This window comes from Gorilla gorilla, chromosome 21 (genome assembly GCF_029281585.2).
Source record: "Gorilla gorilla gorilla isolate KB3781 chromosome 21, NHGRI_mGorGor1-v2.1_pri, whole genome shotgun sequence".
Classification (NCBI taxonomy): Eukaryota; Metazoa; Chordata; class Mammalia; order Primates; family Hominidae; genus Gorilla; species Gorilla gorilla.
Window position 1 is genome coordinate 78,670,593 of NC_073245.2, and position 144,179 is coordinate 78,814,771.

The following is a 144,179-nucleotide window of genomic DNA, read 5'->3' on the forward strand; positions in this document are numbered from 1 at the left end:
CCTTCTTAATACAGATGGCGGTGTAGATATTTATATGTTCATACAGATGGCGGTGCAGATATTCCCATGTTCATACAGATGGCGGTGTAGATATTTCCATGTTTATAGATATAGCGGTGTAGTTATTTTCATGTGTAAAGAGATAGCTGTGTAGATATTTCCATGTATATGCAGATAGCTTTGTAGATATTTCCATTTTCATGCAGATAGCGGTGTAGATATTTACATGTTCAAACAGATACCGGTGTAGATTTTTCCATGTTCATTCAGATAGCTTTGTAGATATTTCCATGTTCATCCAGATAGCGGTGTAGATATTTCCATGTTTATTCAGATAGCGGTGTAGATATCTCCATCTTAATACAGATGGCGGTGTAGATATTTATATGTTCATACAGATGGCGGTGCAGATATTTCCATGTTCATACAGATGGCGGTGTAGATATTTCCATGTTCATACAGATAGCGGTGTAGTTATTTCCATGTGTAAAGAGATAGCTGTGTAGATATTTCCATGTATATGCTGATAGCTGTGTAGATATTTCCATTTTCATGCAGATAGCGGTGTATATATTTCCATCTTCAAACAGATAGCGGTGTAGATATTTCCATGTTCATACAGATAGCGGTGTAGATATTTCCATGTTTATACAGATAGCGGTGAAGGTGTATGCATGTTTACACAGATAGCAGTGTGGATATTTCCATGTTCATCCAGAGGGCTGTGTAGATATATCCATGTTCATACAGATAGCGGTGTAGATATTTCCTTGTTCATACTGATAGCGGTGTAGATATTTCCATGTTCATACAGATCGCGGTGTAGATATTACCATGTTCATACAGATAGCGGTGTAGATATTTCCATGTTCATACAGATAGCGGTGCTGATATTTCCATGTTTGTACTGGTAGCGGTGTAGATATTTCCATGTTTATACAGATATTGGTGTAGATATTTCCATGTTTATACAGATAGCGGTGTAGATATTTCCATGTTTATACAGATAGCGGTGTAGATATCTCCATCTTAATACAGATGGCGGTGTAGATATTTATATGTTCATACAGATGGCGGTGCAGATATTTCCATGTTCATACAGATGGCGGTGTGGATATTTCCATGTTCATACAGATAGCGGTGTAGTTATTTCCATGTGTAAAGGGATAGCTGTGTAGATATTTCCATGTATATGCAGATAGCAGTGTAGATATTTCCATTTTCATGCAGATAGCGGTGTAGATATTTCTATGTTCAAACAGATAGCGGTGTAGGTATTTCCATGTTCATACAGATAGCGGTGTAGATATTTCCATGTTCATACAGATAGCGGTGTAGATATTTCCATGTTTATACAGATTGCGGTGAAGATGTATCAATGTTTACACAGATTGCGGTGTAGATATTTCCATGTTCATCCAGATGGCTGTGTAGATATATCCATGTTCAAACAGATAGCGGTGTAGATATTTCCATGTTCATACAGATAGCGGTGTAGCTATTTCCATGTTCATACAGATAGCGGTGTAGATATTTCCATGTTTATACTGATAGCGGTGAAGATGTATGCATGTTTACACAGATAGCGGTGTAGATATTTCCATGTTCATACAGATAGTGGTGTAGATATTTCCATGTTCATCCAGATGGCTGTGTAGATATATCCATGTTCATACAGATAGTGGTGTAGATATTTGCATGTTCATACAGATAGTGGTGTAGATATTTGCATGTTCATACAGATAGCGGTGTAGCTATTTCCATGTTCATACAGATAGAGGTGCTGATATTTCCATGTTTATACAGGTAGCGGTGTAGATGTTTGCATGTTCATACAGATAGTGGTGTAGATATTTCCATGTTTATATAGATAGCGGTGAAGATGTATGCATGTTTACACAGATATCGGTGCAGATATTTCCATTTTCATCCAGATGGCTGTGTAGAAATATCCATGTTCATACAGATAGCGGTGTAGATATTTCCATGTTCATACAGATAGCGGTATAGATAATTCCATGTTCATACAGATAGCGGTGCTGATATTTCCATGCTTATACAGGTAGCGGTGTAGATATTTCCATGTTTATACAGATAGCGGTGTATACATTTCCATGTTCATACAGATAGCGGTGTAGATATTTCCATGTTTATGCAGATAGCGGTGTAGATATCTCCATCTTAATACAGATGGCGGTGCAGATATTTATATGTTCATACAGATGGCTGTGCAGATATTTCCATGTTCATACAGATGGCGGTGTGGATATTTCCATGTTCATACAGATAGCGGTGTAGTTATTTCCATGCGTAAAGTGATAGCTGTGTAGATATTTCCATGTATATGCAGGTGGCAGTGTAGATATTTCCATTTTCAAGCAGATGGCGGTGTAGATATTTCCATGTTCAAACAGATAGTGGTGCAGATATTTCCATGTTCATACAGATAGCGGTGTAGATATTTCCATGTTCATACAGATAGCGGTGTAGATATTTCCATGTTTATACAGATAGCGGTGAAGATCTATGCATGTTTACACAGATAGCGGTGTAGATATTTCCATGTTCATCCAGATGGCTGTGTAGATATATCCATGTTCATACAGATAGCGGTGTAGATATTTCCATGTTCATACAGATAGCGGTGTAGATATTTCCATGTTCATACAGATAGCGGTGTAGATATTTCCATGTTCATCCAGATGGCTGTGAAGATATATCCATGTTCATACAGATAGCGGTGTAGATATTTGCATGTTCATACAGATAGTGGTGTAGCTATTTCCATGTTCATACAGATAACGGTGTAGCTATTTCCATGTTCATACAGATAGCAGTGTAGATATTTCCATGTTGATACAGATAGCGGTGTAGATACTTCCATGTTCATACAGATAGCGGTGCTGATATTTCCATGTTTATACAGGCAGCGGTGTAGATATTTCCATGTTTATACAGATAGCGGTTTAGATATTTCCTTCTTAATACAGATGGCGGTGTAGATATTTATATGTTCATACAGATGGCGGTGCAGATATTTCCATGTTCATACAGATGGCGGTGTAGATATTTCCATGTTTATAGATATAGCGGTGTAGTTATTTCCATGTGTAAAGAGATAGCTGTGTAGATATTTCCATGTATATGCAGATAGCTTTGTACATATCTCCATTTTCATGTAGATAGCGGTGTAGATATTTACATGTTCAAACATAGCGGTGTAGATATTTCCATGTTCATTCAGATAGCTTTGTAGATATTTCCATGTTCATACAGATAGCGGTGTAGATATTTCCATGTTCATACAGATAGCGGTGTAGATATTTCCATGTTCATACAGATAGCGGTGCTGATATTTCCATGTTTATACAGGTAGCGGTGTGGATATTTCCATGTTCATGTAGATAGCGGTGTAGATATTTCCATGTTCATACAGATTGCGGTGTAGATATTTCCATGTTGATACAGATAGCGGTGCTGATATTTCGCTGTTTATACAGGTAGCGGTGTAGATATTTCCATGTTTATACAGATAGAGGTGTAGATATTTCCATGTTTATACAGATAGCGGTGTAGATATTTCCATGTTCATACAGATAGCGGTGTAGATATTTCCATGTTCATACAGATAGCGGTGCTGATATTTCCATGTTTATACAGGCAGCGGTGCAGATATTTCCATGTTTATACAGATAGCGGTGTAGATATTTCCATGTTCATACAGATAGCGGTGTAGATATCTCCATCTTAATACAGATGGCGGTGTAGATATTTATATGTTCATACAGATGGCGGTGCAGATATTTCCATGTTCATTCAGATGGCCGTGTTGATATTTCCATGTTCATACAGATAGCGGTGTAGTTATTTCCATGTGTAAAGAGATAGCTGTGTAGATATTTCCATGTATATGCAGATAGCTGTGTAGATATTTCCATTTACATGCAGATAGCGGTGTAGATATTTCCATGTTCAAACAGATAGCGGTGTAGGTATTTCCATCTTCATACAGATAGCGGTGTAGATACTTCCATGTTCATACAGATAGCGGTTTAGATATTTCCATGTTTTTACAGATAGCGGTGAAGATGTATGCATGTTTACACACATAGCGGTGTAGATATTTCCATGTTCATCCAGATGGCTGTGTAGATATATCCATGTTCAAACAGATAGCGGTGTAGATATTTCCATGTTCATACAGATAGCGGTGTAGATATTTCCATGTTCATCCAGATGGCTGTGTAGATATATCCATGTTAATACAGATAGCGGTGTAGATACTTCCATGTTCATACAGATAGTGGTGTAGCTATTTCCATGTTGATACAGATAACGGTGTAGCTATTTCCATGTTCATACAGATAGCGGTGTAGATATTTCCATGTTCATACAGATAGCGGTGTAGCTATTTCCATGTTCATACAGATAACGGTGTAGCTATTTCCATGTTCATACAGACAGCAGTGTAGATATTTCCATGTTCATACAGATAGCGGTGTAGATATTTCCATTCTCTTACAGAGAGCGGTGCTGATATATCCATGTTTATACAGGCAGCGGTGTAGATATTTCCATGTTTAAACAGCGGTTTAGATATTTCTTCTTAATACAGATGGCGGTGTAGATATTTATATGTTCATACAGATGGCGGTGCAGATATTCCCATGTTCATACAGATGGCGGTGTAGATATTTCCATGTTTATAGATATAGCGGTGTAGTTATTTTCATGTGTAAAGAGATAGCTGTGTAGATATTTCCATGTATATGCAGATAGCTTTGTAGATATTTCGATTTTCATGCAGATAGCGGTGTAGATATTTACATGTTCAAACAGATATCGGTGTAGATTTTTCCATGTTCATTCAGATAGCTTTGTAGATATTTCCATGTTCATCCAAATAGCGGTGTAGATATTTCCATGTTTATTCAGATAGCGGTGTAGATATCTCCATCTTAATACAGATGGCGGTGTAGATATTTATATGTTCATACAGATGGCGGTGCAGATATTTCCATGTTCATAGAGATGGCGGTGTGGATATTTCCATGTTCATACAGATAGCGGTGCAGTTATTTCCATGTGTAAAGAGATAGCTGTGTAGATATTTCCATGTATATGCAGATAGCAGTGTAGATATTTCCATTTTCATGCAGATAGCGGTGTAGATATTTCCATGTTCAAACAGATAGCGGTGTAGATATTTCCATGTTCATACAGATAGCGGTGTAGATATTTCCATGTTCATACAGATAGCGGTGTAGATATTTCCATGTTTATACAGATAGCGGTGAAGATCTATGCATGTTTACACAGATAGCGGTGTAGATATTTCCATGTTCATCCAGATGGCTGTGTAGATATATCCATGTTCATACAGATAGCGGTGTAGATATTTCCATGTTCATACAGATAGCGGTGTAGCTATTTCCATGTTCATACAGATAGCGGTGTAGATATTTCCATGTTTATACTGATAGCGGTGAATATGTATGCATGTTTACACAGATAGCGGTGTAGATATTTCCATGTTCATACAGATAATGGTGTAGATATTTCCATGTTCATCCAGATGGCTGTGTAGATATATCCATGTTCATACAGATAGTGGTGTAGATATTTCCATGTTCATACAGATAGCGGTGCTGATATATCCATGTTTATACAGGCAGCGGTGTAGCTATTTCTATGTTCCTACAGATAGCGGTGTAGATATTTCCATGTTCAAACAGATAGCGGTGCTGATATTTCCATGTTTATACAGGCAGCGGTGTAGATATTTCCATGTTTATACAGATAGCGGTTTAGATATTTCCTTCTTAATACAGATGGCGGTGTAGATATTTATATGTTCATACAGATGGCGGTGTTATTTCCATGTTTATACAGATAGCAGTGTAGATATCTCCATCTTAATACAGATAGCGGTGTAGATATTTATATGTTCATACAGATGGCGGTGCAGATATTTCCATGTTCATACAGATGGCAGTGTAGATATTTCCATGTTCATACAGATAGTGGTGTAGTTATTTCCATGTGTAAAGAGTTAGCTGTGTAGATATTTAAATGTATATGCAGATAGCAGTGTAGATATTTCCATTTTCTTGCAGATAGCGGTGTAGATATTTCCATGTTCAAACAGATAGCGGTGTAGATATTTCCATGTTCATACAGATAGCGGTGTAGATATTTCCATGTTCATACAGATAGCGGTGTAGATATTTCCATGTTTATACAGATAGCGGTGAAGATGTATGCATGTTTACACAGATAGCGGTGTAGATATTTCCATGTTCATCCAGATGGCTGTGTAGATATATCCATGTTCATTCAGATAGCGGTGTAGATATTTCCATGTTCATACTGATAGCGGTGTAGCTATTTCCAATTTCATGCAGGCAGCGGTGTAGATATTTCCATGTTTATACAGATAGCGGTTTAGATATTTCCTTCTTAGTACAGATGGCGGTGTAGATATTTATATGTTCAGACAGATGGCGGTGTAGATATTACCATGTTTATACAGATAGCAGTGTAGATATCTCCATCTTAATACAGATGGCGGTGTAGATATTTATATGTTCATACAGATGGCGGTGCAGATATTTCCATGTTCATACAGATGGCGGTGTAGATATTTCCATGTTCATACACATAGTGGTGTAGTTATTTCCATGTGTAAAGAGACAGCTGTGTAGATATTTAAATGTATATGCAGATAGCAGTGTAGATATTTCCATTTTCATGCAGATAGCAGTGTAGATATTTCCATGTCCAAACAGATAGCGGTGTAGGTATTTCCATGTTCATACAGATAGCGGTGTGGATATTTCCATGTTCATACCGATAGCGGTGCAGATATTTCCATGTTTATACAGATAGTGGTGAAGATGTATGCTTTTTTACACAGATAGAGGTGTAGATATTTCCATGTTCATCCAGATGGCTGTGTAGATATATCCATGTTCATACAGATAGCGGTGTTGATATTTCCATGTTAATACAGATAGCGGTGTAGATATTTCCATGTTCATCCAGATGGCTGTGTAGATATATCCAAGTTCATACAGATAGCGGTGTAGATGTTTCCATGTTCATACAGATAGCGGTGTAGCTATTTCCATATTCATACAGATAACGGTGTAGCTATTTCCATGTTCATACAGATAGCAGTGTAGATATTTCCATGTTCATACAGATAGCGGTGTAGATATTTCCATGTTCATACAGATAGCGGTGCTGATATTTCCATGTTTACACAGGCAGCGGTGTAGATATTTCCATGTTTATACAGATAGCGGTTTATATATTTCCTTCTTAATATAGATGGCGGTGTAGATATTTATATGTTCATACAGATGGCTGTGCAGATATTTCCATGTTCATACAGATGGTGGTGTAGATATTTCCATGTTTATAGATATAGCGGTGTAGTTATTTCCATGTGTAAAGAGATATCTGTCTAGATATTTCCATGTATATGCAGATAGCTGTGTAGATATTTCCATTTACATGCAGATAGCGGTGTAGATATTTCCATGTTCAAACAGATAGCGGTGTAGGTATTTCCATCTTCATACAGATAGCGGTGTAGATATTTCCATGTTCATACAGATAGCGGTTTAGATATTTCCATGTTTTTACTGATAGCGGTGAAGATGTATGCATGTTAACACAGATAGCGGTGTAGATATTTCCATGTTCATCCAGATGGCTGTGTAGATATATCCATGTTCACACAGATAGCGGTGTAGATATTTCCATGTTCATACAGATAGCAGTGTAGATATTTCCATGTTCATCCAGATGGCTGTGTAGATATATCCATGTTAATACAGATAGCGGTGTAGATACTTCCATGTTCATACAGATAGTGGTGTAGCTATTTCCATGTTGATACAGATAACGGTGTAGCTATTTCCATGTTCATACAGATAGCGGTGTAGATATTTCCATGTTCATACAGATAGCGGTGTAGCTATTTCCATGTTCATACAGATAACGGTGTAGCTATTTCCATGTTCATACAGACAGCAGTGTAGATATTTCCATGTTCATACAGATAGCGGTGTAGATATTTCCATTCTCTTACAGAGAGCGGTGCTGATATATCCATGTTTATACAGGCAGCGGTGTAGATATTTCCATGTTTAAACAGCGGTTTAGATATTTCCTTCTTAATACAGATGGCGGTGTAGATATTTATATGTTCATACAGATGGCGGTGCAGATATTCCCATGTTCATACAGATGGCGGTGTAGATATTTCCATGTTTATAGATATAGCGGTGTAGTTATTTTCATGTGTAAAGAGATAGCTGTGTAGATATTTCCATGTATATGCAGATAGCTTTGTAGATATTTCCATTTTCATGCAGATAGCGGTGTAGATATTTACATGTTCAAACAGATACCGGTGTAGATTTTTCCATGTTCATTCAGATAGCTTTGTAGATATTTCCATGTTCATCCAGATAGCGGTGTAGATATTTCCATGTTTATTCAGATAGCGGTGTAGATATCTCCATCTTAATACAGATGGCGGTGTAGATATTTATATGTTCATACAGATGGCGGTGCAGATATTTCCATGTTCATACAGATGGCGGTGTAGATATTTCCATGTTCATACAGATAGCGGTGTAGTTATTTCCATGTGTAAAGAGATAGCTGTGTAGATATTTCCATGTATATGCTGATAGCTGTGTAGATATTTCCATTTTCATGCAGATAGCGGTGTATATATTTCCATCTTCAAACAGATAGCGGTGTAGATATTTCCATGTTCATACAGATAGCGGTGTAGATATTTCCATGTTTATACAGATAGCGGTGAAGGTGTATGCATGTTTACACAGATAGCAGTGTGGATATTTCCATGTTCATCCAGAGGGCTGTGTAGATATATCCATGTTCATACAGATAGCGGTGTAGATATTTCCTTGTTCATACTGATAGCGGTGTAGATATTTCCATGTTCATACAGATAGCGGTGTAGATATTACCATGTTCATACAGATAGCGGTGTAGATATTTCCATGTTCATACAGATAGCGGTGCTGATATTTCCATGTTTGTACTGGTAGCGGTGTAGATATTTCCATGTTTATACAGATATTGGTGTAGATATTACCATGTTTATACAGATAGCGGTGTAGATATTTCCATGTTTATACAGATAGCGGTGTAGATATCTCCATCTTAATACAGATGGCGGTGTAGATATTTATATGTTCATACAGATGGCGGTGCAGATATTTCCATGTTCATAGAGATGGCGGTGTGGATATTTCCATGTTCATACAGATAGCGGTGTAGTTATTTCCATGTGTAAAGAGATAGCTGTGTAGATATTTCCATGTATATGCAGATAGCAGTGTAGATATTTCCATTTTCATGCAGATAGCGGTGTAGATATTTCCATGTTCAAACAGATAGCTGTGTAGATATTTCCATGTTCATACAGATAGCGGTGTAGATATTTCCATGTTCATACAGATAGCGGTGTAGATATTTCCATGTTTATACAGATAGCGGTGAAGATGTATGCATGTTTACACAGATAGCGGTGTAGATATTTCCATGTTCATCCAGATGGCTGTGTAGATATATCCATGTTCATACAGATAGCGGTGCAGATATTTCCATGTTCATACAGATAGCGGTGTAGCTATTTCCATGTTCATACAGATAGCGGTGTAGATATTTCCATGTTTATACTGATAGCGGTGAATATGTATGCATGTTTACGCAGATAGCGGTGTAGATATTTCCATGTTCATACAGATAATGGTGTAGATATTTCCATGTTCATCCAGATGGCTGTGTAGATATATCCATGTTCATACAGATAGTGGTGTAGATATTTCCATGTTCATACAGATAGCGGTGCTGATATATCCATGTTTATACAGGCAGCGGTGTAGCTATTTCTATGTTCCTACAGATAGCGGTGTAGATATTTCCATGTTCAAACAGATAGCGGTGCTGATATTTCCATGTTTATACAGGCAGCGGTGTAGATATTTCCATGTTTATACAGATAGCGGTTTAGATATTTCCTTCTTAATACAGATGGCGGTGTAGATATTTATATGTTCATACAGATGGCGGTGTTGATATTTCCATGTTTATACAGATAGCAGTGTAGATATCTCCATCTTAATACAGATAGCGGTGTAGATATTTATATGTTCATGCAGATGGCGGTGCAGATATTTCCATGTTCATACAGATGGCAGTGTAGATATTTCCATGTTCATACAGATAGTGGTGTAGTTATTTCCATGTGTAAAGAGATAGCTGTGTAGATATTTAAATGTATATGCAGATAGCAGTGTAGATATTTCCATTTTCATGCAGATAGCGGTGTAGATATTTCCATGTTCAAACAGATAGCGGTGTAGATATTTCCATGTTCATACAGATAGCGGTGTAGATATTTCCATGTTTATACAGATAGCGGTGAAGATATATGCATGTTTACACAGATAGCGGTGTAGATATTTCCATGTTCATCCAGATGGCTGTGTAGATATATCCATGTTCATTCAGATAGCGGTGTAGATATTTCCATGTTCATACTGATAGCGGTGTAGCTATTTCCATTTTCATGCAGGCAGCGGTGTAGACATTTCCATGTTTATACAGATAGCGGTTTAGATATTTCCTTCTTAGTACAGATGGCGGTGTAGATATTTATATGTTCAGACAGGTGGCGGTGTAGATATTACCATGTTTATACAGATAGCAGTGTAGATATCTCCATCTTAATACAGATGGCGGTGTAGATATTTATATGTTCATACAGATGGCGGTGCAGATATTTCCATGTTCATGCAGATGGCGGTGTAGATATTTCCATGTTCATACACATAGTGGTGTAGTTATTTCCATGTGTAAAGAGACAGCTGTGTAGATATTTAAATGTATATGCAGATAGCAGTGTAGATATTTCCATTTTCATGCAGATAGCAGTGTAGATATTTCCATGTCCAAACAGATAGCGGTGTAGGTATTTCCATGTTCATACAGATAGCGGTGTGGATATTTCCATGTTCATACCGATAGCGGTGCAGATATTTCCATGTTTATACAGATAGTGGTGAAGATGTATGCTTTTTTACACAGATAGAGGTGTAGATATTTCCATGTTCATCCAGATGGCTGTGTAGATATATCCATGTTCATACAGATAGCGGTGTTGATATTTCCATGTTAATACAGATAGCGGTGTAGATATTTCCATGTTCATCCAGATGGCTGTGTAGATATATCCAAGTTCATACAGATAGCGGTGTAGATGTTTCCATGCTCATACAGATAGCGGTGTAGCTATTTCCATATTCATACAGATAACGGTGTAGCTATTTCCATGTTCATACAGATAGCAGTGTAGATATTTCCATGTTCATACAGATAGCGGTGTAGATATTTCCATGTTCATACAGATAGCGGTGCTGATATTTCCATGTTTACACAGGCAGCGGTGTAGATATTTCCATGTTTATACAGATATCGGTTTATATATTTCCTTCTTAATATAGATGGCGGTGTAGATATTTATATGTTCATACAGATGGCTGTGCAGATATTTCCATGTTCATACAGATGGTGGTGTAGATATTTCCATGTTTATACAGATAGCGGTGAAGATCTATGCATGTTTACACAGATAGCGGTGTAGATATTTCCATGTTCATCCAGATGGCTGTGTAGATATATCCATGTTCATACAGATAGCGGTGTAGATATTTCCATGTTCATACAGATAGCGGTGTAGCTATTTCCATGTTCATACAGATAGCGGTGTAGATATTTCCATGTTTATACTGATAGCGGTGAATATGTATGCATGTTTACACAGATAGCGGTGTAGATATTTCCATGTTCATACAGATAATGGTGTAGATATTTCCATGTTCATCCAGATGGCTGTGTAGATATATCCATGTTCATACAGATAGTGGTGTAGATATTTCCATGTTCATACAGATAGCGGTGCTGATATATCCATGTTTATACAGGCAGCGGTGTAGCTATTTCTATGTTCCTACAGATAGCGGTGTAGATATTTCCATGTTCAAACAGATAGCGGTGCTGATATTTCCATGTTTATACAGGCAGCGGTGTAGATATTTCCATGTTTATACAGATAGCGGTTTAGATATTTCCTTCTTAATACAGATGGCGGTGTAGATATTTATATGTTCATACAGATGGCGGTGTTATTTCCATGTTTATACAGATAGCAGTGTAGATATCTCCATCTTAATACAGATAGCGGTGTAGATATTTATATGTTCATACAGATGGCGGTGCAGATATTTCCATGTTCATACAGATGGCAGTGTAGATATTTCCATGTTCATACAGATAGTGGTGTAGTTATTTCCATGTGTAAAGAGTTAGCTGTGTAGATATTTAAATGTATATGCAGATAGCAGTGTAGATATTTCCATTTTCATGCAGATAGCGGTGTAGATATTTCCATGTTCAAACAGATAGCGGTGTAGATATTTCCATGTTCATACAGATAGCGGTGTAGATATTTCCATGTTCATACAGATAGCGGTGTAGATATTTCCATGTTTATACAGATAGCGGTGAAGATGTATGCATGTTTACACAGATAGCGGTGTAGATATTTCCATGTTCATCCAGATGGCTGTGTAGATATATCCATGTTCATTCAGATAGCGGTGTAGATATTTCCATGTTCATACTGATAGCGGTGTAGCTATTTCCAATTTCATGCAGGCAGCGGTGTAGATATTTCCATGTTTATACAGATAGCGGTTTAGATATTTCCTTCTTAGTACAGATGGCGGTGTAGATATTTATATGTTCAGACAGATGGCGGTGTAGATATTACCATGTTTATACAGATAGCAGTGTAGATATCTCCATCTTAATACAGATGGCGGTGTAGATATTTATATGTTCATACAGATGGCGGTGCAGATATTTCCATGTTCATACAGATGGCGGTGTAGATATTTCCATGTTCATACACATAGTGGTGTAGTTATTTCCATGTGTAAAGAGACAGCTGTGTAGATATTTAAATGTATATGCAGATAGCAGTGTAGATATTTCCATTTTCATGCAGATAGCAGTGTAGATATTTCCATGTCCAAACAGATAGCGGTGTAGGTATTTCCATGTTCATACAGATAGCGGTGTGGATATTTCCATGTTCATACCGATAGCGGTGCAGATATTTCCATGTTTATACAGATAGTGGTGAAGATGTATGCTTTTTTACACAGATAGAGGTGTAGATATTTCCATGTTCATCCAGATGGCTGTGTAGATATATCCATGTTCATACAGATAGCGGTGTTGATATTTCCATGTTAATACAGATAGCGGTGTAGATATTTCCATGTTCATCCAGATGGCTGTGTAGATATATCCAAGTTCATACAGATAGCGGTGTAGATGTTTCCATGTTCATACAGATAGCGGTGTAGCTATTTCCATATTCATACAGATAACGGTGTAGCTATTTCCATGTTCATACAGATAGCAGTGTAGATATTTCCATGTTCATACAGATAGCGGTGTAGATATTTCCATGTTCATACAGATAGCGGTGCTGATATTTCCATGTTTACACAGGCAGCGGTGTAGATATTTCCATGTTTATACAGATAGCGGTTTATATATTTCCTTCTTAATATAGATGGCGGTGTAGATATTTATATGTTCATACAGATGGCTGTGCAGATATTTCCATGTTCATACAGATGGTGGTGTAGATATTTCCATGTTTATAGATATAGCGGTGTAGTTATTTCCATGTGTAAAGAGATATCTGTCTAGATATTTCCATGTATATGCAGATAGCTGTGTAGATATTTCCATTTACATGCAGATAGCGGTGTAGATATTTCCATGTTCAAACAGATAGCGGTGTAGGTATTTCCATCTTCATACAGATAGCGGTGTAGATATTTCCATGTTCATACAGATAGCGGTTTAGATATTTCCATGTTTTTACAGATAGCGGTGAAGATGTATGCATGTTAACACAGATAGGGGTGTAGATATTTCCATGTTCATCCAGATGGCTGTGTAGATATATCCATGTTCACACAGATAGCGGTGTAGATATTTCCATGTTCATACAGATAGCAGTGTAGATATTTCCATGTTCATCCAGATGGCTGTGTAGATATATCCATGTTAATACAGATAGCGGTGTAGATACTTCCATGTTCATACAGATAGTGGTGTAGCTATTTCCATGTTGATACAGATAACGGTGTAGCTATTTCCATGTTCATACAGATAGCGGTGTAGATATTTCCATGTTCATACAGATAGCGGTGTAGCTATTTCCATGTTCATACAGATAACGGTGTAGCTATTTCCATGTTCATACAGACAGCAGTGTAGATATTTCCATGTTCATACAGATAGCGGTGTAGATATTTCCATTCTCTTACAGAGAGCGGTGCTGATATATCCATGTTTATACAGGCAGCGGTGTAGATATTTCCATGTTTAAACAGCGGTTTAGATATTTCCTTCTTAATACAGATGGCGGTGTAGATATTTATATGTTCATACAGATGGCGGTGCAGATATTCCCATGTTCATACAGATGGCGGTGTAGATATTTCCATGTTTATAGATATAGCGGTGTAGTTATTTTCATGTGTAAAGAGATAGCTGTGTAGATATTTCCATGTATATGCAGATAGCTTTGTAGATATTTCCATTTTCATGCAGATAGCGGTGTAGATATTTACATGTTCAAACAGATACCGGTGTAGATTTTTCCATGTTCATTCAGATAGCTTTGTAGATATTTCCATGTTCATCCAGATAGCGGTGTAGATATTTCCATGTTTATTCAGATAGCGGTGTAGATATCTCCATCTTAATACAGATGGCGGTGTAGATATTTATATGTTCATACAGATGGCGGTGCAGATATTTCCATGTTCATACAGATGGCGGTGTAGATATTTCCATGTTCATACAGATAGCGGTGTAGTTATTTCCATGTGTAAAGAGATAGCTGTGTAGATATTTCCATGTATATGCTGATAGCTGTGTAGATATTTCCATTTTCATGCAGATAGCGGTGTATATATTTCCATCTTCAAACAGATAGCGGTGTAGATATTTCCATGTTCATACAGATAGCGGTGTAGATATTTCCATGTTTATACAGATAGCGGTGAAGGTGTATGCATGTTTACACAGATAGCAGTGTGGATATTTCCATGTTCATCCAGAGGGCTGTGTAGATATATCCATGTTCATACAGATAGCGGTGTAGATATTTCCTTGTTCATACTGATAGCGGTGTAGATATTTCCATGTTCATACAGATAGCGGTGTAGATATTACCATGTTCATACAGATAGCGGTGTAGATATTTCCATGTTCATACAGATAGCGGTGCTGATATTTCCATGTTTGTACTGGTAGCGGTGTAGATATTTCCATGTTATACAGATATTGGTGTAGATATTACCATGTTTATACAGATAGCGGTGTAGATATTTCCATGTTTATACAGATAGCGGTGTAGATATCTCCATCTTAATACAGATGGCGGTGTAGATATTTATATGTTCATACAGATGGCGGTGCAGATATTTCCATGTTCATAGAGATGGCGGTGTGGATATTTCCATGTTCATACAGATAGCGGTGTAGTTATTTCCATGTGTAAAGAGATAGCTGTGTAGATATTTCCATGTATATGCAGATAGCAGTGTAGATATTTCCATTTTCATGCAGATAGCGGTGTAGATATTTCCATGTTCAAACAGATAGCTGTGTAGATATTTCCATGTTCATACAGATAGCGGTGTAGATATTTCCATGTTCATACAGATAGCGGTGTAGATATTTCCATGTTTATACAGATAGCGGTGAAGATGTATGCATGTTTACACAGATAGCGGTGTAGATATTTCCATGTTCATCCAGATGGCTGTGTAGATATATCCATGTTCATACAGATAGCGGTGCAGATATTTCCATGTTCATACAGATAGCGGTGTAGCTATTTCCATGTTCATACAGATAGCGGTGTAGATATTTCCATGTTTATACTGATAGCGGTGAATATGTATGCATGTTTACGCAGATAGCGGTGTAGATATTTCCATGTTCATACAGATAATGGTGTAGATATTTCCATGTTCATCCAGATGGCTGTGTAGATATATCCATGTTCATACAGATAGTGGTGTAGATATTTCCATGTTCATACAGATAGCGGTGCTGATATATCCATGTTTATACAGGCAGCGGTGTAGCTATTTCTATGTTCCTACAGATAGCGGTGTAGATATTTCCATGTTCAAACAGATAGCGGTGCTGATATTTCCATGTTTATACAGGCAGCGGTGTAGATATTTCCATGTTTATACAGATAGCGGTTTAGATATTTCCTTCTTAATACAGATGGCGGTGTAGATATTTATATGTTCATACAGATGGCGGTGTTGATATTTCCATGTTTATACAGATAGCAGTGTAGATATCTCCATCTTAATACAGATAGCGGTGTAGATATTTATATGTTCATGCAGATGGCGGTGCAGATATTTCCATGTTCATACAGATGGCAGTGTAGATATTTCCATGTTCATACAGATAGTGGTGTAGTTATTTCCATGTGTAAAGAGATAGCTGTGTAGATATTTAAATGTATATGCAGATAGCAGTGTAGATATTTCCATTTTCATGCAGATAGCGGTGTAGATATTTCCATGTTCAAACAGATAGCGGTGTAGATATTTCCATGTTCATACAGATAGCGGTGTAGATATTTCCATGTTCATACAGATAGCGGTGTAGATATTTCCATGTTTATACAGATAGCGGTGAAGGTATATGCATGTTTACACAGATAGCGGTGTAGATATTTCCATGTTCATCCAGATGGCTGTGTAGATATATCCATGTTCATTCAGATAGCGGTGTAGATATTTCCATGTTCATACTGATAGCGGTGTAGCTATTTCCATTTTCATGCAGGCAGCGGTGTAGAAATTTCCATGTTTATACAGATAGCGGTTTAGATATTTCCTTCTTAGTACAGATGGCGGTGTAGATATTTATATGTTCAGACAGGTGGCGGTGTAGATATTACCATGTTTATACAGATAGCAGTGTAGATATCTCCATCTTAATACAGATGGCGGTGTAGATATTTATATGTTCATACAGATGGCGGTGCAGATATTTCCATGTTCATGCAGATGGCGGTGTAGATATTTCCATGTTCATACACATAGTGGTGTAGTTATTTCCATGTGTAAAGAGACAGCTGTGTAGATATTTAAATGTATATGCAGATAGCAGTGTAGATATTTCCATTTTCATGCAGATAGCAGTGTAGATATTTCCATGTCCAAACAGATAGCGGTGTAGGTATTTCCATGTTCATACAGATAGCGGTGTGGATATTTCCATGTTCATACCGATAGCGGTGCAGATATTTCCATGTTTATACAGATAGTGGTGAAGATGTATGCTTTTTTACACAGATAGAGGTGTAGATATTTCCATGTTCATCCAGATGGCTGTGTAGATATATCCATGTTCATACAGATAGCGGTGTTGATATTTCCATGTTAATACAGATAGCGGTGTAGATATTTCCATGTTCATCCAGATGGCTGTGTAGATATATCCAAGTTCATACAGATAGCGGTGTAGATGTTTCCATGCTCATACAGATAGCGGTGTAGCTATTTCCATATTCATACAGATAACGGTGTAGCTATTTCCATGTTCATACAGATAGCAGTGTAGATATTTCCATGTTCATACAGATAGCGGTGTAGATATTTCCATGTTCATACAGATAGCGGTGCTGATATTTCCATGTTTACACAGGCAGCGGTGTAGATATTTCCATGTTTATACAGATATCGGTTTATATATTTCCTTCTTAATATAGATGGCGGTGTAGATATTTATATGTTCATACAGATGGCTGTGCAGATATTTCCATGTTCATACAGATGGTGGTGTAGATATTTCCATGTTTATAGATATAGCGGTGTAGTTATTTCCATGTGTAAAGAGATAGCTGTGTAGATATTTCCATGTATATGCAGATAGCTGTGTAGATATTTCCATTTACATGCAGATAGCGGTGTAGATATTTCCATGTTCAAACAGATAGCGGTGTAGGTATTTCCATCTTCATACAGATAGCGGTGTAGATATTTCCATGTTCATACAGATAGCGGTTTAGATATTTCCATGTTTTTACAGATAGCGGTGAAGATGTATGCATGTTTACACAGATAGCGGTGTAGATATTTCCATGTTCATCCAGATGGCTGTGTAGATATATCCATGTTCACACAGATAGCGGTGTAGATATTTCCATGTTCATACAGATAGCGGTGTAGATATTTCCATGTTCATCCAGATGGCTGTGTAGATATATCCATGTTAATACAGATAGCGGTGTAGATACTTCCATGTTCATACAGATAGTGGTGTAGCTATTTCCATGTTGATACAGATAACGGTGTAGCTATTTCCATGTTCATACAGATAGCGGTGTATATATTTCCATGTTCATACAGATAGCGGTGTAGCTATTTCCATGTTCATACAGATAACGGTGTAGCTATTTCCATGTTCATACAGACAGCAGTGTAGATATTTCCATGTTCATACAGATAGCGGTGTAGATATTTCCATTCTCTTACAGAGAGCGGTGCTGATATATCCATGTTTATACAGGCAGCGGTGTAGATATTTCCATGTTTAAACAGCGGTTTAGATATTTCCTTCTTAATACAGATGGCGGTGTAGATATTTATATGTTCATACAGATGGCGGTGCAGATATTTCCATGTTCATACAGATGGCGGTGTAGATATTTCCATGTTTATAGATATAGCGGTGTAGTTATTTCCATGTGTAAAGAGATAGCTGTGTAGATATTTCCATGAATATGCAGATAGCTTTGTAGATATTTCCATTTTCATGCAGATAGCGGTGTAGATATTTACATGTTCAAACAGATAGTGGTGTAGATATTTCCATGTTCATTCAGATAGCTTTGTAGATATTTCCATGTTCATACAGATAGCGGTGTAGATATTTACATGTTCAAACAGATAGTGGTGTAGATATTTCCATGTTCATTCAGATAGCTTTGTAGATATTTCCATGTTCATACAGATAGTGGTGTAGATATTTCCATGTTCATACGGAGAACGGTGTAGATATTTCCATGTTCATACAGATAGCAGTGTAGATATTTCCATGTTAATACAGATAGCGGTGTAGATATTTCCATGTTCATACAGATAGCGGTGCTGATATTTCCATGGTTATACAGGCAGCGGTGTAGATATTTCCATGATTATACAGATAGCGGTTTAGATATTTCCTTCTTAATACAGATGGCGGTGTAGATATTTATATGTTCATACAGATGGCGGTGCAGATATTCCCAAGTTCATACAGATGGCGGTGTAGATATTTCCATGTTTATAGATATAGCGGTGTAGTTATTTCCATGTGTAAAGAGATAGCTGTGTAGATATTTCCATGTATATGCAGATAGCTTTGTAGATATTTCCATTTTCATGCAGATAGCGGTGTAGATATTTACATGTTCAAACAGATATCGGTGTAGATTTTTCCATGTTCATTCAGATAGCTTTGTAGATATTTCCATGTTCATCCAGATAGCGGTGTAGATATTTCCATGTTTATTCAGATAGCGGTGTAGATATCTCCATCTTAATACAGATGGCGGTGTAGATATTTATATGTTCATACAGATGGCGGTGCAGATATTTCCATGTACATACAGATGGCGGTGTAGATATTTCCATGTTCATACAGATAGCGGTGTAGTTATTTCCATGTGTAAAGAGATAGCTGTGTAGATATTTCCATGTATATGCTGATAGCTGTGTAGATATTTCCATTTTCATGCAGATAGCGGTGTATATATTTCCATCTTCAAACAGATAGCGGTGTAGATATTTCCATGTTCATACAGATAGCGGTGTAGATATTTCCATGTTTATACAGATAGCGGTGAAGATGTATGCATGTTTACACAGATAGCGGTGTGGATATTTCCATGTTCATCCAGAGGGCTGTGTAGATATATCCATGTTCATACAGATAGCGGTGTAGATATATCCATGTTCATACAGATAGCGGTGTAGATATTTCCATGTTCATACAGATTGCGGTGTAGCTATTTCCATGTTCATACAGACAGCATTGTAGATATTTCCATGTTCATAGAGATAGCGGTGTAGATATTTCCATGTTCAAACAGAAAGCGGTGTAGATATTTCCATGTTCATACAGATAGCGGTGTAGATATTTCCATGTTCATACAGATAGCGGTGCAGATATTTCCATGTTCAAACAGATAGCGGTGTAGATATTTCCAAGTTTATACAGATAGCGGTGTAGATATCTCCATCTAAATACAGATGGCGGTGTAGATACCTATATGTTTATAAAGATGGCGGTGCAGATATTTCCATCTTCATAGAGATGGCGGTGTAGATATTTCCATGTTTATAGAGATAGCGGTGTACTTATTTCCATGTGTTAAGAGATAGCTGTGTAGATATTTCCATGTGTATGCAGATAGCTGTGTAGATATTTCCATTTTCATGCAGACAGCGTTGTAGATATTTCCATGTTCAAACAGATAGCGGTGTAGATATTTCCATGTTCATACAGATAGCGGTGTAGATATTTCCATGTTCATACAGATAGCGGTGTAGATATTTCCATGTTCATACAGATAGCGGTGTAGATAATTCCATGTTCATACATATAGCGGTGCTGATATTTCCATGTTTATACAGGTAGTGGTGTAGATATTTCCATGTTTATACAGATAGCGGTGTAGATATTTCCATGTTTATACAGATAGCGGTGTAGATATTTCCATGTTTATAGATATAGCGGTGTAGTTATTTCCATGTGTAAAGAGATAGCTGTGTAGATATTTCCATGTGTATGCAGATAGCTTTGTAGATATTTCCATTTTCATGCAGATAGCGGTGTAGATATTTACATGTTCAAACAGATAGCGGTGTAGATATTTCCATGTTCATTCAGATAGCTTTGTAGATATTTCCATGTTCATACAGATAGCGGTGTAGATATTTCCATGTTCATAAAGATAACGGTGTAGCTATTTCCATGTTCATACAGATAGCAGTGTAGATATTTCCATGTTCATACAGATAGCGGTGTAGATATTTCCATTCTCTTACAGAGAGCGGTGCTGATATTTCCATGTTTATACAGGCAGCGGTGTAGATATTTCCATGATTATACAGATAGCGGTTTAGATATTTCCTTCTTAATACAGATGGCGGTGTAGATATTTATATGTTCATACAGATGGCAGTGCAGATATTTCCATGTTCATACAGATGGCGGTGTAGATATTTCCATGTTTATAGATATAGCGGTGTAGTTATTTCCATGTGTAAAGAGATAGCTGTGTAGATATTTCCATGTATATGCAGATAGCTTTGTAGATATTTCCATTTTCATGCAGATAGCGGTGTAGATATTTCCATGTTCAAACAGATAGCGGTGCTGATATTTCAATGTTTATACAGGTAGCAGTGTAGATATTTCCATGTTCATATAGATAGCGGTGTAGATATTTCCATGTTCATACAGATAGCGGTGTAGATATTTCCATGTTCATACAGATAGCGGGGCTGATATTTCAATGTTTATACAGGTAGTGGTGTAGATATTTCCATGTTTATACAGATAGCGCTGTAGATATTTCCATGTTTATACAGATAGCGGTGTAGATATTTCCATGTTCATACAGATAGCGGTGTAGATATTTCCATGTTCATACAGACAGCGGTGCTGATATTTCAATGTTTATACAGGTAGCGGTGTAGATATTTCCATGTTTATACAGATAGCGGTGTAGATATTTCCATGTTTATACAGATAGCGGTGTAGCTATTTCCATGTTCATACAGATGGCGGTGTAGATATTTCCATGTTCATCCAGATGGCTGTGTAGATATATCCATGTTCATACTGATAGCGGTGAAGATATTTCCATGTTCATACAGATAGCGGTGTAGATATTTCCATGTTCATTAAGATAGTGTTGTAGATATTTCCATGTTCATACAGATAGCGGTGTAGATATTTCCATGTTCATACAGATAGCAGTGTAGATATTTCCATGTTCATCCAGATGGCTGTGTAGATATATCCATGTTCATACAGATGGCGGTGAAGGTATTTCCACGTTCATACAGGTAGCGGTGTAGATATTTCCATGTTCATACTGATAGCCGTGTAGATACTTCCATGTTCTTACAGATAGAGGGGCTGATATTCCCATGTTCATAAAGATAGCGGTGCTGATATTTCCATGTTTATACAGATAGTGTTGTAGATATTTCCCTGTTTATACAGATAGCGGTGTAGATATTTCCATGTTTATACAGATAGCGGTGTAGATATCTCCATCTTAATACAGATGGCGGTGTAGATATTTATATGTTCATACAGAAGGCGGTGCAGATATTTCCATGTTCATTCAGATGGCCGTGTAGATATTTCCATGTTCATACCGATAGCGGTGTAGTTATTTCCATGTGTAAAGAGATAGCTGTGTAGATATTTCCATGTATATGCAGATAGCTGTGTAGATATTTCCATTTACATGCAGATAGCGGTGTAGATATTTCCATGTTCAAACAGATAGCGGTGTAGGTATTTCCATCTTCATACAGATAGCGGTGTAGATACTTCCATGTTCATACAGATAGCGGTTTAGATATTTCCATGTTTTTACAGATAGCGGTGAAGATGTATGCATGTTTACACAGATAGCGGTGTAGATATTTCCATGTTCATCCAGATGGCTGTGTAGATATATCCATGTTCAAACAGATAGCGGTGTAGATATTTCCATGTTCATACAGATAGCGGTGTAGATATTTCCATGTTCATCCAGATGGCTGTGTAGATATATCCATGTTAATACAGATAGCGGTGTAGATACTTCCATGTTCATACAGATAGTGGTGTAGCTATTTCCATGTTGATACAGATAACGGTGTAGGTATTTCCATGTTCATACAGATAGCGGTGTAGATATTTCCATGTTCATACAGATAGCGGTGTAGCTATTTCCATGTTCATACAGATAACGGTGTAGCTATTTCCATGTTCATACAGACAGCAGTGTAGATATTTCCATGTTCATACAGATAGCGGTGTAGATATTTCCATTCTCTTACAGAGAGCGGTGCTGATATATCCATGTTTATACAGGCAGCGGTGTAGAGATTTCCATGTTTAAACAGCGGTTTAGATATTTCCTTCTTAATACAGATGGCGGTGTAGATATTTATATGTTCATACAGATGGCGGTGCAGATATTCCCATGTTCATACAGATGGCGGTGTAGATATTTCCATGTTTATAGATATAGCGGTGTAGTTATTTCCATGTGTAAAGAGATAGCTGTGTAGATATTTCCATGTATATGCAGATAGCTTTGTAGATATTTCCATTTTCATGCAGATAGCGGTGTAGATATTTCCATGTTCAAACAGATATCGGTGTAGATTTTTCCATGTTCATTCAGATAGCTTTGTAGATATTTCCATGTTCATCCAGATAGCGGTGTAGATATTTCCATGTTTATTCAGATAGCGGTGTAGATATCTCCATCTTAATACAGATGGCGGTGTAGATATTTATATGTTCATACAGATGGCGGTGCAGATATTTCCATGTTCATACAGATGGCGGTGTAGATATTTCCATGTTCATACAGATAGCGGTGTAGTTATTTCCATGTGTAAAGAGATAGCTGTGTAGATATTTCCATGTATATGCTGATAGCTGTGTAGATATTTCCATTTTCATGCAGATAGCGGTGTATATATTTCCATCTTCAAACAGATAGCGGTGTAGATATTTCCATGTTCATACAGATAGCGGTGTAGATATTTCCATGTTTATACAGATAGCGGTGAAGATGTATGCATGTTTACACATATAGCGGTGTGGATATTTCCATGTTCATCCAGAGGGCTGTGTAGATATATCCATGTTCATACAGATAGCGGTGTAGATATTTCCTTGTTCATACTGATAGCGGTGTAGATATTTCCATGTTCATACAGATAGCGGTGTAGATATTACCATGTTCATACAGATAGCGGTGTAGATATTTCCATGTTCATACAGATAGCGGTGCTGATATTTCCATGTTTGTACTGGTAGCGGTGTAGATATTTCCATGTTTATACAGATATTGGTGTAGATATTTCCATGTTTATACAGATAGCGGTGTAGATATTTCCATGTTTATACAGATAGCGGTGTAGATATCTCCATCTTAATACAGATGGCGGTGTAGATATTTATATGTTCATACAGATGGCGGTGCAGATATTTCCATGTTCATAGAGATGGCGGTGTGGATATTTCCATGTTCGTACAGATAGCTGTGTAGTTATTTCCATGTGTAAAGAGATAGCTGTGTAGATATTTCCATGTATATGCAGATAGCAGTGTAGATATTTCCATTTTCATGCAGATAGCGGTGTAGATATTTCCATGTTCATACAGATAGCGGTGTAGATATTTCCATGTTCATACAGATAGCGGTGTAGATATTTCCATGTTTATACAGATAGCGGTGAAGATGTATGCATGTTTACACAGATAGCGGTGTAGATATTTCCATGTTCATCCAGATGGCTGTGTAGATATATCCATGTTCATACAGATAGCGGTGTAGATATTTCCATGTTCATACAGATAGCGGTGTAGCTATTTCCATGTTCATACAGATAGCGGTGTAGATATTTCCATGTTTATACTGATAGCGGTGAATATGTATGCATGTTTACACAGATAGCGGTGTAGATATTTCCATGTTCATAAAGATAATGGTGTAGATATTTCCATGTTCATCCAGATGGCTGTGTAGATATATCCATGTTCATACAGATAGTGGTGTAGATATTTCCATGTTCATACAGATAGCGGTGCTGATATATCCATGTTTATACAGGCAGAGGTGTAGCTATTTCTATGTTCCTACAGATAGCGGTGTAGATATTTCCATGTTAAAACAGATAGCGGTGCTGATATTTCCATGTTTATACAGGCAGCGGTGTAGATATTTCCATGTTTATACAGATAGCGGTTTAGATATTTCCTTCTTAATACAGATGGCGGTGTAGATATTTATATGTTCATACAGATGGCGGTGTTGATATTTCCTTGTTTATACAGATAGCAGTGTAGATATCTCCATCTTAATACAGATAGTGGTGTAGATATTTATATGTTCATACAGATGGCGGTGCAGATATTTCCATGTTCATACAGATGGCAGTGTAGATATTTCCATGTTCATACAGATAGTGGTGTAGTTATTTCCATGTGTAAAGAGATAGCTGTGTAGATATTTAAATGTATATGCAGATAGCAGTGTAGATATTTCCATTTTCATGCAGATAGCGGTGTAGATATTTCCATGTTCAAACAGATAGCGGTGTAGATATTTCCATGTTCATACAGATAGCGGTGTAGATATTTCCATGTTCATACAGATAGCGGTGTAGATATTTCCATGTTTATACAGATAGAGGTGAAGATGTATGCATGTTTACACAGATAGCGGTGTAGATATTTCCATGTTCATCCAGATGGCTGTGTAGATATATCCATGTTCATTCAGATAGCGGTGTAGATATTTCCATGTTCATACTGATAGCGGTGTAGCTATTTCCATTTTCATGCAGGCAGCGGTGTAGATATTTCCATGTTTATACAGATAGCGGTTTAGATATTTCCTTCTTAGTACAGATGGCGGTGTAGATATTTCTATGTTCAGACAGATGGCGGTGTAGATATTACCATGTTTATACAGATAGCAGTGTAGATATCTCCATCTTAATACAGATGGCGGTGTAGATATTTATATGTTCATACAGATGGCGGTGCAGATATTTCCATGTTCATACAGATGGCGGTGTAGATATTTCCATGTTCATACACATAGTGGTGTAGTTATTTCCATGTGTAAAGAGACAGCTGTGTAGATATTTAAATGTATATGCAGATAGCAGTGTAGATATTTCCATTTTCATGCAGATAGCAGTGTAGATATTTCCATGTCCAAACAGATAGCGGTGTAGGTATTTCCATGTTCATACAGATAGCGGTGTGGATATTTCCATGTTCATACCGATAGCGGTGCAGATATTTCCATGTTTATACAGATAGTGGTGAAGATGTATGCTTTTTTACACAGATAGAGGTGTAGATATTTCCATGTTCATCCAGATGGCTGTGTAGATATATCCATGTTCATACAGATAGCGGTGTTGATATTTCCATGTTAATACAGATAGCGGTGTAGATATTTCCATGTTCATCCAGATGGCTGTGTAGATATATCCAAGTTCATACAGATAGCGGTGTAGATGTTTCCATGTTCATACAGATAGCGGTGTAGCTATTTCCATATTCATACAGATAACGGTGTAGCTATTTCCATGTTCATACAGATAGCAGTGTAGATATTTCCATGTTCATACAGATAGCGGTGTAGATATTTCCATGTTCATACAGATAGCGGTGCTGATATTTCCATGTTTACACAGGCAGCGGTTTAGATATTTCCATGTTTATACAGATAGCGGTTTATATATTTCCTTCTTAATATAGATGGCGGTGTAGATATTTATATGTTCATACAGATGGCTGTGCAGATATTTCCATGTTCATACAGATGGTGGTGTAGATATTTCCATGTTTATAGATATAGCGGTGTAGTTATTTCCATGTGTAAAGAGATAGCTGTGTAGATATTTCCATGTATATGTAGATAGCTGTGTAGATATTTCCATTTACATGCAGATAGTGGTGTAGATATTTCCATGTTCAAACAGATAGCGGTGTAGGTATTTCCATCTTCATACAGATAGTGGTGTAGATATTTCCATGTTCATACAGATAGCGGTTTAGATATTTCCATGTTTTTACAGATAGCGGTGAAGATGTATGCATGGTTACACAGATAGCGGTGTAGATATTTCCATGTTCATCCAGATGGCTGTGTAGATATATCCATGTTCACACAGATAGCGGTGTAGATATTTCCATGTTCATACAGATAGCGGTGTAGATATTTCCATGTTCATCCAGATGGCTGTGTAGATATATCCATGTTAATACAGATAGCGGTGTAGATACTTCCATGTTCATACAGATAGTGGTGTAGCTATTTCCATGTTGATACAGATAACGGTGTAGCTATTTCCATGTTCATACAGATAGCAGTGTAGATATTTCCATGTTCATACAGATAGCGGTGTAGCTATTTCCATGTTCATACAGATAACGTTGTAGCTATTTCCATGTTCATACAGACAGCAGTGTAGATATTTCCATGTTCATACAGATAGCGGTGTAGATATTTCCATTCTCTTACAGAGAGCGGTGCTGATATATCCATGTTTATACAGGCAGCTGTGTAGATATTTCCATGTTTAAACAGCGGTTTAGATATTTCTTTCTTAATACAGATGGCGGTGTAGATATTTATATGTTCATACAGATGGCGGTGCAGATATTTCCATGTTCATACAGATGGCGGTGTAGATATTTCCATGTTTATAGATATAGCGGTGTAGTTATTTCCATGTGTAAAGAGATAGCTGTGTAGATATTTCCATGAATATGCAGATAGCTTTGTAGATATTTCCATTTTCATGCAGATAGCGGTGTAGATATTTACATGTTCAAACAGATAGTGGTGTAGATATTTCCATGTTCATTCAGATAGCTTTGTAGATATTTCCATGTTCATACAGATAGCGGTGTAGATATTTCCATGTTCATACGGAGAACGGTGTCGACATTTCCATGTTCATACAGATAGCGGTGTAGATAGTTCCAGGTTCATTCAGATAGCGGTGCTGATATTTCCATGTTTATACTGATAGCGGTGAAGATGTATGCATGTTTACACAGATAGCGGTGTAGATATTTCCATGTTCATACAGATAGTGGTGTAGATATTTCCATGTTCATCCAGATGGCTGTGTAGATATATCCATGTTCATACAGATAGTGGTGTAGATATTTCCATGTTCATACAGATAGTGGTGTAGATATTTGCATGTTCATACAGATAGCGGTGTAGCTATTTCCATGTTCATACAGATAGAGGTGCTGATATTTCCATGTTTATACAGGTAGCGGTGTAGATATTTGCATGTTCATACAGATAGTGGTGTAGATGTTTCCATGTTTATATAGATAGCGGTGAAGATGTATGCAGGTTTACACAGATAGTGGTGCAGATATTTCCATGTTCATCCAGATGGCTGTGTAGATATATCCATGTTCATACAGATAGCGGTGTAGATATTTCCATGTTCATACAGATAGCGGTGTAGCTATTTCCATGTTCATACAGATAGCAGTGTAGATATTTCCATGTTCATAGAGATAGCGGTGTAGATATTTCCATGTTCAAACAGATAGCGGTGTAGATATTTCCATGTTCATACGGATAGCGGTGTAGATATTTCCATGTTCATACAGATAGCGGTGTAGATATTTCCATGTTTATACAGATAGCGGTTTTGATATTTCGATGTTTATACAGATAGCAGTGTAGATATCTCCATCTTAATACAGATGGCGGTGTAGATATTTATATGTTCATACAGATGGCGGTGCAGACATTTCCATGTTCCTACAGATAGCGGTGTAGTTATTTCCATGTGTAAAGAGATTGATGTGTAGATATTTCCATGTATATGCAGATAGCTGTGTAGATATTCACATTTTCATGCTGATAGTGGTTTAGATATTTTCATGTTCAAACAGATAGCGGTGTAGATATTTCCAAGTTCATACAGATAGCGGTGTTGATATTTCCATACTTATACAGATTGCGGTGAAGATGTATGCATGTTTACACTAATAGCGGTGTAGATATTTTCATGTTCATGCAGATAGCGGTGTAGATATTTCCATGTTCATCCAGATGGCAGTGTAGATATATCCATGTTCATACAGATAGCGGTGTAGATATTTCCATGTTCCTACAGATAGCGGTGTAGGTATTTCCATGTTTATAGAGATAGCGGTGTAGATATCTCCATCTTAATACAGAAGGCGGTGTAGATATTTATATGTTTATACAGATGGTGGTGCAGATATTTCCATGTTCATACAGATGGCGGTGTAGATATTTCCGTGCTTATAGAGATAGCGATGTAGTTATTTCCATGTGTAAAGAGATAGCTTTGTAGATATTTCCAAGTATATGCAGATAGCAGTGTAGATATTTCAATTTTCATGCTGATAGCGGTTTAGATATTTCCATGTTCGTGCAGATAGCGGTGAAGATATTTCCATGTTCATAGAGATAGCGTTGTAGATATTTCCATGTTTATACAGATAGCGGTGAAGATGTATGCATGTTAACACAGATAGCGGTGTAGATATTTCCATGTTCATAAAGATAGCGGTGTAGATATTTCCATGTTCATCCAGATGAATGTGTAGATATATCCATGTTCATACAGATGGCGGTGAAGATATTTCCATGTTCATACAGAGAGCGGTGTAGTTATTTCCATGTGTAAAGAGATAGCTGTGTAGATATTTCCATGTATATGCATATAGCTGTGTATATATTTCCATTTTCATGCAGATAGCGGTTTAGATATTTCCATGTTCAAACAGATAGCGGTGTAGATATTTCCATGTTCATAGAGATAGCGGTGTAGATACTTCCATGTTCATACAGATGGCGGTGCTGATATTTCCATGTTTATACAGATAGCGGTGTAGATATTTCCATGTTTATTCAGATAGCGGTGTAGATATCTCCATCTTAATACAGATGGCGGTGTAGATATTTATATGTTCATTCAGATGGCGGTGTAGATATTTCCATGTTCATTCAGATGGCGGTGTAGATATTTCCATGTTCAAACAGATAGCGGTGTAGATATTTCCATGTTCATACAGATAGCGGTGCTGATATTTCCATGTTTATACAGGTAGCGGTGTAGATATTTCGATGTTTATACAGATAGCGGTGTAGATATTTCCGTGTTTATACAGATAGCGGTGTAGATATTTCCATGTTTATACAGATAGCGGTGTAGATATCTCCATCTTAATACAGATAGTGGTGTAGATATTTACATGTTCATACAGATGGCAGTGCAGATATTTCCATGTTCATACAGATGGCGGTGTAGATATTTCCATGTTCATACAGATAGCGGTGTAGTTATTTCCATGTGTAAAGAGATAGCTGTGTAGATATTTCCATGTATATGCAGATAGCAGTGTAGATATTTCCATTTTCATGCAGATAGCGGTGTAGATATTTCCATGTTCAAACAGATAGCGGTGTAGATATTTCCATGTTCATACAGATAGCGGTGCAGATATTTCAATGTTCATACAGATAGCGGTGTAGATATTTCCATGTTTATACAGATAGCGGTGAAGATGTATGCATGTTTACACAGATAGTGGTGTAGATATTTCCATGTTCATCCAGATGGCTGTGTAGATATATCCATGTTCATTCAGATAGCGGTGTAGATATTTCCATGTTCATACAGATAGAGGTGTAGCTATTTCCATGTTCATACAGATAGCGGTGTAGGTATTTCCATGTTCGTACAGATAGCGGTGTAGATATTTCCATGTTCCTACAGATAGCGGTGCTGATATTTCCATGTTTATACAGGTAGCGGTGTAGAAATTTCCATGTTAGTCCAGATAGCGGTGTAGATATTTCCATGTTTAAACAGATAGCGGTGTAGATATTTCCAGGTTTATACAGATAGCGGTGTAGATATCTCCATCTTAAAACAGATGGCGGTGTAGATATTTATATGTTCATACAGATGGCGGTGTAGATATTTCCATGTTCATCCAGATGGCTCTGTAGATATATCCATGTTCATACAGATAGCGGTGAAGATATTTCCTTGTTCATACAGATAGCGGTGTAGGTATTTCCATGTTCATACAGATAGCGGTGTAGATATTCAAATGTTCATACAGATAGCGGTGTAGATATTTCCATGTTCCTCCAGATGGCTGTGTAGATATATCTATGTTCATACAGATAGCGTTGTAGATATTTCCATGTTCATACAGATAGTGGGGCTGATATTTCCATGTTTATATAGGTAGCAGTGTAGATATTTCCATGTTTATACAGATAGCGGTGTAGATATTTCCATGTTCATACAGATAGCAATGTAGATATTTCCATGTTTATAAAGATAGCGGTGAAAATGTATGCATGTTTAAACAGATAGCGGTGTGGATATTTCCATGTTCATCCAGAGGGCTGTGTAGATATATCCATGTTCAAACAGATAGCGGTGTATATATTTCCATGTTCATACAGATAGCGGTGTAGATATTTCCATGTTCATACAGATAGTGGTGTAGATATTTCCTTGTTCATACAGATCGCGGTGCTGATATTTCCATGCTTATACAGGTAGCGGTGTAGATATATCCATGTTTATACAGATAGCGGTGTATACAATTCCATGTTTACACAGATAGCGGTGTAGATATTTCCATGTTTATGAAGATAGCGGTGTAGATGTCTCCATCTTAATACAGATGGCGGTGCAGATATATATATGTTTGTACAGATGGCGGTGCAGATATTTCCATGTTCATACAGATGGCGGTGTGGATATTTCCATGTTCATACAGATAGCGGTGTAGTTATTTCCATGTGTAAAGAGATAGCTGTGTAGATATTTCCATGTATATGCAGATAGCAGTGTAGATATTTCCATTTTCATGCAGATAGCGGTGTAGATATTTCCATGTTCAAACAGATAGTGGTGTAGATATTTCCATGTTCATACAGATAGCGGTGTAGATATTTCCATGTTCCTACAGATAGCGGTGTAGATATTTCCATTTTTATACAGATAGCGGTGAAGATCTATGCATGTTTACACAGATAGCGGTGTAGATATTTCCATGTTCATCCAGATGGCTGTGTAGATATATCCATGTTCATATAGATAGCGGTGTAGATATTTCCATGTTCATACAGATAGTGGTGTAGCTATTTCCATGTTCATACAGATAACGGTGTTTCTATTTCCATGTTCATACAGATAGCAGTGTAGATATTTCCATGTTGATACAGATAGCGGTGTAGATACTTCCATGTTCATACAGATAGCGGTGCTGATATTTCCATGTTTATACAGGCAGCGGTGTAGATATTTCCATGTTTATACAGATAGCGGTTTAGATATTTCCTTCTTAATACAGATGGCGGTGTAGATATTTATATGTTCAAACAGATGGCGGTGCAGATATTTCCATGTTCATACAGATAGCGGTGTAGATATTTCCATGTTGATCCAGATGGCTGTGTAGATATATCCATGTTCATACAAAAGGCAGTGAACATATTTCCATGTTCATACAGATAGCGGTGTAGATATTTCCATGTTCATACAGATAGCGGTGTAGATATTTCCATGTTTATACAGATAGCGGTGTAGATATTTCCATGTTTATAGATATAGCAGTGTAGTTATTTCCATGTGTAAAGAGATAGCTGTGTAGATAATTCCATGTATATGCAGATAGCTTTGTAGATATTTCCATTTTCATGCAGATAGCGGTGTAGATATTTCCATGTTCAAACAGATAGCGGTGTAGATATTTCCATCTTCATAGAGATAGCGGTGTAGATACTTCCATGTTCATACAGATAGAGGGGCTGATATTTCCATGTTCATACAGAGAGCGGTGCTGATATTTCCATGTTTATACAGATAGCGGTGTAGATATTTCCATGTTTATTCAGATAGCGGTGTAGATATCTCCATCTTAATACAGATGGCGGTGTAGATATTTATATGTTCATTCAGATGGCGGTGCAGATATTTCCATGTTCATACAGATGGCGGTGTAGATATTTCCATGTTCAGGTAGCGGTGTATATATTTCCATCTTCAAACAGATAGCGGTGTAGATATTTCCATGTTCCTACAGATATCGGTGCAGATATTTCCATGTTTATACAGATAGCGGTGAAGATGTATGCATGTTTACACAGATAGCGGTGTGGATATTTCCATGTTCATCCACAGGGCTGTGTCGATATATCCATGTTCATCCAGATGGCTGTGTAGATATATCCATGTTCATACAGATGGCGGTGAAGGTATTTCCATGTTCATACAGATAGCGGTGTAGATATCTCCATGTTCATACAGATAGCGGTGTAGATATTTCCATGTTCATACAGATAGCGGTTTCGATATTTCCATGTTCAAACAGATAGCGGTGTAGATATTTCCAAGTTCATACAGATAGCGGTGTTGATATTTCCATGCTTATACAGATTGCGGTGAAGATGTATGCATGTTTACACAGATAGCGGTGTAGATATTTCCATGTTCATGCAGATGGCTGTGTAGATATATCCATGTTCATAGAGATAGCGGTGTAGATATTTCCATGTTCCTACAGATACTGGTGTAGATATTTCCATGTTCATACAGATAGCAGTGTAGCTATTTCCCTGTTCATACAGATAGCATTGTAGATATTTCCATGTTCATAGAGATAGCGGTGTAGATATTTCCATTTTCATACAGATAGCGGTGCTGCTATTTCCATGTTTATACAGGTAGCGGTGTAGGTATTTCCATGTTTATACAGATAGCGGTGTAGGTATTTCCATGTTTATACAGATAGCGGTGTAGATATTTCCAAGTTTATACAGATAGCGGTGTAGATATCTCCATCTTAATACAGATGGCGGTGTAGATATTTATATGTTTATACAGGCGGCGGTGCAGATATTTCCATGTTCATACAGATGGCGGTGTAGATATTTCCGTGTTTATAGAGATAGCGGTGTAGTTATTTCCATGTGTAAGGAGAAAGCTTTGTAGATATTTCCATGTATATGCAGATAGCTGTGTAGATATTTCTATTTTCTTGCAGATAGCGGTTTAGATATTTCCATGTTCATACAGATAGCGGTGTAGATATTTCCATGTTCCTACAGATAGCGGTGTAGATATTTCCATGTTTATACAGATAGCTGTGAAGATCTATGCATGTTTACACAGATAGCGGTGTAGATATTTCCATGTTCATCCAGATGGCTGTGTAGATATATCCATGTTCATATAGATAGCGGTGTAGATATTTCCATGTTCATACAGATAGTGGTGTAGCTATTTCCATGTTCATACAGATAACGGTGTTTCTATTTCCATGTTCATACAGATAGCAGTGTAGATATTTCCATGTTGATACAGATAGCGGTGTAGATACTTCCATGTTCATACAGATAGCGGTGCTGATATTTCCATGTTTATACAGGCAGCGGTGTAGATATTTCCATGTTTATACAGATAGCGGTTTAGATATTTCCTTCTTAATACAGATGGCGGTGTAGATATTTATATGTTCAAACAGATGGCGGTGCAGATATTTCCATGTTCATACAGATGGCGGTGTAGATATTTCCATGTTTATAGATATAGCGGTGTAGTTATTTCCATGTGTAAAGAGATAGCTGTGTAGATATTTCCATGTATATGCAGATAGCTTTGTAGATATTTCCATTTTCATGCAGATAGCGGTGCAGATATTTACATGTTCAAACAGATAGCGGTGTAGATATTTCCATGTTCATTCAGATAGCTTTGTAGATATTTCCATGTTCATACAGATAGCGGTGTTGATATTTCCATGTTCATACAGATAGCGGTGTAGATATTTCCATCTTCATACAGATAGCGGTGCTGATATTTCCATGTTTATACAGGTAGTGGTGTAGATATTTCCATGTTTATACAGATAGCGGTGTAGATATTTCCATGTTTATACAGATAGCGGTGTAGATATTTCCATGTTTATAGATATAGCAGTGTAGTTATTTCCATGTGTAAAGAGATAGCTGTGTAGATAATTCCATGTATATGCAGATAGCTTTGTAGATATTTCCATTTTCATGCAGATAGCAGTGTAGGTATTTACATGTTCAAACAGATAGCGGTGTAGATATTTCCATGTTCATTCAGATAGCTTTGTAGATATTTCCATGTTCATACAGATAGCGGTGTAGATATTTCCATGTTCATACAGATAGCGGTGTAGATATTTACATGTTCAAACAGATAGTGGTGTAGATATTTCCATGTTCATTCAGATAGCTTTGTAGATATTTCCATGTTCATACAGATAGTGGTGTAGATATTTCCATGTTCATACGGAGAACGGTGTAGATATTTCCATGTTCATACAGATAGCAGTGTAGATATTTCCATGTTAATACAGATAGCGGTGTAGATATTTCCATGTTCATACAGATAGCGGTGCTGATATTTCCATGGTTATACAGGCAGCGGTGTAGATATTTCCATGATTATACAGATAGCGGTTTAGATATTTCCTTCTTAATACAGATGGCGGTGTAGATATTTATATGTTCATACAGATTGCGGTGCAGATATTCCCAAGTTCATACAGATGGCGGTGTAGATATTTCCATGTTTATAGATATAGCGGTGTAGTTATTTCCATGTGTAAAGAGATAGCTGTGTAGATATTTCCATGTATATGCAGATAGCTTTGTAGATATTTCCATTTTCATGCAGATAGCGGTGTAGATATTTACATGTTCAAACAGATATCGGTGTAGATTTTTCCATGTTCATTCAGATAGCTTTGTAGATATTTCCATGTTCATCCAGATAGCGGTGTAGATATTTCCATGTTTATTCAGATAGCGGTGTAGATATCTCCATCTTAATACAGATGGCGGTGTAGATATTTATATGTTCATACAGATGGCGGTGCAGATATTTCCATGTACATACAGATGGCGGTGTAGATATTTCCATGTTCATACAGATAGCGGTGTAGTTATTTCCATGTGTAAAGAGATAGCTGTGTAGATATTTCCATGTATATGCTGATAGCTGTGTAGATATTTCCATTTTCATGCAGATAGCGGTGTATATATTTCCATCTTCAAACAGATAGCGGTGTAGATATTTCCATGTTCATACAGATAGCGGTGTAGATATTTCCATGTTTATACAGATAGCGGTGAAGATGTATGCATGTTTACACAGATAGCGGTGTGGATATTTCCATGTTCATCCAGAGGGCTGTGTAGATATATCCATGTTCATACAGATAGCGGTGTAGATATATCCATGTTCATACAGATAGCGGTGTAGATATTTCCATGTTCATACAGATTGCGGTGTAGCTATTTCCATGTTCATACAGATAGCATTGTAGATATTTCCATGTTCATAGAGATAGCGGTGTAGATATTTCCATGTTCAAACAGAAAGCGGTGTAGATATTTCCATGTTCATACAGATAGCGGTGTAGATATTTCCATGTTCATACAGATAGCGGTGCAGATATTTCCATGTTCAAACAGATAGCGGTGTAGATATTTCCAAGTTTATACAGATAGCGGTGTAGATATCTCCATCTAAATACAGATGGCGGTGTAGATACCTATATGTTTATAAAGATGGCGGTGCAGATATTTCCATCTTCATAGAGATGGCGGTGTAGATATTTCCATGTTTATAGAGATAGCGGTGTACTTATTTCCATGTGTTAAGAGATAGCTGTGTAGATATTTCCATGTGTATGCAGATAGCTGTGTAGATATTTCCATTTTCATGCAGACAGCGTTGTAGATATTTCCATGTTCAAACAGATAGCGGTGTAGATATTTCCATGTTCATACAGATAGCGGTGTAGATATTTCCATGTTCATACAGATAGCGGTGTAGATATTTCCATGTTCATACAGATAGCGGTGTAGATAATTCCATGTTCATACATATAGCGGTGCTGATATTTCCATGTTTATACAGGTAGTGGTGTAGATATTTCCATGTTTATACAGATAGCGGTGTAGATATTTCCATGTTTATACAGATAGCGGTGTAGATATTTCCATGTTTATAGATATAGCGGTGTAGTTATTTCCATGTGTAAAGAGATAGCTGTGTAGATATTTCCATGTGTATGCAGATAGCTTTGTAGATATTTCCATTTTCATGCAGATAGCGGTGTAGATATTTACATGTTCAAACAGATAGCGGTGTAGATATTTCCATGTTCATTCAGATAGCTTTGTAGATATTTCCATGTTCATACAGATAGCGGTGTAGATATTTCCATGTTCATAAAGATAACGGTGTAGCTATTTCCATGTTCATACAGATAGCAGTGTAGATATTTCCATGTTCATACAGATAGCGGTGTAGATATTTCCATTCTCTTACAGAGAGCGGTGCTGATATTTCCATGTTTATACAGGCAGCGGTGTAGATATTTCCATGTTTAAACAGCGGTTTAGATATTTCCTTCTTAATACAGATGGCGGTGTAGATATTTATATGTTCATACAGATGGCAGTGCAGATATTTCCATGTTCATACAGATGGCGGTGTAGATATTTCCATGTTTATAGATATAGCGGTGTAGTTATTTCCATGTGTAAAGAGATAGCTGTGTAGATATTTCCATGTATATGCAGATAGCTTTGTAGATATTTCCATTTTCATGCAGATAGCGGTGTAGATATTTCCATGTTCAAACAGATAGCGGTGCTGATATTTCAATGTTTATACAGGTAGCAGTGTAGATATTTCCATGTTCATATAGATAGCGGTGTAGATATTTCCATGTTCATACAGATAGCGGTGTAGATATTTCCATGTTCATACAGATAGCGGGGCTGATATTTCAATGTTTATACAGGTAGCGGTGTAGATATTTCCATGTTTATACAGATAGCGCTGTAGATATTTCCATGTTTATACAGATAGCGGTGTAGATATTTCCATGTTCATACAGATAGCGGTGTAGATATTTCCATGTTCATACAGACAGCGGTGCTGATATTTCAATGTTTATACAGGTAGTGGTGTAGATATTTCCATGTTTATACAGATAGCGGTGTAGATATTTCCATGTTTATACAGATAGCGGTGTAGCTATTTCCATGTTCATACAGATGGCGGTGTAGATATTTCCATGTTCATCCAGATGGCTGTGTAGATATATCCATGTTCATACTGATAGCGGTGAAGATATTTCCATGTTCATACAGATAGCGGTGTAGATATTTCCATGTTCATTAAGATAGTGTTGTAGATATTTCCATGTTCATACAGATAGCGGTGTAGATATTTCCATGTTCATACAGATAGCAGTGTAGATATTTCCATGTTCATCCAGATGGCTGTGTAGATATATCCATGTTCATACAGATGGCGGTGAAGGTATTTCCACGTTCATACAGGTAGCGGTGTAGATATTTCCATGTTCATACTGATAGCCGTGTAGATACTTCCATGTTCTTACAGATAGAAGGGCTGATATTCCCATGTTCATAAAGATAGCGGTGCTGATATTTCCATGTTTATACAGATAGTGTTGTAGATATTTCCCTGTTTATACAGATAGCGGTGTAGATATTTCCATGTTTATACAGATAGCGGTGTAGATATCTCCATCTTAATACAGATGGCGGTGTAGATATTTATATGTTCATACAGAAGGCGGTGCAGATATTTCCATGTTCATTCAGATGGCCGTGTAGATATTTCCATGTTCATACAGATAGCTGTGTAGTTATTTCCATGTGTAAAGAGATAGCTGTGTAGATATTTCCATGTATATGCAGATAGCTGTGTAGATATTTCCATTTACATGCAGATAGCGGTGTAGATATTTCCATGTTCAAACAGATAGCGGTGTAGGTATTTCCATCTTCATACAGATAGCGGTGTAGATACTTCCATGTTCATACAGATAGCGGTTTAGATATTTCCATGTTTTTACAGATAGCGGTGAAGATGTATGCATGTTTACACAGATAGCGGTGTAGATATTTCCATGTTCATCCAGATGGCTGTGTAGATATATCCATGTTCAAACAGATAGCGGTGTAGATATTTCCATGTTCATACAGATAGCGGTGTAGATATTTCCATGTTCATCCAGATGGCTGTGTAGATATATCCATGTTAATACAGATAGCGGTGTAGATACTTCCATGTTCATACAGATAGTGGTGTAGCTATTTCCATGTTGATACAGATAACGGTGTAGGTATTTCCATGTTCATACAGATAGCGGTGTAGATATTTCCATGTTCATACAGATAGCGGTGTAGCTATTTCCATGTTCATACAGATAACGGTGTAGCTATTTCCATGTTCATACAGACAGCAGTGTAGATATTTCCATGTTCATACAGATAGCGGTGTAGATATTTCCATTCTCTTACAGAGAGCGGTGCTGATATATCCATGTTTATACAGGCAGCGGTGTAGAGATTTCCATGTTTAAACAGCGGTTTAGATATTTCCTTCTTAATACAGATGGCGGTGTAGATATTTATATGTTCATACAGATGGCGGTGCAGATATTCCCATGTTCATACAGATGGCGGTGTAGATATTTCCATGTTTATAGATATAGCGGTGTAGTTATTTCCATGTGTAAAGAGATAGCTGTGTAGATATTTCCATGTATATGCAGATAGCTTTGTAGATATTTCCATTTTCATGCAGATAGCGGTGTAGATATTTCCATGTTCAAACAGATATCGGTGTAGATTTTTCCATGTTCATTCAGATAGCTTTGTAGATATTTCCATGTTCATCCAGATAGCGGTGTAGATATTTCCATGTTTATTCAGATAGCGGTGTAGATATCTCCATCTTAATACAGATGGCGGTGTAGATATTTATATGTTCATACAGATGGCGGTGCAGATATTTCCATGTTCATACAGATGGCGGTGTAGATATTTCCATGTTCATACAGATAGCGGTGTAGTTATTTCCATGTGTAAAGATATAGCTGTGTAGATATTTCCATGTATATGCTGATAGCTGTGTAGATATTTCCATTTTCATGCAGATAGCGGTGTATATAATTCCATCTTCAAACAGATAGCGGTGTAGATATTTCCATGTTCATACAGATAGCGGTGTAGATATTTCCATGTTTATACAGATAGCGGTGAAGATGTATGCATGTTTACACATATAGCGGTGTGGATATTTCCATGTTCATCCAGAGGGCTGTGTAGATATATCCATGTTCATACAGATAGCGGTGTAGATATTTCCTTGTTCATACTGATAGCGGTGTAGATATTTCCATGTTCATACAGATAGCGGTGTAGATATTACCATGTTCATACAGATAGCGGTGTAGATATTTCCATGTTCATACAGATAGCGGTGCTGATATTTCCATGTTTGTACTGGTAGCGGTGTAGATATTTCCATGTTTATACAGATATTGGTGTAGATATTTCCATGTTTATACAGATAGCGGTGTAGATATTTCCATGTTTATACAGATAGCGGTGTAGATATCTCCATCTTAATACAGATGGCGGTGTAGATATTTATATGTTCATACAGATGGCGGTGCAGATATTTCCATGTTCATAGAGATGGCGGTGTGGATATTTCCATGTTCGTACAGATAGCTGTGTAGTTATTTCCATGTGTAAAGAGATAGCTGTGTAGATATTTCCATGTATATGCAGATAGCAGTGTAGATATTTCCATTTTCATGCAGATAGCGGTGTAGATATTTCCATGTTCATACAGATAGCGGTGTAGATATTTCCATGTTCATACAAATAGCGGTGTAGATATTTCCATGTTTATACAGATAGCGGTGAAGATGTATGCATGTTTACACAGATAGCAGTGTAGATATTTCCATGTTCATCCAGATGGCTGTGTAGATATATCCATGTTCATACAGATAGCGGTGTAGATATTTCCATGTTCATACAGATAGCGGTGTAGCTATTTCCATGTTCATACAGATAGCGGTGTAGATATTTCCATGTTTATACTGATAGCGGTGAATATGTATGCATGTTTACACAGATAGCGGTGTAGATATTTCCATGTTCATAAAGATAATGGTGTAGATATTTCCATGTTCATCCAGATGGCTGTGTAGATATATCCATGTTCATACAGATAGTGGTGTAGATATTTCCATGTTCATACAGATAGCGGTGCTGATATATCCATGTTTATACAGGCAGCGGTGTAGCTATTTCTATGTTCCTACAGATAGCGGTGTAGATATTTCCATGTTCAAACAGATAGCGGTGCTGATATTTCCATGTTTATACAGGCAGCGGTGTAGATATTTCCATGTTTATACAGATAGCGGTTTAGATATTTCCTTCTTAATACAGATGGCGGTGTAGATATTTATATGTTCATACAGATGGCGGTGTTGATATTTCCTTGTTTATACAGATAGCAGTGTAGATATCTCCATCTTAATACAGATAGTGGTGTAGATATTTATATGTTCATACAGATGGCGGTGCAGATATTTCCATGTTCATACAGATGGCAGTGTAGATATTTCCTTGTTCATACAGATAGTGGTGTAGTTATTTCCATGTGTAAAGAGATAGCTGTGTAGATATTTAAATGTATATGCAGATAGCAGTGTAGATATTTCCATTTTCATGCAGATAGCGGTGTAGATATTTCCATGTTCAAACAGATAGCGGTGTAGATATTTCCATGTTCATACAGATAGCTGTGTAGATATTTCCATGTTCATACAGATAGCGGTGTAGATATTTCCATGTTTATACAGATAGAGGTGAAGATGTATGCATGTTTACACAGATAGCGGTGTAGATATTTCCATGTTCATCCAGATGGCTGTGTAGATATATCCATGTTCATTCAGATAGCGGTGTAGATATTTCCATGTTCATACTGATAGCGGTGTAGCTATTTCCATTTTCATGCAGGCAGCGGTGTAGATATTTCCATGTTTATACAGATAGCGGTTTAGATATTTCCTTCTTAGTACAGATGGCGGTGTAGATATTTCTATGTTCAGACAGATGGCGGTGTAGATATTACCATGTTTATACAGATAGCAGTGTAGATATCTCCATCTTAATACAGATGGCGGTGTAGATATTTATATGTTCATACAGATGGCGGTGCAGATATTTCCATGTTCATACAGATGGCGGTGTAGATATTTCCATGTTCATACACATAGTGGTGTAGTTATTTCCATGTGTAAAGAGACAGCTGTGTAGATATTTAAATGTATATGCAGATAGCAGTGTAGATATTTCCATTTTCATGCAGATAGCAGTGTAGATATTTCCATGTCCAAACAGATAGCGGTGTAGGTATTTCCATGTTCATACAGATAGCGGTGTGGATATTTCCATGTTCATACCGATAGCGGTGCAGATATTTCCATGTTTATACAGATAGTGGTGAAGATGTATGCTTTTTTACACAGATAGAGGTGTAGATATTTCCATGTTCATCCAGATGGCTGTGTAGATATATCCATGTTCATACAGATAGCGGTGTTGATATTTCCATGTTAATACAGATAGCGGTGTAGATATTTCCATGTTCATCCAGATGGCTGTGTAGATATATCCAAGTTCATACAGATAGCGGTGTAGATGTTTCCATGTTCATACAGATAGCGGTGTAGCTATTTCCATATTCATACAGATAACGGTGTAGCTATTTCCATGTTCATACAGATAGCAGTGTAGATATTTCCATGTTCATACAGATAGCGGTGTAGATATTTCCATGTTCATACAGATAGCGGTGCTGATATTTCCATGTTTACACAGGCAGCGGTGTAGATATTTCCATGTTTATACAGATAGCGGTTTATATATTTCCTTCTTAATATAGATGGCGGTGTAGATATTTATATGTTCATACAGATGGCTGTGCAGATATTTCCATGTTCATACAGATGGTGGTGTAGATATTTCCATGTTTATAGATATAGCGGTGTAGTTATTTCCATGTGTAAAGAGATAGCTGTGTAGATATTTCCATGTATATGCAGATAGCTGTGTAGATATTTCCATTTACATGCAGATAGTGGTGTAGATATTTCCATGTTCAAACAGATAGCGGTGTAGGTATTTCCATCTTCATACAGATAGTGGTGTAGATATTTCCATGTTCATACAGATAGCGGTTTAGATATTTCCATGTTTTTACAGATAGCGGTGAAGATGTATGCATGGTTACACAGGTAGCGGTGTAGATATTTCCATGTTCATCCAGATGGCTGTGTAGATATATCCATGTTCACACAGATAGCGGTGTAGATATTTCCATGTTCATACAGATAGCGGTGTAGATATTTCCATGTTCATCCAGATGGCTGTGTAGATATATCCATGTTAATACAGATAGCGGTGTAGATACTTCCATGTTCATACAGATAGTGGTGTAGCTATTTCCATGTTGATACAGATAACGGTGTAGCTATTTCCATGTTCATACAGATAGCAGTGTAGATATTTCCATGTTCATACAGATAGCGGTGTAGCTATTTCCATGTTCATACAGATAACGTTGTAGCTATTTCCATGTTCATACAGACAGCAGTGTAGATATTTCCATGTTCATACAGATAGCGGTGTAGATATTTCCATTCTCTTACAGAGAGCGGTGCTGATATATCCATGTTTATACAGGCAGCTGTGTAGATATTTCCATGTTTAAACAGCGGTTTAGATATTTCCTTCTTAATACAGATGGCGGTGTAGATATTTATATGTTCATACAGATGGCGGTGCAGATATTTCCATGTTCATACAGATGGCGGTGTAGATATTTCCATGTTTATAGATATAGCGGTGTAGTTATTTCCATGTGTAAAGAGATAGCTGTGTAGATATTTCCATGAATATGCAGATAGCTTTGTAGATATTTCCATTTTCATGCAGATAGCGGTGTAGATATTTACATGTTCAAACAGATAGTGGTGTAGATATTTCCATGTTCATTCAGATAGCTTTGTAGATATTTCCATGTTCATACAGATAGCGGTGTAGATATTTCCATGTTCATACGGAGAACGGTGTCGATATTTCCATGTTCATACAGATAGCGGTGTAGATAGTTCCAGGTTCATTCAGATAGCGGTGCTGATATTTCCATGTTTATACTGATAGCGGTGAAGATGTATGCATGTTTACACAGATAGCGGTGTAGATATTTCCATGTTCATACAGATAGTGGTGTAGATATTTCCATGTTCATCCAGATGGCTGTGTAGATATATCCATGTTCATACAGATAGTGGTGTAGATATTTCCATGTTCATACAGATAGTGGTGTAGATATTTGCATGTTCATACAGATAGCGGTGTAGCTATTTCCATGTTCATACAGATAGAGGTGCTGATATTTCCATGTTTATACAGGTAGCGGTGTAGATATTTGCATGTTCATACAGATAGTGGTGTAGATGTTTCCATGTTTATATAGATAGCGGTGAAGATGTATGCAGGTTTACACAGATAGTGGTGCAGATATTTCCATGTTCATCCAGATGGCTGTGTAGATATATCCATGTTCATACAGATAGCGGTGTAGATATTTCCATGTTCATACAGATAGCGGTGTAGCTATTTCCATGTTCATACAGATAGCAGTGTAGATATTTCCATGTTCATAGAGATAGCGGTGTAGATATTTCCATGTTCAAACAGATAGCGGTGTAGATATTTCCATGTTCATACGGATAGCGGTGTAGATATTTCCATGTTCATACAGATAGCGGTGTAGATATTTCCATGTTTATACAGATAGCGGTTTTGATATTTCGATGTTTATACAGATAGCAGTGTAGATATCTCCATCTTAATACAGATGGCGGTGTAGATATTTATATGTTCATACAGATGGCGGTGCAGACATTTCCATGTTCCTACAGATAGCGGTGTAGTTATTTCCATGTGTAAAGAGATTGATGTGTAGATATTTCCATGTATATGCAGATAGCTGTGTAGATATTCACATTTTCATGCTGATAGTGGTTTAGATATTTTCATGTTCAAACAGATAGCGGTGTAGATATTTCCAAGTTCATACAGATAGCGGTGTTGATATTTCCATACTTATACAGATTGCGGTGAAGATGTATGCATGTTTACACTAATAGCGGTGTAGATATTTTCATGTTCATGCAGATAGCGGTGTAGATATTTCCATGTTCATCCAGATGGCAGTGTAGATATATCCATGTTCATACAGATAGCGGTGTAGATATTTCCATGTTCCTACAGATAGCGGTGTAGGTATTTCCATGTTTATACAGATAGCGGTGTAGATATCTCCATCTTAATACAGAAGGCGGTGTAGATATTTATATGTTTATACAGATGGTGGTGCAGATATTTCCATGTTCATACAGATGGCGGTGTAGATATTTCCGTGCTTATAGAGATAGCGATGTAGTTATTTCCATGTGTAAAGAGATAGCTTTGTAGATATTTCCAAGTATATGCAGATAGCAGTGTAGATATTTCAATTTTCATGCTGATAGCGGTTTAGATATTTCCATGTTCGTGCAGATAGCGGTGAAGATATTTCCATGTTCATAGAGATAGCGTTGTAGATATTTCCATGTTTATACAGATAGCGGTGAAGATGTATGCATGTTAACACAGATAGCGGTGTAGATATTTCCATGTTCATAAAGATAGCGGTGTAGATATTTCCATGTTCATCCAGATGAATGTGTAGATATATCCATGTTCATACAGATGGCGGTGAAGATATTTCCATGTTCATACAGAGAGCGGTGTAGTTATTTCCATGTGTAAAGAGATAGCTGTGTAGATATTTCCATGTATATGCATATAGCTGTGTATATATTTCCATTTTCATGCAGATAGCGGTTTAGATATTTCCATGTTCAAACAGATAGCGGTGTAGATATTTCCATGTTCATAGAGATAGCGGTGTAGATACTTCCATGTTCATACAGATGGCGGTGCTGATATTTCCATGTTTATACAGATAGCGGTGTAGATATTTCCATGTTTATTCAGATAGCGGTGTAGATATCTCCATCTTAATACAGATGGCGGTGTAGATATTTATATGTTCATTCAGATGGCGGTGTAGATATTTCCATGTTCATTCAGATGGCGGTGTAGATATTTCCATGTTCAAACAGATAGCGGTGTAGATATTTCCATGTTCATACAGATAGCGGTGCTGATATTTCCATGTTTATACAGGTAGCGGTGTAGATATTTCGATGTTTATACAGATAGCGGTGTAGATATTTCCGTGTTTATACAGATAGCGGTGTAGATATTTCCATGTTTATACAGATAGCGGTGTAGATATCTCCATCTTAATACAGATAGTGGTGTAGATATTTACATGTTCATACAGATGGCAGTGCAGATATTTCCATGTTCATACAGATGGCGGTGTAGATATTTCCATGTTCATACAGATAGCGGTGTAGTTATTTCCATGTGTAAAGAGATAGCTGTGTAGATATTTCCATGTATATGCAGATAGCAGTGTAGATATTTCCATTTTCATGCAGATAGCGGTGTAGATATTTCCATGTTCAAACAGATAGCGGTGTAGATATTTCCATGTTCATACAGATAGCGGTGCAGATATTTCCATGTTCATACAGATAGCGGTGTAGATATTTCCATGTTTATACAGATAGCGGTGAAGATGTATGCATGTTTACACAGATAGCGGTGTAGATATTTCCATGTTCATCCAGATGGCTGTGTAGATATATCCATGTTCATTCAGATAGCGGTGTAGATATTTCCATGTTCATACAGATAGAGGTGTAGCTATTTCCATGTTCATACAGATAGCGGTGTAGGTATTTCCATGTTCGTACAGATAGCGGTGTAGATATTTCCATGTTCCTACAGATAGCGGTGCTGATATTTCCATGTTTATACAGGTAGCGGTGTAGAAATTTCCATGTTAGTCCAGATAGCGGTGTAGATATTTCCATGTTTAAACAGATAGCGGTGTAGATATTTCCAGGTTTATACAGATAGCGGTGTAGATATCTCCATCTTAAAACAGATGGCGGTGTAGATATTTATATGTTCAAACAGATGGCGGTGTAGATATTTCCATGTTCATCCAGATGGCTCTGTAGATATATCCATGTTCATACAGATAGCGGTGAAGATATTTCCTTGTTCATACAGATAGCGGTGTAGGTATTTCCATGTTCATACAGATAGCGGTGTAGATATTCAAATGTTCATACAGATAGCGGTGTAGATATTTCCATGTTCCTCCAGATGGCTGTGTAGATATATCCATGTTCATACAGATAGCGTTGTAGATATTTCCATGTTCATACAGATAGTGGGGCTGATATTTCCATGTTTATATAGGTAGCAGTGTAGATATTTCCATGTTTATACAGATAGCGGTGTAGATATTTCCATGTTCATACAGATAGCAATGTAGATATTTCCATGTTTATAAAGATAGCGGTGAAAATGTATGCATGTTTACACAGATAGCGGTGTGGATATTTCCATGTTCATCCAGAGGGCTGTGTAGATATATCCATGTTCAAACAGATAGCGGTGTATATATTTCCATGTTCATACTGATAGCGGTGTAGACATTTCCATGTTCATACAGATAGCGGTGTAGATATTTCCATGTTCATACAGATAGTGGTGTAGATATTTCCTTGTTCATACAGATAGCGGTGCTGATATTTCCATGCTTATACAGGTAGCGGTGTAGATATATCCATGTTTATACAGATAGCGGTGTATACAATTCCATGTTTACACAGATAGCGGTGTAGATATTTCCATGTTTATGAAGATAGCGGTGTAGATGTCTCCATCTTAATACAGATGGCGGTGCAGATATATATATGTTTGTACAGATGGCGGTGCAGATATTTCCATGTTCATACAGATGGCGGTGTGGATATTTCCATGTTCATACAGATAGCGGTGTAGTTATTTCCATGTGTAAAGAGATAGCTGTGTAGATATTTCCATGTATATGCAGATAGCAGTGTAGATATTTCCATTTTCATGCAGATAGCGGTGTAGATATTTCCATGTTCAAACAGATAGTGGTGTAGATATTTCCATGTTCATACAGATAGCGGTGTAGATATTTCCATGTTCCTACAGATAGCGGTGTAGATATTTCCATTTTTATACAGATAGCGGTGAAGATCTATGCATGTTTACACAGATAGCGGTGTAGATATTTCCATGTTCATCCAGATGGCTGTGTAGATATATCCATGTTCATATAGATAGCGGTGTAGATATTTCCATGTTCATACAGATAGTGGTGTAGCTATTTCCATGTTCATACAGATAACGGTGTTTCTATTTCCATGTTCATACAGATAGCAGTGTAGATATTTCCATGTTGATACAGATAGCGGTGTAGATACTTCCATGTTCATACAGATAGCGGTGCTGATATTTCCATGTTTATACAGGCAGCGGTGTAGATATTTCCATGTTTATACAGATAGCGGTTTAGATATTTCCTTCTTAATACAGATGGCGGTGTAGATATTTATATGTTCAAACAGATGGCGGTGCAGATATTTCCATGTTCATACAGATAGCGGTGTAGATATTTCCATGTTGATCCAGATGGCTGTGTAGATATATCCATGTTCATACAAAAGGCAGTGAACATATTTCCATGTTCATACAGATAGCGGTGTAGATATTTCCATGTTCATACAGATAGCGGTGTAGATATTTCCATGTTTATACAGATAGCGGTGTAGATATTTCCATGTTTATAGATATAGCAGTGTAGTTATTTCCATGTGTAAAGAGATAGCTGTGTAGATAATTCCATGTATATGCAGATAGCTTTGTAGATATTTCCATTTTCATGCAGATAGCGGTGTAGATATTTCCATGTTCAAACAGATAGCGGTGTAGATATTTCCATCTTCATAGAGATAGCGGTGTAGATACTTCCATGTTCATACAGATAGAGGGGCTGATATTTCCATGTTCATACAGAGAGCGGTGCTGATATTTCCATGTTTATACAGATAGCGGTGTAGATATTTCCATGTTTATTCAGATAGCGGTGTAGATATCTCCATCTTAATACAGATGGCGGTGTAGATATTTATATGTTCATTCAGATGGCGGTGCAGATATTTCCATGTTCATACAGATGGCGGTGTAGATATTTCCATGTTCAGATAGCGGTGTATATATTTCCATCTTCAAACAGATAGCGGTGTAGATATTTCCATGTTCCTACAGATATCGGTGCAGATATTTCCATGTTTATACAGATAGCGGTGAAGATGTATGCATGTTTACACAGATAGCGGTGTGGATATTTCCATGTTCATCCACAGGGCTGTGTCGATATATCCATGTTCATCCAGATGGCTGTGTAGATATATCCATGTTCATACAGATGGCGGTGAAGGTATTTCCATGTTCATACAGATAGCGGTGTAGATATCTCCATGTTCATACAGATAGCGGTGTAGATATTTCCATGTTCATACAGATAGCGGTTTAGATATTTCCATGTTCAAACAGATAGCGGTGTAGATATTTCCAAGTTCATACATATTGCGGTGTTGATATTTCCATGCTTATACAGATTGCGGTGAAGATGTATGCATGTTTACACAGATAGCGGTGTAGATATTTCCATGTTCATGCAGATGGCTGTGTAGATATATCCATGTTCATAGAGATAGCGGTGTAGATATTTCCATGTTCCTACAGATACTGGTGTAGATATTTCCATGTTCATACAGATAGCAGTGTAGCTATTTCCCTGTTCATACAGATAGCATTGTAGATAATTCCATGTTCATAGAGATAGCGGTGTAGATATTTCCATTTTCATACAGATAGCGGTGCTGCTATTTCCATGTTTATACAGGTAGCGGTGTAGGTATTTCCATGTTTATACAGATAGCGGTGTAGGTATTTCCATGTTTATACAGATAGCGGTGTAGATATTTCCAAGTTTATACAGATAGCGGTGTAGATATCTCCATCTTAATACAGATGGCGGTGTAGATATTTATATGTTTATACAGGCGGCGGTGCAGATATTTCCATGTTCATACAGATGGCGGTGTAGATATTTCCGTGTTTATAGAGATAGCGGTGTAGTTATTTCCATGTGTAAGGAGAAAGCTTTGTAGATATTTCCATGTATATGCAGATAGCTGTGTAGATATTTCTATTTTCTTGCAGATAGCGGTTTAGATATTTCCATGTTCATACAGATAGCGGTGTAGATATTTCCATGTTCCTACAGATAGCGGTGTAGATATTTCCATGTTTATACAGATAGCTGTGAAGATGTATGCATGTTTACACAGATAGCGGTGTAGATATTTCCATGTTCATCCAGATGGCTGTGTAGATATATCCATGTTCATAGAGATAGCGGTGTAGATATTTCCATGTTCATACAGATAGTGGTGTAGCTATTTCCATGTTCATACAGATAACGGTGTTTCTATTTCCATGTTCATACAGATAGCAGTGTAGATATTTCCATGTTGATACAGATAGCGGTGTAGATACTTCCATGTTCATACAGATAGCGGTGCTGATATTTCCATGTTTATACAGGCAGCGGTGTAGATATTTCCATGTTTATACAGATAGCGGTTTAGATATTTCCTTCTTAATACAGATGGCGGTGTAGATATTTATATGTTCAAACAGATGGCGGTGCAGATATTTCCATGTTCATACAGATGGCGGTGTAGATATTTCCATGTTTATAGATATAGCGGTGTAGTTATTTCCATGTGTAAAGAGATAGCTGTGTAGATATTTCCATGTATATGCAGATAGCTTTGTAGATATTTCCATTTTCATGCAGATAGCGGTGCAGATATTTACATGTTCAAACAGATAGCGGTGTAGATATTTCCATGTTCATTCAGATAGCTTTGTAGATATTTCCATGTTCATACAGATAGCGGTGTTGATATTTCCATGTTCATACAGATAGCGGTGTAGATATTTCCATCTTCATACAGATAGCGGTGCTGATATTTCCATGTTTATACAGGTAGTGGTGTAGATATTTCCATGTTTATACAGATAGCGGTGTAGATATTTCCATGTTTATACAGATAGCGGTGTAGATATTTCCATGTTTATAGATATAGCAGTGTAGTTATTTCCATGTGTAAAGAGATAGCTGTGTAGATAATTCCATGTATATGCAGATAGCTTTGTAGATATTTCCATTTTCATGCAGATAGCAGTGTAGGTATTTACATGTTCAAACAGATAGCGGTGTAGATATTTCCATGTTCATTCAGATAGCTTTGTAGATATTTCCATGTTCATACAGATAGCGGTGTAGATATTTCCATGTTCATACAGATAGCGGTGTAGATATTTCCATGTTCATACAGATAGCGGTGCTGATATTTCCATGTTTATACAGGTAGCAGTGTAGATATTTCCATGTTTATACAGATAGCGGTGTAGATATTTCCATGTTTATACAGATAGCGGTGTAGATATTTCCATGTTTATTCAGATAGCGGTGTAGATATCTCCATCTTAATACAGATGGCGGTGTAGATATTTATATGTTCATACAGATGGCGGTGCAGATATTTCCATGTTCATACAGATGGCGGTGTAGATATTTCCATGTTCATACAGATAGCGGTGTAGTTATTTCCATGTGTAAAGAGATAGCTGTGTAGATATTTCCTTGTATATGCAGATAGCTGTGTAGATATTTCCATTTTCATGCAGATAGCGGTGTATATATTTCCATCTTCAAACAGATAGCGGTGTAGATATCTCCATGTTCATACAGATAGCAATGCAGATATTTCCAAGTTTATACAGATAGCGGTGAAGATGTATGCATGTTTACACAGATAGCGGTGTGGATATTTCCATGTTCATCCAGAGGGCTGTGTAGATATATCCATGTTCATACAGATAGCGGTGTAGATATTTCCATGTTCATACTGATAGCGGTGTAGACATTTCCATGTTCATACAGATAGCGGTGTAGATATTTCCATGTTCATACAGATAGCGGTATAGATAATTCCATGTTCATACAGATAGCGGTGCTGATATTTCCATGATTATACAGGTAGCGGTGTAGATATTTCCATGTTTATACAGATAGCGGTGTATACATTTCCATGTTCATACAGATAGCGGTGTAGATATTTCCATGTTTATGCAGATAGCGGTGTAGATATCTCCATCTTAATACAGATGGCGGTGCAGATATTTATATGTTCATACAGATGGCGGTGCAGATATTTCCATGTTCATACAGATGGCGGTGTGGATATTTCCATGTTCATACAGATAGCGGTGTAGTTATTTCCATGTGTAAAGTGATAGCTGTGTAGATATTTCCATGTATATGCAGATGGCAGTGTAGATATTTCCATTTTCAAGCAGATGGCGGTGTAGATATTTCCATGTTCAAACAGATAGTGGTGCTGATATTTCCATGTTTATACAGGTAGCGGTGTAGATATTTCCATGTTCATGTAGATAGCGGTGTAGATATTTCCATGTTCATACAGATAGAGGTGTAGATATTTCCATGTTTATACAGATAGCGGTGTAGATATTTCCATGTTCATACAGATAGCGGTGTAGATATTTCCATGTTCATACAGATAGCGGTGCTGATATTTCCATGTTTATACAGGTAGTGGTGTAGATATTTCCATGTTTATACAGATAGCGGTGTAGATATTTCCATGTTTATACAGATAGCGGTGTAGATATTTCCATGTTTATACAGATAGCGGTGTAGATATCTCCATCTTAATACAGATGGCGGTGTAGATATTTATATGTTCATACAGATGGCGGTGCAGATATTTCCATGTTCATACAGATGGCGGTGTGGATATTTCCATGTTCATACAGATAGCGGTGTAGTTATTTCCATGTGTAAAGGGATAGCTGTGTAGATATTTCCATGTATATGCAGATAGCAGTTTAGATATTTCCATTTTCATGCAGATAGCGGTGTAGATATTTCTATGTTCAAACAGATAGCGGTGTAGGTATTTCCATGTTCATACAGATAGCGGTGTAGATATTTCAATGTTCATACAGATAGCGGTGTAGATATTTCCATGTTTATAAAGATAGCGGTGAAGATGTATCAATGTTTACACAGATAGCGGTGTAGATATTTCCATGTTCATCCAGATGGCTGTGTAGATATATCCATGTTCAAACAGATAGCGGTGTAGATATTTCCATGTTCATACAGATAGCGGTGTAGCTATTTCCATGTTCATACAGATAGCGGTGTAGATATTTCCATGTTTATACTGATAGCGGTGAAGATGTATGCATGTTTACACAGATAGCAGTGTAGATATTTCCATGTTCATACAGATAGGGGTGTAGATATTTCCATGTTCATCCAGATGGCTGTGTAGATATATCCATGTTCATACAGATAGTGGTGTAGATATTTGCATGTTCATACAGATAGTTGTGTAGATATTTGCATGTTCATACAGATAGCGGTGTAGCTATTTCCATGTTCATACAGATAGAGGTGCTGATATTTCCATGTTTATACAGGTAGCAGTGTAGATGTTTGCATGTTCATACAGATAGTGGTGTAGATATTTCCATGTTTATATAGATAGCGGTGAAGATGTATGCATGTTTACACAGATAGCGGTGCAGATATTTCCATGTTCATCCAGATGGCTGTGTAGATATATCCATGTTCATACAGATAGCGGTGTAGATATTTCCATGTTCATACAGATAGCGGTATAGATAATTCCATGTTCATACAGATAGCGGTGCTGATATTTCCATGCTTATACAGGTAGCGGTGTAGATATTTCCATGTTTATACATATAGCGGTGTATACATTTCCTTGTTCATACAGATAGCGGTGTAGATATTTCCATGTTTATGCAGATAGCGGTGTAGATATCTCCATCTTAATACAGATGGCGGTGCAGATATTTATATGTTCATACAGATGGCGGTGTGGATATTTCCATGTTCATACAGATAGCGGTGTAGTTATTTCCATGTGTAAAGTGATAGCTGTGTAGATATTTCCATGTATATGCAGATGGCAGTGTAGATATTTCCATTTTCAAGCAGATGGCTGTGTAGATATTTCCATGTTCAAACAGATAGTGGTGCAGATATTTCCATGTTCATACAGATAGCGGTGTAGATATTTCCATGTTCATACAGATAGCGGTGTAGATATTTCCATGTTTATACAGATAGCGGTGAAGATCTATGCATGTTTACACAGATAGCGGTGTAGATATTTCCATGTTCATCCAGATGGCTGTGTAGATATATCCATGTTCATACAGATAGCGGTGTAGATATTTCCATGTTCATACAGATAGCAGTGTAGATATTTCCATGTTGATACAGATAGCGGTGTAGATACTTCCATGTTCATACAGATAGCCGTGCTGATATTTCCCTGTTTATACAGGTAGCGGTGTAGATATTTCCATGTTTATACAGATAGTGGTGTAGCTATTTCCATGTTGATACAGATAACGGTGTAGCTATTTCCATGTTCATACAGATAGCGGTGTAGATATTTCCATGTTCATACAGATAGCGGTGTAGCTATTTCCATGTTCATACAGATAACGGTGTAGCTATTTCCATGTTCATACAGACAGCAGTGTAGATATTTCCATGTTCATACAGATAGCGGTGTAGATATTTCCATTCTCTTACAGAGAGCGGTGCTGATATATCCATGTTTATACAGGCAGTGGTGTAGATACTTCCATGTTTAAACAGCGGTTTAGATATTTCCTTCTTAATACAGATGGCGGTGTAGATATTTATATGTTCATACAGATGGCGGTGCAGATATTCCCATGTTCATACAGATGGCGGTGTAGATATTTCCATGTTTATAGATATAGCGGTGTAGTTATTTCCATGTGTAAAGAGATAGCTGTGTAGATATTTCCATGTATATGCAGATAGCTTTGTAGATATTTCCATTTTCATGCAGATAGCGGTGTAGATATTTACATGTTCAAACAGATATCGCTGTAGATTTTTCCATGTTCATTCAGATAGCTTTGTAGATATTTCCATGTTAATCCAGATAGCGGTGTAGATATTTCCATGTTTATTCAGATAGCGGTGTAGATATCTCCATCTTAATACAGATGGCGGTGTAGATATTTATATGTTCATACAGATGGCGGTGCAGATATTTCCATGTTCATACAGATGGCGGTGTAGATATTTCCATGTTCATACAGATAGCGGTGTAGTTATTTCCATGTGTAAAGAGATAGCTGTGTAGATATTTCCATGTATATGCTGATAGCTGAGTAGATATTTCCATTTTCATGCAGATAGCGGTGTATATATTTCCATCTTCAAACAGATAGCGGTGTAGATATTTCCATGTTCATACAGATAGCGGTGTAGATATTTCAATGTTTATACAGATAGCGGTGAAGATGTATGCATGTTTACACAGATAGCGGTGTGGATATTTCCATGTTCATCCAGAGGGCTGTGAAGATATATCCATGTTCATACAGATAGCGGTGTAGATATTTCCTTGTTCATACTGATAGCGGTATAGATATTTCCATGTTCATACAGATAGCGGTGTAGATATTACCATGTTCATACAGATAGCGGTGTAGATATTTCCATGTTCAAACAGATAGCGGTGCTGATATTTCCATGTTTGTACTGGTAGCGGTGTAGATATTTCCATGTTTATACAGATATTGGTGTAGATATTTCCATGTTTATACAGATAGCGGTGTAGATATTTCCATGTTTATACAGATAGCGGTGTAGATATCTCCATCTTAATACAGATGGCGGTGTAGATATTTATATGTTCATACAGATGGCGGTGCAGATATTTCCATGTTCATAGAGATGGCGGTGTGGATATTTCCATGTTCATACAGATAGCGGTGTAGTTATTTCCATGTGTAAAGAGATAGCTGTGTAGATATTTCCATGTATATGCAGATAGCAGTGTAGATATTTCCATTTTCATGCAGATAGCGGTGTAGATATTTCCATGTTCAAACAGATAGCGGTGTAGATATTTCCATGTTCATACAGATAGCGGTGTAGATATTTCCATGTTCATACAGATAGCGGTGTAGATATTTCCATGTTTATACAGATAGCGGTGAAGATGTATGCATGTTTACACAGATAGCGGTGTAGATATTTCCATGTTCATACAGATAGCGGTGTAGATATTTCCATGTTTATACAGATAGCGGTGAAGATGTATGCATGTTTACACAGATAGCGGTGTAGATATTTCCATGTTCATCCAGATGGCTGTGTAGATATATCCATGTTCATACAGATAGCGGTGTAGCTATTTCCATGTTCATACAGATAGCGGTGTAGATATTTCCATGTTTATACAGGCAGCGGTGTAGATATTTCCATGTTTATACAGATAGCGGATTAGATATTTCCTTCTTAATACAGATGGCGGTGTAGATATTTATATGTTCATAGAGATGGCGGTGTTGATATTTCCATGTTTATACAGATAGCAGTGTAGATATCTCCATCTTAATACAGATAGCGGTGTAGATATTTATATGTTCATACAGATGGCGGTGCAGATATTTCCATGTTCATACAGATGGCGGCGTAGATATTTCCATGTTCATACAGATAGTGGTGTAGTTATTTCCATGTGTAAAGAGATAGCTGTGTAGATATTTAAATGTATATGCAGATAGCAGTGTAGATATTTCCATTTTCATGCAGATAGCGGTGTAGATATTTCGATGTTCAAACAGATAGCGGTGTAGATATTTCCATGTTCATACAGATAGCGGTGTAGATATTTTCATGTTCATACAGATAGCGGTGTAGATATTTCCATGTTTATACAGATAGCGGTGAAGATGTATGCATGTTTACACAGATATCGGTGTAGATATTTCCAGGTTCATCCAGATGGCTGTGTAGATATATCCATGTTCATTCAGATAGCGGTGTAGATATTTCCATGTTCATACTGATAGCGGTGTAGCTATTTCCATTTTTATGCAGGCAGCGGTGTAGATATTTCCATGTTTATACAGATAGCGGTTTAGATATTTCCTTCTTAGTACAGATGGCGGTGTAGATATTTATATGTTCAGACAGTTGGCGGTGTAGATATTACCATGTTTATACAGATAGCAGTGTAGATATCTCCATCTTAATACAGATGGCGGTGTAGATATTTATATGTTCATACAGATGGCGGTGCAGATATTTCCATGTTCATACAGATGGCGGTGTAGATATTTCCATGTTCATACACATAGTGGTGTAGTTATTTCCATGTGTAAAGAGACAGCTGTGTAGATATTTAAATGTATATGCAGATAGCAGTGTAGATATTTCCATTTTCATGCAGATAGCAGTGTAGATATTTCCATGTCCAAACAGATAGCAGTGTAGGTATTTCCATGTTCATACAGATAGCAGTGTGGATATTTCCATGTTCATACCGATAGCGGTGCAGATATTTCCATGTTTATGCAGATAGTGGTGAAGATGTATGCTTTTTTACACAGAAAGAGGTGTAGATATTTCCATGTTCATCCAGATGGCTGTGTAGATATATCCATGTTCATACATAGAGCGGTGTTGATGTTTCCATGTTCATACAGATAGCGGTGTAGATATTTCCATGTTCATCCAGATGGCTGTGTAGATATATCCAAGTTCATACAGATAGCGGTGTAGATCTTTCCATGTTCATACAGATAGCGGTGTAGCTATTTCCATATTCATACAGATAACGGTGTAGCTATTTCCATGTTCATACAGATAGCAGTGTAGATATTTCCATGTTCATACAGATAGCGGTGTAGATATTTCCATTTTCATACAGAGAGCGGTGCTGATATTTCCATGTTTACACAGGCAGCGGTGTAGATATTTCCATGTTTATACAGATAGCGGTTTATATATTTCCTTCTTAATATAGATGGCGGTGTAGATATTTATATGTTCATACAGATGGCTGTGCAGATATTTCCATGTTCATACAGATGGTGGTGTAGATATTTCCATGTTTATAGATATAGCGGTGTAGTTATTTCCATGTGTAAAGAGATAGCAGTGTAGATATTTCCATGTATATGCAGATAGCTTTGCAGATATTTCCATTTTCATGCAGATAGCGGTGTAGATATTTACATGTTCAAACAGATAGCGGTGTAGATATTTCCATGTTCATTCAGATAGCTTTGTAGATATTTCCATGTTCATACAGATAGCTGTGTAGATATTTCCATGTTCATACAGATAGCGGTGTAGATAGTTCCAGGTTGATTCAGATAGCGGTGCTGATATTTCCATGTTTATACTGATAGCGGTGAAGATGTATGCATGTTTACACAGATAGCGGTGTAGATATTTCCATGTTCATACAGATAGTGGTGTAGATATTTCCATGTTCATCCAGATGGCTGTGTAGATATATCCATGTTCATACAGATAGTGGTGTAGATATTTCCATGTTCATGCAGATAGTGGTGTAGATATTTGCATGTTCATACAGATAGCGGTGTAGCTATTTCCATGTTCATACAGATAGAGGTGCTGATATTTCCATGTTTATACAGGTAGCGGTGTAGATATTTGCATGTTCATACAGATAGTGGTGTAGATATTTCCATGTTTATATAGATAGCGGTGAAGATGTATGCAGGTTTACACAGATAGCGGTGCAGATATTTCCATGTTCATCCAGATGGCTGTGTAGATATATCCATGTTCATACAGATAGCGGTGTAGATATTTCCATGTTCATACAGATAGCGGTGTAGCTATTTCCATGTTCATACAGATAGCAGTGTAGATATTTCCATGTTCATAGAGATAGCGGTGTAGATATTTCCATGTTCAAACAGATAGCGGTGTAGATATTTCCATGTTCATACAGATAGCGGTGTAGATATTTCCATGTTCATACAGATAGCGGTGTAGATATTTCCATGTTCATACAGATAGCGGTGTAGATATTTCCATGTTCATACAGATAGCGGGGCTGATATTTCCATGTTTATACAGGTAGCGGTGTAGATATTTCCATGTTTATACAGATAGCGGTGTAGATATTTCCATGTTTATACATATAGCGGTGTAGATATTTCCATGTTCATACAGATAGCTGTGTAGGTATTTCCATGTTCATACAGACAGCGGTGCTGATATTTCAATGTTTATACAGGTACTGGTGTAGATATTTCCATGTTTATACAGATAGAGGTGTAGATATTTCCATGTTTATACAGATAGCGGTGAAGATATTTCCATGTTTATACAGATAGCGGTGTAGATATCTCCATCTTAATACAGATGGCGGTGTAGATATTTATATGTTCATACAGATGGCGGTGCAGATATTTCCATGTTCATACAGATGGCGGTGTGGATATTTCCATGTTCATACAGATAGCGGTGTAGTTATTTCCATGTGTAAAGAGATAGCTGTGTAGATATTTCCATGTATATGCAGATAGCCGTGTAGATACTTCCATTTTCATGCAGATAGCGGTGTAGATATTTAAATGTTCAAACAGATAGCGGTGTAGGTATTTCCATGTTCATACAGATAGCGGTGTAGATATTTCCATGTTTATACAGATAGTGGTGAAGATGTATGCATGTTTACACAGATAGCGGTTTAGATATTTCCATGTTCATCCAGATGGCTGTGTAGATATATCCATGTTCATACAGATAGCGGTGTAGATATTTCCATGTTCATACAGATAGCGGTGTAGCTATTTCCATGTTCATACAGATAGCGGTGTAGATATTTCCATGTTTATACTGATAGCGGTGAAGATGTATGCATGTTTACACAGATAGCGGTGTAGATATTTCCATGTTCATACAGATAGTGGTGTAGATATTTCCATGTTCATCCAGATGGCTGTGTAGATATATCCATGTTCATACAGATAGTGGTGTAGATATTTCCATGTTCATACAGATAGAGGTGTAGATATTTGCATGTTCATACAGGTAGCGGTGTAGCTATTTCCATGTTCATACAGATAGCGGTGCTGATATTTCCATGTTCATACATATAGCGGTGTAGCTATATCCATGTTCATACAGATAGCGGTGTAGATATTTCCATGTTTATAAAGATAGCGGTAAAGATATATGCATGTTTTCACAGATAGCGGTGTAGATATTTCCATGTTCATACTGATAGTGGTGTAGATATTTCCTTGTTCATACAGATAGCGGTGTAGCTATTTCCATGTTCATACAGATAGCGGTGTAGATATTTCCATGTTCGTACAGATAGCGGTGTAGATATTTCCGTGTTCATACAGAGAGCAGTGCTGATATTTCCATGTTTATACAGGTAGCGGTGTAGGTATTTCCATGTTTATTCAGATGGCGGTGTAGATATCTCCATCTTAATACAGATGGCGGTGTAGGTATTTATATGTTCATACAGATGGCAATGCAGATATTTCCATGTTCATACAGATGGCAGTGTAGATATTTCCATGTTTATAGAGATAGCGGTGTAGTTATTTCCATGTGTAAAGAGATAGCTTTGAAGATATTTCCATGTATATGCAGATAGCTGTGTAGATATTTCCATTTTTATGCAGAAAGCGGTGTTGATATTTCCATGTTCAAACAGATAGCGGTGTAGATATTTCCATGTTCATACAGATAGCGGTGTAGATATTTCCATGTTTATACAGATAGCGGTGAAGATGTATGCATGTTTACACAGATAGCGGTGTATAAATTTCCATGTTCATACAGATAGCTGTGTAGATATTTCCATGTTCATCAAGATGGCTCTGTAGATATATCCATGTTCATACAGATGGCGGTGAAGATATTTCCATGTTCATACAGATATCGGTGTAGATATTTCCATGTTCATACAGATAGCGGTGTAGATATTTCCATGTTCATACAGATAGCGGTGTAGCTATTTCCATGTTCATACAGATGGCGGTGTAGATATTTCCATGTTCATCCAGATGGCTGTGTAGATATATCCATGTTCATACTGATAGCGGTGAAGATATTTCCATGTTCATACAGATAGCGGTGTAGATATTTCCATGTTCATTAAGATAGTGGTGTAGATATTTCCATGTTCATACAGATAGCGGTGTAGCTATTTCCATGTTCATACAGATAGCGGTGTAGATACTTCCATGTTCATCCAGATGACTGTGTAGATATATCCATGTTCATACAGATGGCGGTGAAGGTATTTCCACGTTCATACAGATAGCGGTGTAGATATTTCCATGTTCATACTGATAGCGGTGTAGATACTTCCATGTTCTTACAGATAGAGGGGCTGATATTTCCATGTTCATAAAGATAGCGGTGCTGATATTTCCATGTTTATACAGATAGTGTTGTAGATATTTCCCTGTTTATACAGATAGCGGTGTAGATATTTCCATGTTTATACAGATAGCGGTGTAGATATCTCCATCTTAATACAGATAGCGGTGTAGATATTTCCATCTTTGTACAGATAGCGGTGTAGATATTTCCATGTTCATACAGATAGCGGTGTAGATATTTCCATGTTCATCCAGATGGCTGTGTAGATATATCCATGTTAATACAGATAGCGGTGTAGATACTTCCATGTTCATACAGATAGTGGTGTAGCTATTTCCATGTTGATACAGATAACGGTGGAGCTATTTCCATGTTCATACAGATAGCGGTGTAGATATTTCCATGTTGATACAGATGACGGTGAATATATTTCCATGTTCATACAGATAGTGGTGTAGATATTTCCATGTTCATACAGATAACGGTGTAGTTATTTCCATGTTCATACAGATAGCGGTGCAGATATTTCCAAGTTCATACAGTTAGCGTTGTAGATATTTCCATGTTCATAGAGATGGCGGTGTAGATATTTCCATGTTTATGCAGATAGCGGTTTAGATATTTCCTTCTTAATACAGATGGCGGTGTAGATATTTATATGTTCATACAGATGGCTGTGCAGATATTTCCATGTTCATACAGATGGTGGTGTAGATATTTCCATGTTTATAGATATAGCGGTGTAGTTATTTCCATGTGTAAAGAGATAGCTGTGTAGATATTTCCATGTATATGCAGATAGCTGTGTAGATATTTCCATTTACATGCAGATAGCGGTGTAGATATTTCCATGTTCAAACAGATAGCGGTGTAGGTATTTCCATCTTCATACAGATAGCGGTTTAGATATTTCCATGTTTTTACAGATAGCGGTGAAGATGTATGCATGTTTACACAGATAGCGGTGTAGATATTTCCATGTTCATCCAGATGGCTGTGTAGATATATCCATGTTCACACAGATAGCGGTGTAGATATTTCCATGTTCATACAGATAGCGGTGTAGATATTTCCATGTTCATCCAGATGGCTGTGTAGATATATCCATGTTAATACAGATAGCGGTGTAGATACTTCCATGTTCATACAGATAGTGGTGTAGCTATTTCCATGTTGATACAGATAACGGTGTAGGTATTTCCATGTTCATACAGATAGCGGTGTAGATATTTCCATGTTCATACAGATAGCGGTGTAGCTATTTCCATGTTCATACAGATAACGGTGTAGCTATTTCCATGTTCATACAGACAGCAGTGTAGATATTTCCATGTTCATACAGATAGCGGTGTAGATATTTCCATTCTCTTACAGAGAGCGGTGCTGATATATCCATGTTTATACAGGCAGCGGTGTAGATATTTCCATGTTTAAACAGCGGTTTAGATATTTCCTTCTTAATACAGATGGCGGTGTAGATATTTATATGTTCATACAGATGGCGGTGCAGATATTTCCATGTTCATACAGATGGTGGAGTAGATATTTCCATGTTTATAGATATAGCGGTGTAGTTATTTCCATGTGTAAAGAGATAGCTGTGTAGATATTTCCATGAATATGCAGATAGCTTTGTAGATATTTCCATTTTCATGCAGATAGCGGTGTAGATATTTACATGTTCAAACAGATAGCGGTGTAGATATTTCCATGTTCATTCAGATAGCTTTGTAGATATTTCCATGTTCATACAGATAGCGGTGTAGATATTTCCATGTTCATACAGATAGCGGTGTAGATATTTCCATGTTCATACAGATAGCGGTGCTGATATTTCCATGTTCATACAGATAACGGTGTTTCTATTTCCATGTTCATACAGATAGCAGTGTAGATATTTCCATGTTGATACAGATAGCGGTGTAGATACTTCCATGTTCATACAGATAGCGGTGCTGATATTTCCATGTTTATACAGGCAGCGGTGTAGATATTTCCATGTTTATACAGATAGCGGTTTAGATATTTCCTTCTTAATACAGATGGCGGTGTAGATATTTATATGTTCATACAGATGGCGGTGCAGATATTTCCATGTTCATACAGATGGCGGTGTAGATATTTCCATGTTTATAGATATAGCGGTGTAGTTATTTCCATGTGTAAAGAGATAGCTGTGTAGATATTTCCATGTATATGCAGATAGCTTTGTAGATATTTCCATTTTCATGCAGATAGCGGTGTAGATATTTACATGTTCAAACAGATAGCGGTGTAGATATTTCCATGTTCATTCAGATAGCTTTGTAGATATTTCCATGTTCATACAGATAGCGGTGTAGATATTTCCATGTTCATACAGATAGCGGTGCTGATATTTCCATGTTTATACAGGTAGTGGTGTAGATATTTCCGTGTTTATACAGATAGCGGTGTAGATATTTCCATGTTTATACAGATAGCGGTGTAGATATTTCCATGTTTATAGATATAGCGGTGTAGTTATTTCCATGTGTAAAGAGACAGCTGTGTAGATAATTCCATGTATATGCAGATAGCTTTGTAGATATTTCCATTTTCATGTAGATAGCGGTGTAGATATTTACATGTTCAAACAGATAGCGGTGTAGATATTTCCATGTTCATTCAGATAGCTTTGGAGATATTTCCATGTTCATACAGATAGCGGTGTAGATATTTCCATGTTCATACAGATAGCGGTGTAGATATTTCCATGTTCATACAGATAGCGGTGCTGATATTTCCATGTTTACACAGGTAGCAGTGTAGATATTTCCATGTTTATACAGATAGCGGTGTAGATATTTCCATGTTTATACAGATAGCGGTGTAGATATTTCCACGTTTATTCAGATAGCGGTGTAGATATCTCCATCTTAATACAGATGGTGGTGTAGATATTTATATGTTCATACAGATGACGGAGCAGATATTTCCATGTTCATACAGATGGCGGTGTAGATATTTCCATGTTCATACAGATAGCGGTGTAGTTATTTCCATGTGTAAAGAGATAGCTGTGTAGATATTTCCTTGTATATGCAGATAGCTGTGTAGATATTTCCATTTTCATGCAGATAGCGGTGTATATATTTCCATCTTCAAACAGATAGCGGTGTAGATATTTCCATGTTCATACAGATAGCAATGCAGATATTTCCATGTTTATACAGATAGCGGTGAAGATGTATGCATGTTTACACAGATAGCGGTGTGGATATTTCCATGTTCATACAGAGGGCTGTGTAGATATATCCATGTTCATACAGATAGCGGTGTAGATATTTCCATGTTCATACTGATAGCGGTGTAGACATTTCCATGTTCATACAGATAGCGGTGTAGATATTTCCATGTTCATGCAGATAGCGGTGTAGATAATTCCATGTTCATACAGATAGCGGTGCTGATATTTCCATGCTTATACAGGTAGCGGTGTAGATATTTCCATGTTTATACAGATAGCGGTGTATACATTTCCATGTTCATAGAGATAGCGGTGTAGATATTTCCATGTTTATGCAGATAGCGGTGTAGGTATCTCCATCTTAATACAGATGGCGGTGCAGATATTTATATGTTCATACAGATGGCAGTGCAGATATTTCCATGTTCATACAGATGGCGGTGTGGATATTTCCATGTTCATACAGATAGCGGTGTAGTTATTTCCATGTGTAAAGTGATAGCTGTGTAGATATTTCCATGTATATGCAGATGGCAGTGTAGATATTTCCATTTTCAAGCAGATGGCGATGTAGATATTTCTATGTTCAAACAGATAGTGGTGCAGATATTTCCATGTTCATACAGATAGCGGTGTAGATATTTCCATGTTCATACAGATAGCGGTGTAGATATTTCCATGTTTATAAAGATAGCGGTGAAGATCTATGCATGTTTACACAGATAGCGGTGTAGATATTTCCATGTTCATCCAGATGGCTGTGTAGATATATCCATGTTCATACAGATAGCGGTGGAGATATTTCCATGTTCATACAGATAGCGGTGTAGATATTTCCATGTTCATACAGATAGCGGTGTAGATATTTCCATGTTCATCCAGATGGCTGTGAAGATATATCCATGTTCATACAGATAGCGGTGTACATATTTCCATGTTCATACAGATAGTGGTGTAGCTATTTCCATGTTCATACAGATAACGGTGTAGCTATTTCCATGTTCATACAGATAGCAGTGTAGATATTTCCATGTTGATACAGATAGCGGTGTAGATACTTCCATGTTCATACAGATAGCGGTGCTGATATTTCCATGTTTATACAGGCAGCGGTGTAGATATTTCCATGTTTATACAGATAGCGGTTTAGATATTTCCTTCTTAATACAGATGGCGGTGTAGATATTTATATGTTCATACAGATGGCGGTGCAGATATTTCCATGTTCATACAGATGGCGGTGTAGATATTTCCATGTTTATAGATATAGCGGTGTAGTTATTTCCATGTGTAAAGAGATAGCTGTGTAGATGTTTCCATGTATATGCAGATAGCTTTGTAGATATCTCCATTTTCACGCAGATAGCGGTGTAGATATTCACATGTTCAAACAGATAGCGGTGTAGATATTTCCATGTTCATTCAGATAGCTTTGTAGATATTTCCATGTTCATACAGACAGCGGTGTAGATATTTCCATGTTCATACAGATAGCGGTGTAGATATTTCCATGTTCATACAGATAGCGGTGCTGATATTTCCATGTTTATACAGGTTGCGGTGTAGATATTTCCATGTTCATGTAGATAGCGGTGTAGATATTTCCATGTTCATACAGATAGCGGTGTAGATATTTCCATGTTGATACAGATAGCGGTGCTGATATTTCCCTGTTTATACAGGTAGCGTTGTAGATATTTCCATGTTTATACAGATAGAGGTGTAGATATTTCCATGTTTATACAGATAGCGGTGTAGATATTTCCATGTTCATACAGATAGCGGTGTAGATATTTCCATGTTCATACAGATAGCGGTGCTGATATTTCCATGTTTATACAGGTAGCGGTGTAGATATTTCCATGTTTATACAGATAGCGGTGTAGATATTTCCATGTTTATACAGATAGCGGTGTAGATATTTCCATGTTTATACAGATAGCGGTGTAGATATCTCCATCTTAATACAGATGGCGGTGTAGATATTTATATGTTCATACAGATGGCGGTGCAGATATTTCCATGTTCATACAGATGGCGGTGTGGATATTTCCATGTTCATACAGGTAGCGGTGTAGTTATTTCCATGTGTAAAGGGATAGCTGTGTAGATATTTCCATGTATATGCAGATAGCAGTGTAGATATTTCCATTTTCATGCAGATAGCGGTGTAGATATTTCTATGTTCAAACAGATAGCGGTGTAGGTATTTCCATGTTCATACAGATAGCGGTGTAGATATTTCAATGTTCATACAGATAGCGGTGTAGATATTTCCATGTTTATACAGATAGCGGTGAAGATGTATCAATGTTTACACAGATAGCTTTGTAGATATTTCCATGTTCATCCAGATGGCTGTGTAGATATATCAATGTTCAAACAGATAGCGGTGTAGATATTTCCATGTTCATACAGATAGCGGTGTAGCTATTTCCATGTTCATACAGATAGCGGTGTAGATATTTCCATGTTCATTCAGATAGCTTTGTAGATATTTCCATGTTCATACAGACAGCGGTGTAGATATTTCCATGTTCATACAGATAGTGGTGTAGATATTTCCATGTTCATCCAGATGGCTTTGTAGATATATCCATGTTCATACAGATAGTGGTGTAGATATTTCCATGTTCATACAGATAATGGTGTAGATATTTGCATGTTCATACAGATAGCGGTGTAGCTATTTCCATGTTCATACAGATAGAGGTGCTGATATTTCCATGTTTATACAGGTAGCGGTGTAGATATTTGCATGTTCATACAGATAGTGGTGTAGATATTTCCATGTTTATATAGATAGCGGTGAAGATGTATGCATGTTTACACAGATAGCGGTGCAGATATTTCCATGTTCATCCAGATGGCTGTGCAGATATTTCCATGTTCATACAGATAGCGGTGTAGATATTTCCATGTTCATACAGATAGAGGTGTAGCTATTTCCATGTTCATACAGATAGCGGTGTAGATATTTACATGTTCATCCAGATGGCTGTGTAGATATATCCATGTTCATACTGATAGCGGTGAAGATATTTCCATGTTCATACAGATAGCGGTGTAGATATTTCCATGTTCATACAGATAGTGGTGTAGATATTTCCATGTTCATACAGATAGCGGTGTAGCTATTTCCATGTTCATACAGATAGCGGTGTAGATATTTCCATGTTCATCCAGATGGCTGTGTAGATATATCCATGTTCATACAGATGGCGGTGAAGGTATTTCCATGTTCATACAGATAGCGGTGTAGATATTTCCATGTTCATACTGATAGCGGTGTAGATACTTCCATGTTCATACAGATAGAGGGGCTGATATTTCCATGTTCATAAAGATAGCGGTGCTGATATTTCCATGTTTATACAGATAGTGGTGTAGATATTTCCCTGTTTATACAGATAGCGGTGTAGATATTTCCATGTTTATACAGATAGCGGTGTAGATATCTCCATCTTAATACAGATGGCGGTGTAGATATTTATGTGTTCATACAGATGGCGGTGCAGATATTTCCATGTTTTACAGATGGCGGTGTAGATATTTCCATGTTCATACAGATAGCGATGTAGTTATTTCCATGTGTAAAGAGATAGCTGTGTAGATATTTCCATGTATATGCAGATAGCTGAGTAGATATTTCCATTTTCATGCAGATAGTGGTGTAGATATTTCCATGTTCAAACAAATAGCAGTGTAGATATTTCCATGTTCATACAGATAGCGGTGTAGATATTTCCATGTTCATACAGATAGCGGTGTAGATATTTCTATGTTTTTACAGATAGCGGTGAAGATGTATGCATGTTTACACAGATAGCGGTGCAGATATTTCCATGTTCATCCAGAGGGCTGTTTAGATATATCCATGTTCACACAGATAGCGGTGTAGATATTTCCATGTTCATACAGATAGCGGTGTAGATATTTCCATGTTCATCCAGATGGCTGTGTAGATATATCCATGTTCATACAGATAGCGGTGTAGATACTTCCATGTTCATACAGATAGCGGTGTAGCTATCTCCATGTTGATACAGATAACGGTGTAGCTATTTCCATGTTCATACAGATAGCGGTGTAGATATTTCCATGTTCATACAGATAGCGGTGTAGCTATTTCCATGTTCATACAGATAACGGTGTAGCTATTTCCATGTTCATACAGATAGCAGTGTAGATATTTCCATGTTCATACAGATAGCGGTGTAGATATTTCCATTCTCTTACAGAGAGAGGTGCTGATATTTCCATGTTTATACAGGCAGCGGTGTAGATATTTCCATGTTTAAACAGCGGTTTAGATATTTCCTTCTTAATACAGATGGCGGTGTAGATATTTATATGTTCATACAGATGGCAGTGCAGATATTTCCATGTTCATACAGATGGCGGTGTAGATATTTCCATGTTTATAGATATAGCGGTGTAGTTATTTCCATGTGTAAAGAGATAGCTGTGTAGATATTTCCATGTATATGCAGATAGCTTTGTAGATATTTCCATTTTCATGCAGATAGCGGTGTAGATATTTCCATGTTCAAACAGATAGCGGTGCTGATATTTCAATGTTTATGCAGGTAGCAGTGTAGATATTTCCATGTTCATATAGATAGCGGTGTAGATATTTCCATGTTCATACAGATAGCGGTGTAGATATTTCCATGTTCATACAGATAGCGGTGCTGATATTTCCATGTTTATACAGGTAGCGGTGTAGATATTTCGATGTTTATACAGATAGCGGTGTAGTTATTTCCGTGTTTATACAGATAGCGGTGTAGATATTTCCATGTTTATACAGATAGCGGTGTAGATATCTCCATCTTAATACAGATAGTGGTGTAGATATTTACATGTTCATACAGATGGCAGTGCAGATATTTCCATGTTCATACAGATGGCGGTGTAGATATTTCCATGTTCATACAGATAGCGGTGTAGTTATTTCCATGTGTAAAGAGATAGCTGTGTAGATATTTCCATGTATATGCAGATAGCAGTGTAGATATTTCCATTTTCATGCAGATAGCGGTGTAGATATTTCCATGTTCAAACAGATAGCGGTGTAGATATTTCCATGTTCATACAGATAGCGGTGCAGATATTTCCATGTTCATACAGATAGCGGTGTAGATATTTCCATGTTTATACAGATAGCGGTGAAGATGTATGCATGTTTACACAGATAGCGGTGTAGATATTTCCATGTTCATCCAGATGGCTGTGTAGATATATCCATGTTCATTCAGATAGCGGTGTAGATATTTCCATGTTCATACAGATAGAGGTGTAGCTATTTCCATGTTCATACAGATAGCGGTGTAGGTATTTCCATGTTCGTACAGATAGCGGTGTAGATATTTCCATGTTCCTACAGATAGCGGTGCTGATATTTCCATGTTTATACAGGTAGCGGTGTAGAAATTTCCATGTTAGTCCAGATAGCGGTGTAGATATTTCCATGTTTAAACAGATAGCGGTGTAGATATTTCCAGGTTTATACAGATAGCGGTGTAGATATCTCCATCTTAAAACAGATGGCGGTGTAGATATTTATATGTTCATACAGATGGCGGTGTAGATATTTCCATGTTCATCCAGATGGCTCTGTAGATATATCCATGTTCATACAGATAGCGGTGAAGATATTTCCTTGTTCATACAGATAGCGGTGTAGGTATTTCCATGTTCATACAGATAGCGGTGTAGATATTCAAATGTTCATACAGATAGCGGTGTAGATATTTCCATGTTCCTCCAGATGGCTGTGTAGATATATCCATGTTCATACAGATAGCGTTGTAGATATTTCCATGTTCATACAGATAGTGGGGCTGATATTTCCATGTTTATATAGGTAGCAGTGTAGATATTTCCATGTTTATACAGATAGCGGTGTAGATATTTCCATGTTCATACAGATAGCAATGTAGATATTTCCATGTTTATAAAGATAGCGGTGAAAATGTATGCATGTTTACACAGATAGCGGTGTGGATATTTCCATGTTCATCCAGAGGGCTGTGTAGATATATCCATGTTCAAACAGATAGCGGTGTATATATTTCCATGTTCATACTGATAGCGGTGTAGACATTTCCATGTTCATACAGATAGCGGTGTAGATATTTCCATGTTCATACAGATAGTGGTGTAGATATTTCCTTGTTCATACAGATAGCGGTGCTGATATTTCCATGCTTATACAGGTAGCGGTGTAGATATATCCATGTTTATACAGATAGCGGTGTATACAATTCCATGTTTACACAGATAGCGGTGTAGATATTTCCATGTTTATGAAGATAGCGGTGTAGATGTCTCCATCTTAATACAGATGGCGGTGCAGATATATATATGTTTGTACAGATGGCGGTGCAGATATTTCCATGTTCATACAGATGGCGGTGTGGATATTTCCATGTTCATACAGATAGCGGTGTAGTTATTTCCATGTGTAAAGAGATAGCTGTGTAGATATTTCCATGTATATGCAGATAGCAGTGTAGATATTTCCATTTTCATGCAGATAGCGGTGTAGATATTTCCATGTTCAAACAGATAGTGGTGTAGATATTTCCATGTTCATACAGATAGCGGTGTAGATATTTCCATGTTCCTACAGATAGCGGTGTAGATATTTCCATTTTTATACAGATAGCGGTGAAGATCTATGCATGTTTACACAGATAGCGGTGTAGATATTTCCATGTTCATCCAGATGGCTGTGTAGATATATCCATGTTCATATAGATAGCGGTGTAGATATTTCCATGTTCATACAGATAGTGGTGTAGCTATTTCCATGTTCATACAGATAACGGTGTTTCTATTTCCATGTTCATACAGATAGCAGTGTAGATATTTCCATGTTGATACAGATAGCGGTGTAGATACTTCCATGTTCATACAGATAGCGGTGCTGATATTTCCATGTTTATACAGGCAGCGGTGTAGATATTTCCATGTTTATACAGATAGCGGTTTAGATATTTCCTTCTTAATACAGATGGCGGTGTAGATATTTATATGTTCAAACAGATGGCGGTGCAGATATTTCCATGTTCATACAGATAGCGGTGTAGATATTTCCATGTTGATCCAGATGGCTGTGTAGATATATCCATGTTCATACAAAAGGCAGTGAACATATTTCCATGTTCATACAGATAGCGGTGTAGATATTTCCATGTTCATACAGATAGCGGTGTAGATATTTCCATGTTTATACAGATAGCGGTGTAGATATTTCCATGTTTATAGATATAGCAGTGTAGTTATTTCCATGTGTAAAGAGATAGCTGTGTAGATAATTCCATGTATATGCAGATAGCTTTGTAGATATTTCCATTTTCATGCAGATAGCGGTGTAGATATTTCCATGTTCAAACAGATAGCGGTGTAGATATTTCCATCTTCATAGAGATAGCGGTGTAGATACTTCCATGTTCATACAGATAGAGGGGCTGATATTTCCATGTTCATACAGAGAGCGGTGCTGATATTTCCATGTTTATACAGATAGCGGTGTAGATATTTCCATGTTTATTCAGATAGCGGTGTAGATATCTCCATCTTAATACAGATGGCGGTGTAGATATTTATATGTTCATTCAGATGGCGGTGCAGATATTTCCATGTTCATACAGATGGCGGTGTAGATATTTCCATGTTCAGATAGCGGTGTATATATTTCCATCTTCAAACAGATAGCGGTGTAGATATTTCCATGTTCCTACAGATATCGGTGCAGATATTTCCATGTTTATACAGATAGCGGTGAAGATGTATGCATGTTTACACAGATAGCGGTGTGGATATTTCCATGTTCATCCACAGGGCTGTGTCGATATATCCATGTTCATCCAGATGGCTGTGTAGATATATCCATGTTCATACAGATGGCGGTGAAGGTATTTCCATGTTCATACAGATAGCGGTGTAGATATCTCCATGTTCATACAGATAGCGGTGTAGATATTTCCATGTTCATACAGATAGCGGTTTAGATATTTCCATGTTCAAACAGATAGCGGTGTAGATATTTCCAAGTTCATACATATTGCGGTGTTGATATTTCCATGCTTATACAGATTGCGGTGAAGATGTATGCATGTTTACACAGATAGCGGTGTAGATATTTCCATGTTCATGCAGATGGCTGTGTAGATATATCCATGTTCATAGAGATAGCGGTGTAGATATTTCCATGTTCCTACAGATACTGGTGTAGATATTTCCATGTTCATACAGATAGCAGTGTAGCTATTTCCCTGTTCATACAGATAGCATTGTAGATATTTCCATGTTCATAGAGATAGCGGTGTAGATATTTCCATTTTCATACAGATAGCGGTGCTGCTATTTCCATGTTTATACAGGTAGCGGTGTAGGTATTTCCATGTTTATACAGATAGCGGTGTAGGTATTTCCATGTTTATACAGATAGCGGTGTAGATATTTCCAAGTTTATACAGATAGCGGTGTAGATATCTCCATCTTAATACAGATGGCGGTGTAGATATTTATATGTTTATACAGGCGGCGGTGCAGATATTTCCATGTTCATACAGATGGCGGTGTAGATATTTCCGTGTTTATAGAGATAGCGGTGTAGTTATTTCCATGTGTAAGGAGAAAGCTTTGTAGATATTTCCATGTATATGCAGATAGCTGTGTAGATATTTCTATTTTCTTGCAGATAGCGGTTTAGATATTTCCATGTTCATACAGATAGCGGTGTAGATATTTCCATGTTCCTACAGATAGCGGTGTAGATATTTCCATGTTTATACAGATAGCTGTGAAGATGTATGCATGTTTACACAGATAGCGGTGTAGATATTTCCATGTTCATCCAGATGGCTGTGTAGATATATCCATGTTCATAGAGATAGCGGTGTAGATATTTCCATGTTCATACAGATAGTGGTGTAGCTATTTCCATGTTCATACAGATAACGGTGTTTCTATTTCCATGTTCATACAGATAGCAGTGTAGATATTTCCATGTTGATACAGATAGCGGTGTAGATACTTCCATGTTCATACAGATAGCGGTGCTGATATTTCCATGTTTATACAGGCAGCGGTGTAGATATTTCCATGTTTATACAGATAGCGGTTTAGATATTTCCTTCTTAATACAGATGGCGGTGTAGATATTTATATGTTCAAACAGATGGCGGTGCAGATATTTCCATGTTCATACAGATGGCGGTGTAGATATTTCCATGTTTATAGATATAGCGGTGTAGTTATTTCCATGTGTAAAGAGATAGCTGTGTAGATATTTCCATGTATATGCAGATAGCTTTGTAGATATTTCCATTTTCATGCAGATAGCGGTGCAGATATTTACATGTTCAAACAGATAGCGGTGTAGATATTTCCATGTTCATTCAGATAGCTTTGTAGATATTTCCATGTTCATACAGATAGCGGTGTTGATATTTCCATGTTCATACAGATAGCGGTGTAGATATTTCCATCTTCATACAGATAGCGGTGCTGATATTTCCATGTTTATACAGGTAGTGGTGTAGATATTTCCATGTTTATACAGATAGCGGTGTAGATATTTCCATGTTTATACAGATAGCGGTGTAGATATTTCCATGTTTATAGATATAGCAGTGTAGTTATTTCCATGTGTAAAGAGATAGCTGTGTAGATAATTCCATGTATATGCAGATAGCTTTGTAGATATTTCCATTTTCATGCAGATAGCAGTGTAGGTATTTACATGCTCAAACAGATAGCGGTGTAGATATTTCCATGTTCATTCAGATAGCTTTGTAGATATTTCCATGTTCATACAGATAGCGGTGTAGATATTTCCATGTTCATACAGATAGCGGTGTAGATATTTCCATGTTCATACAGATAGCGGTGCTGATATTTCCATGTTTATACAGGTAGCAGTGTAGATATTTCCATGTTTATACAGATAGCGGTGTAGATATTTCCATGTTTATACAGATAGCGGTGTAGATATTTCCATGTTTATTCAGATAGCGGTGTAGATATCTCCATCTTAATACAGATGGCGGTGTAGATATTTATATGTTCATACAGATGGCGGTGCAGATATTTCCATGTTCATACAGATGGCGGTGTAGATATTTCCATGTTCATACAGATAGTGGTGTAGTTATTTCCATGTGTAAAGAGATAGCTGTGTAGATATTTCCTTGTATATGCAGATAGCTGTGTAGATATTTCCATTTTCATGCAGATAGCGGTGTATATATTTCCATCTTCAAACAGATAGCGGTGTAGATATCTCCATGTTCATACAGATAGCAATGCAGATATTTCCAAGTTTATACAGATAGCGGTGAAGATGTATGCATGTTTACACAGATAGCGGTGTGGATATTTCCATGTTCATCCAGAGGGCTGTGTAGATATATCCATGTTCATACAGATAGCGGTGTAGATATTTCCATGTTCATACTGATAGCGGTGTAGACATTTCCATGTTCATACAGATAGCGGTGTAGATATTTCCATGTTCATACAGATAGCGGTATAGATAATTCCATGTTCATACAGATAGCGGTGCTGATATTTCCATGATTATACAGGTAGCGGTGTAGATATTTCCATGTTTATACAGATAGCGGTGTATACATTTCCATGTTCATACAGATAGCGGTGTAGATATTTCCATGTTTATGCAGATAGCGGTGTAGATATCTCCATCTTAATACAGATGGCGGTGCAGATATTTATATGTTCATACAGATGGCGGTGCAGATATTTCCATGTTCATACAGATGGCGGTGTGGATATTTCCATGTTCATACAGATAGCGGTGTAGTTATTTCCATGTGTAAAGTGATAGCTGTGTAGATATTTCCATGTATATGCAGATGGCAGTGTAGATATTTCCATTTTCAAGCAGATGGCGGTGTAGATATTTCCATGTTCAAACAGATAGTGGTGCAGATATTTCCATGTTCATACAGATAGCGGTGTAGATATTTCCATGTTCATACAGATAGCGGTGTAGATATTTCCATGTTTATACAGATAGCGGTGAAGATCTATGCATGTTTACACAGATAGCGGTGTAGATATTTCCATGTTCATCCAGATGGCTGTGTAGATATATCCATGTTCATACAGATAGCGGTGTAGATATTTCCATGTTCATACAGATAGCGGTGTAGATATTTCCATGTTCACACAGATAGCGGTGCTGATATTTCCATGTTTATACAGGTAGCGGTGTAGATATTTCCATGTTCATGTAGATAGCGGTGTAGATATTTCCATGTTCATACAGATAGCGGTGTAGATATTTCCATGTTGATACAGATAGCGGTGCTGACATTTCCCTGTTTATACAGGTAGCGGTGTAGATATTTCCATGTTTATACAGATAGAGGTGTAGATATTTCCATGTTTATACAGATAGCGGTGTAGATATTTCCATGTTCATACAGATAGCGGTGTAGATATTTCCATGTTCATACAGATAGCGGTGCTGATATTTCCATGTTTATACAGGTAGTGGTGTAGATATTTCCATGTTTATACAGATAGCGGTGTAGATATTTCCATGTTTATACAGATAGCGGTGTAGATATTTCCATGTTTATACAGATAGCGGTGTAGATATCTCCATCTTAATACAGATGGCGGTGTAGATATTTATATGTTCATACAGATGGCGGTGCAGATATTTCCATGTTCATACAGATGGCGGTGTGAATATTTCCATGTTCATACAGATAGCGGTGTAGTTATTTCCATGTGTAAAGGGATAGCTGTGTAGATATTTCCATGTATATGCAGATAGCAGTGTAGATATTTCCATTTTCATGCAGATAGCGGTGTAGATATTTCTATGTTCAAACAGATAGCGGTGTAGGTATTTCCATGTTCATACAGATAGCGGTGTAGATATTTCACTGTTCATACTGATAGCGGTGTAGATATTTCCATGTTTATACAGATAGCGGTGAAGATGTATCAATGTTTACACAGATTGCGGTGTAGATATTTCCATGTTCATCCAGATGGCTGTGTAGATATATCGATGTTCAAACAGATAGCGGTGTAGATATTTCCATGTTCATACAGATAGCGGTGTAGCTATTTCCATGTTCATACAGATAGCGGTGTAGATATTTCCATGTTTATACTGATAGCGGTGAAGATGTATGCATGTTTACACAGATAGCGGTGTAGATATTTCCATGTTCATACAGATAGTGGTGTAGATATTTCCATGTTCATCCAGATGGCTGTGTAGATATATCCATGTTCATACAGATAGTGGTGTAGATATTTGCATGTTCATACAGATAGTGGTGTAGATATTTGCATGTTCATACAGATAGCGGTGTAGCTATTTCCATGTTCATACAGATAGAGGTGCTGATATTTCCATGTTTATACAGGTAGCGGTGTAGATGTTTGCATGTTCATACAGATAGTGGTGTAGATATTTCCATGTTTATATAGATAGCGGTGAAGATGTATGCATGTTTACACAGATAGCGGTGCAGATATTTCCATGTTCATCCAGATGGCTGTGTAGATATATCCATGTTCATACAGATAGCGGTGTAGATATTTCCATGTTCATACAGATAGCGGTATAGATAATTCCATGTTCATACAGATAGCGGTGCTGATATTTCCATGCTTATACAGGTAGCGGTGTAGATATTTCCATGTTTATACAGATAGCGGTGTATACATTTCCATGTTCATACAGATAGCGGTGTAGATATTTCCATGTTTATGCAGATAGCGGTGTAGATATCTCCATCTTAATACAGATGGCGGTGCAGATATTTATATGTTCATACAGATGGCGGTGCAGATATTTCCATGTTCATACAGATGGCGGTGAGAAAATTTCCATGTTCATACAGATAGCGGTGTAGTTATTTCCATGTGTAAAGTGATAGCTGTGTAGATATTTCCATGTATATGCAGATGGCAGTGTAGATATTTCCATTTTCAAGCCGATGGCGGTGTAGATATTTCCATGTTCAAACAGATAGTGGTGCAGATATTTCCATGTTCATACAGATAGCGGTGTAGATATTTCCATGTTCATACAGATAGCGGTGTAGATATTTCCATGTTCAAACAGATAGCGGTGTAGATATTTCCATGTTCATCCAGATGGCTGTGAAGATATATCCATGTTCATACAGATAGCGGTGTAGATATTTCCATGTTCATACAGATAGTGGTGTAGCTATTTCCATGTTCATACAGATAACGGTGTAGCTATTTCCATGTTCATACAGATAGCAGTGTAGATATTTCCATGTTGATACAGATAGCGGTGTAGATACTTCCATGTTCATACAGATAGCGGTGCTGATATTTCCATGTTTATACAGGCAGCGGTGTAGATATTTCCATGTTTATACAGATAGTGGTTTAGATATTTCCTTCTTAATACAGATGGCGGTGTAGATATTTATATGTTCATACAGATGGCGGTGCAGATATTTCCATGTTCATACAGATGGCAGTGAAGATATTTCCATGTTTATAGATATAGCGGTGTAGTTATTTCCATGTGTAAAGAGATAGCTGTGTAGATATTTCCATGTATATGCAGATAGCTTTGTAGATATCTCCATTTTCATGTAGATAGCGGTGTTGATATTTACATGTTCAAACATAGCGGTGTAGACATTTCCATGTTCATTCAGATAGCTTTGTAGATATTTCCATGTTCATACAGATAGCGGTGTAGATATTTCCATGTTCATACAGATAGCGGTGTAGATATTTCCATGTTCATACAGATAGCGGTGCTGATATTTCCATGTTTATACAGGTAGCGGTGTAGATATTTCCATGTTCATGTAGATAGCGGTGTAGATATTTCCATGTTCATACAGATAGAGGTGTAGATATTTCCATGTTTATACAGATAGCGGTGTAGATATTTCCATGTTCATACAGATAGCGGTGTAGATATTTCCATGTTCATACAGATAGCGGTGCTGATATTTCCATGTTTATACAGGTAGTGGTGTAGATATTTCCATGTTTATACAGATAGCGGTGTAGATATTTCCATGTTTATACAGATAGCGGTGTAGATATTTCCATGTTTATACAGATAGCGGTGTAGATATCTCCATCTTAATACAGATGGCGGTGTAGATATTTATATGTTCATACAGATGGCGGTGCAGATATTTCCATGTTCATACAGATGGCGGTGTGGATATTTCCATGTTCATACAGATAGCGGTGTAGTTATTTCCATGTGTAAAGGGATAGCTGTGTAGATATTTCCATGTATATGCAGATAGCAGTTTAGATATTTCCATTTTCATGCAGATAGCGGTGTAGATATTTCTATGTTCAAACAGATAGCGGTGTAGGTATTTCCATGTTCATACAGATAGCGGTGTAGATATTTCAATGTTCATACAGATAGCGGTGTAGATATTTCCATGTTTATAAAGATAGCGGTGAAGATGTATCAATGTTTACACAGATAGCGGTGTAGATATTTCCATGTTCATCCAGATGGCTGTGTAGATATATCCATGTTCAAACAGATAGCGGTGTAGATATTTCCATGTTCATACAGATAGCGGTGTAGCTATTTCCATGTTCATACAGATAGCGGTGTAGATATTTCCATGTTTATACTGATAGCGGTGAAGATGTATGCATGTTTACACAGATAGCAGTGTAGATATTTCCATGTTCATACAGATAGGGGTGTAGATATTTCCATGTTCATCCAGATGGCTGTGTAGATATATCCATGTTCATACAGATAGTGGTGTAGATATTTGCATGTTCATACAGATAGTTGTGTAGATATTTGCATGTTCATACAGATAGCGGTGTAGCTATTTCCATGTTCATACAGATAGAGGTGCTGATATTTCCATGTTTATACAGGTAGCGGTGTAGATGTTTGCATGTTCATACAGATAGTGGTGTAGATATTTCCATGTTTATATAGATAGCGGTGAAGATGTATGCATGTTTACACAGATAGCGGTGCAGATATTTCCATGTTCATCCAGATGGCTGTGTAGATATATCCATGTTCATACAGATAGCGGTGTAGATATTTCCATGTTCATACAGATAGCGGTATAGATAATTCCATGTTCATACAGATAGCGGTGCTGATATTTCCATGCTTATACAGGTAGCGGTGTAGATATTTCCATGTTTATACATATAGCGGTGTATACATTTCCTTGTTCATACAGATAGCGGTGTAGATATTTCCATGTTTATGCAGATAGCGGTGTAGATATCTCCATCTTAATACAGATGGCGGTGCAGATATTTATATGTTCATACAGATGGCGGTGTGGATATTTCCATGTTCATACAGATAGCGGTGTAGTTATTTCCATGTGTAAAGTGATAGCTGTGTAGATATTTCCATGTATATGCAGATGGCAGTGTAGATATTTCCATTTTCAAGCAGATGGCTGTGTAGATATTTCCATGTTCAAACAGATAGTGGTGCAGATATTTCCATGTTCATACAGATAGCGGTGTAGATATTTCCATGTTCATACAGATAGCGGTGTAGATATTTCCATGTTTATACAGATAGCGGTGAAGATCTATGCATGTTTACACAGATAGCGGTGTAGATATTTCCATGTTCATCCAGATGGCTGTGTAGATATATCCATGTTCATACAGATAGCGGTGTAGATATTTCCATGTTCATACAGATAGCAGTGTAGATATTTCCATGTTGATACAGATAGCGGTGTAGATACTTCCATGTTCATACAGATAGCCGTGCTGATATTTCCCTGTTTATACAGGTAGCGGTGTAGATATTTCCATGTTTATACAGATAGTGGTGTAGCTATTTCCATGTTGATACAGATAACGGTGTAGCTATTTCCATGTTCATACAGATAGCGGTGTAGATATTTCCATGTTCATACAGATAGCGGTGTAGCTATTTCCATGTTCATACAGATAACGGTGTAGCTATTTCCATGTTCATACAGACAGCAGTGTAGATATTTCCATGTTCATACAGATAGCGGTGTAGATATTTCCATTCTCTTACAGAGAGCGGTGCTGATATATCCATGTTTATACAGGCAGTGGTGTAGATACTTCCATGTTTAAACAGCGGTTTAGATATTTCCTTCTTAATACAGATGGCGGTGTAGATATTTATATGTTCATACAGATGGCGGTGCAGATATTCCCATGTTCATACAGATGGCGGTGTAGATATTTCCATGTTTATAGATATAGCGGTGTAGTTATTTCCATGTGTAAAGAGATAGCTGTGTAGATATTTCCATGTATATGCAGATAGCTTTGTAGATATTTCCATTTTCATGCAGATAGCGGTGTAGATATTTACATGTTCAAACAGATATCGCTGTAGATTTTTCCATGTTCATTCAGATAGCTTTGTAGATATTTCCATGTTAATCCAGATAGCGGTGTAGATATTTCCATGTTTATTCAGATAGCGGTGTAGATATCTCCATCTTAATACAGATGGCGGTGTAGATATTTATATGTTCATACAGATGGCGGTGCAGATATTTCCATGTTCATACAGATGGCGGTGTAGATATTTCCATGTTCATACAGATAGCGGTGTAGTTATTTCCATGTGTAAAGAGATAGCTGTGTAGATATTTCCATGTATATGCTGATAGCTGAGTAGATATTTCCATTTTCATGCAGATAGCGGTGTATATATTTCCATCTTCAAACAGATAGCGGTGTAGATATTTCCATGTTCATACAGATAGCGGTGTAGATATTTCAATGTTTATACAGATAGCGGTGAAGATGTATGCATGTTTACACAGATAGCGGTGTGGATATTTCCATGTTCATCCAGAGGGCTGTGAAGATATATCCATGTTCATACAGATAGCGGTGTAGATATTTCCTTGTTCATACTGATAGCGGTATAGATATTTCCATGTTCATACAGATAGCGGTGTAGATATTACCATGTTCATACAGATAGCGGTGTAGATATTTCCATGTTCAAACAGATAGCGGTGCTGATATTTCCATGTTTGTACTGGTAGCGGTGTAGATATTTCCATGTTTATACAGATATTGGTGTAGATATTTCCATGTTTATACAGATAGCGGTGTAGATATTTCCATGTTTATACAGATAGCGGTGTAGATATCTCCATCTTAATACAGATGGCGGTGTAGATATTTATATGTTCATACAGATGGCGGTGCAGATATTTCCATGTTCATAGAGATGGCGGTGTGGATATTTCCATGTTCATACAGATAGCGGTGTAGTTATTTCCATGTGTAAAGAGATAGCTGTGTAGATATTTCCATGTATATGCAGATAGCAGTGTAGATATTTCCATTTTCATGCAGATAGCGGTGTAGATATTTCCATGTTCAAACAGATAGCGGTGTAGATATTTCCATGTTCATACAGATAGCGGTGTAGATATTTCCATGTTCATACAGATAGCGGTGTAGATATTTCCATGTTTATACAGATAGCGGTGAAGATGTATGCATGTTTACACAGATAGCGGTGTAGATATTTCCATGTTCATACAGATAGCGGTGTAGATATTTCCATGTTTATACAGATAGCGGTGAAGATGTATGCATGTTTACACAGATAGCGGTGTAGATATTTCCATGTTCATCCAGATGGCTGTGTAGATATATCCATGTTCATACAGATAGCGGTGTAGCTATTTCCATGTTCATACAGATAGCGGTGTAGATATTTCCATGTTTATACAGGCAGCGGTGTAGATATTTCCATGTTTATACAGATAGCGGTTTAGATATTTCCTTCTTAATACAGATGGCGGTGTAGATATTTATATGTTCATAGAGATGGCGGTGTTGATATTTCCATGTTTATACAGATAGCAGTGTAGATATCTCCATCTTAATACAGATAGCGGTGTAGATATTTATATGTTCATACAGATGGCGGTGCAGATATTTCCATGTTCATACAGATGGCGGCGTAGATATTTCCATGTTCATACAGATAGTGGTGTAGTTATTTCCATGTGTAAAGAGATAGCTGTGTAGATATTTAAATGTATATGCAGATAGCAGTGTAGATATTTCCATTTTCATGCAGATAGCGGTGTAGATATTTCCATGTTCAAACAGATAGCGGTGTAGATATTTCCATGTTCATACAGATAGCGGTGTAGATATTTTCATGTTCATACAGATAGCGGTGTAGATATTTCCATGTTTATACAGATAGCGGTGAAGATGTATGCATGTTTACACAGATATCGGTGTAGATATTTCCAGGTTCATCCAGATGGCTGTGTAGATATATCCATGTTCATTCAGATAGCGGTGTAGATATTTCCATGTTCATACTGATAGCGGTGTAGCTATTTCCATTTTTATGCAGGCAGCGGTGTAGATATTTCCATGTTTATACAGATAGCGGTTTAGATATTTCCTTCTTAGTACAGATGGCGGTGTAGATATTTATATGTTCAGACAGTTGGCGGTGTAGATATTACCATGTTTATACAGATAGCAGTGTAGATATCTCCATCTTAATACAGATGGCGGTGTAGATATTTATATGTTCATACAGATGGCGGTGCAGATATTTCCATGTTCATACAGATGGCGGTGTAGATATTTCCATGTTCATACACATAGTGGTGTAGTTATTTCCATGTGTAAAGAGACAGCTGTGTAGATATTTAAATGTATATGCAGATAGCAGTGTAGATATTTCCATTTTCATGCAGATAGCAGTGTAGATATTTCCATGTCCAAACAGATAGCAGTGTAGGTATTTCCATGTTCATACAGATAGCAGTGTGGATATTTCCATGTTCATACCGATAGCGGTGCAGATATTTCCATGTTTATGCAGATAGTGGTGAAGATGTATGCTTTTTTACACAGAAAGAGGTGTAGATATTTCCATGTTCATCCAGATGGCTGTGTAGATATATCCATGTTCATACATAGAGCGGTGTTGATGTTTCCATGTTCATACAGATAGCGGTGTAGATATTTCCATGTTCATCCAGATGGCTGTGTAGATATATCCAAGTTCATACAGATAGCGGTGTAGATCTTTCCATGTTCATACAGATAGCGGTGTAGCTATTTCCATATTCATACAGATAACGGTGTAGCTATTTCCATGTTCATACAGATAGCAGTGTAGATATTTCCATGTTCATACAGATAGCGGTGTAGATATTTCCATTTTCATACAGAGAGCGGTGCTGATATTTCCATGTTTACACAGGCAGCGGTGTAGATATTTCCATGTTTATACAGATAGCGGTTTATATATTTCCTTCTTAATATAGATGGCGGTGTAGATATTTATATGTTCATACAGATGGCTGTGCAGATATTTCCATGTTCATACAGATGGTGGTGTAGATATTTCCATGTTTATAGATATAGCGGTGTAGTTATTTCCATGTGTAAAGAGATAGCAGTGTAGATATTTCCATGTATATGCAGATAGCTTTGCAGATATTTCCATTTTCATGCAGATAGCGGTGTAGATATTTACATGTTCAAACAGATAGCGGTGTAGATATTTCCATGTTCATTCAGATAGCTTTGTAGATATTTCCATGTTCATACAGATAGCTGTGTAGATATTTCCATGTTCATACAGATAGCGGTGTAGATAGTTCCAGGTTGATTCAGATAGCGGTGCTGATATTTCCATGTTTATACTGATAGCGGTGAAGATGTATGCATGTTTACACAGATAGCGGTGTAGATATTTCCATGTTCATACAGATAGTGGTGTAGATATTTCCATGTTCATCCAGATGGCTGTGTAGATATATCCATGTTCATACAGATAGTGGTGTAGATATTTCCATGTTCATGCAGATAGTGGTGTAGATATTTGCATGTTCATACAGATAGCGGTGTAGCTATTTCCATGTTCATACAGATAGAGGTGCTGATATTTCCATGTTTATACAGGTAGCGGTGTAGATATTTGCATGTTCATACAGATAGTGGTGTAGATATTTCCATGTTTATATAGATAGCGGTGAAGATGTATGCAGGTTTACACAGATAGCGGTGCAGATATTTCCATGTTCATCCAGATGGCTGTGTAGATATATCCATGTTCATACAGATAGCGGTGTAGATATTTCCATGTTCATACAGATAGCGGTGTAGCTATTTCCATGTTCATACAGATAGCAGTGTAGATATTTCCATGTTCATAGAGATAGCGGTGTAGATATTTCCATGTTCAAACAGATAGCGGTGTAGATATTTCCATGTTCATACAGATAGCGGTGTAGATATTTCCATGTTCATACAGATAGCGGTGTAGATATTTCCATGTTCATACAGATAGCGGTGTAGATATTTCCATGTTCATACAGATAGCGGGGCTGATATTTCCATGTTTATACAGGTAGCGGTGTAGATATTTCCATGTTTATACAGATAGCGGTGTAGATATTTCCATGTTTATACATATAGCGGTGTAGATATTTCCATGTTCATACAGATAGCTGTGTAGGTATTTCCATGTTCATACAGACAGCGGTGCTGATATTTCAATGTTTATACAGGTACTGGTGTAGATATTTCCATGTTTATACAGATAGAGGTGTAGATATTTCCATGTTTATACAGATAGCGGTGAAGATATTTCCATGTTTATACAGATAGCGGTGTAGATATCTCCATCTTAATACAGATGGCGGTGTAGATATTTATATGTTCATACAGATGGCGGTGCAGATATTTCCATGTTCATACAGATGGCGGTGTGGATATTTCCATGTTCATACAGATAGCGGTGTAGTTATTTCCATGTGTAAAGAGATAGCTGTGTAGATATTTCCATGTATATGCAGATAGCCGTGTAGATACTTCCATTTTCATGCAGATAGCGGTGTAGATATTTAAATGTTCAAACAGATAGCGGTGTAGGTATTTCCATGTTCATACAGATAGCGGTGTAGATATTTCCATGTTTATACAGATAGCGGTGAAGATGTATGCATGTTTACACAGATAGCGGTTTAGATATTTCCATGTTCATCCAGATGGCTGTGTAGATATATCCATGTTCATACAGATAGCGGTGTAGATATTTCCATGTTCATACAGATAGCGGTGTAGCTATTTCCATGTTCATACAGATAGCGGTGTAGATATTTCCATGTTTATACTGATAGCGGTGAAGATGTATGCATGTTTACACAGATAGCGGTGTAGATATTTCCATGTTCATACAGATAGTGGTGTAGATATTTCCATGTTCATCCAGATGGCTGTGTAGATATATCCATGTTCATACAGATAGTGGTGTAGATATTTCCATGTTCATACAGATAGAGGTGTAGATATTTGCATGTTCATACAGGTAGCGGTGTAGCTATTTCCATGTTCATACAGATAGCGGTGCTGATATTTCCATGTTCATACATATAGCGGTGTAGCTATATCCATGTTCATACAGATAGCGGTGTAGATATTTCCATGTTTATAAAGATAGCGGTAAAGATATATGCATGTTTTCACAGATAGCGGTGTAGATATTTCCATGTTCATACTGATAGTGGTGTAGATATTTCCTTGTTCATACAGATAGCGGTGTAGCTATTTCCATGTTCATACAGATAGCGGTGTAGATATTTCCATGTTCGTACAGATAGCGGTGTAGATATTTCCGTGTTCATACAGAGAGCAGTGCTGATATTTCCATGTTTATACAGGTAGCGGTGTAGGTATTTCCATGTTTATTCAGATGGCGGTGTAGATATCTCCATCTTAATACAGATGGCGGTGTAGGTATTTATATGTTCATACAGATGGCAATGCAGATATTTCCATGTTCATACAGATGGCAGTGTAGATATTTCCATGTTTATAGAGATAGCGGTGTAGTTATTTCCATGTGTAAAGAGATAGCTTTGAAGATATTTCCATGTATATGCAGATAGCTGTGTAGATATTTCCATTTTTATGCAGAAAGCGGTGTTGATATTTCCATGTTCAAACAGATAGCGGTGTAGATATTTCCATGTTCATACAGATAGCGGTGTAGATATTTCCATGTTTATACAGATAGCGGTGAAGATGTATGCATGTTTACACAGATAGCGGTGTATAAATTTCCATGTTCATACAGATAGCTGTGTAGATATTTCCATGTTCATCAAGATGGCTCTGTAGATATATCCATGTTCATACAGATGGCGGTGAAGATATTTCCATGTTCATACAGATATCGGTGTAGATATTTCCATGTTCATACAGATAGCGGTGTAGATATTTCCATGTTCATACAGATAGCGGTGTAGCTATTTCCATGTTCATACAGATGGCGGTGTAGATATTTCCATGTTCATCCAGATGGCTGTGTAGATATATCCATGTTCATACTGATAGCGGTGAAGATATTTCCATGTTCATACAGATAGCGGTGTAGATATTTCCATGTTCATTAAGATAGTGGTGTAGATATTTCCATGTTCATACAGATAGCGGTGTAGCTATTTCCATGTTCATACAGATAGCGGTGTAGATATTTCCATGTTCATCCAGATGACTGTGTAGATATATCCATGTTCATACAGATGGCGGTGAAGGTATTTCCACGTTCATACAGATAGCGGTGTAGATATTTCCATGTTCATACTGATAGCGGTGTAGATACTTCCATGTTCTTACAGATAGAGGGGCTGATATTTCCATGTTCATAAAGATAGCGGTGCTGATATTTCCATGTTTATACAGATAGCGTTGTAGATATTTCCCTGTTTATACAGATAGCGGTGTAGATATTTCCATGTTTATACAGATAGCGGTGTAGATATCTCCATCTTAATACAGATGGCGGTGTAGATATTTATATGTTCATACAGATGGCAGTGCAGATATTTCCATGTTCATTCAGATGGCCGTGTAGATATTTCCATGTTCATACAGATAGCGGTGTAGTTATTTCCATGTGTAAAGAGATAGCTGTGTAGATATTTCCATGTATATGCAGATAGCTGTGTAGATATTTCCATTTACATGCAGATAGCGGTGTAGATATTTCCATGTTCAAACAGATAGCGGGGTAGGTATTTCCATCTTCATACAGATAGCGGTGTAGATACTTCCATGTTCATACAGATAGCGGTTTAGATATTTGCATGTTTTTACAGATAGCGGTGAAGATGTATGCATGTTTACACAGATTGCGGTGTAGATATTTCCATGTTCATCCAGATGGCTGTGTAGATATATCCATGTTCAAACAGATAGCGGTGTAGATATTTCCATGTTCATACAGATAGCGGTGTAGATATTTCCATGTTCATCCAGATGGCTGTGTAGATATATCCATGTTAATACAGATAGCGGTGTAGATACTTCCATGTTCATACAGATAGTGGTGTAGCTATTTCCATGTTGATACAGATAACGGTGGAGCTATTTCCATGTTCATACAGATAGCGGTGTAGATATTTCCATGTTGATACAGATGACGGTGAATATATTTCCATGTTCATACAGATAGTGGTGTAGATATTTCCATGTTCATACAGATAACGGTGTAGTTATTTCCATGTTCATACAGATAGCGGTGCAGATATTTCCAAGTTCATACAGTTAGCGTTGTAGATATTTCCATGTTCATAGAGATGGCGGTGTAGATATTTCCATGTTTATGCAGATAGCGGTTTAGATATTTCCTTCTTAATACAGATGGCGGTGTAGATATTTATATGTTCATACAGATGGCTGTGCAGATATTTCCATGTTCATACAGATGGTGGTGTAGATATTTCCATGTTTATAGATATAGCGGTGTAGTTATTTCCATGTGTAAAGAGATAGCTGTGTAGATATTTCCATGTATATGCAGATAGCTGTGTAGATATTTCCATTTACATGCAGATAGCGGTGTAGATATTTCCATGTTCAAACAGATAGCGGTGTAGGTATTTCCATCTTCATACAGATAGCGGTTTAGATATTTCCATGTTTTTACAGATAGCGGTGAAGATGTATGCATGTTTACACAGATAGCGGTGTAGATATTTCCATGTTCATCCAGGTGGCTGTGTAGATATATCCATGTTCACACAGATAGCGGTGTAGATATTTCCATGTTCATACAGATAGCGGTGTAGATATTTCCATGTTCATCCAGATGGCTGTGTAGATATATCCATGTTAATACAGATAGCGGTGTAGATACTTCCATGTTCATACAGATAGTGGTGTAGCTATTTCCATGTTGATACAGATAACGGTGTAGGTATTTCCATGTTCATACAGATAGCGGTGTAGATATTTCCATGTTCATACAGATAGCGTTGTAGCTATTTCCATGTTCATACAGATAACGGTGTAGCTATTTCCATGTTCATACAGACAGCAGTGTAGATATTTCCATGTTCATACAGATAGCGGTGTAGATATTTCCATTCTCTTACAGAGAGCGGTGCTGATATATCCATGTTTATACAGGCAGCGGTGTAGATATTTCCATGTTTAAACAGCGGTTTAGATATTTCCTTCTTAATACAGATGGCGGTGTAGATATTTATATGTTCATACAGATGGCGGTGCAGATATTTCCATGTTCATACAGATGGTGGAGTAGATATTTCCATGTTTATAGATATAGCGGTGTAGTTATTTCCATGTGTAAAGAGATAGCTGTGTAGATATTTCCATGAATATGCAGATAGCTTTGTAGATATTTCCATTTTCATGCAGATAGCGGTGTAGATATTTACATGTTCAAACAGATAGCGGTGTAGATATTTCCATGTTCATTCAGATAGCTTTGTAGATATTTCCATGTTCATACAGATAGCGGTGTAGATATTTCCATGTTCATACAGATAGCGGTGTAGATATTTCCATGTTCATACAGATAGCGGTGCTGATATTTCCATGTTCATACAGATAACGGTGTTTCTATTTCCATGTTCATACAGATAGCAGTGTAGATATTTCCATGTTGATACAGATAGCGGTGTAGATACTTCCATGTTCATACAGATAGCGGTGCTGATATTTCCATGTTTATACAGGCAGCGGTGTAGATATTTCCATGTTTATACAGATAGCGGTTTAGATATTTCCTTCTTAATACAGATGGCGGTGTAGATATTTATATGTTCATACAGATGGCGGTGCAGATATTTCCATGTTCATACAGATGGCGGTGTAGATATTTCCATGTTTATAGATATAGCGGTGTAGTTATTTCCATGTGTAAAGAGATAGCTGTGTAGATATTTCCATGTATATGCAGATAGCTTTGTAGATATTTCCATTTTCATGCAGATAGCGGTGTAGATATTTACATGTTCAAACAGATAGCGGTGTAGATATTTCCATGTTCATTCAGATAGCTTTGTAGATATTTCCATGTTCATACAGATAGCGGTGTAGATATTTCCATGTTCATACAGATAGCGGTGCTGATATTTCCATGTTTATACAGGTAGTGGTGTAGATATTTCCGTGTTTATACAGATAGCGGTGTAGATATTTCCATGTTTATACAGATAGCGGTGTAGATATTTCCATGTTTATAGATATAGCGGTGTAGTTATTTCCATGTGTAAAGAGACAGCTGTGTAGATAATTCCATGTATATGCAGATAGCTTTGTAGATATTTCCATTTTCATGTAGATAGCGGTGTAGATATTTACATGTTCAAACAGATAGCGGTGTAGATATTTCCATGTTCATTCAGATAGCTTTGGAGATATTTCCATGTTCATACAGATAGCGGTGTAGATATTTCCATGTTCATACAGATAGCGGTGTAGATATTTCCATGTTCATACAGATAGCGGTGCTGATATTTCCATGTTTACACAGGTAGCAGTGTAGATATTTCCATGTTTATACAGATAGCGGTGTAGATATTTCCATGTTTATACAGATAGCGGTGTAGATATTTCCACGTTTATTCAGATAGCGGTGTAGATATCTCCATCTTAATACAGATGGTGGTGTAGATATTTATATGTTCATACAGATGACGGAGCAGATATTTCCATGTTCATACAGATGGCGGTGTAGATATTTCCATGTTCATACAGATAGCGGTGTAGTTATTTCCATGTGTAAAGAGATAGCTGTGTAGATATTTCCTTGTATATGCAGATAGCTGTGTAGATATTTCCATTTTCATGCAGATAGCGGTGTATATATTTCCATCTTCAAACAGATAGCGGTGTAGATATTTCCATGTTCATACAGATAGCAATGCAGATATTTCCATGTTTATACAGATAGCGGTGAAGATGTATGCATGTTTACACAGATAGCGGTGTGGATATTTCCATGTTCATACAGAGGGCTGTGTAGATATATCCATGTTCATACAGATAGCGGTGTAGATATTTCCATGTTCATACTGATAGCGGTGTAGACATTTCCATGTTCATACAGATAGCGGTGTAGATATTTCCATGTTCATGCAGATAGCGGTGTAGATAATTCCATGTTCATACAGATAGCGGTGCTGATATTTCCATGCTTATACAGGTAGCGGTGTAGATATTTCCATGTTTATACAGATAGCGGTGTATACATTTCCATGTTCATAGAGATAGCGGTGTAGATATTTCCATGTTTATGCAGATAGCGGTGTAGGTATCTCCATCTTAATACAGATGGCGGTACAGATATTTATATGTTCATACAGATGGCAGTGCAGATATTTCCATGTTCATACAGATGGCGGTGTGGATATTTCCATGTTCATACAGATAGCGGTGTAGTTATTTCCATGTGTAAAGTGATAGCTGTGTAGATATTTCCATGTATATGCAGATGGCAGTGTAGATATTTCCATTTTCAAGCAGATGGCGATGTAGATATTTCTATGTTCAAACAGATAGTGGTGCAGATATTTCCATGTTCATACAGATAGCGGTGTAGATATTTCCATGTTCATACAGATAGCGGTGTAGATATTTCCATGTTTATAAAGATAGCGGTGAAGATCTATGCATGTTTACACAGATAGCGGTGTAGATATTTCCATGTTCATCCAGATGGCTGTGTAGATATATCCATGTTCATACAGATAGCGGTGGAGATATTTCCATGTTCATACAGATAGCGGTGTAGATATTTCCATGTTCATACAGATAGCGGTGTAGATATTTCCATGTTCATCCAGATGGCTGTGAAGATATATCCATGTTCATACAGATAGCGGTGTACATATTTCCATGTTCATACAGATAGTGGTGTAGCTATTTCCATGTTCATACAGATAACGGTGTAGCTATTTCCATGTTCATACAGATAGCAGTGTAGATATTTCCATGTTGATACAGATAGCGGTGTAGATACTTCCATGTTCATACAGATAGCGGTGCTGATATTTCCATGTTTATACAGGCAGCGGTGTAGATATTTCCATGTTTATACAGATAGCGGTTTAGATATTTCCTTCTTAATACAGATGGCGGTGTAGATATTTATATGTTCATACAGATGGCGGTGCAGATATTTCCATGTTCATACAGATGGCGGTGTAGATATTTCCATGTTTATAGATATAGCGGTGTAGTTATTTCCATGTGTAAAGAGATAGCTGTGTAGATGTTTCCATGTATATGCAGATAGCTTTGTAGATATCTCCATTTTCACGCAGATAGCGGTGTAGATATTCACATGTTCAAACAGATAGCGGTGTAGATATTTCCATGTTCATTCAGATAGCTTTGTAGATATTTCCATGTTCATACAGACAGCGGTGTAGATATTTCCATGTTCATACAGATAGCGGTGTAGATATTTCCATGTTCATACAGATAGCGGTGCTGATATTTCCATGTTTATACAGGTTGCGGTGTAGATATTTCCATGTTCATGTAGATAGCGGTGTAGATATTTCCATGTTCATACAGATAGCGGTGTAGATATTTCCATGTTGATACAGATAGCGGTGCTGATATTTCCCTGTTTATACAGGTAGCGTTGTAGATATTTCCATGTTTATACAGATAGAGGTGTAGATATTTCCATGTTTATACAGATAGCGGTGTAGATATTTCCATGTTCATACAGATAGCGGTGTAGATATTTCCATGTTCATACAGATAGCGGTGCTGATATTTCCATGTTTATACAGGTAGCGGTGTAGATATTTCCATGTTTATACAGATAGCGGTGTAGATATTTCCATGTTTATACAGATAGCGGTGTAGATATTTCCATGTTTATACAGATAGCGGTGTAGATATCTCCATCTTAATACAGATGGCGGTGTAGATATTTATATGTTCATACAGATGGCGGTGCAGATATTTCCATGTTCATACAGATGGCGGTGTGGATATTTCCATGTTCATACAGGTAGCGGTGTAGTTATTTCCATGTGTAAAGGGATAGCTGTGTAGATATTTCCATGTATATGCAGATAGCAGTGTAGATATTTCCATTTTCATGCAGATAGCGGTGTAGATATTTCTATGTTCAAACAGATAGCGGTGTAGGTATTTCCATGTTCATACAGATAGCGGTGTAGATATTTCAATGTTCATACAGATAGCGGTGTAGATATTTCCATGTTTATACAGATAGCGGTGAAGATGTATCAATGTTTACACAGATAGCTTTGTAGATATTTCCATGTTCATCCAGATGGCTGTGTAGATATATCAATGTTCAAACAGATAGCGGTGTAGATATTTCCATGTTCATACAGATAGCGGTGTAGCTATTTCCATGTTCATACAGATAGCGGTGTAGATATTTCCATGTTTATACTGATAGCGGTGAAGATGTATGCATGTTTACACAGATAGCGGTGTAGATATTTCCATGTTCATACAGATAGTGGTGTAGATATTTCCATGTTCATCCAGATGGCTTTGTAGATATATCCATGTTCATACAGATAGTGGTGTAGATATTTCCATGTTCATACAGATAATGGTGTAGATATTTGCATGTTCATACAGATAGCGGTGTAGCTATTTCCATGTTCATACAGATAGAGGTGCTGATATTTCCATGTTTATACAGGTAGCGGTGTAGATATTTGCATGTTCATACAGATAGTGGTGTAGATATTTCCATGTTTATATAGATAGCGGTGAAGATGTATGCATGTTTACACAGATAGCGGTGCAGATATTTCCATGTTCATCCAGATGGCTGTGCAGATATTTCCATGTTCATACAGATAGCGGTGTAGATATTTCCATGTTCATACAGATAGAGGTGTAGCTATTTCCATGTTCATACAGATAGCGGTGTAGATATTTACATGTTCATCCAGATGGCTGTGTAGATATATCCATGTTCATACTGATAGCGGTGAAGATATTTCCATGTTCATACAGATAGCGGTGTAGATATTTCCATGTTCATACAGATAGTGGTGTAGATATTTCCATGTTCATACAGATAGCGGTGTAGCTATTTCCATGTTCATACAGATAGCGGTGTAGATATTTCCATGTTCATCCAGATGGCTGTGTAGATATATCCATGTTCATACAGATGGCGGTGAAGGTATTTCCATGTTCATACAGATAGCGGTGTAGATATTTCCATGTTCATACTGATAGCGGTGTAGATACTTCCATGTTCATACAGATAGAGGGGCTGATATTTCCATGTTCATAAAGATAGCGGTGCTGATATTTCCATGTTTATACAGATAGTGGTGTAGATATTTCCCTGTTTATACAGATAGCGGTGTAGATATTTCCATGTTTATACAGATAGCGGTGTAGATATCTCCATCTTAATACAGATGGCGGTGTAGATATTTATGTGTTCATACAGATGGCAGTGCAGATATTTCCATGTTCATACAGATGGCGGTGTAGATATTTCCATGTTTATAGATATAGCGGTGTAGTTATTTCCATGTGTAAAGAGATAGCTGTGTAGATATTTCCATGTATATGCAGATAGCTTTGTAGATATTTCCATTTTCATGCAGATAGCGGTGTAGATATTTCCATGTTCAAACAGATAGCGGTGCTGATATTTCAATGTTTATACAGGTAGCAGTGTAGATATTTCCATGTTCATATAGATAGCGGTGTAGATATTTCCATGTTCATACAGATAGCGGTGTAGATATTTCCATGTTCATAGAGATAGCGGGGCTGATATTTCCATGTTTATACAGGTAGCGGTGTAGATATTTCCATGTTTATACAGATAGCGGTGTAGACATTTCCATGTTTATACAGATAGCGGTGTAGATATTTCCATGTTCATACAGATAGCGGTGTAGATATTTCCATGTTCATACAGACAGCGGTGCTGATATTTCAATGTTTATACAGGTAGTGGTGTAGATATTTCCATGTTTATACAGATAGCGGTGTAGATATTTCCATGTTTATACAGATAGCGGTGAAGATATTTCCATGTTTATACAGATAGCTGTGTAGATATCTCCATCTTAATACAGATGGCGGTGTAGATATTTATATGTTCATACAGATGGCGGTGCAGATATTTCCATGTTCATACAGATGGCGGTGTTGATATTTCCATGTTCATACAGATAGCGGTGTAGTTATTTCCATGTGTAAAGAGATAGCTGTGTAGATATTTCCATGTATATGCAGATAGCCGTGTAGATATTTCCATTTTCATGCAGATAGCGATGTAGATATTTAAATGTTCAAACAGATAGCGGTGTCGGTATTGCCATGTTCATACAGATAGAGGTGTAGATATTTCAATGTTCATACAGATAGCGGTGTAGATATTTCCATGTTCATACAGATAGCGGTGTAGCTATTTCCATGTTCATACAGATAGCGGTGTAGATATTTCCATGTTTATACTGATAGCGGTGAATATGTATGCATGTTTACACAGATAGCGGTGTAGATATTTCCATGTTCATACAGATAATGGTGTAGATATTTCCGTGTTCATCCAGATGGCTGTGTAGATATATCCATGTTCATACAGATAGTGGTGTAGATATTTCCATGTTCATACAGATAGCGGTGCTGATATATCCATGTTTATACAGGCAACGGTGTAGCTATTTCTATGTTCCTACAGATAGCGGTGTAGATATTTCCATGTTCAAACAGATAGCAGTGCTGATATTTCCATGTTTATACAGGCAGCGGTGTAGATATTTCCATGTTTATACAGATAGCGGTTTAGATATTTCCTTCTTAATACAGATGGCGGTGTAGATATTTATATGTTCATACAGATGGCGGTGTTGATATTTCCATGTTTATACAGATAGCAGTGTAGATATCTCCATCTTAATACAGATAGCGGTGTAGATATTTATATGTTCATACAGATGGCGGTGCAGATATTTCCATGTTCATACAGATGGCGGTGTAGATATTTCCATGTTCATACAGATAGTGGTGTAGTTATTTCCATGTGTAAAGAGATAGCTGTGTAGATATTTAAATGTATATGCAGATAGCAGTGTAGATATTTCCATTTTCATGCAGATAGCGGTGTAGATATTTCCATGTTGAAACAGATAGCGGTGTAGATATTTCCATGTTCATACAGATAGCGGTGTGGATATTTCCATGTTCATACCGATAGCGGTGCAGATATTTCCATGTTTATACAGATAGTGGTGAAGATGTATGCTTTTTTACTCAGATAGAGGTGTAGATATTTCCATGTTCATCCAGATGGCTATGTAGATATATCCATGTTCATACAGATAGCGGTGTTGATATTTCCATGTTCATACAGATAGCGGTGTAGATATTTCCATGTTCATCCAGATGGCTGTGTAGATATATCCATGTTCATACAGATAGCGGTGTAGATGTTTCCATGTTCATACAGATAGCGGTGTAGCTATTTCCATATTCATACAGATAACGGTGTAGCTATTTCCATGTTCATACAGATAGCAGTGTAGATATTTCCATGTTCATACAGATAGCGGTGTAGATATTTCCATTTTCATACAGAGAGCGGTGCTGATATTTCCATGTTTATACAGGCAGCGGTGTAGATATTTCCATGTTTATACAGATAGCGGTTTATATATTTCCTTCTTAATATAGATGGCGGTGTAGATATTTATATGTTCATACAGATGGCTGTGCAGATATTTCCATGTTCATACAGATGGTGGTGTAGATATTTCCATGTTTATAGATATAGCGGTGTAGTTATTTCCATGTGTAAATAGATAGCTTTGTAGATATTTCCATGTATATGCAGATAGCTTTACAGATATTTCCATTTTCATGCAGATAGCGGTGTAGATATTTACATGTTCAAACAGATAGCGGTGTAGATATTTCCATGTCCATTCAGATAGCTTTGTAGATATTTCCATGTTCATACAGATAGCGGTGTAGATATTTCCATGTTCATACAGATAGCGGTGTAGATAGTTCCAGGTTCATTCAGATAGCGGTGCTGATATTTCCATGTTTATACTGATAGCGGTGAAGATGTATGCATGTTTTCACAGATAGCGGTGTAGATATTTCCATGTTCATACAGATAGTGGTGTAGATATTTCCATGTTCATTCAGATAGTGGTGTAGATATTTGCATGTTCATACAGATAGCGGTGTAGCTATTTCCATGTTCATACAGATAGAGGTGCTGATATTTCCATGTTTATACAGGTAGCGGTGTAGATATTTGCATGTTCATACAGATAGTGGTGTAGATATTTCCATGTTTACATAGATAGCGGTGAAGATGTATGCATGTTTACACAGATAGCGGTGCAGATATTTCCATGTTCATCCAGATGGCTGTGTAGATATATCCATGTTTTCACAGATAGCGGTGTAGATAATTCCATGCTCATACAGATAGTGGTGTAGATATTTCCTTGTTCATACAGATAGCGATGTAGCTATTTCCTTGTTCATACAGATAGCGGTGTAGGTATTTCCATGTTCGTAGAGATAGCGGTGTAGATATTTCCGAGTTCGTACAGAGAGCGGTGCTGATATTCCCATGTTTATACAGGTAGCGGTGTAGATATTTCCAGGTTTATACAGATAGCGGTGTAGATATCTCCATCTTAATACAGATGGCGGTGTAGGTATTTATATGTTCATGCAGATGGCAATGCAGATATTTCCATGTTCATACAGATGGCGGTGTAGATATTTCCATGTTTATAGAGATAGCGGTGTAGTTATTTCCATGTGTTAAGAGATAGCTTTGAAGATATTTCCATGTATATGCAGATAGCTGTGTAGATATTTCCATTTTTATGCAGAAAGCGGTGTAGATATTTCCATGTTCAAACAGATAGCGGTGTAGATATTTCCATGTTCATACAGATAGCGGTGTAGATATTTCCATGGTTATACAGATAGCGTTGAAGATGTATGCATGTTTACACAGATAGCGGTGTATAAATTTCCATGTTCATACAGATAGCTGTATAGATATTTCCATGTTCATCAAGATGGCTCTGTAGATATATCCATGTTCATACAGATGGCGGTGAAGATATTTCCATGTTCATACAGATAGTGGTGTAGATATTTCCATGTTCATACAGATAGCGGTGTAGATATTTCCATGTTCATACAGATAGCGGTGTAGCTATTTCCATGTTCATACAGATAGCGGTGTAGATATTTCCATGTTCATCCAGATGGCTGTGTAGATATATCCATGTTCATACTGATAGCGGTGAAGATATTTCCATGTTCATACAGATTGCGGTGTAGATATTTCCATGTTCATACAGATAGTGGTGTAGATATTTCCATGTTCATACAGATAGCGGTGTAGCTATTTCCATGTTCATACAGATAGCGGTGTAGATATTTCCATCTTCATCCAGTTGGCTGTGTAGATATATCCATGTTCATACAGATGGCGGTGAAGGTATTTCCATGTTCATACAGATAGCGGTGTAGATATTTCCAAGTTCATACTGATAGCGGTGTAGGTACTTCCATGTTCATACAGATAGAGGGGCTGATATTTCTATGTTCATAAAGATAGCAGTGCTGATATTTCCATGTTTACACAGATAGTGGTGTAGATATTTCCCTGTTTATACAGATAGCGGTGTAGATATTTCCATGTTTATACAGATAGCGGTGTAGATATCTCCATCTTAATACAGATGGCGGTGTAGATATTTATATGTTCATACAGATGGCGGTGCAGATATTTCCATGTTTTACAGATGGCGGTGTAGATATATCCATGTTCATACAGATAGCGATGTAGTTATTTCCATGTGTAAAGAGATAGCTGTGTAGATATTTCCATGTATATGCAGATAGCTGAGTAGATATTTCCATTTTCATGCAGATAGCGGTGTAGATATTTCCATGTTCAAACAAATAGAAGTGTAGATACTTCCATGTTCATACAGATAGCGGTGTAGATATTTCCATGTTCATACAGATAGCGGTGTAGATATTTCCATGTTTTTACAGATAGCGGTGAAGATGTATGCATGTTTACACAGATAGCGGTGTAGATATTTCCATGTTCATCCAGATGGCTGTTTAGATATATCCATGTTCACACAGATAGCGGTGTAGATATTTCCATGTTCATACAGATAGCGGTGTAGATATTTCCATGTTCATCCAGATGGCTGTGTAGATATATCCATGTTCATACAGATAGCGGTGTAGATACTTCCATGTTCATAGAGATTGCGGTGTAGCTATTTCCATGTTGATACAGATAACGGTGTAGCTATTTCCAGGTTCATACAGATAGCGGTGTAGATATTTCCATGTTCATACAGATTGCGGTGTAGCTATTTCCATGTTCATACAGATAACGGTGTAGCTATTTCCATGTTCATACAGATAGCAGTGTAGATATTTCCATGTTCATACAGATAGCGGTGTAGATATTTCCATTCTCTTACAGAGAGCGGTGCTGATATTTCCATGTTTATACAGGCAGCGGTGTAGATATTTCCATGTTTAAACAGCGGTTTAGATATTTCCATCTTAATACAGATGGTGGTGTAGATATTTATATGTTCATACAGATGGCAGTGCAGATATTTCCATGTTCATACAGATGGCGGTGTAGATATTTCCATGTTTATAGATATAGCGGTGTAGTTATTTCCATGTGTAAAGAGATAGCTGTGTAGATATTTCCATGTATATGCAGATAGCTTTGTAGATATTTCCATTTTCATGCAGATAGCGGTGTAGATATTTCCATGTTCAAACAGATAGCGATGCTGATATTTCAATGTTTATACAGGTAGCAGTGTAGATATTTCCATGTTCATATAGATAGCGGTGTAGATATTTCCATGTTCATACAGATAGCGGTGTAGATATTTCCATGTTCATACAGATAGCGGGGCTGATATTTCCATGTTTATACAGGTAGCGGTGTAGATATTTCCATGTTTATACAGATAGCGGTGTAGATATTTCCATGTTTATACAGATAGCGGTGTAGATATTTCCATGTTCATACAGATAGCGGTGTAGATATTTCCATGTTCATACAGACAGCGGTGCTGATATTTCAATGTTTATACAGGTAGTGGTGTAGATATTTCCATGTTTATACAGATAGCGGTGTAGATATTTCCATGTTTATACAGATAGCGGTGAAGATATTTCCATGTTTATACAGATAGCAGTGTAGATATCTCCATCTTAATACAGATGGCGGTGTAGATATTTATATGTTCATACAGATGGCGGTGCAGATATTTCCATGTTCATACAGATGGCAGTGTGGATATTTAGATGTTCATACAGATAGCGGTGTAGTTATTTCGATGTGTAAAGAGATAGCTGTGTAGATATTTCCATGTATATGCAGATAGCCGTGTAGATATTTCCATGTTCATGCAGATAGCGGTGTAGATATTTAAATGTTCAAACAGATAGCGGTGTAGATATTTCCATGTTCATACAGATAGAGGTGTAGATATTTCAATGTTCATACAGATAGCGGTGTAGATATTTCCATGTTTATACAGATAGCGGTGAAGATGTATGCATGTTTACACAGATAGCGGTGTAGATATTTCCATGTTCATCCAGATGGCTGTGTAGATATATCCATGTTCATACAGAAAGCGGTGTAGATATTTCCATGTTCATACAGATAGCGGTGTAGCTATTTCCATGTTCATACAGATAGCGGTGTAGATATTTCCATGTTCATACAGATAGCGGTGCTGATATTTCCATGTTTATACAGGTAGCGGTGTAGATATTTGCATGTTCATACAGATGGTGGTGTAGATATTTCCATGTTTATATAGATAGCGGTGAAGATGTATGCATGTTTACACAGATAGCAGTGCAGATATTTCCATGTTCATCCAGATGGCTGTGTAGATATATCCATGTTCATACAGATAGCGGTGTAGATATTTCCATGTTCATCAAGATGGCTCTGTAGATATATCCATGTTCATACAGATGGCGGTGAAGATATTTCCATGTTCATACAGATAGCGGTGTAGATATTTCCATGTTCATACAGATAGCGGTGTAGATATTTCCATGTTCATACAGATAGCGGTGCTGATATTTCCATGTTTATACAGGTAGCGGTGTAGATACTTGCATGTTCATACAGATGGTGGTGTAGATATTTCCATGTTTATATAGATAGCGGTGAAGATGTATGCATGTTTACACAGATAGCAGTGCAGATATTTCCATGTTCATCCAGATGGCTGTGTAGATATATCCATGTTCATACAGATAGCGGTGTAGATATTTCCATGTTCATACAGATAGCGGTGTAGATATTTCCATGTTCATACAGATAGCGGTGTAGATATTTCCATGTTTATACAGATAGCGGTGAAGATATATGCATGTTTTCACAGATAGCGGTGTAGATATTTCCATGTTCATACAGATAGTGGTGTAGATATTTCCTTGTTCATACAGATAGCGGTGTAGCTATTTCCATGTTCATACAGATAGCGGTGTAGATATTTCCATGTTCGTACAGATAGCGGTGTAGATATTTCCGAGTTCATACAGAGAGCATTGCTGATATTTCCATGTTTATACAGGTAGCGGTGTAGGTATTTCCATGTTTATTCAGATAGCGGTGTAGATATCTCCATCTTAATACAGATGGCGGTGTAGGTATTTATATGTTCATACAGATGGCAATGCAGATATTTCCATGTTCATACAGATGGCGGTGTAGATATTTCCATGTTTATAGAGATAGCGGTGTAGTTATTTCCATGTGTAAAGAGATAGCTTTGAAGATATTTCCATGTATTTGCAGATAGCTGTGTAGATATTTCCATTTTTATGCAGAAAGCGGTGTAGATATTTCCATGTTCAAACAGATAGCGGTGTAGATATTTCCGTGTTCATACAGATAGCGGTGTAGATATTTCCATGTTTATACAGATAGCGGTGAAGATGTATGCATGTTTACACAGATAGCGGTGTATAAATTTCCATGTTCATACAGATAGCTGTGTAGATATTTCCATGTTCATCAAGATGGCTCTGTAGATATATCCATGTTCATACAGATGGCGGTGAAGATATTTCCATGTTCATACAGATAGCGGTGTAGATATTTCCATGTTCATACAGATAGCGGTGTAGATATTTCCATGTTCATACAGATAGCGGTGTAGCTATTTCCATGTTCATACAGATGGCGGTGTAGATATTTCCATGTTCATCCAGATGGCTGTGTAGATATATCCATGTTCATACTGATAGCGGTGAAGATATTTCCATGTTCATACAGATAGCGGTGTAGATATTTCCATGTTCATTAAGATAGTGGTGTAGATATTTCCATGTTCATACAGATAGCGGTGTAGCTATTTCCATGTTCATACAGATAGCGGTGTAGATATTTCCATGTTCATCCAGATGGCTGTGTAGATATATCCATGTTCATACAGATGGCGGTGAAGGTATTTCCACGTTCATACAGATAGCGGTGTAGATATTTCCATGTTCATACTGATAGCGGTGTAGATACTTCCATGTACTTACAGATAGAGGGGCTGATATTTCCATGTTCATAAAGATAGCGGTGCTGATATTTCCATGTTTATACAGATAGTGGTGTAGATATTTCCCTGTTTATACAGATAGCGGTGTAGATATTTCCATGTTTATACAGATAGCGGTGTAGATATCTCCATCTTAATACAGATGGCGGTGTAGATATTTATATGTTCATACAGATGGCGGTGCAGATATTTCCATGTTCATACAGATGGCCGTGTAGATATTTCCATGTTCATACAGATAGCGGTGTAGTTATTTCCATGTGTAAAGAGATAGCTGTGTAGATATTTCCATGTATATGCAGATAGCTGTGTAGATATTTCCATTTACATGCAGATAGCGGTGTAGATATTTCCAAGTTCAAACAGATAGCGGTGTAGGTATTTCCATCTTCATACAGATAGCGGTGTAGATATTTCCATGTTCATACAGATAGCGGTTTAGATATTTCCATGTTTTTACAGATAGCGGTGAAGATGTATGCATGTTTACACAGATAGCGGTGTAGATATTTCCATGTTCATCCAGATGGCTGTGTAGATATATCCATGTTCACACAGATAGCGGTGTAGATATTTCCATGTTCATACAGATAGCGGTGTAGATATTTCCATGTTCATCCAGATGGCTGTGTAGATATATCCATGTTAATACAGATAGCGGTGTAGATACTTCCATGTTCATACAGATAGCGGTGTAGCTATTTCCATGTTGATACAGATAACTGTGTAGCTATTTCCATGTTCATACAGATAGCGGTGCAGATATTTCAATGTTCATACAGATAGCGGTGTAGCTATTTCCATGTTCATACAGATAACGGTGTAGCTATTTCCATGTTCATACAGACAGCAGTGTAGATATTTCCATGTTCATACAGATAGCGGTGTAGATATTTCCATTCTCTTACAGAGAGCGGTGCTGATATACCCATGTTTATACAGGCAGCGGTGTAGATATTTCCATGTTTAACCAGCGGTTTAGATATTTCCTTCTTAATACAGATGGCGGTGTAGATATTTATATGTTCATACAGATGGCGGTGCAGATATTTCCATGTTCATACAGATGGCGGTTTAGATATTTCCATGTTTATAGATATAGCGGTGTAGTTATTTCCATGTGTAAAGAAATAGCTGTGTAGATATTTCCATGAATATGCAGATAGCTTTGTAGATATTTCCATTTTCATGCAGATAGCGGTGTAGATATTTACATGTTCAAACAGATAGCGGTGTAGATATTTCCATGTTCATTCAGATAGCTTTGTAGATATTTCCATGTTCATACAGATAGCGGTGTAGCTATTTCCATGTTCATACGGAGAACGGTGTAGATATTTCCATGTTCATACAGATAGCAGTGTAGATATTTCCATGTTAATACAGATAGCGGTGTAGATATTTCCATGTACATACAGATAGCGGTGCTGATATTTCCATGGTTATACAGGCAGCGGTGTAGATATTTCCATGATTATACAGATAGCCGTTTAGATATTTCCTTCTTAATACAGATGGCGGTGTAGATATTTATATGTTCATACAGATGGTGGTGCAGATATTCCCATGTTCATACAGATGGCGGTGTAGATATTTCCATGTTTATAGATATAGCGGTGTAGTTATTTCCATGTGTAAAGAGATAGCTGTGTAGATATTTCCATGTATATGCAGATAGCTTTGTAGATATTTCCATTTTCATGCAGATAGCGGTGTAGATATTTACATGTTCAAACAGATATCGGTGTAGATTTTTCCATGTTCATTCAGATAGCTTTGTAGATATTTCTATGTTCATCCAGATAGAGGTGTAGATACTTCCATGTTCATACAGATAGCGGTGTAGATATTTCCATGTTCATACACATAGCGGTGCTGATATTTCCATGTTTATACAGGTAGCGGTGTAGATATTTCCATGGTTATACAGATAGCGGTGTAGATATTTCCATGTTTATACAGATAGCGTTGTAGATATTTCCATGTTTATTCAGATAGCGGTGTAGATATCTCCATCTTAATACAGATGGCGGTGTAGATATTTATATGTACATACAGATGGCGGTGCAGATATTTCCATGTTCATACAGATGGCGGTGTAGATATTTCCATGTTCATACAGATAGCGGTGTAGTTATTTCCATGTGTAAAGAGATAGCTGTGTAGATATTTCCATGTATATGCTGATAGCTGTGTAGATATTTCCATTTTCATGCAGATAGCGGTGTATATATTTCCATCTTCAAACAGATAGCGGTGTAGATATTTCCATGTTCATACAGATAGCGGTGAAGATGTATGCATGTTTAAACAGATAGCGGTGTGGATATTTCCATGTTCATCCAGAGGGCTGTGTAGATATATCCATGTTCATACAGATAGCGGTGTAGATATTTCCTTGTTCATACTGATAGCGGTGTAGATATTTCCATGTTCATACAGATAGCGGTGTAGATATTACCATGTTCATACAGATAGCGGTGTAGATATTTCCATGTTCATACAGATAGCGGTGCTGATATTTCCATGTTTGTACTGGTAGCGGTGTAGATATTTCCATGTTTAAACAGATATTGGTGTAGATATTTCCATGTGTATACAGATAGCGGTGTAGATATTTCCATGTTCATACAGATAGCGGTGCTGATATTTCCATGTTCATACAGATAGCGGTGTAGATATTTCCATGTTTATACAGATAGCGATTTAGATATTTCCTTCTTAGTACAAATGGCGGTGTAGATATTTATATGTTCAGGCAGATGGCGGAGTAGATATTACCATGTTTATACAGATAGCAGTGTAGATATCTCCATCTTAATACAGATGGCGGTGTAGATATTTATATGTTCATACAGATGGCGGTGCAGATATTTCCATGTTCATACAGATGGCGGTGTAGATATTTCCATGTTCATACAGAGAGTGGTGTAGTTATTTCCATGTGTAAAGAGATAGCTGTGTAGATATTTAAATGTATATGCAGATAGCAGTGTAGATATTTCCATTTTCATGCAGATAGCGGTGTAGATATTTCCATGTCCAAACAGATAGCGGTGTAGGTATTTCCATGTTCATACAGATAGCGGTGTGGATATTTCCATGTTCATACCGATAGCGGTGCAGATATTTCCATGTTTATACAGATAGTGGTGAAGGTGTATGCATGTTTACACAGATAGAGTTGTAGATATTTCCATGTTCATCCAGATGGCTGTGTAGATATATCCATGTTCATACAGATAGCGGTGTAGATGTTTCCATGTTCATACAGATAGCGGTGTAGCTATTTCCATATTCATACAGATAACGGTGTAGCTATTTCCATGTTCATACAGATAGCAGTGTAGATATTTCCATGTTCATACAGATAGCGGTGTAGATATTTCCATTTTCATACAGAGAGCGGTGCTGATATTTCCATGTTTATACAGGCAGCGGTGTAGATATTTCCATGTTTATACAGATAGCAGTTTAGATATTTCCTTCTTAATACAGATGGAGGTGTAGATATTTATATGTTCATACAGATGGCTGTGCAGATATTTCCATGTTCATACAGATGGTGGTGTAGATATTTCCATGTTTATAGATATAGCGGTGTAGTTATTTCCATGAGTAAAGAGATAGCTGTGTAGATATTTCCATGTATATGCAGATAGCTTTGCAGATATTTCCATTTTCATGCAGATAGCGGTGTAGATATTTACATGTTCAAACAGATAGCGGTGTAGATATTTCCATGTTCATTCAGATAGCTTTGTAGATATTTCCATGTTCATACAGATAGCGGTGTAGATATTTCCATGTTCATACAGATAGCGGTGTAGATAGTTCCAGGTTCATTCAGATAGCGGTGCTGACATTTCCATGTTTATACAGGTAGCGGTGTAGATATTTCCATGTTTATACAGATAGCGGTGTAGATATTTCCATGTTTATACAGATAGCGGTGTAGATATTTCCATGTTTATACAGACAGCGGTGTAGATATTTCCGTGTTCATACAGACGGCGGTGCAGATATTTCCATGTTCATACAGATGGCGGTGTTGTTATTTCCATGTGTAAAGAGATAGCTGTGTAGATATTTCCATTTACATGCTGATAGCAGTGTAGATATTTCCATTTTCATGCAGATAGCGGTGTAGATATTTCCATGTTCAATCAGATAGCGGTGTAGATATTTCCATGTTTATACAGATAGCGGTGAAGATGTATGCATGTTTACACAGATAGCGGTGTAGATATTTCCATGTTCATAGAGATAGCGGTGTAGTTATTTCCATGTTCATACAGATAGCGGTGTAGATATTTCCATGTTCATCCAGATGGCTGTGTAGATATATCCATGTTCATACAGATTGCGGTGTAGATATTTCCATGTTCATACAGATAGTGGTGCTGATATTTCCATGTTTATACAGGCAGCGGTTTAGATATTTCCATGTTTATACAGATAGCGGTTTAGATATTTCCTTCTTAATACAGATGGCGGTGTAGATATTTATATGTTCAAACAGATGGCGGTGTACAGATTTCCATGTTTATACTGATAGCAGTGTTGATATCTCCATCTTAATACAGATGGCGGTGTAGATATTTATATGTTCATACAGATGGTGCAGATATTTCCATGTTCATACAGATGGCGGTGTAGATATTTCCATGTTCATACAGATAGCGGTGTAGTTATTTCCATGTGTAAAGAGATAGCTGTGTAGATATTTCCATGTATATGCAGATATCAGTGTAGATATTTCCATTTTCATGCTGATAGCAGTGTACATATTTCCATGTTCAAACAGATAGCGGTTTAGATGTTTCCATGTTCATACAGATAGCGGTGCAGATATTTCCATGTTCATACAGATAGCGGTGTAGATATTTCCATGTTTATACAGATAGCGGTGAAGATGTATGCATGTTTACACAGATAGCGGTGTAGATATTTCCATGTTCATCCAGATGGCTGTGTAGATATATCCATGTTCATACAGATAGCGGTGTAGATATTTCCATGTTCATACAGATAGCGGTGTAGTTATTTCCATGTTCATACAGATAGCGTTGTAGGTATTTCCATGTTTATACTGATAGTGGTGAAGATGTATGCATGTATACACAGATAGCGGTGTAGATATTTCCATGTTCATACAGATAGCGGTGTAGATATTTTCATGTTCATCCAGATGGCTGTGTAGATATATCCATGTTCATACAGATTGCGGTGTAGATGTTTCCATGTTCATACAGATATTGGTGCTGATATTTCCATGTTTATACAGGCAGCGGTGTAGATATTTCCATGTTTATACAGATAGCGGTTTAGATATTACTTTCTTAATACAGATGGCGGTGTAGATATTTATATGTTCATACAGATGGCGGTGCAGATATTTCCATGTTAATACAGATGGCGGTGTAGATATTTCCATGTTCATACAGATAGTGGTGTAGTTATTTCCATCTGTAAAGAGATAGCTGTGTAGATATTTAAATGTATATGCAGATAGCAGTGTAGATATTTCCATTTTCATGCAGATAGTGGTGTAGATATTTCCATGTTCAAACAGATAGCGGTGTAGATATTTCCATGTTCATACAGATAGCGGTGTAGATATTTCCATGTTCATACAGATAGCGGTGTAGATATTTCCATGTTTATACAGATAGCGGTGAAGATGTATGCATGTTTACACAGATAGCGGTGTAGATATTTCCATGTTCATCCAGATGGCTGTGTAGATATATCCATGTTCATTCAGATAGCGGTGTAGATATTTCCATGTTCATACTGATAGCGGTGTAGCTATTTCCATGTTCATACAGGCAGCGGTGTAGATATTTCCATGTTTATACAGATAGCGATTTAGATATTTCCTTCTTAGTACAAATGGCGGTGTAGATATTTATATGTTCAGGCAGATGGCGGAGTAGATATTACCATGTTTATACAGATAGCAGTGTAGATATATCCATCTTAATACAGATGGCGGTGTAGATATTTATATGTTCATACAGATGGCGGTGCAGATATTTCCATGTTCATACAGATGGCGGTGTAGATATTTCCATGTTCATACAGATAGTGGTGTAGTTATTTCCATGTGTAAAGAGATAGCTGTGTAGATATTTAAATGTATATGCAGATAGCAGTGTAGATATTTCCATTTTCATGCAGATAGCGGTGTAGATATTTCCATGTCCAAACAGATAGCGGTGTAGGTATTTCCATGTTCATACAGATAGCGGTGTGGATATTTCCATGTTCATACCGATAGCGGTGCAGATATTTCCATGTTTATACATATAGTGGTGAAGGTGTATGCATGTTTACACAGATAGAGTTGTAGATATTTCCATGTTCATCCAGATGGCTGTGTAGATATATCCATGTTCATACAGATAGCGGTGTAGATGTTTCCATGTTCATACAGATAGCGGTGTAGCTATTTCCATATTCATACAGATAACGGTGTAGCTATTTCCATGTTCATACAGATAGCAGTGTAGATATTTCCATGTTCATACAGATAGCGGTGTAGATATTTCCATTTTCATACAGAGAGCGGTGCTGATATTTCCATGTTTATACAGGCAGCGGTGTAGATATTTCCATGTTTATACAGATAGCAGTTTAGATATTTCCTTCTTAATACAGATGGAGGTGTAGATATTTATATGTTCATACAGATGGCTGTGCAGATATTTCCATGTTCATACAGATGGTGGTGTAGATATTTCCATGTTTATAGACATAGCGGTGTAGTTATTTCCATGAGTAAAGAGATAGCTGTGTAGATATTTCCATGTATATGCAGATAGCTTTGCAGATATTTCCATTTTCATGCAGATAGCGGTGTAGATATTTACATGTTCAAACAGATAGCGGTGTAGATATTTCCATGTTCATTCAGATAGCTTTGTAGATATTTCCATGTTCATACAGATAGCGGTGTAGATATTTCCATGTTCATACAGATAGCGGTGTAGATAGTTCCAGGTTCATTCAGATAGCGGTGCTGATATTTCCATGTTTATACAGGTAGCGGTGTAGATATTTCCATGTTTATACAGATAGCGGTGTAGATATTTCCATGTTTATACAGATAGCGGTGTAGATATTTCCATGTTTATACAGACAGCGGTGTAGATATTTCCGTGTTCATACAGACGGCGGTGCAGATATTTCCATGTTCATACAGATGGCGGTGTTGTTATTTCCATGTGTAAAGAGATAGCTGTGTAGATATTTCCATTTACATGCTGATAGCAGTGTAGATATTTCCATTTTCATGCAGATAGCGGTGTAGATATTTCCATGTTCAATCAGATAGCGGTGTAGATATTTCCATGTTTATACAGATAGCGGTGAAGATGTATGCATGTTTACACAGATAGCGGTGTAGATATTTCCATGTTCATAGAGATAGCGGTGTAGTTATTTCCATGTTCATACAGATAGCGGTGTAGATATTTCCATGTTCATCCAGATGGCTGTGTAGATATATCCATGTTCATACAGATTGCGGTGTAGATATTTCCATGTTCATACAGATAGTGGTGCTGATATTTCCATGTTTATACAGGCAGCGGTTTAGATATTTCCATGTTTATACAGATAGCGGTTTAGATATTTCCTTCTTAATACAGATGGCGGTGTAGATATTTATATGTTCAAACAGATGGCGGTGTACAGATTTCCATGTTTATACTGATAGCAGTGTTGATATCTCCATCTTAATACAGATGGCGGTGTAGATATTTATATGTTCATACAGATGGTGCAGATATTTCCATGTTCATACAGATGGCGGTGTAGATATTTCCATGTTCATACAGATAGCGGTGTAGTTATTTCCATGTGTAAAGAGATAGCTGTGTAGATATTTCCATGTATATGCAGATATCAGTGTAGATATTTCCATTTTCATGCTGATAGCAGTGTACATATTTCCATGTTCAAACAGATAGCGGTTTAGATGTTTCCATGTTCATACAGATAGCGGTGCAGATATTTCCATGTTCATACAGATAGCGGTGTAGATATTTCCATGTTTATACAGATAGCGGTGAAGATGTATGCATGTTTACACAGATAGCGGTGTAGATATTTCCATGTTCATCCAGATGGCTGTGTAGATATATCCATGTTCATACAGATAGCGGTGTAGATATTTCCATGTTCATACAGATAGCGGTGTAGTTATTTCCATGTTCATACAGATAGCGTTGTAGGTATTTCCATGTTTATACTGATAGTGGTGAAGATGTATGCATGTATACACAGATAGCGGTGTAGATATTTCCATGTTCATACAGATAGCGGTGTAGATATTTTCATGTTCATCCAGATGGCTGTGTAGATATATCCATGTTCATACAGATTGCGGTGTAGATGTTTCCATGTTCATACAGATATTGGTGCTGATATTTCCATGTTTATACAGGCAGCGGTGTAGATATTTCCATGTTTATACAGATAGCGGTTTAGATATTACTTTCTTAATACAGATGGCGGTGTAGATATTTATATGTTCATACAGATGGCGGTGTAGATATTTCCATGTTTATACAGATAGCAGTGTAGATATCTCCATCTTAATACAGATGGCGGTGTAGATATTTATATGTTCATACAGATGGCGGTGCAGATATTTCCATGTTCATACAGATGGCGGTGTAGATATTTCCATGTTCATACAGATATCGGTGTAGTTATTTCCATGTGTAAAGAGATAGATGTATAGATATTTAAATGTATATGCAGATAGCAGTGTAGATATTTCCATTTTCATGCAGATAGCGGTGTAGATATTTCCATGTTCAAACAGATAGCGGTGTAGATATTTCCATGTTCATACAGATAGCGGTGTAGATATTTCCATGTTCATACAGATAGCGTTGTAGATATTTCCATGTTTATACAGATAGTGGTGAAGATGTATGCATGTTTACACAGATAGCGGTGTAGATATTTCCATGTTCATCCAGATGGCTGTGAAGATATATCCATGTTCATACAGATAGCGGTGTAGATATTTCCATGTTCATGCAGATAGCGGTATAGATATTTCCATGTTCATCCAGATGGCTGTGTAGATATATCCATGTTCATACAGATAGCGGTGTAGATATTTCCATGTTCATACAGATAGCGGTGTAGCTATTTCCATGTTCATACAGATAACGGTGTAGCTATTTCCATGTTCATACAGATAGCAGTGTAGATATTTCCATGTTCATACAGATATCGGTGTAGATATCTCCATTTTCATACAGAGAGCGGTGATGCTATTTCCATGTTTATACAGGCAGCGGTGCAGATATTTCCATGTTTATACAGATAGCGGTTTAGATATTTCCTTCTTAATACAGATGGCGGTGTAGATATTTATATGTTCATACAGATGGCGGTGCAGATATTTCCATGTTCATACAGATGGCGGTGTAGATATTTCCATGTTTATAGATATAGCGGTGTAGTTATTTCCATGTGTAAAGAGATAGCTGTGTAGATATTTCCATGTATATGCAGATAGCTTTGTAGATATTTCCATTTTCATGCAGATAGCGGTGTAGATATTTACATGTTCAAACAGAAAGCGGTGTAGATATTTCCATGTTCATTCAGATAGCTTTGTAGATATTTCCTTGTTCATACAGATAGCGGTGTAGATATTTCCATGTTCATACAGATAGCGCTGTAGATATTTCCAGCTTCATACAGATAGCGGTGCTGATATTTCCATGTTTATTCAGGTAGCGGTGTAGATATTTCCATGTTTATACAGATAGTGGTGTAGATATTTCCATGTTTATACAGATAGCGGTGTAGATATCTCCATGTTCATTCAAATAGCGGTGTAGATATCTCCATCTTCATAAAGATGGCGGTGTAGATATTTATATGTTCATACAGATGGCGGTGCAGATATTTCCATGTTCATACAGATGGCGGTGTAGATATTTCCATGTTCATACAGATAGCGGTGTAGTTATTTCCATGTGTAAAGAGATAGCTGTGTAGATATTTCCATCTATATGCAGATAGCTGTGTAGATATGTCCATTTTCATGCAGATAGCGGTGTATATATATCCATCTTCAAACAGATAGCGGTGTAGATATTTCCATGTTCATACAGATAGCGGTGTAGATATTTCCATGTATATGCAGATAGCTTTGTAGATATTTCCATTTTCATGCAGATAGCGGTGTAGATATTTACATGTTCAAACAGATAGCGGTGTAGATATTTCCATGTTCATTCAGATAGCTTTGTAGATATTTCCTTGTTCATACAGATAGCGGTGTAGATATTTCCATGTTCATACAGATAGCGGTGTAGATATTTCCAGGTTCATACAGATAGCGTTGCTGATATTTCCATCTTTATTCAGGTAGCGGTGTAGATATTTCCATGTTTATACAGATAGTGGTGTAGATATTTCCATGTTTATGCAGATAGCGGTGTAGATATTTCCATTTTTATTCAAATAGCGGTGTAGATATCTCCATATTCATACAGATGGCGGTGTAGATATTTATATGTTCATACAGATGGCGGTGCAGATATTTCCACGTTCATACAGATGGCGGTGTAGATATTTCCATGTTCATACAGATAGCGGTGTAGTTATTTCCATGTGTAAAGAGATAGCTGTGTAGATATTTCCATCTATATGCAGATAGCTGTGTAGATATGTCCATTTTCATGCAGATAGCGGTGAATATATTTCCATCTTCAAACAGATAGCGGTGTAGATATATCCATGTTCATACAGATAGCGGTGTAGATATTTCCATGTTTATACAGATAGCAGTGTAGATATCTCCATCTTAATACAGATGGCGGTGTAGATATTTATATGTTCATACAGATGGCGGTGCAGATATTTCCATGTTCATACAGATGGCGGTGTAGACATTTCCATGTTCTTACAGATATCGGCGTAGTTATTTCCATGTGTAAAGAGATAGCTGTGTAGATATTTAAATGTATATGCAGATAGCAGTGTAGATATTTCCATTTTCATGCAGATAGCGGTGTAGATATTTCCATGTTCAAACAGATAGCGGTGTAGATATTTCCATGTTCATACAGATAGCGGTGTAGATATTTCCATTTTCATACAGATAGCTGTGTAGATATTTCCACGTTTATACAGATAGTGGTGAAGATGTATGCATGTTTACACAGATAGCGGTGTAGATATTTCCATGTTCATCCAGATGGCTGTGTAGATATATCCATGTTCATACAGATAGCGGTGTAGATATTTCCAAGTTCATACAGATAGCGGTGTAGATATTTCCATGTTCATCCAGATGGCTGTGTAGATATATCCATGTTCATACAGATAGCGGTGTAGATATTTCCATGTTCATACAGACAGCGGTGTAGCTATTTCCATGTTCATACAGATAACGGTGTAGCTATTTCCATGTTCAAACAGATAGCAGTGTAGATATTTCCATGTTCATACAGATAGCGGTGTAGATATTTCCATGTTCATAAAGTTAGCGGTGTAGATATTTCCATGTTCATACAGATAGCGGTGCTGATATTTCCATGTTTATACAGGTAGTGGTGTAGATATTTCCATGTTCATACAGATAGCGTTGTAGATATTTCCATGTTCATACAGATAGCGGTGCTGGTATTTCCATGTTTATACAGATAGCGGTGTAGATATTTCCATGTTTATTCAGATAGCGGTGTAGATATTTCCATGTTTATACAGATAGCGGTGTAGATATCTCCATCGTAATACAGATGGCGGTGAAGATATTTATAGGTTCATACAGATGGCGGTGCAGATATTTCCATGTTCATACAGATGGCGGTGTGGATATTTCCATGTTCATACAGATAGCGGTGTTGTTATTTCCATGTGTAAAGAGATAGCTGTGTAGATATTTCCATGTATTTGCAGATAGCAGTGTAGATATTTCCATTTTCATGCAGATAGCGGTGTAGATATTTCCATGTTCAAACAGATAGCGGTGTAGATATTTCCATGTTCTTACAGATAGCGGTGCAGATATTTCCATGTTCATACAGATAGTGGTGTAGATATATCCATATTTATACAGATAGCAGTGAAGATGTATGCATGTTTACACAGATAGCGGTGTAGATATTTCCATGTTCATTCAGATATCGGTGTAGATATTTCCATGTTCATCCAGATGGCTGTGTAGATATATCCATGTTCCTACCTATAGCGGTGTAGATATTTCCATGTTCATCACAGATAGTGGTGTAGATATTTCCATGTTCATACAGATAGCGGTGTAGCTATTTCCATGTTAATACAGATAGCGGTGTAGATATTTATATATTCGTACAGATAGCGGTGTAGATATTTCCATGTTCATACAGATAGCAGTGCTGATATTTCCATGTTTATACAGGTAGCGGTGTAGAAATTTCCATGTTTTACAGATAGCGGTGTAGATATTTCCATGTTTATACAGATAACGGTGTAGATATTTCCAGGTTTACACAGATAGCGGTGTAGATATCTCCATCTTAATACAGATGGCGGTGTAGATATTTATATGTTCATACAGATGGCGGTGCAGATATTTCCATGTTCATACAGATGGCGGTGTAGATATTTCCATGTATATAGAGATAGCGGTGTAGTTATTTCCATGTGTAAAGAGATAGCTTTGTAGATATTTCCATGTATATGCAGATAGCTGTGTAGGTATTTCCATTTTCATGCAGATAGCGGTGTAGATATTTCCATGTTCATACACATAGCGGTGTAGATTTTTCCATGTTTATACAGATAGCGGTGAAGATGTATGCATGTTTACACAGATAGCGGTGTATATATTTCCTTGTTCATGCAGATAGCTGTGTAGATATTTCCATGTTCATCCAGATGGCTCTGTAGATATATCCATGTACATACAGATAGCGGTGAAGACATTGCCATGTTCATACAGATAGCGGTGTAGATATTTCCATGTTCATACAGATAGCGGTGTAGATATTTCCCTGTTTATACAGATAGCGGTGTAGGTATTTCCATGTTCATACAGATAGCGGTGTAGATATTTCCATGATCATCCAGATGGCTGTGTAGATATATCCATGTTCATACAGATGGCGGTGTAGATATCTCCATGTTCATACAGATAGAGGGGCTGATATTTAAATGTTCACACAGATAGCGGTGCTGATATTTCCACGTTTATACAGATAGCGGTGTAGATATTTCCATGTTTATTCAGATAGCGATTTAGATATCTCCATCTTAATACAGATGGCGGTGTAGATATTTATATGTTCATACAGATGGCGGTGCAGATATTTCCAAGTTCATACAGATGGCGGTGAAGATATTTCCATGTTCATACAGATAGCGGTGTAGTTATTTCCATGTGTAAAGAGATAGCTGTGTAGATATTTCCATTTTCATGCAGATAGCGGTGTATATATTTCCATCTTCAAACAGATAGCGGTGTAGATATTTCCATGTTTATACAGATAGCGGTGAAGATAAATGCATGTATACACAGATAGCGGTGTGGATATTTCCATGTTCATACAGATAACGGTGTAGATATTTCCATGTTCATCCAGATGGCTGTGTAGATATATCCATGTTCATACAGATAGTGGTGTAGATATTTCCATGTTCATACAGATAGTGGTGTAGATATTTCCATGTTCATAAAGATAGCGGTGTAGCTATTTCCATGTTCATACAGACAGCGGTGAAGATATTTCCATGTTCGTACAGATAGCGGTGTAGATATTTCCATGTTCCTATAGATAGCGGTGCTGATATTTCCATGTTTATACAGGTAGCGGTGTAGAAATTTCCATGTTTATACAGATTGCGCTGTAGATATTTCCATGTTTATACAGATAGCGATGTAGATATTTCCAGGTTTATACAGATAGCGGTGTAGATATCTCCATCTTAATACAGATGGCGGTGTAGATATTTATATGTTCATACAGATGGCGGTGCAGATATTTCCATGCTCATACAGATGGTGGTGTAGATATTTCCATGATTATAGAGATAGCGGTGTAGATATTTCCATGTTCATACAGATAGCGGTGCTGATATTTCCATGTTTATACAGGTAGCGGTGTAGATATTTCCATGTTTATACAGATAGCGGTGAAGATGTATGCATGTTTAAACAGATAGCGGTGTGGATATTTCCATGTTCATCCAGAGGGCTGTGTAGATATATCCATGTTCATACAGATAGCGGTGTAGATATTTCCATGTTCATCCAGAGGGCTGTGTAGATATATCCATGTTCATACAGAGAGCGGTGTAGATATTTCCATGTTTATACAGATTGCGGTGAACATGAATGCATGTTCACACAGATAGCGGTGTAGATATTTCCATGTTCATGCAGATAGCGGTGTGGGTATTTCCATGTTCATCCAGAGGGCTGTGTAGATATATCGATGTTCATACAGATAGCGTTGTAGATATTTCCATGTTTATACAGATAGTGGTGAAGATGTATGCATGTTTACACAGATAGCGGTGTAGATATTTCCATGTTCATACAGATAGCGGTGTAGATATTTCAATGTTCATACAGATAGCGGTTTAGATATTTCCTTCTTAATACAGATGGCGGTGTAGATATTTATATGTCCATACAGATGGTGGTGCAGATATTTCCATGTTCATACAGATGGCGGTGTAGACATTTCCATGTTTATAGATATACCGGTGTACTTATTTCCATGTGTTAAGAGATAGCTGTGTAGATATTTCCATGTGTATGCAGATAGCTGTGTAGATATTTCCATTTTCATGCAGACAGCGGTGTAGATATTTACATGTTCAACCAGATAGCGGTGTAGATATTTCCATGTTCAAACAGATAGCGGTGTAGATATTTCCATGTTCATACAGATAGCGGTGTAGATATTTCCATGTTCATACAGTTAGCGGTGTAGATAATTCCATGTTCATACAGATAGCGGTGTAGATATTTCCATGTTCATACAGATAGCGGTGCTGATATTTCCATGTTTATACAGGTAGTGGTGTAGATATTTCCATGTTTATACAGATAGCGGTGTAGATATTTCCATGTTTATACAGATAGCTGTGTAGAAATCTCCATCTTAATACAGATGGCGGTGTAGATATTTATATGTTCATACAGATGGCAGTGCAGATATTTCCATGTTCATACAGATGGCGGTGTAGATATTTCCATGTTCATACAGATAGCGGTGTAGTTATTTCCATGTGTAAAGAGATAGCTGTGTAGATATTTAAATGTATATGCAGATAGCAGTGTAGATATTTCCATTTTCATGCAGATTGCGGTGTAGATATTTCCGTGTTCAAACAGATAGCGGTGTAGATATTTCCATGTTCATACAGATAGCGGTGTAGATATTTCCATGTTTATACAGATAGCGGTGAAGATGTATACATGTTTACACAGATAGCGGTGTAGATATTTCCATCTTCATCCAGATGGCTGTGTAGATATATCCATGATCACACAGATAGCGGTGTAGCTATTTCCATGTTCATACAGATAGAGGTGTAGATATTTCCATGTTCATACAGATAGCGGTGTAGATATTTCCATGTTCATACAGATAGCGGTGCTGATATTTCCATGTGTAAAGAGATAGCTGTGTAGATATTCCAATGTATATGCAGATAGCTGTGTAGATATTTCCATTTTCATGCAGATAGCGGTGTATATATTTCCATCTTCAAACAGATAGCGGTGTAGGTATTTCCATGTTCCTACAGATTGCGGTGTAGATATTTCCATGTTTATACAGAGAGCGGTGAAGGTGTATGCATGTTTACACAGATAGCGGTGTGGATATTTCCATGTTCAACCAGAGGGCTCTGTAGATATATCCATGTTCATACAGATAGCGGTGTAGATATTTCCAAGTGTATACAGATAGCGGTGTAGATATCTCCATCTTAATACAGATGGCGGTGTAGATATTTACAAGTTCTTACAGATGGCGGTGCAGATATTTCCATGTTCATACAGATGGCGGTGTAGATATTTCCATGTTCATACAGATAGCGGTGTAGATATTTCCATGTGTAAAGAGATAGCTGTGTAGATATTTCCATGTATATGCAGATAGCAGTGCAGTTATTTCCATTTTCATGCAGATAGCGGTGTAGATATTTCCAAGTTCAAACAGATAGCGGTGTAGATATTTCCATGTTCATACAGATAGCGGTGCAGATATTTCCATGTTCATACAGATAGCGGTGTAGCTATTTCCATGTTCATACAGATAGCGGTGTAGATATTTCCATGTTTATACAGATAGCGGTGAAGATGTATGCATGTTTACACAGATAGCGGTGTAGATATTTCCATGTTCATACAGATATCGGTGTAGATATTTCCATGTTCATCCAGATGGCTGTGTAGATATATCCATGTTCATACAGATATCGGTGTAGATATTTCCATGTTCATACAGATAGTGGTGTAGATATTTCCATGTTCATACAGATAGCAATGTAGCTATTTCCATGTTCATACAGATAACGGTGTAGATATTTCCATGATCGTACAGATAGCGGTGTAGATATTTCCATGTTCATACAGATAGCAGTGCTGATATTTCCATGTTTATTCAGGTAGCGGTGTAGAAATGTCCATGTTTATACAGATAGCGGTGTAGATATTTCCATGTTTATACAGATAGCGGTGTAGATATTTCCATGTTTATACAGATAGCGGTGTAGATATTTCCATGTTTATTCAGATAGCGGGGTGGATATCTCCATCTTAATACAGATGGCGGTGTAGATATTTATATGTTCATACAGATGGCGGTGCAGATATTTCTATGTTCATACAGATGGTGGTGTAGATATTTCCATGTTCATACAGATAGCGGTGTAGTTATTTCCATGTGTAAAGAGATAGCTGTGTAGATATTTCCATGTGTATGCAGATAGCTTTGTAGATATTTCCATTTTCATGCAGATAGCGGTGTAGATATTTACATGTTCAAACAGATAGCGGTGTAGATATTTCCATGTTCATACAGATAGCTTTGTAGATATTTCCATGTTCATACAGATAGCGGTGTAGATATTTCCATGTTCATACAGATAGCGGTGTAGATATTTCCATGTTCATACAGATAACGGTGTAGCTATTTCCATGTTCATACAGATAGCAGTGTAGATATTTCCATGTTCATACAGATAGCGGTGTAGATATTTCCATTCTCTTACAGAGAGCGGTGCTGTTATTTCCATGTTTATACAGGCAGCGGTGTAGATATTTCCATGTTTAAACAGCGGTTTAGATATTTCCTTCTTAATACAGATGGCGGTGTAGATATTTATATGTTCATACAGATGGCAGTGCAGATATTTCCATGTTCATACAGATGGCGGTGTAGATATTTCCATGTTTCTAGATATAGCGGTGTAGTTATTTCCATGTGTAAAGAGATAGCTGTGTAGATATTTCCATGTATATGCAGATAGCTTTGTAGATATTTCCATTTTCATGCAGATAGAGGTGTAGATATTTCCATGTTCAAACAGATAGCGGTGCTGATATTTCAATGTTTATACAGGTAGCAGTGTAGATATTTCCATGTTCATATAGATAGCGGTGTAAATATTTCCATGTTCATACAGATAGCGGTGTAGATATTTCCATGTTCATACAGATAGCGGGGCTGATATTTCCATGTTTATACAGGTAGCGGTGTAGATATTTCCATGTTTATACAGATAGCGGTGTAGATATTTCCATGTTTATACAGATAGCGGTGTAGATATTTCCATGTTCATACAGATAGCTGTGTAGGTATTTCCATGTTCATACAGACAGCGGTGCTGATATTTCAATGTTTATACAGGTACTGGTGTAGATATTTCCATGTTTATACAGATAGCGGTGTAGATATTTCCATGTTTATACAGATAGCGGTGAAGATATTTCCATGTTTATACAGATAGCGGTGTAGATATCTCCATCTTAATACAGATGGCGGTGTAGATATTTATATGTTCATACAGATGGCGGTGCAGATATTTCCATGTTCATACAGATGGCGGTGTGGATATTTCCATGTTCATACAGATAGCGGTGTAGTTATTTCCATGTGTAAAGAGATAGCTGTGTAGATATTTCCATGTATATGCAGATAGCCAAGTAGATACTTCCATTTTCATGCAGATAGCGGTGTAGATATTTACATGTTCAAACAGATAGCGGTGTAGGTATTTCCATGTTCATACAGATAGCGGTGTAGATATTTCCATGTTTATACAGATAGCGGTGAAGATGTATGCATGTTTACACAGATAGCGGTTTAGATATTTCCATGTTCATCCAGATGGCTTTGTAGATATATCCATGTTCATACAGATAGCGGTGTAGATATTTCCATGTTCATACAGATAGCGGTGTAGCTATTTCCATGTTCATACAGATAGCGGTGTAGATATTTCCATGTTTATACTGATAGCGGTGAAGATGTATGCATGTTTACACAGATAGCGGTGTAGATATTTCCATGTTCATACAGATAGTGGTGTAGATATTTCCATGTTCATCCAGATGGCTGTGTAGATATATCCATGTTCATACAGATAGTGGTGTAGATATTTCCATGTTCATACAGATAGAGGTGTAGATATTTGCATGTTCATACAGGTAGCGGTGTAGCTATTTCCATGTTCATACAGATAGCGGTGCTGATATTTCCATGTTCATACAGATAGCGGTGTAGCTATATCCATGTTCATACAGATAGCGGTGTAGATATTTCCATGTTTATAAAGATAGCGGTAAAGATATATGCATGTTTTCACAGATAGCGGTGTAGATACTTCCATGTTCATACTGATAGTGGTGTAGATATTTCCTTGTTCATACAGATAGCGGTGTAGCTATTTCCATGTTCATACAGATAGCGGTGTAGATATTTCCATGTTCGTACAGATAGCGGTGTAGATATTTCCGAGTTCATACAGAGAGCAGTGCTGATATTTCCATGTTTATACAGGTAGCGGTGTAGGTATTTCCATGTTTATTCAGATGGCGGTGTAGATATCTCCATCTTAATACAGATGGCGGTGTAGGTATTTATAGGTTCATACAGATGGCAATGCAGATATTTCCATGTTCATACAGATGGCAGTGTAGATATTTCCATGTTTATAGAGATAGCGGTGTAGTTATTTCCATGTGTAAAGAGATAGCTTTGAAGATATTTCCATGTATATGCAGATAGCTGTGTAGATATTTCCATTTTTATGCAGAAAGCGGTGTTGATATTTCCATGTTCAAACAGATAGCGGTGTAGATATTTCCATGTTCATACAGATAGCGGTGTAGATATTTCCATGTTTATACAGATAGCGGTGAAGATGTATGCATGTTTACACAGATAGCGGTGTATAAATTTCCATGTTCATACAGATAGCTGTGTAGATATTTCCATGTTCATCAAGATGGCTCTGTAGATATATCCATGTTCATACAGATGGCGGTGAAGATATTTCCATGTTCATACAGATATCGGTGTAGATATTTCCATGTTCATACAGATAGCGGTGTAGATATTTCCATGTTCATACAGATAGCGGTGTAGCTATTTCCATGTTCATACAGATGGCGGTGTAGATATTTCCATGTTCATCCAGATGGCTGTGCTGATATTTCCTTGTTTATACAGGCAGCGGTGTAGATATTTTCATGTTTATACAGATAGCGGTTTAGATATTTCCTTCTTAGTACAGATGGCGGTGTAGATATTTATATGTTCAGACAGATGGCGGTGTAGATATTACCATGTTTATACAGATAGCAGTGTAGATATCTCCATCTTAATACAGATGGCGGTGTAGATATTTATATGTTCATACAGATGGCGGTGCAGATATTTCCATGTTCATACAGATGGCGGTGTAGATATTTCCATGTTCATACACATAGTGGTGTAGTTATTTCCATGTGTAAAGAGACAGCTGTGTAGATATTTAAATGTATATGCAGATAGCAGTGTAGATATTTCCATTTTCATGCAGATAGCAGTGTAGATATTTCCATGTCCAAACAGATAGCAGTGTAGGTATTTCCATGTTCATACAGATAGCGGTGTGGATATTTCCATGTTCATACCGATAGCGGTGCAGATATTTCCATGTTTATGCCGACAGTGGTGAAGATGTATGCTTTTTTACACAGATAGAGGTGTAGATATTTCCATGTTCATCGAGATGGCTGTGTAGATATATCCATGTTCATACAGAGAGCGGTGTTGATGTTTCCATGTTCATACAGATAGCGGTGTAGATATTTCCATGTTCATCCAGATGGCTGTGTACATATATCCAAATTCATACAGATAGCGGTGTAGATGTTTCCATGTTCATACAGATAGCGGTGTAGCTATTTCCATATTCATACAGATAACGGTGTAGCTATTTCCATGTTCATACAGATAGCAGTGTAGATATTTCCATGTTCATACAGATAGCGGTGTAGATATTTCCATTTTCATACAGAGAGCGGTGCTGATATTTCCATGTTTACACTGGCAGCGGTGTAGATATTTCCATGTTGATACAGATAGCGGTTTATATATTTCCTTCTTAATATAGATGGCGGTGTAGATATTTCCATGTTTATACAGATAGCGGTGAAGATGTATGCATGTTTACACAGATAGCGGTGTAGATATTTCCATGTTCATACAGATAGTGGTGTAGATATTTCCATGTTCATACAGATAGTGGTGTAGATATTTGCATGTTCATACAGATAGCGGTGTAGCTATTTCCATGTTCATACAGATAGAGGTGCTGATATTTCCATGTTTATACAGGTAGCGGTGTAGATATTTGCATGTTCATGCAGATAGTGGTGTAGATATTTCCATGTTTATATAGTTAGCGGTGAAGATGTATGCAGGTTTACACAGATAGCGGTGCAGATATTTCCATGTTCATCCAGATGGCTGTGTAGATATATCCATGTTCATACAGATAGCGGTGTAGATATTTCCATGTTCATACAGATAGCGGTGTAGCTATTTCCATGTTCATACAGATAGCAGTGTAGATATTTCCATGTTCATAGAGATAGCGGTGTAGATATTTCCATGTTCAAACAGATAGCGGTGTAGATATTTCCATGTTCATACAGATAGCGGTGTAGATATTTCCATGTTCATACAGATAGCGGTGTAGATATTTCCATGTTCAAACAGATAGCGGTGTAGATATTTCCAAGTTTATACAGATAGCGGTGTAGATATCTCCATCTAAATACAGATGGCGGTGTAGATATCTATATGTTTACACAGAGGGCGGTGCAGATATTTCCATCTTCATAAAGATGGCGGTGTAGATATTTCCATGTTTATAGAGATAGCGGTGTACTTATTTCCATGTGTTAAGAGATAGCTGTGTAGATATTTCCATGTGTATGCAGATAGCTGTGTAGATATTTCCATTTTCATGCAGACAGCGTTGTAGATATTTCCATGTTCAAACAGATAGCGGTGTAGATATTTCCATGTTCATACAGATAGCGGTGTAGATATTTCCATGTTCATACAGATAGCGGTGTAGATATTTCCATGTTCATACAGATAGCGGTGTAGATAATTCCATGTTCATACATATAGCGGTGCTGATATTTCCATGTTTATACAGGTAGTGGTGTAGATATTTCCATGTTTATACAGATAGCGGTGTAGATATTTCCATGTTTATACAGATAGCGGTGTAGATATTTCCATGTTTATAGATATAGCGGTGTAGTTATTTCCATGTGTAAAGAGATAGCTGTGTAGATATTTCCATGTGTATGCAGATAGCTTTGTAGATATTTCCATTTTCATGCAGATAGCGGTGTAGATATTTACATGTTCAAACAGATAGCGGTGTAGATATTTCCATGTTCATTCAGATAGCTTTGTAGATATTTCCATGTTCATACAGATAGCGGTGTAGATATTTCCATGTTCATACAGATAGCGTTGTAGATATTTCCATGTTCATACAGATAGCGGTGCTGATATTTCCATGTTTATACAGGTAGCAGTGTAGATATTTCCATGTTTATACAGATAGCGGTGTAGATATTTCCATGTTTATGCATATAGCGGTGTAGATATTTCCATGTTTATTCAGATAGCGGTGTAGATATCTCCATCTTAATACAGATGGCGGTGTAGATATTTATATGTTCATACAGATGGCGGTGCAGATATTTCCATGTTCATACAGATGGCGGTGTAGACATTTCCATGTTCATACAGATAGCGGTGTAGTGATTTCCATGTGTAAAGTGATAGCTGTGTAGATATTTCCATGTATATGCAGATAGCTGTGTAGATATTTCCATTTTCATGCAGATAGCGGTGTATATATTTCCATCTTCAAACAGATAGCGGTGTAGATATTTGCATGTTCATACAGATAGCAATGTAGATATTTCCATGTTTATACAGATAGCGGTGAAGATGTATGCATGTTTACACAGATAGCGGTGTGGATATTTCCATGTTCATCCAGAGGGCTGTGTAGATATATCCATGTTCAAACAGATAGCGGTGTATATATTTCCATGTTCATACTGATAGCGGTGTAGACATTTCCATGTTCATACAGATAGCGGTGTAGATATTTCCATGTTCATACAGATAGCGGTGTAGATATTTCCATGTTCATACAGATAGCGGTGCTGATATTTCCATACTTATACAGGTAGCGGTGTAGATATTTCCATGTTTATACAGATAGCGGTGTATACATTTCCATGTTTATACAGATAGCGGTGTAGATATTTCCATGTTTATGAAGATAGCGGTGTAGATGTCTCCATCTTAATACAGATGGCGGTGCAGATATTTATATGTTCATACAGATGGCGGTGCAGATATTTCCATGTTCATACAGATGGCGGTGTGGATATTTCCATGTTCATACAGATAGCGGTGTAGTTATTTCCATGTGTAAAGAGATAGCTGTGTAGATATTTCCATGTATATGCAGATAGCAGTGTAGATATTTCCATTTTCATGCAGATAGCGGTGTAGATATTTCCATGTTCAAACAGATAGTGGTGTAGATATTTCCATGTTCATACAGATAGCGGTGTAGATATTTCCATGTTCATACAGATAGCGGTGTAGATATTTCCATGTTTATACAGATAGCGGTGAAGATGTATGCATGTTGACACAGATAGCGGTGTAGATATTTCCATGTTCATCCAGATGGCTGTGTAGATATATCCATGTTCATATAGATAGCGGTGTAGATATTTCCATGTTCATACAGATAGTGGTGTAGCTATTTCCATGTTCATACAGATAACGGTGTTTCTATTTCCATGTTCATACAGATAGCAGTGTAGATATTTCCATGTTGATACAGATAGCGGTGTAGATACTTCCATGTTCATACAGATAGCGGTGCTGATATTTCCATGTTTATACAGGCAGCGGTGTAGATATTTCCATGTTTATACAGATAGCGGTTTAGATATTTCCTTCTTAATACAGATGGCGGTGTAGATATTTATATGTTCATACAGATGGCGGTGCAGATATTTCCATGTTCATACAGATGGTGGTGTAGATATTTCCATGTTTATAGATATAGCGGTGTAGTTATTTCCATGTGTAAAGAGATAGCTGTGTAGATATTTCCATGTATATGCAGATAGCTTTGTAGATATTTCCATTTTCATGCAGATAGCGGTGTAGATATTTACATGTTCAAACAGATAGCGGTGTAGATATTTCCATGTTCATTCAGATAGCTTTGTAGATATTTCCATGTTCATACAGATAGCGGTGTAGATATTTCCATGTTCATACAGATAGCGGTGCTGATATTTCCATGTTTATACAGGTAGTGTTGTAGATATTTCCGTGTTTATACAGATAGCGGTGTAGATATTTCCATGTTTATACAGATAGCGGTGTAGATATTTCCATGTTTATAGATATAGCGGTGTAGTTATTTCCATGTGTAAAGAGACAGCTGTGTAGATAATTCCATGTATATGCAGATAGCTTTGTAGATATTTCCATTTTCATGTAGATAGCGGTGTAGATATTTACATGTTCAAACAGATAGCGGTGTAGATATTTCCATGTTCATTCAGATAGCTTTGTAGATATTTCCATGTTCATACAGATAGCGGTGTAGATATTTCCATGTTCATACAGATAGCGGTGTAGATATTTCCATGTTCATACAGATAGCGGTGCTGATATTTCCATGTTTATACAGGTAGCAGTGTAGATATTTCCATGTTTATACAGATAGCGGTGTAGATATTTCCATGTTTATACAGATAGCGGTGTAGATATTTCCATGTTTATTCAGATAGCGGTGTAGATATCTCCATCTTAATACAGATGGTGGTGTAGATATTTATATGTTCATACAGATGACGGTGCAGATATTTCCATGTTCATACAGATGGCGGTGTAGTTATTTCCATCTGTAAAGAGATAGCTGTGTAGATATTTAAATGTATATGCAGATAGCAGTGTAGATATTTGCATTTTCATGCAGATAGCGGTGTAGATATTTCCATGTTCAAACAGATAGCGGTGTAGATATTTCCATGTTTATATAGATAGCGGTGAAGATGTATGCAGGTTTACACAGATAGCGGTGCAGATATTTCCATGTTCATCCAGATGGCTGTGTAGATATATCCATGTTCATACAGATAGCGGTGTAGATATTTCCATGTTCATACAGATAGCGGTGTAGCTATTTCCATGTTCATACAGATAGCAGTGTAGATATTTCCATGTTCATAGAGATAGCGGTGTAGATATTTCCATGTTCAAACAGATAGCGGTGTAGATATTTCCATGTTCATACAGATAGCGGTGTAGATATTTCCATGTTCATACAGATAGCGGTGTAGATATTTCCATGTTCAAACAGATAGCGGTGTAGATATTTCCAAGTTTATACAGATAGCGGTGTAGATATCTCCATCTAAATACAGATGGCGGTGTAGATATCTATATGTTTATACAGATGGCGGTGCAGATATTTCCATCTTCATAAAGATGGCGGTGTAGATATTTCCATGTTTATAGAGATAGCGGTGTACTTATTTCCATGTGTTAAGAGATAGCTGTGTAGATATTTCCATGTGTATGCAGATAGCTGTGTAGATATTTCCATTTTCATGCAGACAGCGTTGTAGATATTTCCATGTTTAAACAGATAGCGGTGTAGATATTTCCATGTTCATACAGATAGCGGTGTAGATATTTCCATGTTCATACAGATAGCGGTGTAGATATTTCCATGTTCATACAGATAGCGGTGTAGATAATTCCATGTTCATACATATAGCGGTGCTGATATTTCCATGTTTATACAGGTAGTGGTGTAGATATTTCCATGTTTATACAGATAGCGGTGTAGATATTTCCATGTTTATACAGATAGCGGTGTAGATATTTCCATGTTTATACAGATAGCGGTGTAGATATTTCCATGTTTATAGATATAGCGGTGTAGTTATTTCCATGTGTAAAGAGATAGCTGTGTAGATATTTCCATGTGTATGCAGATAGCTTTGTAGATATTTCCATTTTCATGCAGATAGCGGTGTAGATATTTACATGTTCAAACAGATAGCGGTGTAGATATTTCCATGTTCATTCAGATAGCTTTGTAGATATTTCCATGTTCATACAGATAGCGGTGTAGATATTTCCATGTTCATACAGATAGCGTTGTAGATATTTCCATGTTCATACAGATAGCGGTGCTGATATTTCCATGTTTATACAGGTAGCAGTGTAGATATTTCCATGTTTATACAGATAGCGGAGTAGATATTTCCATGTTTATGCATATAGCGGTGTAGATATTTCCATGTTTATTCAGATAGCGGTGTAGATATCTCCATCTTAATACAGATGGCGGTGTAGATATTTATATGTTCATACAGATGGCGGTGCAGATATTTCCATGTTCATACAGATGGCGGTGTAGACATTTCCATGTTCATACAGATAGCGGTGTAGTGATTTCCATGTGTAAAGTGATAGCTGTGTAGATATTTCCATGTATATGCAGATAGCTGTGTAGATATTTCCATTTTCATGCAGATAGCGGTGTATATATTTCCATCTTCAAACAGATAGCGGTGTAGATATTTGCATGTTCATACAGATAGCAATGTAGATATTTCCATGTTTATACAGATAGCGGTGAAGATGTATGCATGTTTACACAGATAGCGGTGTGGATATTTCCATGTTCATCCAGAGGGCTGTGTAGATATATCCATGTTCAAACAGATAGCGGTGTATATATTTCCATGTTCATACTGATAGCGGTGTAGACATTTCCATGTTCATACAGATAGCGGTGTAGATATTTCCATGTTCATACAGATAGCGGTGTAGATATTTCCATGTTCATACAGATAGCGGTGCTGATATTTCCATGCTTATACAGGTAGCGGTGTAGATATTTCCATGTTTATACAGATAGCGGTGTATACATTTCCATGTTTATACAGATAGCGGTGTAGATATTTCCATGTTTATGAAGATAGCGGTGTAGATGTCTCCATCTTAATACAGATGGCGGTGCAGATATTTATATGTTCATACAGATGGCGGTGCAGATATTTCCATGTTCATACAGATGGCGGTGTGGATATTTCCATGTTCATACAGATAGCGGTGTAGTTATTTCCATGTGTAAAGAGATAGCTGTGTAGATATTTCCATGTATATGCAGATAGCAGTGTAGATATTTCCATTTTCATGCAGATAGCGGTGTAGATATTTCCATGTTCAAACAGATAGTGGTGTAGATATTTCCATGTTCATACAGATAGCGGTGTAGATATTTCCATGTTCATACAGATAGCGGTGTAGATATTTCCATGTTTATACAGATAGCGGTGAAGATGTATGCATGTTTACACAGATAGCGGTGTAGATATTTCCATGTTCATCCAGATGGCTGTGTAGATATATCCATGTTCATATAGATAGCGGTGTAGATATTTCCATGTTCATACAGATAGTGGTGTAGCTATTTCCATGTTCATACAGATAACGGTGTTTCTATTTCCATGTTCATACAGATAGCAGTGTAGATATTTCCATGTTGATACAGATAGCGGTGTAGATACTTCCATGTTCATACAGATAGCGGTGCTGATATTTCCATGTTTATACAGGCAGCGGTGTAGATATTTCCATGTTTATACAGATAGCGGTTTAGATATTTCCTTCTTAATACAGATGGCGGTGTAGATATTTATATGTTCATACAGATGGCGGTGCAGATATTTCCATGTTCATACAGATGGCGGTGTAGATATTTCCATGTTTATAGATATAGCGGTGTAGTTATTTCCATGTGTAAAGAGATAGCTGTGTAGATATTTCCAGGTATATGCAGATAGCTTTGTAGATATTTCCATTTTCATGCAGATAGCGGTGTAGATATTTACATGTTCAAACAGATAGCGGTGTAGATATTTCCATGTTCATTCAGATAGCTTTGTAGATATTTCCATGTTCATACAGATAGCGGTGTAGATATTTCCATGTTCATACAGATAGCGGTGCTGATATTTCCATGTTTATACAGGTAGTGTTGTAGATATTTCCGTGTTTATACAGATAGCGGTGTAGATATTTCCATGTTTATACAGATAGCGGTGTAGATATTTCCATGTTTATAGATATAGCGGTGTAGTTATTTCCATGTGTAAAGAGACAGCTGTGTAGATAATTCCATGTATATGCAGATAGCTTTGTAGATATTTCCATTTTCATGTAGATAGCGGTGTAGATATTTACATGTTCAAACAGATAGCGGTGTAGATATTTCCATGTTCATTCAGATAGCTTTGTAGATATTTCCATGTTCATACAGATAGCGGTGTAGATATTTCCATGTTCATACAGATAGCGGTGTAGATATTTCCATGTTCATACAGATAGCGGTGCTGATATTTCCATGTTTATACAGGTAGCAGTGTAGATATTTCCATGTTTATACAGATAGCGGTGTAGATATTTCCATGTTTATACAGATAGCGGTGTAGATATTTCCATGTTTATTCAGATAGCGGTGTAGATATCTCCATCTTAATACAGATGGTGGTGTAGATATTTATATGTTCATACAGATGACGGTGCAGATATTTCCATGTTCATACAGATGGCGGTGTAGATATTTCCATGTTCATACAGATAGCGGTGTAGTTATTTCCATGTGTAAAGAGATAGCTGTGTAGATATTTCCTTGTATATGCAGATAGCTGTGTAGATATTTCCATTTTCATGCAGATAGCGGTGTATATATTTCCATCTTCAAACAGATAGCGGTGTAGATATTTCCATGTTCATACAGATAGCAATGCAGATATTTCCATGTTTATACAGATAGCGGTGAAGATGTATGCATGTTTACACAGATAGCGGTGTGGATATTTCCATGTTCATACAGAGGGCTGTGTAGATATATCCATGTTCATACAGATAGCGGTGTAGATATTTCCATGTTCATACTGATAGCGGTGTAGACATTTCCATGTTCATACAGATAGCGGTGTAGATATTTCCATGTTCATACAGATAGCGGTGTAGATAATTCCATGTTCATACAGATAGCAGTGCTGATATTTCCATGCTTATACAGGTAGCGGTGTAGATATTTCCATGTTTATACAGATAGCGGTGTATACATTTCCATGTTCATAGAGATAGCGGTGTAGATATTTCCATGTTTATGCAGATAGCGGTGTAGGTATCTCCATCTTAATACAGATGGCGGTGTAGATATTTCCATGTTTATAGATATAGCGGTGTAGTTATTTCCATGTGTAAAGAAATAGCTGTGTAGATATTTCCATGAATATGCAGATAGCTTTGTAGATATTTCCATTTTCATGCAGATAGCGGTGTAGATATTTACATGTTCAAACAGATAGCGGTGTAGATATTTCCATGTTCATTCAGATAGCTTTGTAGATATTTCCATGTTCATACAGATAGCGGTGTAGCTATTTCCATGTTCATACGGAGAACGGTGTAGATATTTCCATGTTCATACAGATAGCAGTGTAGATATTTCCATGTTAATACAGATAGCGGTGTAGATATTTCCATGTACATACAGATAGCGGTGCTGATATTTCCATGGTTATACAGGCAGCGGTGTAGATATTTCCATGATTATACAGATAGCGGTTTAGATATTTCCTTCTTAATACAGATGGCGGTGTAGATATTTATAAGTTCATACAGATGGTGGTGCAGATATTCCCATGTTCATACAGATGGCGGTGTAGATATTTCCATGTTTATAGATATAGCGGTGTAGTTATTTCCATGTGTAAAGAGATAGCTGTGTAGATATTTCCATGTATATGCAGATAGCTTTGTAGATATTTCCATTTTCATGCAGATAGCGGTGTAGATATTTACATGTTCAAACAGATATCGGTGTAGATTTTTCCATGTTCATTCAGATAGCTTTGTAGATATTTCTATGTTCATCCAGATAGCGGTGTAGATACTTCCATGTTCATACAGATAGCGGTGTAGATATTTCCATGTTCATACACATAGCGGTGCTGATATTTCCATGTTTATACAGGTAGCGGTGTAGATATTTCCATGGTTATACAGATAGCGGTGTAGATATTTCCATGTTTATACAGATAGCGGTGTAGATATTTCCATGTTTATTCAGATAGCGGTGTAGATATCTCCATCTTAATACAGATGGCGGTGTAGATATTTATATGTACATACAGATGGCGGTGCAGATATTTCCATGTTCGTACAGATGGCGGTGTAGATATTTCCATGTTCATACAGATAGCGGTGTAGTTATTTCCATGTGTAAAGAGATAGCTGTGTAGATATTTCCATGTATATGCTGATAGCTGTGTAGATATTTCCATTTTCATGCAGATAGCGGTGTATATATTTCCATCTTCAAACAGATAGCGGTGTAGATATTTCCATGTTCATACAGATAGCGGTGAAGATGTATGCATGTTTACACAGATAGCGGTGTGGATATTTCCATGTTCATCCAGAGGGCTGTGTAGATATATCCATGTTCATACAGATAGCGGTGTAGATATTTCCTTGTTCATACTGATAGCGGTGTAGATATTTCCATGTTCATACAGATAGCGGTGTAGATATTACCATGTTCATACAGATAGCGGTGTAGATATTTCCATGTTCATACAGATAGCGGTGCTGATATTTCCATGTTTGTACTGGTAGCGGTGTAGATATTTCCATGTTTATACAGATATTGGTGTAGATATTTCCATGTGTATACAGATAGCGGTGTAGATATTTCCATGTTCATACAGATAGCGGTGCTGATATTTCCATGTTCATACAGATAGCGGTGTAGATATTTCCATGTTTATACAGATAGCGGTGAAGATGTATGCATGTTTACACAGATAGCGGTGTAGATATTTCCATGTTCATCCAGATGGCTGTGTAGATATATCCATGTTCATACAGATAGCGGTGTAGATATTTCCATGTTCATACAGATAGCGGTGTAGCTATTTCCATGTTCATACAGATAGCGGTGTAGATATTTCCATGTTTATACTGATAGCGTTGAATATGTATGCATGTTTACACAGATAGCGGTGTAGATATTTCCATGTTCATTCAGATAATGGTGTAGATATTTCCATGTTCATCCAGATGGCTGTGTAGATATATCCATGTTCATACAGATAGTGGTGTAGATATTTCCATGTTCATACAGATAGCGGTGCTGATATTTCCATGTGTATACAGGCAGCGGTGTAGATATTTCCATGTTTATACAGATAGCGGTTTAGATATTTCCTTCTTAATACAGATGGCGGTGTAGATATTTATATGTTCATACAGATGGCGGTGTTGATATTTCCATGTTTATACAGAAAGCAGTGTAGATATCTCCATCTTAATACAGATAGCGGTGTAGATATTTATATGTTCATACAGATGGCGGTGCAGATATTTCCATGTTCATACAGATGGCGGTGTAGATATTTCCATGTTCATACAGATAGTGGTGTAGTTATTTCCATCTGTAAAGAGATAGCTGTGTAGATATTTAAATGTATATGCAGATAGCAGTGTAGATATTTGCATTTTCATGCAGATAGCGGTGTAGATATTTCCATGTTCAAACAGATAGCGGTGTAGATATTTCCATGTTCATACAGATAGCGGTGTAGATATTTCCATGTTCATACAGATAGCGGTGTAGATATTTCCATGTTTATACAGATAGCGGTGAAGATGTATGCATGTTTACACAGATAGCGGTGTAGATATTTCCATGTTCATCCAGATGGCTGTGTAGATATATCCATGTTCATTCAGATAGCGGTGTAGATATTTCCATGTTCATACTGATAGCGGTGTAGCTATTTCCATGTTCATACAGGCAGCGGTGTAGATATTTCCATGTTTATACAGATAGCGATTTAGATATTTCCTTCTTAGTACAGATGGCGGTGTAGATATTTATATGTTCAGGCAGATGGCGGAGTAGATATTACCATGTTTATACAGATAGCAGTGTAGATATCTCCATCTTAATACAGATGGCGGTGTAGATATTTATATGTTCATACAGATGGCGGTGCAGATATTTCCATGTTCTTGCAGATGGCGGTGTAGATATTTCCATGTTCATACAGATAGTGGTGTAGTTATTTCCATGTGTAAAGAGATAGCTGTGTAGATATTTAAATGTATATGCAGATAGCAGTGTAGATATTTCCATTTTCATGCAGATAGCGGTGTAGATATTTCCATGTCCAAACAGATAGCGGTGTAGGTATTTCCATGTTCATACAGATAGCGGTGTGGATATTTCCATGTTCATACCGATAGCGGTGCAGATATTTCCATGTTTATACAGATAGTGGTGAAGGTGTATGCATGTTTACACAGATAGAGGTGTAGATATTTCCATGTTCATCCAGATGGCTGTGTAGATATATCCATGTTCATACAGATAGCGGTGTAGATGTTTCCATGCTCATACAGATAGCGGTGTAGCTATTTCCATATTCATACAGATAACGGTGTAGCTATTTCCATGTTCATACAGATAGCAGTGTAGATATTTCCATGTTCATACAGATAGCGGTGTAGATATTTCCATTTTCATACAGAGAGCGGTGCTGATATTTCCATGTTTATACAGGCAGCGGTGTAGATATTTCCATGTTTATACAGATAACAGTTTAGATATTTCCTTCTTAATACAGATGGAGGTGTAGATATTTATATGTTCATACAGATGGCTGTGCAGATATTTCCATGTTCATACAGATGGTGGTGTAGATATTTCCATGTTTATAGATATAGCGGTGTAGTTATTTCCATGAGTAAAGAGATAGCTGTGTAGATATTTCCATGTATATGCAGATAGCTTTGCAGATATTTCCATTTTCATGCAGATAGCGGTGTAGATATTTACATGTTCAAACAGATAGCGGTGTAGATATTTCCAAGTTCATTCAGATAGCTTTGTAGATATTTCCATGTTCATACAGATAGCGGTGTAGATATTTCCATGTTCATACAGATAGCGGTGTAGATAGTTCCAGGTTCATTCAGATAGCGGTGCTGATATTTCCATGTTTATACAGGTAGCGGTGTAGATATTTCCATGTTTATACAGATAGCGGTGTAGATATTCCCATGTTTATACAGATAGCGGTGTAGATATATCCATGTTTATACAGACAGCTGTGTAGATATTTCCGTGTTCATACAGACGGCGGTGCAGATATTTCCATGTTCATACAGATGGCGGTGTTGTTATTTCCATGTGTAAAGAGATAGCTGTGTAGATATTTCCATTTACATGCAGATAGCAGTGTAGATATTTCCATTTTCATGCAGATAGCGGTGTAGATATTTCCATGTTCAATCAGATAGCGGTGTAGATATTTCCATGTTTATACAGATAGCGGTGAAGATGTATGCATGTTTACACAGATAGCGGTGTAGATATTTCCATGTTCATAGAGATAGCGGTGTAGTTATTTCCATGTTCATACAGATAGCGGTGTAGATATTTCCATGTTCATCCAGATGGCTGTGTAGATATATCCATGTTCATACAGATTGCGGTGTAGATATTTCCATGTTCATACAGATAGTGGTGCTGATATTTCCATGTTTATACAGGCAGCGGTTTAGATATTTCCATGTTTATACAGATAGCGGTTTAGATATTTCCTTCTTAATACAGATGGCGGTGTAGATATTTATATGTTCAAACAGATGGCGGTGTACAGATTTCCATGTTTATACTGATAGCAGTGTTGATATCTCCATCTTAATACAGATGGCGGTGTAGATATTTATATGTTCATACAGATGGTGCAGATATTTCCATGTTCATACAGATGGCGGTGTAGATATTTCCATGTTCATACAGATAGCGGTGTAGTTATTTCCATGTGTAAAGAGATAGCTGTGTAGATATTTCCATGTATATGCAGATATCAGTGTAGATATTTCCATTTTCATGCTGATAGCAGTGTACATATTTCCATGTTCAAACAGATAGCGGTTTAGATGTTTCCATGTTCATACAGATAGCGGTGCAGATATTTCCATGTTCATACAGATAGCGGTGTAGATATTTCCATGTTTATACAGATAGCGGTGAAGATGTATGCATGTTTACACAGATAGCGGTGTAGATATTTCCATGTTCATCCAGATGGCTGTGTAGATATATCCATGTTCATACAGATAGCGGTGTAGATATTTCCATGTTCATACAGATAGCGGTTTAGATATTTCCATGTTTATACAGATAGCGGTGAAGATGTATGCATGTTTACACAGATAGCGGTGTAGATATTTCCATGTTCATCCAGATGGCTGTGTAGATATATCCATGTTCATACAGATAGCGGTGTAGATATTTCCATGTTCATACAGATAGCGGTGTAGTTATTTCCATGTTCATACAGATAGCGTTGTAGGTATTTCCATGTTTATACTGATAGTGGTGAAGATGTATGCATGTATACACAGATAGCGGTGTAGATATTTCCATGTTCATACAGATAGCGGTGTAGATATTTTCATGTTCATCCAGATGGCTGTGTAGATATATCCATGTTCATACAGATTGCGGTGTAGATGTTTCCATGTTCATACAGATATTGGTGCTGATATTTCCATGTTTATACAGGCAGCGGTGAAAATATTTCCATGTTTATACAGATAGCGGTTTAGATATTACTTTCTTAATACAGATGGCGGTGTAGATATTTATATGTTCATACAGATGGCGGTGTAGATATTTCCATGTTTATACAGATAGCAGTGTAGATATCTCCATCTTAATACAGATGGCGGTGTAGATATTTATATGTTCATACTGATGGCGGTGCAGATATTTCCATGTTCATACAGATGGCGGTGTAGATATTTCCATGTTCATACAGATATCGGTGTAGTTATTTCCATGTGTAAAGCGATAGATGTGTAGATATTTAAATGTATATGCAGATAGCAGTGTAGATATTTCCATTTTCATGCAGATAGCGGTGTAGATATTTCCATGTTCAAACAGATAGCGGTGTAGATATTTCCATGTTCATACAGATAGCGGTGTAGATATTTCCATGTTCATACAGATAGCGTTGTAGATATTTCCATGTTTATACAGATAGTGGTGAAGATGTATGCATGTTTACACAGATAGCGGTGTAGATATTTCCATGTTCATCCAGATGGCTGTGAAGATATATCCATGTTCATACAGATAGCGGTGTAGATATTTCCATGTTCATGCAGATAGCGGTATAGATATTTCCATGTTCATCCAGATGGCTGTGTAGATATATCCATGTTCATACAGATAGCGGTGTAGATATTTCCATGTTCATACAGATAGCGGTGTAGCTATTTCCATGTTCATACAGATAACGGTGTAGCTATTTCCATGTTCATACAGATAGCAGTGTAGATATTTCCATGTTCATACAGATAGCGGTGTAGATATCTCCATTTTCATACAGAGAGCGGTGATGATATTTCCATGTTTATACAGGCAGCGGTGCAGATATTTCCATGTTTATACAGATAGCGGTTTAGATATTTCCTTCTTAATACAGATGGCGGTGTAGATATTTATATGTTCATACAGATGGCGGTGCAGATATTTCCATGTTCATATAGATGGCGGTGTAGATATTTCCATGTTTATAGATATAGCGGTGTAGTTATTTCCATGTGTAAAGAGATAGCTGTGTAGATATTTCCATGTATATGCAGATAGCTTTGTAGATATTTCCATTTTCATGCAGATAGCGGTGTAGATATTTACATGTTCAAACAGATAGCGGTGTAGATATTTCCATGTTCATTCAGATAGCATTGTAGATATTTCCTTGTTCATACAGATAGCGGTGTAGATATTTCCATGTTTATACAGATAGCGCTGTAGATATTTCCAGCTTCATACAGATAGCGGTGCTGATATTTCCATGTTTATTCAGGCAGCGGTGTAGATATTTCCATGTTTATACAGATAGTGGTGTAGATATTTCCATGTTTATACAGATAGCGGTGTAGATATCTCCATGTTCATTCAAATAGCGGTGTAGATATCTCCATCTTCATAAAGATGGCGGTGTAGATATTTATATGTTCATACAGATGGCGGTGCAGATATTTCCATGTTCATACAGATGGCGGTGTAGATATTTCCATGTTCATACAGATAGCGGTGTAGTTATTTCAATGTGTAAAGAGATAGCTGTGTAGATATTTCCATCTATATGCAGATAGCTGTGTAGATATGTCCATTTTCATGCAGATAGCGGTGTATATATATCCATCTTCAAACAGATAGCGGTGTAGATATTTCCATGTTCATACAGATAGCGGTGTAGGTATTTCCATGTTTATACAGATAGCAGTGTAGATATCTCCATCTTAATACAGATGGCGGTGTAGATATTTATATGTTCATACAGATGGCGATGCAGATATTTCCATGTTCATACAGATGGCGGTGTAGATATTTCCATGTTCATACAGATATCGGTGTAGTTATTTCCATGTGTAAAGAGATAGCTGTGTAGATATTTAAATGTATATGCGGATAGCAGTGTAGATATTTCCATTTTCATGCAGATAGCTGTGTAGATATTTCCATGTTCAAACAGATAGCGGTGTAGATATTTCCATGTTCATACAGATAGCGGTGTAGATATTTCCATGTATATGCAGATAGCTTTGTAGATATTTCCATTTTCATGCAGATAGCGGTGTAGATATTTACATGTTCAAACAGATAGCGCTGTAGATATTTCCATGTTCATTCAGATAGCTTTGTAGATATTTCCTTGTTCATACAGATAGCGGTGTAGATATTTCCATGTTCATACAGATAGCGGTGTAGATATTTCCAGGTTCATACAGATAGCGTTGCTGATATTTCCATCTTTATTCAGGTAGCGGTGTAGATATTTCCATGTTTATACAGATAGTGGTGTAGATATTTCCATGTTTATACAGATAGCGGTGTAGATATTTCCATTTTTATTCAAATAGCGGTGTAGATATCTCCATATTCATACAGATGGCGGTGTAGATATTTATATGTTCATACAGATGGCGGTGCAGATATTTCCACGTTCATACAGATGGCGGTGTAGATATTTCCATGTTCATACAGATAGCGGTGTAGTTATTTCCATGTGTAAAGAGATAGCTGTGTAGATATTTCCATCTATATGCAGATAGCTGTGTAGATATGTCCATTTTCATGCAGATAGCGGTGAATATATTTCCATCTTCAAACAGGTAGCGGTGTAGATATATCCATGTTCATACAGATAGCGGTGTAAATATTTCCATGTTTATACAGATAGCAGTGTAGATATCTCCATCTTAATACAGATGGCGGTGTAGATATTTATATGTTCATACAGATGGCGGTGCAGATATTTCCATGTTCATACAGATGGCGGTGTAGACATTTCCATGTTCATACAGATATCGGTGTAGTTATTTCCATGTGTAAAGAGATAGCTGTGTAGATATTTAAATGTATATGCAGATAGCAGTGTAGATATTTCCATTTTCATGCAGATAGCGGTGTAGATATTTCCATGTTCAAACAGATAGCGGTGTAGATATTTCCATGTTCATACAGATAGCGGTGTAGATATTTCCATTTTCATACAGATAGCTGTGTAGATATTTCCACGTTTATACAGATAGTGGTGAAGATGTATGCATGTTTACACAGATAGCGGTGTAGATATTTCCATGTTCATCCAGATGGCTGTGTAGATATATCCATGTTCATACAGATAGCGGTGTAGATATTTCCAAGTTCATACAGATAGCGGTGTAGATATTTCCATGTTCATCCAGATGGCTGTGTAGATATATCCATGTTCATACAGATAGCGGTGTAGATATTTCCATGTTCATACAGACAGCGGTGTAGCTATTTCCATGTTCATACAGATAACGGTGTAGCTATTTCCATGTTCAAACAGATAGCAGTGTAGATATTTCCATGTTCATACAGATAGCGGTGTAGATATTTCCATGTTCATAAAGTTAGCGGTGTAGATATTTCCATGTTCATACAGATAGCGGTGCTGATATTTCCATGTTTATACAGGTAGTGGTGTAGATATTTCCATGTTCATACAGATAGCGTTGTAGATATTTCCATGTTCATACAGATAGCGGTGCTGGTATTTCCATGTTTATACAGATAGCGGTGTAGATATTTCCATGTTTATTCAGATAGCGGTGTAGATATTTCCATGTTTATACAGATAGCGGTGTAGATATCTCCATCGTAATACAGATGGCGGTGTAGATATTTATAGGTTCATACAGATGGCGGTGCAGATATTTCCATGTTCATACAGATGGCGGTGTGGATATTTCCATGTTCATACAGATAGCGGTGTAGTTATTTCCATGTGTAAAGAGATAGCTGTGTAGATATTTCCATGTATTTGCAGATAGCAGTGTAGATATTTCCATTTTCATGCAGATAGCGGTGTAGATATTTCCATGTTCAAACAGATAGCGGTGTAGATATTTCCATGTTCTTACAGATAGCGGTGCAGATATTTCCATGTTCATACAGATAGTGGTGTAGATATATCCATATTTATACAGATAGCGGTGAAGATGTATGCATGTTTACACAGATAGCGGTGTAGATATTTCCATGTTCATTCAGATATCGGTGTAGATATTTCCATGTTCATCCAGATGGCTGTGTAGATATATCCATGTTCCTACCTATAGCGGTGTAGATATTTTCATGTTCATGCAGATAGCGGTGTAGATATTTCCATGTTCAAACAGATAGTGGTGTAGATATTTCCATGTTCATACAGATAGCGGTGTAGCTATTTCCATGTTAATACAGATAGCGGTGTAGATATTTCCATATTCGTACAGATAGCGGTGTAGATATTTCCATGTTCATACAGATAGCAGTGCTGATATTTCCATGTTTATACAGGTAGCGGTGTAGAAATTTCCATGTTTTACAGATAGCGGTGTAGATATTTCCATGTTTATACAGATAACGGTGTAGATATTTCCAGGTTTACACAGATAGCGGTGTAGATATCTCCATCTTAATACAGATGGCGGTGTAGATATTTATATGTTCATACAGATGGCGGTGCAGATATTTCCATGTTCATACAGATGGCGGTGTAGATATTTCCATGTATATAGAGATAGCGGTGTAGTTATTTCCATGTGTAAAGAGATAGCTTTGTAGATATTTCCATGTATATGCAGATAGCTGTGTAGGTATTTCCATTTTCATGCAGATAGCGGTGTAGATATTTCCATGTTCATACACATAGCGGTGTAGGTTTTTCCATGTTTATACAGATAGCGGTGAAGATGTATGCATGTTTACACAGATAGCGGTGTATATATTTCCTTGTTCATACAGATAGCTGTGTAGATATTTCCATGTTCATCCAGATGGCTCTGTAGATATATCCATGTACATACAGATAGCGGGGAAGACATTGCCATGTTCATACAGATAGCGGTGTAGATATTTCCATGTTCATAAAGATAGCGGTGTAGATATTTCCCTGTTTATACAGATAGCGGTGTAGGTATTTCCATGTTCATACAGATAGCGGTGTAGATATTTCCATGATCATCAATATGGCTGTGTAGATATATCCATGTTCATACAGATGGCGGTGTAGATATCTCCATGTTCATACAGATAGAGGGGCTGATATTTAAATGTTCACACAGATAGCGGTGCTGATATTTCCATGTTTATACAGATAGCGGTGTAGATATTTCCATGTTTATTCAGATAGCGATGTAGATATCTCCATCTTAATACAGATGGCGGTGTAGATATTTATATGTTCATACAGATGGCGGTGCAGATATTTCCAAGTTCATACAGATGGCGGTGAAGATATTTCCATGTTCATACAGATAGCGGTGTAGTTATTTCCATGTGTAAAGAGATAGCTGTGTAGATATTTCCATTTTCATGCAGATAGCGGTGTATATATTTCCATCTTCAAACAGATAGCGATGTAGATATTTCCATGTTCATACAGATAGCGGTGTAGATATTTCCATGTTTATACAGATAGCGGTGAAGATAAATGCATGTATACACAGATAGCGGTGTGGATATTTCCATGTTCATACAGATAACGGTGTAGATATTTCCATGTTCATCCAGATGGCTGTGTAGATATATCCATGTTCATACAGATAGTGGTGTAGATATTTCCATGTTCATACAGATAGTGGTGTAGATATTTCCATGTTCATAAAGATAGCGGTGTAGCTATTTCCATGTTCATACAGACAGCGGTGAAGATATTTCCATGTTCGTACAGATAGCGGTGTAGATATTTCCATGTTCCTATAGATAGCGGTGCTGATATTTCCATGTTTATACAGGTAGCGGTGTAGAAATTTCCATGTTTATACAGATTGCGCTGTAGATATTTCCATGTTTATACAGATAGCGATGTAGATATTTCCAGGTTTATACAGATAGCGGTGTAGATATCTCCATCTTAATACAGATGGCGGTGTAGATATTTATATGTTCATACAGATGGCGGTGCAGATATTTCCATGCTCATACAGATGGTGGTGTAGATATTTCCATGATTATAGAGATAGCGGTGTAGATATTTCCATGTTCATACAGATAGCGGTGCTGATATTTCCATGTTTATACAGGTAGCGGTGTAGATATTTCCATGTTTATACAGATAGCGGTGAAGATGTATGCATGTTTACACAGATAGCGGTGTGGATATTTCCATGTTCATCCAGAGGGCTGTGTAGATATATCCACGTTCATACAGATAGCGTTGTAGATATTTCCATGTTCATCCAGAGGGCTGTGTAGATATATCCATGTTCATACAGAGAGCGGTGTAGATATTTCCATGTTTATACAGATTGCGGTGAACATGAATGCATGTTCACACAGATAGCGGTGTAGATATTTCCATGTTCATGCAGATAGCGGTGTGGATATTTCCATGTTCATCCAGAGGGCTGTGTAGATATATCGATGTTCATACAGATAGCGTTGTAGATATTTCCATGTTTATACAGATAGTGGTGAAGATGTATGCATGTTTACACAGATAGCGGTGTAGATATTTCCATGTTCATACAGATAGCGGTGTAGATATTTCAATGTTCATACAGATAGCGGTTTAGATATTTCCTTCTTAATACAGATGGCGGTGTAGATATTTATATGTCCATACAGATGGTGGTGCAGATATTTCCATGTTCATACAGATGGCGGTGTAGACATTTCCATGTTTATAGATATACCGGTGTACTTATTTCCATGTGTTAAGAGATAGCTGTGTAGATATTTCCATGTGTATGCAGATAGCTGTGTAGATATTTCCATTTTCATGCAGACAGCGGTGTAGATATTTACATGTTCAAACAGATAGCGGTGTAGATATTTCCATGTTCAAACAGATAGCGGTGTAGATATTTCCATGTTCATACAGATAGCGGTTTAGATATTTCCATGTTCATACAGTTAGCGGTGTAGATAATTCCATGTTCATACAGATAGCGGTGTAGATATTTCCATGTTCATACAGATAGCGGTGCTGATATTTCCATGTTTATACAGGTAGTGGTGTAGATATTTCCATGTTTATACAGATAGCGGTGTAGATATTTCCATGTTTATACAGATAGCGGTGTAGATATTTCCATGTTTATACAGATAGCTGTGTAGAAATCTCCATCTTAATACAGATGGCGGTGTAGATATTTATATGTTCATACAGATGGCAGTGCAGATATTTCCATGTTCATACAGATGGCGGTGTAGATATTTCCATGTTCATACAGATAGCGGTGTAGTTATTTCCATGTGTAAAGAGATAGCTGTGTAGATATTTAAATGTATATGCAGATAGCAGTGTAGATATTTCCATTTTCATGCAGATAGCGGTGTAGATATTTCCGTGTTCAAACAGATAGCGGTGTAGATATTTCCATGTTCATACAGATAGCGGTGTAGATATTTCCATGTTTATACAGATAGCGGTGAAGA